At 33.6% G+C, this 144179-nt stretch overlaps 11 protein-coding genes, 1 long non-coding RNA gene and 1 pseudogene across 14 annotated transcripts in view; 6 read left to right on the top strand and 7 right to left on the bottom strand.

Annotated features, from left to right (window-relative positions):
- LOC142621011 (uncharacterized) overlaps positions 1-4166 on the top strand; it is a 6115-nt gene extending 1949 nt beyond the window's left edge. The window contains exons 4-5 of one of the 2 annotated variants that reach the window (XR_012841678.1): positions 2412-2582; positions 2860-4166. This is a non-coding gene — a long non-coding RNA (uncharacterized LOC142621011). Of the gene's footprint in view, positions 1-2411 lie in introns of both variants that reach the window. The other variant, XR_012841677.1, reaches the window with a different exon arrangement.
- Positions 4167-11555: 7389 nt separating this feature from the next.
- Positions 11556-17641, top strand: LOC142620048 (TMV resistance protein N-like). Its single transcript, XM_075793486.1, has 5 exons — positions 11556-12043; positions 13413-14505; positions 14628-14921; positions 15030-16112; positions 16961-17641. Exons 1-5 carry the CDS (start codon positions 11556-11558, stop codon positions 17639-17641), a joined length of 3639 nt encoding a protein of 1212 aa, XP_075649601.1.
- A 155-nt stretch (positions 17642-17796) lies between these two features.
- Positions 17797-22347, bottom strand: LOC142618489 (uncharacterized). Of its 2 annotated transcripts, none has more exons than XM_075791430.1 (5): positions 22214-22347; positions 20222-20476; positions 19381-19512; positions 19143-19259; positions 17797-18388 (listed from the first exon to the last, which is right to left on the bottom strand). In XM_075791430.1, exons 2-5 carry the CDS (start codon positions 20474-20476, stop codon positions 18047-18049), a joined length of 846 nt encoding a protein of 281 aa, XP_075647545.1. In that variant the 5' UTR covers positions 22214-22347; the 3' UTR covers positions 17797-18046. The 2 variants fall into 2 exon arrangements, with proteins under 2 accessions (XP_075647545.1, XP_075647546.1); XM_075791431.1 differs by having other exon boundaries at positions 20222-20503; positions 22214-22333.
- A 1731-nt stretch (positions 22348-24078) lies between these two features.
- On the bottom strand, positions 24079-26556 carry LOC142618767 (F-box protein At5g51370). The gene is made up of 2 exons (XM_075791782.1): positions 25117-26556; positions 24079-24667 (listed from the first exon to the last, which is right to left on the bottom strand). Exons 1-2 carry the CDS (start codon positions 26403-26405, stop codon positions 24385-24387), a joined length of 1572 nt encoding a protein of 523 aa, XP_075647897.1. The 5' UTR covers positions 26406-26556; the 3' UTR covers positions 24079-24384.
- Positions 26557-31303: 4747 nt separating this feature from the next.
- Positions 31304-35882, top strand: LOC142620047 (G-type lectin S-receptor-like serine/threonine-protein kinase At1g67520; annotated as a pseudogene).
- Positions 35883-40297: 4415 nt separating this feature from the next.
- LOC142621037 (structural maintenance of chromosomes protein 6B-like) lies at positions 40298-69925 on the bottom strand. Its single transcript, XM_075794356.1, has 28 exons — positions 69615-69925; positions 68667-68772; positions 67997-68130; positions 66980-67035; positions 63480-63566; positions 63094-63414; positions 62283-62402; positions 61581-61715; positions 61111-61187; positions 60934-61009; positions 58985-59059; positions 58706-58810; positions 57718-57887; positions 57516-57618; positions 57222-57334; positions 54192-54396; positions 46900-47031; positions 46677-46791; positions 46501-46586; positions 46298-46393; positions 44163-44299; positions 43959-44061; positions 43660-43739; positions 43451-43529; positions 43234-43291; positions 42836-42933; positions 41942-42036; positions 40298-40607 (listed from the first exon to the last, which is right to left on the bottom strand). Exons 1-28 carry the CDS (start codon positions 69772-69774, stop codon positions 40550-40552), a joined length of 3180 nt encoding a protein of 1059 aa, XP_075650471.1. The 5' UTR covers positions 69775-69925; the 3' UTR covers positions 40298-40549.
- A 6647-nt stretch (positions 69926-76572) lies between these two features.
- LOC142618452 (zinc finger protein ZAT4) lies at positions 76573-77526 on the top strand. The gene has a single exon (XM_075791390.1). The coding sequence runs from the start codon at positions 76573-76575 to the stop codon at positions 77410-77412; it is 840 nt and encodes a 279-aa protein (XP_075647505.1). The 3' UTR covers positions 77413-77526.
- A 7046-nt stretch (positions 77527-84572) lies between these two features.
- LOC142618933 (QWRF motif-containing protein 7) lies at positions 84573-92494 on the top strand. The gene is made up of 5 exons (XM_075791988.1): positions 84573-85277; positions 86432-86668; positions 87783-87872; positions 88077-88187; positions 92234-92494. Exons 1-5 carry the CDS (start codon positions 84573-84575, stop codon positions 92303-92305), a joined length of 1215 nt encoding a protein of 404 aa, XP_075648103.1. The 3' UTR covers positions 92306-92494.
- Positions 92495-93302: 808 nt separating this feature from the next.
- Positions 93303-98971, bottom strand: LOC142619667 (uncharacterized). Its single transcript, XM_075792873.1, has 3 exons — positions 97093-98971; positions 95649-96587; positions 93303-93950 (listed from the first exon to the last, which is right to left on the bottom strand). Exons 1-3 carry the CDS (start codon positions 98831-98833, stop codon positions 93523-93525), a joined length of 3108 nt encoding a protein of 1035 aa, XP_075648988.1. The 5' UTR covers positions 98834-98971; the 3' UTR covers positions 93303-93522.
- A 19608-nt stretch (positions 98972-118579) lies between these two features.
- On the bottom strand, positions 118580-126620 carry LOC142618613 (uncharacterized). The gene is made up of 15 exons (XM_075791557.1): positions 126506-126620; positions 126265-126344; positions 125965-126059; positions 125302-125462; positions 124656-124807; positions 123431-123549; positions 122305-122468; positions 122062-122136; positions 121776-121847; positions 120319-120456; positions 119790-119945; positions 119539-119591; positions 119287-119462; positions 118980-119070; positions 118580-118890 (listed from the first exon to the last, which is right to left on the bottom strand). The coding sequence occupies exons 1-14, from the start codon at positions 126558-126560 to the stop codon at positions 119010-119012; spliced, it is 1557 nt and encodes a 518-aa protein (XP_075647672.1). The 5' UTR covers positions 126561-126620; the 3' UTR covers positions 118580-118890; positions 118980-119009.
- Positions 126621-128890: 2270 nt separating this feature from the next.
- LOC142621244 (uncharacterized protein At4g06598-like) lies at positions 128891-132917 on the top strand. The gene is made up of 5 exons (XM_075794563.1): positions 128891-129068; positions 129642-130351; positions 131389-131464; positions 131556-131682; positions 132432-132917. The coding sequence occupies exons 2-5, from the start codon at positions 129660-129662 to the stop codon at positions 132581-132583; spliced, it is 1047 nt and encodes a 348-aa protein (XP_075650678.1). The 5' UTR covers positions 128891-129068; positions 129642-129659; the 3' UTR covers positions 132584-132917.
- A 310-nt stretch (positions 132918-133227) lies between these two features.
- LOC142621243 (uncharacterized) lies at positions 133228-138168 on the bottom strand. Its single transcript, XM_075794562.1, has 5 exons — positions 137875-138168; positions 137291-137794; positions 134469-135710; positions 134309-134379; positions 133228-133866 (listed from the first exon to the last, which is right to left on the bottom strand). The coding sequence occupies exons 1-5, from the start codon at positions 137980-137982 to the stop codon at positions 133512-133514; spliced, it is 2280 nt and encodes a 759-aa protein (XP_075650677.1). The 5' UTR covers positions 137983-138168; the 3' UTR covers positions 133228-133511.
- Positions 138169-141082: 2914 nt separating this feature from the next.
- Positions 141083-142970, bottom strand: LOC142619176 (NAD(P)H-quinone oxidoreductase subunit T, chloroplastic). The gene is made up of 2 exons (XM_075792252.1): positions 142520-142970; positions 141083-141675 (listed from the first exon to the last, which is right to left on the bottom strand). Exons 1-2 carry the CDS (start codon positions 142891-142893, stop codon positions 141255-141257), a joined length of 795 nt encoding a protein of 264 aa, XP_075648367.1. The 5' UTR covers positions 142894-142970; the 3' UTR covers positions 141083-141254.
- Between the last annotated feature and the right edge of the window lie 1209 nt (positions 142971-144179).

The following is a 144179-nucleotide window of genomic DNA, read 5'->3' as shown; positions in this document are numbered from 1 at the left end:
GGCCAAAAATAAACTAGATGCTGGACATCATTATGAAAAAGTTAAAAGTCATAAAGGATTTTTTTTTGGATTAAAAAATGAAGTATAAAATAAAAAAGAAATGAGCGTGAAAATAGATTTCATGAGAAGAAGTATTGATATGTTTGACTAAAGTTGACCTTTCAAAGAATTTTCTCTTTTCTATTTCTATTTTTTCTTTTTTCTTTTTTCTTTTTTCTTTTCTCACTACAGTCTATATACCCAACCAAATATTTTAATATCTTGCAAGATTTAGGATATTTTTGCTTTAATGACATCATTTTTTGGGTTCCTTCTACCTTAATTATATGTTTAAATTTGATGCTATATTTTATAAAAATCAATAAAGTGTTGTACTTTTCATGTTTAATTTGTTGGTATCTGCTGTATACACCCTGTGTACATTAGTGTCTTTTGTCCTATTTTGTGGAGATTTTTTTTCCCTATCTCTGTTCATCTGGACTGCTTCAGGTGCTATATCTGACGAATAGTATAAAGCTTTTCTCATGTTTTTTCTGTTCTGTTAAGGGTAACTGGAACTCTCTCATATTTCATCTTAATCTCTTAAGGGGTATATAGGACGCCAATACAATGAATTAATTGCTTTATGGCAGATTTTACAACTTACAAGTGATCTTAAATATGCACAATTTCCCATGTCATCTTCAATTTGCTTATGTTATATATAATTCCCTTACACACGTATATTTTCAACTAATCAAATAATTTATCAACATCCTAGGGAAAATAGGATTTGGGTGTATGCTTTTTGAGTAGGCTAACAATGAAGTATTTCTCGCAACTCAATGTGATTTTGGGTGTCTATTATTAATGAGGTCAGTGATAATCTCTACTTTTGTTAAAGCTGGAGAAGCTATTGCTACATCCACTACTGTGTTAAGCGGTAGTTCAAACTTTAAACCTCTCTACAAAACTGCTTGGTTTTCACAAATAGTTTTAGAAGCTTTATTTCAGCCGTGCAGTTACTGTCCATTTCCTGAACCATGATTCATAAGCAAAATTGGTTAGTCAGTTACAAGACATTGTTGGTTAAAATGTTGAAATTCGTTAGTTTTATGCATCCTACATAAAGATGCTATATATGTGCAAGCGTGACTGTGCCTACAAAAGGTATAGTTGCTTTAAAATTGGCAGAACTAAATCTGTACTCAGAATGGCTGCATCCACTACTGTGTTAAGTGGCAGTTCAAACTTTGGACCTCACTACAAAACTGCTCTGTTTTTCACAGATAGTTTGAATTACACATTTGAAGGAATTCAAGGGAATTATTTCGTTAGGCTCCATTTCTATCCATTCTCCTTTGGGAATTACAATGTAAATGAGTCTACTTTTGATGTTGTGGCAAATGGTCTAAAATTGGTCTCAATATATTTTATTAAAGAGTACATTTTACCCATCAATATAGATGTGCTTGTGGTAGAGTTTTTACTAGTAAAAGGATCATTAGAGTTCATAAATGCCATTGAGATTGTCCCTATTGTAGTTAGGCTTTTTACAGACTCAATTAGTAGAGTGGGTGACAATAGTGTGAATTTGAGTGGAAGGGGCATCCAAACCATGTATAGGTTGAATGTAGGAGGTGCTGAGATTAAATCCACTCATGATTCAAGTATTTGGAGAACATGGGAAGTGGATTCCACTCCACTTTCCCTCCTTTTCCCCTTCATCCAAATGGGCTAAGGGGTCCATTTCCAACAGCATGTGTAAGTGGTGCAACACGTTCTAAAGTGTTAGTAGCAACCTGAAATGTAAGTTCAAACCTAAAGTTAGGAAACAGAAGAAGATGCTACAACAAAATACTTTATCTGGGGAAGAGGAATAGAAAATGGTTTCAACAATACCAAATTGTAACTGTTAAATGCTGATTGATTTTGTTGGACTTTGTTGATCATGATTGATGTTATTAGAGGGCTTTCCGCTTTGACTATATTATATTCCATATATGATGCAATCTCATTATGAATTTACTTTATTTACATGTTTGATGTAATTTGGGATCCTATTCAAAGGGCCCAAAATTCACTAATGTAGGTCGTTGATGCTTAATGTTATTTTTCTCTTTAGTTAATTTTGGGTGATTGAGGTGGTTTTCATCAAGGGCTAATTCATTTGAATTGAGGCATTTTAAGGTTTGTTCCGACCAGTGTACTCCTAATGTTTTTAGAGTAGTCAATAGTGTGGTCGAGCTCAATAAAAGGTTAAGCCTTAGTTTAACGGAGCATGATATTATGCCAAAGGGACTACTCAAATAACATTACTATGATTTATGAAGAGGAATTTCAATTTTGAGTAAAAAAAAAAACTAATTGCAAGGACATGATGCATGCATGTATATATATTTTGCTAATTGTATGACTCTTTGTTTATACAGAATTTGAAATTGGATGACAATGTCCTACCAAGGGAGATTCAAAGGATAATTGGCAATGAATATTTCTTCCAACTGCATCTTGATGAATATAATTTGAAATATGGAAGAGAAAATCACACCGTTTTGAAGATTTTGGAAACGGAAATCTCACATAGAGTTGAAAGACATCAGGTAATAATAAAGTTGAAATCTATTTCTAGTATATTTATCACACCTAAGTACCATAGGATTCATAACTACTCTTTACATGGTATTTCCAATATGCTTTATATACTGTTCATTGAAATTGAAGCATACACACTCCACCTTGCTTGCTATATGATTTTAAATTTTGTATGACACCATCAAAGTCAGTATAGTACAATTAAAGCACTCTAAATTTTAACCAACATGCATATATTCTTCCATTATTTCAAACAACATTTAAGAAAAGTGCAAATTATTGCAGGACACAATAGAGGAAATTGTAAGGAAATCAAGGAAGGGCAAGTCCATCGCCAGTCAAAAAATACAAATAGGACAAACATCTGTTGAAAGACCTCAATTAACTGCTACTATAACTACAAAAGATGAAAAAACTAGTGATAAAAGTATGCCGCTCCAAATGCTTCAAAAACATCAAAAGGGTACTAAGCAGATTGCATCAAAGAAGAAAAAAAATTTGAAGTCTAATGCATCTCAATGTATTTTATAAATAACATACTCTTACAAGCAAGATAAACAAATGGATGTACTAGATTACCTATGAATTTTAATGCATTTCATTGTATTGCTAAGTTTTTTTTTTTTTTTGAAGAGTAAACTAAATGTATTATTAAGTTATTGTATGTCATTTTCTTTGTACATATTGCCATGAATTTTAGTGAAAGGTTATGAATTGGTTTAGTTTTAGAATTAGAACTTCCCATCTACTATTGATAATGCATTTTATATGTGATAGGTGGAATTTTGTATTGATTATATATTGTGGGTTGAGGGTTGTTGTTTTTTTTAGATTTTATGTGTATCATGGCAGCTTTTTGGAATTGTGGATTCGGGATGCACTACAACTTTTTCTTTTTTCTTTTACGATAAAAAAAGGTTGGATTCAATGTCCCTTTTAAGGGTTATGTATTGTTTTGGCTTTAGAATTTGAAATTCCCATGTACTATTAATTTTGCATTATTATTTGACTAATATTTTTCTGACTTGCTATTTGAAATTGTTATGTAAGTTTTATTGTTTAAAGTCAAATTCTTTTTTTTTTTTTAGTTTCTCATAGCAGGGAAGTACACACAAGAAGTGATTTGGCTTCAATAAATTTGTCAATGGGTTCATGTCTCGCCGCAATTGGCATAGCGCTAAGTTACACACCTTTATTCTCCGTTGGTGTTTCGAACTACTCCTTGCATACAAGGCAAACAGAGTCGACACATAGTTGTCCTTTACAGTAAATTTTGGCATACAAAGAATTCAACCTAAACTTAGTTGTAAATCCATGAGTTTTCTCTCGGTCAAGACCAACAACAGCATTCTCAAATTACCCCCTACATCATCAGCTGGCTGTGGCATCAAGAGTCAAGACTGCTCTACACAATTGAATCTTACAAGAATAAGCAGGATAAAGAGAATATCATTAGTTGGTTAGCCATTATTTTCTTTTAAACATTTTGGTTGTAAAGTTGAAATTGTCTTGCAAGTTTTAGTTCGGTGTGATGCATTATGGTTCCTAGGAATAGTAGATTTGCTATTTGAAATTGTCATGTAAGTTTTAATTGCTTAAAGTCAGTTTTTTTTTTTTTTTAGTCTCTCATAGTAAGGGAGTACACACAAGAAGTGATTTGAAGAAACTAATTTTTAAAATTTTTAGGGGATATTGGACGCTACATGCTTAAATATACTATGTTAATAAAGAAAAGTTCATTAATACATAAAACAACCCCGCGCATTGCGCAGGTTAAACACTAGTCTATATCTATATATATCTAAAAAGTGAGTCGTAGTATTTAATATTGTTATGCTCCCGTTGAGCCATCTCATCAGCCACATTATACTCTTTTTCTTTTTCTTTTTAAATCAATTTTCTCTTTATTATTTATTCTTATTTTTTTATATATAAAATAATTAAATACAAATCATGGACAAACATTATTATTCATTAGATACAAATATTTGACTATTTAGCTACCCAAATTAATTTCAAATTTTCATTTTCTTCTTTTTTTTTTTTTTTTGAGAAGCTCATTTTCTTCTTTCTAATTTTAAGTAACTGTTAAAATTGAATAATTTATTATCTTTTTAGTGGATATTAAGTGTCTTTTGGTTTATCTACCGTTGTAGTGTTTCCTCTTCCAAAATTTCAGTTTTTTACAACCTTATCTCTCTTGAGGGTCTAAGGGTCTAAGGGTCCACCTGATCATGTGCATTGCACATGACCTTTGGACACTTGTTGCTTTCTTTTTGCTACCATATAACCCATTATGCAGCAAAGCCTCTCCCATACTAAAATATAACTAGATTAATTGATATTACAAAAATAATACTCCTTCCACCAAAGTATAATAGAAAATAATAAGACATAAACAAGCAAATTAGTATTAAATTTATAATGTCAAGTTAGGTTCAAGATACAACTAGTATAGTTTCTCAAAAAAAAAGTTACAAGTAGTATAACTCTAAACAATGTTACACACCCCAATAACTTGTTATTAAATTCATATTTTAAATATCCAACTGTTGAATCACATGTTCTTAACATGCACGCCAATTTTCATTCCAATCGGATGTAATTTACCATTCGATCCATAAACTCATCTTTTATGTATTATTTTAAACTACAAAAACTTGAATTTAAAGAATTGATTGATGATATGGCTATTGATCTTTGATCGTCTTTAAATTTTGTAAGCAAGGAGAATATATGAAGATAATGTAATCCAGCGGTGGATTTATCAAAATTCATATCTAATTAAAAATTATTAGATGGTGTAATATTATTTAAAGTTACACCAAGTGTAACTTGAACCCAATCCTTACAAAATATATATTATTTAATAAGTTGCAAATTTCAAGTTTCATATTGAATTATCAAAGTTCATAAGTAAAAGAAAAGAAACCCGAAGGTGTCGTTTAGTGAGATTTAATTGAATCTATTGTAGCTTTAGGTGTTTTAGTTTTCTTTGGGATTAAATAAATGAATATATATATATATATATGTATGTATGTATGTATGTGTGTGTGTATGTATGTATGTATGTATGTGTGTGTGTGTGTGTATCCATTGAGGTTCCTAGCTAAGTTCTCTCTCTCTTTTTTCTTTTTTCTTTTTTTTTTCTCTCCCTTGACTTGGAGTTTAGGTTAAATTCTCACCTTTTTTTTCTCCCTAGACAACTTCAAGATTTATCTCATGCAGTCCAACTAAAAATCAAATGATCAAAACTACAATTTTACCCTTGTGATGTGAAATGTAAAAAGTTGTCAAAAAAAATAGTTAGTTTTTTTTTTTCTTTTCTCCTAAAAAATTTCTAAAACTATTTCCTAAATTAATGCCCTCGGGACATCCATTAACTTTTCTCTTAATCTTAAAACAAAATGTTGGACACAATTTTACATATTGTGTTACCAAGGCTTATGGGGTGGTATAGGTTAATGGTTTCGGGCTATTCACTTTTGGGATTAGATAGATTAAGGTTTTATTTAGATACTAGGGGATGCATTTATTTGCAAAGATATTTTTGACCTCCACTTTTACAAAATCTGCCACAATCATCCACAAACGATAAATAAATATATATAAAAAATCCTGCATGTAGGCCATTAGTGCTAGGGGTTTTAATGGTTTTATTGAATTCAAGGCATTTAGTATTTATTTATATGCTTTTGTTGCATCCCAATATAGTTGGACCCAATAAATTTCTCTTTGATGGAAGTAAGATGACACCCGTTATGCGTCAATATTAATTTCCATAGACATGCACTCAACAAAATTATAGATATTTTTTTTAATGTCGGTGCCCTAGATAGGGACGGATTTGCATGAATTAAGGGGGTATGGCCGTATGGCCCTTTGGCCCAACTTTTTGAAATGTTGCATCCTCGTCTTGGTTTCCTCAAATAAATTCCGTACTACAAAACATTCTCCCGAGTCCCGACTGCTTTCATGCCCTGTCAATTTCCATAGACCGAATGCGACACACTTTCCATCAAACGATCTCTGGCAGATTTTGAGTTTATTTTTCAAATGACCTTTCTTTACTCAAATCAATTGCTTTCCCACTTAAGTTCTGTAGTAGATATCAAAATTTGTGATCGGTTTTCTCATTTGAGTCTACTATAGCACATAAATAGCTTCTTCTTTTTTTCATGTCTGGAACTATATTTATAATTTTTTATACTACTATTTATCATAATATATATATAGACGTGGCAAAATGGACATAAATAGCTTCTTCTTTTTTTCATGTCTGGAACTATATTTATAATTTTTTATACTACTATTTATCATAATATATTTATAGACGTGGCAAAACGGATGGGTCAGGTTCGGGTCAGGTCAATCGGGTTTCGGGTCGGGTCGAGTTGACTCGTATTTTTCAAACAAGTTTTTTTTTTTTTCAATTACAAAAACAAATCAATGACAATCTGTTTAGAGAGAATGAATAAAATCAATTAAGTAAATGAATTGCACTTAATGCCACTTGTTAATATCCTTCCAATTCTGACAGTTTTGAGCATGACAAAAATTATTTATAGTCATAAATTAATGATAGGAAAAAATCTTCAATGTTAATAGTTTACTGTCAAAATGCATATAATTACAAGTTTACATCTTCAAAAAGAGATAGATCTTAAAACAAACAAAACAAGTAAGCTAGCAAAGTAACAAGTTATCGGTCTTCTTAAGTGCACATGTTCCTGTTGCATTTAAAATAATAATAAAGTTAGATTACTTAGAAAGATAAACTAAACAAAAAAAAAATTAAAAATAAGGGCAAAGGCACAAGACGGCAAAAGAAAGAGTAGAGGAACTGAACTGAGGAAGCTTTAGGACCCTTTGTGGTTTGGTTTGTCACGTTTCAACTTGCAGGTTTGTGCATTGTGTGTGACTTTGGCTTTGGACAATGGACTATAGCCAGTATTGAATGAGATTTTTTTTTTTATAATGGTTGTCTTGACAGCCTTGTGTTGTCTTGTCTCATAACTTATTCTCTCATATCATGTCCGTGATTTGTGAAGCATAGCTTTTATTGGTTGTAATGAAGCTCAAATAATCTTCAGCAAAAAAATAAAAAATAAAAAAGTTTAAATAGTCATTCTCTCATGTCATGTCTTGACAACAGTTTTACTTATTTATAACTTTATATCTATAATATATTGACTCTTAGTTTTGATACTTTGTGCTTTATGCACCTAGTATCATGATGTAGTTTAAATATTTTTTTAACGGGTCGGGTCAGAAAATTCTGACATGTATTGCCATGCATATATATATATATATATATATATATATATATATATATATAGTGTACATGTATTATAATAATAATAATAATAATAATAGTTTTGACTTGGTCCACTAAAGATAAATTCTTGGTCCAGTTTATTTTATTTTGTTTTTTGTTTTTTAAATACACTTTTTTAAGTGAGGGAGGGCAAATTCAAATTATGGACATCTTTATTGAAAATATTTAGGTATGTCATTGAGTTAATTACAAGGCTCTTGATCTTTTGTCTACTAACTTTTATTCCCTTTTTTCGAGAAACAAACACACATAGGAGAGAGAAATGAGATTTTAGCACAAAAACACGCTCTAAACTCTATCAAAAGTTATGATAATTTTTGAGTGTGTGCATTTGTTTAGTCCATCAACTGAGTATGTATGTATATGCTTGATCACAACTAAAGAAAAATCAAAGTCTATTCGAGATTAAATGCCATATTGCTAATGTTTAAAAACATTCAGTCACCAAATTATTTTGGTTTCCAACATAATCCCTAATCGACTTTAAGACTATATTAGTTGGAAATTGCTACTCTAACAAATCTTGAAAAGCGATAGCTTCCAACCCCTGGGTCATTTTGGAGGTTTTTTTTATAAATTTTTTAAAAAAATTTTTATAGAAAAAAGCGCACACAAACAAGGGAGAGAGAAATGAGTTCTAACACCATTTTGGAGGTTATGTTCGAAGTTTTTGGGCTTTCAACAAGGCATATTGACTCTAGAAAAAAAGGCTCCATTAAGTCTGGATAAGTTGGTGGGTTCCAGTTAGTTTAACTGGTAAAATCTCTGATGGTTGTATAAGAGATCTGGAGTTCAATCCCCGCCTACACCAAAAACTGATTGGTGTCTTGGTCTAATGATAACGAGCGATCATCAGGAGCGGATGTCATAGGTTGAAACTCTCTGAAAAAAAAAAAAAAAAGTTTGGATAAGTTATTTTAAGAATGGACAAAATTTTCATGTTCAAAGTTTTTGGACTTTTGACAAGTATTTTAATAATTAGGCTCACATTAATTGCTACCCTAGCACATTATAAGATTTTTTTCACTTTGAAAAGAATTTCTTGGGCCAGCACTTTACCCCTTCGTGGGCCCACCCGGTGCAAACAGTGATTAGTTTCTGTTGACAACTTTGAGGCTATACTGTGGGAAACCAAAAAAAAAAAGAAAAGGATTTTTGTGGTTTCATCCCTGTCTTTAAAAATCAGGTCTGAGAAGGAATTGGAAAATACCCAATTTTCCTATTTCAATTAGGGTTGGATTAATGGCCGAACCACTAATTTCTTGGAGAATTTAATTCATAATTATAATTAAATAAATAAAATTCATTATTAGTTTATAACAAATAATATTTACTAAAAATTTAAATAATTATTAGGAAAGTAGAAATACTAAAATCAGTGGAGGAACCAAAATTCTTAAGTAGAAGAAAAAAAAATCCATGACACAAGCCAAATACTTTATTTCATAAACGAACTTTAACTCAATAGAAATATATCTTAATTTATTTCATTGTATTAAAACTATTTATGTTTGATTCTGAACTAAGTTTTATAATAATTTTTTAAACAATCACTTAAAAAATTATTTAATAATCTTAAACTTAACTTCTACTATATAATCTTTCCTACCAAACAAAAATAGATAACGTTATACTGTTTTTTTTGGGAGTCGAATTATATTATTTGATAGTATATAAAATTATTACTATTGTATAAAACAAAAACAAAACTATTTTATGCTTTTATATAAATACAATATGTGAGATGCTGTACAGCTGCACAGCAGTTCACAATCACAATTTACAATTCGGTTGACTTTGGCAGACATGAAACATCAGTTTTTTTTTTTTACGTGTTTGTATGAGATTTGCTTATTTTGCTGACAGTTTATTTGCTATTTTTTTTTTTATAATATGTGCTTTTTTTAAGAGATTTTCAAAGATTCGTTTATTTGCTTATTTTGCTGAAATTTTATTTAGTGTTTGTTTTTTAACTTATAACATTCACTCCTGATAATATTTTTTTATTATCAGACTAAGACACCAATCAATTTTTTATATAATTATAATATGTGTTTTATTTTAAAGTTTATTTAGTGTTTTTTTTTTATAATATATGTTTTTTTTTTAGAATTTCAACCTATAACATTCGCTCTTGATAATGATTCTTTAATATCAGATCAAGACACTAATCAATTTTTTTAGAGAGTTTCAACCTACGACATTCGCTCTTGATAATAGTTCTTTAGTATCAGACTAAGACATCAATCAATTTTTGGTGTAATTATAATATATGTTTTTTTTTAAAGTTTATTTAGTGTTTTTTTTTTTACAATGTGTTTTTTTAAAGAGAATTTCAACCTATGACATTCGCTCATGATAATAGTTCTTTATTATTAGACCAAGATATCAATCAGTTTTTACTATAATTATAATATGTGCTTTTTTTTAGAGAGTTTCAACCTGTGACATTCGCTCCTGATAATAGTTCTTTATTACCAGACCAAGACACTAATCAGTTTTTGATGTAAGGGATTGAACCCCAGATCTCTTATACAACCATCAGAGACCTTACCAATTGACTTAACTGAAAACTACAGCTACTTTTAAGCTTTATTTACAATACTTTCAGTTAAAAAATTTTAATTTTAACTAAATAAGTTGTTTTCAAACTGACACATGTTGCAGCCAACTTTTACTTTTACTCGGCCAAATAAGCCAGTATCATTTGTTTTGTGAACTGCTTTACAGCAGTGTTATTAGCAGACACAGAAATATAGTGAGAGTGAAAACAAAGATAGCTTGAGAGAGATGCACCACCGGTTGGACTGGTTTAGAAGCGGAGCTGAGAGGAAGATTGGCGAACGGCATGGCAAGGCAGCTCCGCAATGGTATAGACAGATATGTTTCTTATTTTATCTTATAAATATAATGGTGATTTGGGATTTGTTAGAGGAGATCTGGAATTTTGTTAATATTTGGACTTTGGAGGATGACATTCACGGGCAAAGGATTGGGCCAGATGGTAGGATTTATATTTTTAGTTTCACCTAACACTGACAAGAAAAGGAGGTGTCAATATAACTGCATTTGCTTCACACATTCCTAATTGAATACGGTTTGGGTGTATTACTCCAATATATTAGACCTGTACACGTGTCTAAAAAATGACATGATCTCGCATCTTGTGAAATCCAATGCACAATAGTACTAGACCCAAACCTTATTCTTCCTATTTAACCATCAATTGCACGGTTCTTTACTAACACTACAATTCTCCAAAATCTGTATAAGCTCTGACTTGTCACAAGCATCCTTCTTCAAAATTTGTAAGTTTTGATTTGTCATGCACATCCTTTTATTTTATCTCTCTCCCCCTTATAGTCGGTTTGAATTGAGAGGAGGGAGGGGAAGTAGAGTAGAATAGAGTAGATTTGGTCTAAAATTAGTCTATTTTCAGCTAATTTTACTCTACTCCCTTCCATTCCCCCTCCTTCTCCCTTCCATCCAAACAGGCCCGTAGTTTCACTTTTATTACTAAATTGTTTTGTTTTTTTCCTCAAAATCAAATTGAATGATTTTTTTTTTCATGCGTACACACCATTTCTTATCTATAATTCTATATTGTGATTCCAGATTTACTTGTTAACTTAGATTGGCTGTCATGGATACAAAAAGCCCATTGTTCTCTTCTAGCCGTCGGTGGAAATACCATGTCTTTCTAAGTTTTAGAGGTGAAGATACTCGTAAGAGTTTTACAGACCATTTATACGCTGCTTTGAAGCAAAAGGGCATTTTCACATTCAAGGACGATGAAAAACTTGAGAGAGGAAAACTCATTTCACTTGAGCTTTTAAAAGCAATAGAAGAATCAATGTTTGCTATTGTCATTCTCTCAAAAAACTATGCATCATCGTCATGGTGTTTGGATGAACTTGTAAAGATTGTGGAATGCAAAGAAAAGATGGGGCTTGTAATTCTACCCATTTTTTATGATGTGGATCCATCTGAAGTTCGCAAACAGACAAAAATTTATGCACAAGCATTTGTTGAACACGAAAAACATTTCCAAGAGAACATGAAGAAGGTTCACAAGTGGAGAGCTACTTTGAGAGAAGTGGCCAATCTTTCTGGATGGTCTTTACAAGACAGGTAATTTCAATGAGTAACATTATTTCACTGAATATATTGAAAAGAAAAATACATTAAGATCCTCTTGAACTTGGAGTCAAAATTAAACTGGCCCCTTGTTCTTTTAATTTATTGAATAAGTTCTTCGACTTTGAAAAATGTCTAAATTGATCATTCTGTCATAATATAGTTAACAAATTCAAATAAATTTTACTTTGAAGCGAATATTATATTTACGCTCTGTTTGTTTCAACAATGATATTTTCTAGAAAATGAGTTATTTTCTATAAAGTATTTTCTAGAAAACTATCTCATTTTCCAATGTTTGGTAGCAACTTTAAATGAGTTGAAAAACAACCTCTTAACTTTCCTTATTTAGCTAGTTGTGAGATAAAGTTGTTTTCCAAAAAAATTTAATGGAAAACAATCTCTAAAAATAAGCCATACTTTTTATGTTGACCAAAGATAGTTTTCCTTTTACTCATCTTTTTTTATGCTACCAAACACTAGAAAATAAGGAAAACTATCTTTACACAATGTTTTCCATTGAAACAAACAGAGCGTTAAAGGAAACTCTTTCTCCTCACATGATGTGTTTTCCATTCATTCCCGTTGACAGAATAATAACAAATTGATCAATTTAAACATTTCTCAAAATTCAGGGACTTATCATTTCAAATTAAAAGAACAAGTGATCAGTTTGATTTTAACCCAATATTAAAATCAATTATCTACTCAATGCAATGATACATATAGTGTAACTCGGAAAGCTCCAAGTCAACATCTTTAAATAACATTATCTAAAATCAATTATCAACAATACAAAATTACAATCACATCATTTACTCTTACAAATGACATTCGCAAACTCTTAAGTATTGTACTTAGAGTATAATTTTCCTCATCCTCTGTGTCTTCTGTTTATATTATCTCAAAAAAAAAAAAATCACACACTGTGCTTTTTAATTATTTTTCCCAAAAATTGCCATGTGTCTTTCAGTTTCCAAAGTCTAAACACAATCATACTATATGTACTACATGTATATTTGAACGTCAACGTCTTTCAACCTTATTATTCCCCATATGGGAAGGCCACTGCAAGCTTAAGTCCGTATTTGAACCAAAGCTATTAGCCTCAAACCCTTGTAGAATTGAATGTATGGCTACAATAGTAAATCATTACTCAGTTTTGAGTGATATGGAAGTACTAGTTACTACACTCGTATAGGAATTTTTGCATTTATTTAGTTCTCCACTTCTCTGTGCGGGATTTGCTAGAATTTGAGGGAAATTCATAGCAAACCTTAACACCATATATATATACACACACAAGGTAGGGGGTGTTAGGGATGGTGCATTCACATTTGTTGATTGTCTCTCTTTTTTGCAGGCTTGAGTCAGAATTTATCCAGGATATTGTGGAAGTGATATTGCAAAAATTAAGTTATGCATTCCCAAGAGATACCAAAGATTTAGTAGGAATAGATTCTAGAGTGAAGGAATTGATGTCACTTTTAGCTATTGGATCAAACGATGTTCGCATTATAGGTGTTTGGGGGATGGGGGGGATTGGTAAGACAACTCTTGCCAGAGTTGTTTATCAAATGATTTTTAATGAATTTGAAGGTGGTAGTTTTATCACTAATATTAGGGAAGTATCCGAAAAATATGGTTTACTTCGTTCACAACAAAAACTCATTAGTGAAATTTTGATGGAAAGAAGTATCAATCTACGGGATGTTGATGATGGAGTTCTTATGATCAAGAATAGGTTGTATCATAAAAGGATTCTTCTTGTTCTTGATGATGTAAATCAATTTGACCAATTAGAAAAGTTAGCTAGAGAGCATAATTGGTTTGGTTCAGGTAGTAGAGTTATCATCACAACACGAGATAAGCATTTGTTGATAAGACATAATGTAAATGGAATATATGAGGTTAAGGGATTGAATGATGATGATGCTCTTTATCTTTTTAGTTTGAAAGCTTTTAACAATAGTCATCCTGCTGAAGATTATCTAAAGTTGTCTAAACAATTTGTAAATTATGCTAACGGTCTTCCTCTAGCAATTGGAGTTTTGGGCTCTTTTTTGTTCAATAGAAGTAAGGAGGAATGGAATAGTGCATTAGATAGACTCAAAGAATTTCCTGAAAGAAAAATTATCAAAGTACTTCAAACAAGTTTTGATGGACTTCAAGAAACAGAGAAGGAAATATTTCTACATATTGCATGTTTCTTTAATATGAAGGATAAAGACTATGTGGTAAAAATACTAGATTGTCTTGGCCTATATCCTTGCATTGGATTAAGGGTTCTCATTGAAAAGTCTCTGTTAAAAGAATATGAAAATAAATTTTGGATGCATGAACTACTACAAAAAATGGGTCAAGATATGGTTCGTCAAGATTGTCCTCTAGAACTTGGAAAGCATAGCAAATTGTGGCTATACAAGGACATTCATCATGTGTTGACGACAAATACGGTAAAAGATCATTTATTGAATTTGAGCATATATCTTATCATATTATTTAACAAAGTTAGAGCTTGAACAACTTTGTTTTCATATATCTTGCAACTCACCCATCCCCTTTTCTTGATTATCAGGGAACAGAAGCAATTCAAGGCCTAGTCCTAGAGCTTCCTTGGTTGCCTAAATTTGGTGAATTCAAAAAGGCACATTGGAACCTTGAAGTCTTTTCAAAGATGTCTAATCTCAAATTGCTTATAATTCATGGTGTTCACCTACTACATGGCCCCAAACATCTTTCTAATGGCTTAAGATTTCTTGATTGGAGTTTTTTTCCTTCAAAATCTTTGCCTTCAAGTTTTCAGCCAAATGAACTTGTTGAACTTCACATGTGCCATAGCAAAATTGAAAGACTTTGGAAAGGAATAAAGGTACAATTGTTATTTAGATACTCTTTATATGTGTGTGTAATCAATAAATTCTCATTTTTGTAAAACTTAATATACTATTTCTAATTTATTGTATTTGGATTTTAACAGCATTTTGACAAGTTGAAGTCCATCGAATTGAATGATTCTTTAAACCTTATTGCAACCCCTAACTTCACTGGAGTCTCCAGTCTAGAGAAATTGGTTGCTAAAGGTTGTATAAATTTACGAGAGGTTCACCCATCTATTATGGCTCATAAAAAGCTTACTCTTCTTAATCTTGAAGGCTGCAAAAACCTTAACAGTCTTCCAAGCAAGTTTGAAATGGAGTGTCTTGAAAATCTTATTCTTTCTGATTGTTCAAAAATCAAGAGAATTCCAGAATTTGCTAGAAATATGGAATGCTTAACAAAGCTTCACTTAGATGGCACTGCCATTACGAAACTTCCCTGTTCAATTGAACATTTGACTAACCTTGCTTCGTTGCATTTAAGAGATTGTAAAAATCTTGTATGTCTTCCTACCATAATTTGTTGCTTCAAGTCGCTTAAAGATATCAATGTGGCTGGATGCTTGAAACTTGACAATTTGCCACAGAGCCTATTGAATGTTGAAAGTCTAGAAGAGCTTAATGTGAGTGGGATTACTTTTAGAGAGCCGCCTTTCTCTATCATTCTTTTGAAAAATCTTAAGGTACTATCTCTTCAAGGGTGCAGAGCGTCATCACCTAAACTCTGGAATAAGCTTTTCTCTTTTAATTTAATGCCAAGAAGAATCCCACATCCTGTGAGCATGTTATTGCCTTCCCTGTCATGTTTGTGCTTTTTAACAAGATTGGATATAAGTGACTGCAATCTACAGACAATCCCTAATGATTGTGGCTGTTTATACTCTTTAGAAGTTTTAAATCTAAGTGGAAATAATTTTGATTGTCTTCCTGAAAGCATCATTCAACTATCTAAGTTGAAGAATATTTATTTGACTCATTGCACGAGGCTTCGTTCATTGCCACAACTTCCATCAAGCACTTCAGTTGTTGTTGCAGAAAATTGTACCTCATTGGAAACATTTCCAAATAGATCAACACAAGACAAACTATACCCGCCATCTCTAATTCTCTCCAATTGCTTCAAATTGGCTGACATTCAACACCGAAGCAACGTGTTCTTTAGAATGCTATCAGCAAATGCTCAGGTCTCTCTCTCTCTCTCTCTCTCTCTCTCTCTCTCTCTCTCTCTCTATATATATATATATATTATAAAGGGGAAATTATATAAAAGGCTAAGAGAGTATACATTGTTTGTTTCATATTACCTTCTAGGTTTTAATTTTATCAAATAAAGTCCTAAATATATGAAACTGATTCAATTTGATGCATATTTCCATTTCTGTTATTCATATACCTTAATCTAGGCAATAATGCAGAAGAGGAAAAAGGGGAAATTGTTGAAATTTATTTATTTATTTATTCTATCTAGGTAATCAATTTTGATTTTGAGGGAATCACTTTCTTACTACAAGCAAACCTTTCGTTCTCTATTTTCTCAATTCAATGAATGCCAAATTGATTTATCAACAAACCATGGGTGAAATACAAAGTTTAAAAAATGATTTCCTACTTTTATCTACTTTGTTGTTGTCCAAAATAACAAAAATTAATAATGAGATATGGACATGACTTATATTGAAATGAGTTCATACATTTCGACTTTAATTGACAAAACTAAAAGGGTAAATTATATCATTCTTCTTTGAGGTTATTAAAATGACATTCTCCCATTTGATTGCATAAATGCAACAATTAAATCCAAGTCCTCTCAATTACATTTGTAAAAACCTAAAAAAGTTATATTTAAATATTTATACAAAGTTTCAAACTTCAAAAGGTGAAGTGTGATTTGGTAAAACTTCAAGAGAAGGTGGTGTAATTTACCCATATTAAAAATCTTGTATTTAATCAGAAACATGTATAAAATTTAGGCCTTAAGTTAAGTTAGGTGTAACTTGCTAAATTTTTAATATCAAAAGCCTATATGTTTCAGGGACTTTACGGTGCACCTAAAAATAAAAGACCTCGGGCTGCCTGTAGACTTCTTATTCCTGGAAGTGAAATTTTAAAATGGTTTAGCCATCAAAGTGTGGGGAATATAGTGAATGCACAGGTTACTCATTCAAAAGAGTGGATGGGAATGGCTGTGTGCTTTGTTTTGTCATTCCGAGATCTTCATCCAAACAGTCTTTGTTGTTTTGATTGTTATATTGAAGTCAATAAACATGAAGGTGCAAGAGAGTCGGCTTATTTTGTAAATACTTTTGGTCATATTGACTCACTCCACCTTTGGATGCTCTATTTTCCCTCACATTGTTTTTATGAGAATGCGAGAGCAGCATTGAGTCAAACTGATGAGAATGAATTGATTCAAATGGGGGTTAGAATTCCAAAGCCTCACAACCCTTGCTTTGAGGTTAAGAAATGTGGGTTTCGTATGGTATACAAGCAAGACATTGAAGATATCAGTGAAATGATGGGTCAAAGCTGCAACAGTAGCTGCATCTCTCGTTATGAGGGTGTTGGTTTTACTCGTGAATATGATCTTGACAATTCAACAGTGGTAAGAGAAGATAGCATACTTAAGCGAAGCCGTGATGAATATGATGAGGCTAGACCTAGTGATGAAGGTTGCTATAATGATGTACCACACTCCAAGCGGATTCAAAGATAAAGCATGTATGGCTCACAGTAACACTAATTGCAATGATTCTAATGAAGGTGGTCTTCGACTGGTAAGGCATCGTCTTTCTTTCTATTACAGGTCTTGTTAGTTGCTATACTGCTTTCAATTTTTCCATTTCCTTGCCATGCATATATGTACTCGTATTTTTGTTTTTCCAAATTTAACTTCAGATCCAGGCGATAAATTCATTTGTTATTGGGCTTGAATAATACTACTACTACTACAAGAACAGACGAATAAAACAGCAATGAACTGTTGTGTACAACTCTAGCAAGAGCCATCAATTTGGAGTTAAGCTGCTAGGAACACTTCCCTTCTACATAACCCATGCAACTAGCATAAGAGCATGTTGTATCCATCCTACAATTGAGCTTCAATCCGTTGTTCAATACATCAAGATTTTTTATCTAGGTGTCGGAAGAGCTCTGGAAGATGGGCATTAGTCAGCTTTGTCCTCTTGGTGATCTCGTGCTTCTTCTTTGGCTTGGGCTTGGAGGACATGCCTTGAACCTCTGAAGTGGCCCTCCTCTGAGCAGTGTTGGTGGCAGGCTTCATCCCATTTTTCTGAAGATCCCTCTCGATGTCAATCATATCACGAGGCAATTCAATCCCCAGAAATAGCTGCTTAAGGTCATCATCCACTTTGATGGGCACCCTGGGGTCATTTGGGTAAGCAATGTCTTCCTGTGAATCAAAGTTTGATAGCAGCCATATCTGACCCGCAGCTTTCAAAGCCTAAAGAAGAATGAATTCACAAACTTTTATGGCAAGAGGGAACAGGTAAGTGACTGTATTCTCACTATTAGTATCAATGTCTAAATATAATTACACTACACAGACAACTGACACATGACCACCACTAAACATTTTATTGAAAAATGAAGATGCTGATAGTTTTCACTTACAAGATACAAGATAATCATTAGAAGGAAAAGACTTTCCTCAATTCTAAAACAAAGAGCAAGAGAGAGAGAGAGAGAGAGAGAAAGCTGATAAAGAAAAGGAAGAAAACAAAGTCACAGAATAAAGGGGCAAACAATATTACAAAAATAAAAAATACAACCATTGAGATATCACACCACTCCTCAAATACACCTCAAAAGCTGCCACTCCTGCTTTTGCAAGGAAAATCAACTTTTGAGAAAACTAATCTAAGCATCCAACGTCAGAAAACACACAAATACTTCAACGGCTTCTTTCAAAAACAAGGAAACTCTGCCTGGATCTCCTAGGCCAAGCTTTTTTTTTTTTTTTTTAACTTTCTTTCCCCTGTTCTTATTGATTCTCAATCCCTTCGAAATTGTGTGCTGCATCAAATAGCCTTTCACCTCCCACTGGTCCATGAGACAACACCCCCCCCCCCCCCTTTCTCTTTTCTCTCATTTAACAGAATGGAGGAAGCACATGCTAGGCTAGAAGAGCCAGCAGTTCTTTTCAGAGATTAATATAAACAAATTTCTCCTGGTATTATCAACACATATTACATTACCTGCAAGTCTTCCATCACAGTAGGGTATGCGTCCTTAAGATCAATGACAGCAATGCCCCATACGAATTTCCTTATTAAGTAAAGAAGTTGTTCCTTGTCCCTCAAGTCATGCTTGGACTGCGGACAAAAGGAAAGTCAAAAAGTCATCTACCATGAAAGAGGTATAAAGAAAAAGGCTGAGTGCAACTTAAAAGCTATCAGCCCATGAAGATCTGCAGCTACATAACTTTAAAGTTACCTTGTAAGAGAAACGCTTCCCATCATAGTTGACTTTCAGGTTATTCCTCAAACTATCAAATACAGCTTTGTTGGCATTGATATCAACATAAGTGACTTCATTAATTTGTTCCGGGGTAAAGGCTTGCCTTGTCTGCAAACACAAGGAGCATTAAACTAGTGCTTAATAGCATTCACCTGGTCCTACCTACTGTAACTCACATTGATCTCTAAAGATGGAAAAAGTAGATTATTTTTCCGCTAAATGAAGCATTACAATCACAGTGTGTGGGGCCCACTATCTGTGATTATAATGCTACATGTAACGGAAACGCCATGTGCCTTCTCCTAACAACGTCACAAAAGTCAGAAGAAGGGGGATGAGTGACATGCCCCATTGTTACAGTAAACTAAAAATACAACTACAAATTGCCACCAAGCATCTATATAATTTATAATTACCTTCAATTGGAAGCACATCAGTCAATTAAGTAGTATTGGTTTTCCCATGAAATCAATGTCATACAAACAAGGTTTCAAGTTTCCCATCCCAATTAATTGAGGAAGAAAAAGTAGGCCAGTTAAGTGAATGCGCATAATAATATAATTACTTAAAAAAGATCAATATAAATCACAGATAATAACACAATTCTACACTAGACCATCTCGCTCTTTTCCAAATTAACATTGACCTGACAACTGCACAAAATAAGACACATTAGGATCTGAATTTTCCCCAACTCGAGTCAGCAATAAACACCATCCATTAAGAGCATTCAGCATTTTAAATCAAACGGAAACACAAATAATTGCACCAAGGAACATATACAAATTAATGAAGGATAAGATAGTTGGGTGCAAACCTCCAGTAGAAGATTTATAACACGCTTCATTTGGGCCCCTACAGGGGCTTTCCGGATACTGTTGATATGTTGAAGTCTCTCTGTATCATTTGAAAATTTGACAGCAGGAGCAGGGGCTCTTGCGACTGAAGGTGCTGCTGGTACTGGCATGAATTTATGTGTTGTGGCCTTGTTAGATGCAGCAATACTTGTGAGGGTCGATTGGCACTTCTCTTGCTGCTTCTTGAATCTATCTAATTTCTCTTGTAATGCCATCTAGAAATAAAAATATTTGCTTTTAGGCTGTTCAAACCCACCAATAAAAAGTAAAGATATGATAAAGGGCTTTTAAGTGCAAGATTGTAAACTTGGTCAAAATTAAAGTGAAGACTAAATCATCTCAATGACTCCAAAAATTAAATACTTGAGTCATAACATGTAAAATTCAGGAAGAATAAACAGCTAGTAATCAAGAAGTGACTATAAGTTACTAAAAAACTTCATACAACACATAAGCAAGAATATGTCTACTGGAAACATAAGCAATTCCCAAATTCCAATTTCTTCAAACAGAAAGAAGTGAAAGTGATGACGCTATTTACGTACTAAATGTTTAAAACCTCTTATCACAGACCCACAGTTAAATCAACATGCCCTGCTGTAAATCTAACTATGAACAACAAAGTTTCAATAGTCTCCCTACGTTAAACTTCAAACCTTCCAATGGCCTATTCCAAAAAACCAAGTGCAGCATATGAAGAACAGAGCACAACTAAGAAACTGAGTTTCCAATAACCACACTACACGACTATTTTTTGATAATTCAATAGTTGGAGGAGGGGGAATTCGAACCTTTTTTTTATAGGTAATAAAAGTTTTATTGATTAGAAAAGTACAATGTGTTTACGATAGTAAATCCACTGCACTTGTGATGAATACAAACAAATCAAATAGAAAAGCTAACAAAAATTAAGAAATAAGGCATGGTAATATAATACGTAAAACCCCAAATACGAGACCACTCAAACAAATTCCTAGCTAGCAAAGACTCTAAAAGATCTACAGGTCTCCCAATATCTTCAAACGTACAAGAATTGCTTTCCTGCCAAATGAGCCACATAAGAGAAGCCAGTACCATATTCCAAACATTTGAAGAAAAATTCACCAACTAATTCCTCCATGCAAACCTTGGACATTTCCACTATACGCACCAAGAGGTGCCAACTGAACTACAAGGCTCTTTGCACATTACACAACTATTAGTAACCAAACAACATTTATCAATGATTATGAAAAATCAATAATTTAGCTAACGGGACATGAGCATAAACTACTTAACCTGTCAGGGGTGAATGCACTTGGATTATCTGGCAATTGGTTTTTGCCTTTTTGACATACGTTATCAAAAAAATCGATAATTTAGCTCATGGGATAAAGGGTAAATGCCCTTGGATTACCCAACAACTGATTTTTGCCTTTTTGGCATGTGTTATCAAAAAAATCAATAATTTAGCTCATGGGCATGAGCATAAATTGCTTAGCCCATCAGGGTGAATGCCCTTGAATTACCCGGCAACTGATTTCTGCCTTTTTGGCGTAAGTTATCAAAAAAATCGATAATTTAGCTCATGGGCATAAGCATAAACTGCTTAGCCCGTCAGGGGTGAATGCCCTTCGATTACCCGGCAACCGGTTTTTGCCTTTTTGGCATGATTTATCAAAAAAATCGATAATTTTCCAATGATTCATCTCTAAAGTTGAAAAATTAATCCAATTCACAATATGTCTAGTATTTGCCTCAGTTGGGTCTAAATTACTTCTCTTTAATTAACATTTTTTCCAAACATATATGCTTAACAGTTAAACCATAACAAAAGCACCCAAATTTTTTAGCTCTACAACTGGAAGAATAAAAACTGGGTATTGAACCTAATTTGCAATTAAAGTTAAATTCCAAAGACAAATATGATGGGCTAACTTCACCATCTCCTTAAAAAGCTTAAAAAGAATCACCTTGGGTTGTCGATGGAGCAAATTGGGTTCGGTTTTTCTGACCTAACAAATTTTTTCTGATTTTGACGACGTCGTTTTTTTGGTGGTTTTATGGGAGAGAGACGCGCCTTGCTTGGATGCGAGTGTAATCTGAGAGTAATGAGGGAAGAGAGAGGACTTATAATGGTTTCGGTCGGTTATTTTTGACCTTTAGAACCGGCGTCGTTTTACACTCAGAAAATTTTGTTAATGAACAGTTTTTTTTTTTTCTTATAAAACTTCTATTTTTTATTTAAAAACAAATTTAAACTCAAATATAATAACGCGTTTGTAAATAAGCTAATTATGTGAATAAGCTAATTATGTGAATATATATGTTTAACAAAAAAAAAATATGTGTATATATATGAAAAAATATGCTTATATAAACTTAAGATTAAGTTAATGAAATCAGTATTTTTTTTAAAGTGAAATTAATATATAAGTTCATAAGATAAATTAAATTATTATTTGAAATCACTTATATATAGTTTTAAACAATACAAGATTCGTAAAATTAATTTTTATAATTTCATAAATGAAAATTGATATATGTGATTAATTTAAATAATATAATTTCAACTATAATTTAATTATTAATAATTAGTATAGATTTGTAAAAGGGTAAAAAACATTTAGTTACGGTAGTTCTCTCCGATAAATTCATAATAAATGGATGAGATAAAAAGCAGTTTTGCACTTCCAGTACTTAGTTTAGTCAAATTGTTAATTACAATCTTAACACTATTCTAGCCAGGACGTAGCCAGGATATTTTGCTTAAGGGGGCCGAATTATATATTACTATGTTAAATTTATAAATATATGGTATACAAAATGATCAAATTTAAAATATAATAATATCATTTCTAAACTCAAATCAATGCATCTAAAACTAAAATTAAAAAAATAATATTAGCTGGGGAAAATATGAGATGATGACAAAAAGATCAAATTTGTGAAGAAAAAAACTCATAAGTTTGTGTTGCCAATGCATAAAATATACACAGGAACATAGTGCACTTTTTTTTTGGGTAACAATATAGTGCATTTTTGGATGCAAGGAACACAATGCACTGCACTTTTGTATATATCTAAATAAATAAATAGAAAGGACACAGGGCATGTAGGCATTTGTTAAGCTTTGGTAAAAGTTTATGCTTTAATTGGGTGGATCTACTTGATAAACTGACAGTGGAGCAAACTAACTAAAATGGTCATCGTTTGATTTTAAAGGAAAGAATAGACAAACTCACATAGACTACGATTTATGAAATTTGTGTGAGAGCTAATCATTACAATTTTAAGAACCCTGCCTATTTTTAACATATTACTATAAAGGGATTTCAAAGTTGGGAGAAGCCCCCCCAACGTTACATGTGCCTCCGCCCCGAATTATAGCAAAGCCAGTGTTCTGTACTCCTGACTCTTATCTCTTGTCTCTTTTGAGAAGTAAATAAGCATCACTTTTTTGAATTCGCCTCCCTCAAATTTGCTGATTCTTAAAACAAAACATGACCATGTCATAAATCAAAACCATAATAACCTAATGCAGCATTTCTTGCAATAAAGCACCTTGGATTTCCTACCTCCAAAAACCAATCTTCAGCTATGGTTAATTTATTATTAGTATATATGTCTGTCATGCTTAAAAGCCTCCTGGATAGATAATAAACTGCAACAAGACATATAACAAGGATATTTGATCATTTTTTAAAAAAAAAATTCTTATACTACCTTTTTATCTAGTAAATTCAAACCGACTTCTGAAAGGGATGCATTTATTAGAGAAAAAGGTAGTTTGATAATGTAATAAGCAATTAAAGCATTGTAGACTTGAGAATAGACATGAACGAGAAGATTTGCACTGTGGCAAATCAAAATTGTGTTGAAAAGGGCACCCAAACATGAGCTATAAGACGGGTGTAAGGCAAAATGTACCGTGTTTACAATCTTCCTGTGTCAACATCTGCATCTATTCTAACCATCTAATTACCATAATGAGTACAGAATATTGTTACAGCCTTCACGACAAGAAGTCAAGAACTCTTTTGCAAGCTCAAGCTGCAGATTCTGGCTTTCAAGTGCAACTCTATGTCTCACACTCTCTAGAAAGATTTACTGCCTTTCTTTCCCATTCCAGTCTCCACAAGAATCAGTGGACGAAGAGACGCTCCCTCTTGAAAAATTTACCACCTTTCTTTCCCATTACAATCCCCAATACACCAGATGGACGAAGAGACTTTGTATCTGGCCTCCATTGCAACTCTTTAAAAACAGAGAAAAAAGTTGAGAGTGAAGGAGAGATTTCACTATCCTTTATATTCTTACAGGATTCAACTCTAAGACTTTGAAGCTCCTTCCAGGAAAGAATTACAGACTCCAGACCTTCGGTAGTTAGCAATGAGCATCCCTCTAAAGACAAGAACTCCACCCTCCTGTTAGAAAAACAAGATCCATTATTCTTACTATTGAAGAACACTTCATGTAGATATTTAATAAGTAATCTTAATAACTGTTCACCAGATAATTACACGTTATATTGGCAAGTCATAGGTCAGTGGAAGAAACTCTAAACATAGCTATTCCTATATTCAGTCGAGCCCTTAGCAAAATCCACAACCTAACATCATTATTAGTGTAATTCAGCATGTTATGCATAAAATTGATTAGAAGCTAAAAGACACATGGATGTCATGGTTCAAAAAAGTTTGTGTACACAAGTGATTCAACTTTACACAACAATACAAATGTGAATAAACACTATAAATACTAAAATTTCAACCACTAGTATAAATTCATTTGCCTTGTAGCTTTATGTAGAAACAAAAGTAAACAGAGTAAAAGAACCCCCTTTTTTTAGAAGTAGAGTAAAAGAACCCATTACCTGCAACAACTAGCTAAGCTGAACATGTCATTATCCAATCCCCAACAATCCTGAAGTACCATCTCCTTCACAGCCCCACACACCATAAACATCGCTCCCACACTCTTCTTATCCCTCAAGTGACACTTGTGCAAATGCAACCGTTCAAGAGCCGGGCAACAACCCAAATAATCTTCCGGCCCAGGACTCGGATCAATCCTCTTACATGACTGAAACCTCAAAGTCTTCAAATTCTCACAATACGACAACCCCGCCAACCACCCATCATCCATCCTATGATCACAAATACTCAACTCCTCCAACATTTGACAACACTGCCCAATCGCCTTAATCCCATCAAAACTCCCCTCACAACCATAGAGCTCAAGCTTCACCAACCTCTTACACCCTTGTGCCAATATAGTCAATCCAATATCCGAAACCAAAGACCCATAAAACCCATCCACATTCCCAACCAACCTCAACACTTGCAAATTAGTACACGCTGCAATGCCACGCAAAACATCATCATTACACATATGCAACTCCAAGTCTTGTAATGTCATGCACTCCTCAGCCAAACTCAAAACCCCTAACTCACTCGCTCCTATAACCGAAACCTTACGCAAGTTAGGACAACCACAAGCAAGCATTTTCAAGCCTCTATCAATAACCTCCACAGGAAACAAACTATCCTCACAAAGCTCATTCCATTTCGTCGAAAACCCAGATCCCAAATGCATCGAAAACACCCTATTCGTCAACAAAATCCCAGAATTCCGAGGAGAGAAGAAACACCCAGATACCAAATCCACATGGGTCAGATTTGGGAACCGAAAAACCAACCGACCCGATTCGAGAAAGTGCCAAGACAAGAGCTTTAGAGACCGAACTAAACGGCCTTGAAGGTTAAGCCAACGCTTACAAACAAGGGAGATTGAGTTGTGATTGGAATCTGGTAGTTTGGAGAGGATTTGGAGCAGGGTTTGGTCGGAGAGTTTCCGGGTCGGGTCGGATTCGGATTTCGAGTAATTGAAATTAGGGTTTGGGAATTTGGGGAAATTGGAAATGGGGATTTGGGTTTTGGGGATTTTAGGAGATTTGGTGTTTTTGTTGTTGTTGCTGTTGTTTTTAGTGGTGGGAGTGATAGGAGAAGAGAGAGATTGGAGTTGCATGGTGAAGATAACATGCTTGAGAGGCTTAGTGTTTTTGAGCCACAGGTCTGACCAGCTTGGTGGTCGTTTTTTGGGGCTAGGGTTTTCAGGTTTCTCTGGTGCATACGACATTGTTTGCTCAGATTTGAAGCTCATAGACTACTTCTAATATTTCTTTCCATTCATAAACTCTCTTGGATTTTCAATGTCTCTGTGTGTGTGTTTACTGTGAGAGTGTGAATGTGTGGGGATATTTTCTTGAAAATGTTTGGTTGAGTGAAAGAGATTTTCTTTGTTCTATTCTTTCGTTTTCTGTGTGTGGGAAAGACTTTTCTGGTTATTAGGCCAACGGAATTGGAATTGGAATTGGTGGGGGAAATGAGATTTGAACGTTTCCCAACAATCATTTTCTTTTCCTTCTTGTTTGGGGCGCTTTTTTATTGTTACCTAACAATTTGAATTTTGGGGGGCTACGCCTACGTGGCGTTTTTTAAAAGTTATTAGGGGAAAAAGAGAGAGCCCAAAAAAGAAAAATAATTTTTTCGGCTTACTAAACAAAGTAACAAACTATAAAATGCAAAAAAAATTGATTTGAGAGATTGAGGGTTTATTTGATACGTATGTTTAAATAATAGTTTTTAGTTTTTTTAAAAATACATGTGGATGAAAAAGTTTATAAAAATACGTATAATATTGTTTAAAAATTAAAAATATGTGTTTAAACTTGTGCATCAAATAGACCCAATTTTTTTTTTTTTCATAAAAGATTATGAGAGACTGATATTTTCTTGAATATTTTACTAAGCATGAAAAGGTAATAGAGAGGTTACTTCTAACTTCTTCTTTTTTTTCTTTTTTTTTGAGAAAGAGGTTACTTCTAACTTTGATTTATGAATTTATGAGTGAAACATGATTTTTTTTTAACCAAGTGAAACATTAATTAAATAGCTTACTATGGGTCCGTTTGGATAGAACTTACTGCTGAAAACTAAATACTGAAAACTGAAAATACTGTAGCAAAATAATTTTTAAATGTGTAAAAAATTACTGTTTACTCTTTTTTTACTGTTCATATGCCTTAGTGCACTGTTCATGTCCCATGAACAGTGCACTAAGAGCTGGTCTTAAAAAAAAAAAAAAAAAAAAAAACGCAGAGAGCTGGACGCAGATGCAGACGTGCTATCCAAACCCTCTCTATGAGTGATTAGTTTGTTAAGGTATTATTTAATCTTAATCTTTTACTCTAAAAGTCTAAAGTTCTTACCAACCAAAGAAAATGTCAATTTGTATCTATAAAAAAAAGTTCTTATTTTTATTTTGGTGTAAGTTTTTACTATAAAATGCCAATTTATATTTAATATCTAAGAGTTATTTATAACTTTTTTTTTAATTTCACTTCCTTTCTAAGCAATTATGATTTTACACAACTCAATTAAAGTAAAAAATAGTAAGGTTTTTGTTAAAAATGGAGAAAAGAGAATATATTTTGACTTGATGGAAGAAAAGTATAAAAAACAGTCATAGCAGGATGATCATTATAGGTTCAAATTATATTGTTTATAGTTTGTCAAAAAAATTTATATTGTTTATATTAAAAAAATTATTGGTGTCAAAGTAGAGAAAGGAAAAAAAAATGGTATATTTATGTAAATACACTCACAATATTTCAAATTACAAGGGTAACTTTTCAACTTTTACACCATTTTCTCTCTCTCTCTCAATATTACTTATTTTGTAATATCAAATTACTAAAATACCCATACTATTAACTCTACTTTCGAGAGTAAAATGTCCTGAAAAAGACAATTTCAAATTCAAGAAACTCATGTTGGGAACACTCTCCCACGTATAAAGTGATATTAAACAAATTAAACAACATTCTTCCACTATCAAAGTGAGATCAAACATGTATTATAACCTACTTAGATTTACGAAATTTCCAACTCAAACAAGGTGTGTTAATTCAACTTAAACTCTCTACAAATTAGATAACTATCAGCAAAATATGCCAACAATGACGTGAAGTTTACATTACTAAAAAAACATGAATCGCAATACTTTTCAATTAAGAACTTTTTAGAATACATGTACATGTCTGTAGAACATACATATGCGACTCAGATTCGCCTTAAAATTATTTTGCTTTATGCCAGATTTTTGACCAACTTTATAAGGTGTAAAGCCAATAAAGCTAACTTTTCTAATTTTATCTGTCACTTTTGTACTCTTTTCGACACCTTATCAATTTATACCAAATTTTTATTAGGTAAACCCCACAATAAATTATCCTCAAGCAGCACTAACATTTCCCTTATTATAATAGTTTCATTGTATCCGAATTTAGCTGTTTGGGTGGTCCACCGGTGCCACTCTTTTTTTTTCCATTGCAAAAGATGGTAAAGAGTGTCCCACCAAAATAGCCGTTAGATAGCCGTGCCATGATTCAAAACTAGAATTACAAGTGGGACAGTACGTAACTTCGTTGATGAAGCAATTGAATGATAAAACGAATAACCCAACCATGCACTTATAAAAGGCCCATTTGAGAGAGCGTAAACCCAACCAACAAGATAATACAAATAAATTTTTAATTAAACATGAGCGTAAATTCGTCGTAACCAATTTGAACTCTATTCCACCCTCATCATAAACACTGGACACATCACTTTGCTATCGAAATTTTCTTGTGGTTTTCTCCTCCCACAGGCAATACACTATTGCAGATTTAAAGCATAATTTTACAGATTGTCGTTTGGTCATCCATTGTCTAGTACCCTAACTTGCTGCTTCCATATTTGTTCAGAAGAGAGAGAGAGAGAGAGAGAGAGAGAGAGAGAGCAAACCTGATATTCTACTATTTGCATAACACACATCACACTACCCACTAGTGTCTGATCTGCCCTTAACCACTAACCACATGGTAATTGAGTGCTTAAGAATTGCTTTTTTGAACCAGGCCAGCCTATGCCCCTAGTTCCATGTCTTATGAAAATTATGGGCTCACGAACAAAGTTTATCTCTAAACTAGTTGGGAGAGAAATTATTCAAACTTCTCATATTTTATTCGGTGTGAATTTTGAAAATCTAACTATTAAATTTCATGTTACTTATGTTCTTAACATGCATATCAAACTTCGTTCAAATCGAATGTTATTTATTATTCGATTAATAAGTTTATTTTTTATACACAATTTTAGATCACAAAAACTTAAAATTTTAACATTTGTTTGATGACATAGCCAATCTTTGATCTTTTTGAAACTTTGCAAATATGAAAAGATATAATCTGAACATACAATCTAACGGTTAAATTTTTAAATTCATACTCAATATAAAGATATATATACAAAGAGTTTGAATGGTTTCACTCCTACGGACTTGAGTGTATGAAATCAAAGCAAATAAACAACATTGTTGATATACCAATTTATGACAGCAATCCTCAATAATTTAAGGGACTATTAATGTCAGAAAAGATCAAGCAGTACAAGTATAAAGCTCGATTGGACTAAATATCCTTACAAGTGAATTAAGAATCAAATAAAAACAGGAGAGAAGGAAATTGAAATGGAGGTTTAGTTAAGTTAAAAAACAAGAAAAGAAAGACCTAAATATTTTATGCTTAGGTACTACCTCGATCTTCAATAAATATTTTATGCTTACAATAATCTTATCTAAAGTTGTACGTTGGAATTTGTTGCGTAGGACACGGCATGAGCAACGCAAGTGAATAACTTAGCAATAAGAATGACAAACCACTCTTCTTAGCTGGCCTTCATTGGAAAGTTCAAACTATATATTGTTTTTCAAATTGCTGGAAAATCTTCCACATTGATCATTCATCTTCATAAAAAACAACATATATGTACCTACTACCTGCCTACCTGGAGACTTTCTAAAAGTGACTATAGACTTTCTAAATAAAAAATCTACGTTGTTAATTAATAATATTGCGTCTAAAATAAAAGAATAAAGTTTAAGTAGTGTGTGTCTATATATATATATAATAAAAAATTTAATATTTAAATATATAAAATGTCTCAATTCAATTTTCACCTAAAACTCTCAAATGCATCAAGCCGGCCCTAGAGTGTTCAACTTCAACCCCCATCTCGAGAAGGCATATATTATGTATCGGATGCATAAGGGCCTGTTTAGTTTGAGAAAAAAAATGGGTGTATTTAGTATTTATTTTTAGTTTTTTATGGGATTCACCACAAAAAAATTTGTTTGACTTTGTATTTGTATTCAATTTTCATTTTTAGTTTCCAAAAAAATAAGATTTGAATACAAAAACTGAATACAACTTTTTGGTGTTTTCATTTTCTTGAAAATGAATACAGTGGTATTTTCGTAAAAGAATTAAATCTATGGATCCTACTATCACTGATTTGTCACATCAAATAACTCTCTCTCTCTCTCTCTCTCTCTCTCTCTCTCTCTCTCTCTCTCTCTCTCTCTCTCTCTCTCTCTCTCTCTCTCTCTCTCTCTCTCTGTGAAGGGAAAGATAAATGAAAACAAAAAATGAGTACAAAATTTGAGTATAAAAAATTAGTATAAAAAATGAATATAACCTCAACAAAAACCAAACATGCCCTAAGTCTTTCCTCTAACATGAGGGTGGACTCCACATTCATCAAAGTAACGCCTAGGCTTGCATTAATTAAAGGAATTAAGTTTGTATTTGTCATTAGCTTAAAAAGCCAGTTATTTTTACTATTTAGCTTATTTTTGCTACTATTTATAAGTCTCATTGTACTTTTTAGTACTATTTATGGGTTTCACTGTACTATTTCAGTGACGTATTAGCTTTATTTACATTATTTTCAGTAAAAAATTTTCAATTTCAATTAAATAGTCATTCCCAAAAGGACTCTAAGTCAGTCAACTCAAGGGGCAAGGCGAGAGGCCAAGCCCGGGTCTGCCCATGCCAAGTCTCGTCATCTGCTATTGGGCATTGAATTTGGTATAATGTACGGGCTCATATCACCAATAATATTTATTCCCTTTAATATGTTCCAAGGTTTAGCGCTAAGCTGTGCCTGTGTACAACAATGGCTAGCGAGGAAAGGCACTTCATTCCAACTTTCTTGCTTATAATTATCATGTCATCCTTGTTGTCAGCAGCTTCAGAAGACACGCTTAAGCAAGGCGATGTTCTTAATGTTGGAATTATAGTTTGGAAAATTGTTCAAATTGATTAACAAAGTTACAAAGCAATATCAATAATATATCAATAAAACAAGATATACTCAAGTTAACTTATAAGCAAAATAGACAAGTACAAAAGCGTATAAAATTAAGGATTAAGTAAAACTTATCGCCGCGGCACAAAACTAAATCTGCTGTCCTTAAGAAGCGATTTCCCCCCATTGGAATGAATCCATTGGTGCAAATGGCTCAGGCGGTCGCTCACAAACAGAGTTTCGAACTCGTCACAAATGCCAAAAAGAAAATTTTCAGTAAAAACAAAGTAGCTAGAGTATCAAAAGTAATATGTGTTTATTTGTTTTTAACTAACATCATATATGCAGAATTTTGATGGTCTAAGAGCTCTAAAAAGGAAGTAGCAAAAGAAAAGGGAAAGGCAAAAACAAAGGAATTTTCTTTTCCATTGATGTCACAAGCCGCAATGTATTTTCTGCAAAACATGGGAAGGTGCGGCTAACTATTTTATAAGGAAATATGAGAAGATTGAGGGTTTTGTTTGCTGCCAAAAATTCGCACGCCAGCCAAGGAAAATTCTAGAGCATGCGCTTGGGCTTTACAACAAAATATCATGGGCTTAAATTTTAAAACATACCCAACAATCCCCCACATGTTTTAAAATTTTGATTTTAAAAAAATTGGGCATTCACAAGATGAAATTAGTGTTGATGTCTTGTGGACTTGAATCAACACTTGGTATTTGTATTCTAGAATTCACAAAATCTTGGTGATACTAGATCTTGAACCAGTTTCATGAACCACAAGAATACGAAGACCTTTGCTTGTGAATTCTTGGACAAGTTCTCGATTTGGCACATTTTGGCCATGTGCCCCACCTGAATTTTCACGAGTGCTCTAGAAAGTTTGCCCTCACTCTCATAGAAGGCGGCCCCACCTTCACACCCACATAGTCGAATTCATCAAGTGTGTACTACCACACACCACCTATAAAGACTATGAATTCATCAAGTATGTACTACCACACAAATAAGCCTTCATTACAAAATCACCATTTTGACTAAGAACAATCTTATTAGATTCAAAAACAATTTTTAGGCCTGCCTTATTGTGCAAGAATTCAGACACTAAGAGGGCGTTTGGATTCACGTCCAGCCCACGTCCACGTTTTGGAGACTTTTTTTTTTTTTTTTTTAAAGCAGCCGCACATATTGACTTTTAGCTATGAACAGTATACAAAATTACTGTTCATGGGTCCTACAAATTTCACTTTTCATCAAATTTTTCATTAAAAATGGGTCCCACAATACTATTCACACATTTAAAAATTATTTTGCTACAGTGTTTTCAGTTTTCAGTTTTCAGTTTCAGCAAAATAAGTTTTATCCAAACAGACCCTAAATTTCTACACATGTTAGGAACATGAAGTACAGAGTGCAAGGCTAAAGACTTACCTGAAGTAAATTTCAAAAGTACCTTTCCCCTTCCATCAACTCTTGCAGTACCAAAGTCTCCCAAATAAACCTTGTCTTCATCTATTACTTCCTCATAATTAGGAAATGACTCCTTGCTAAAGCAAATGTGTCTAGTAGCCCCAGTGTCCACTACCCAACCAGTTATGTTATTGACTAACTTCATTTCCAAAACAAGTGTAGCCTCATATTTTAAGACAATATTAGGAACATCATACATTTTGTTAATCAATAAGAACATAAATCGCTTCTTAATTCCTCCCAGTACCTTGTTTCTACCAAACGAAGTTCACCTTGGGATTCTTCAACCCCACTTCTGATAAGGACAGCAGCAAAAACTATTTGGGCATTTGGTACACAAATTATAGGGGCAACCGCTCAGTATGGATTGCCAACCGAGACTGACCTATTTCAAATAGTTCAAGACTGTTTCTTACCCTTGATCACCTGGGAAAGTTGATGATTAATTCCACTGGATTTGGAGGCGATCCATTTGTAATATATTCTGATGGAGGTGAAACTCAAAACACTACTGTTACTCTACTAGATACTGGCAACTTAGTAGTAAGAGAAGTGAACTCTGATGGCTCTATTGGAAGTTCATTGTGGGAAAGCTTTGATCATCCCACTGACACACTTCTGCCTAAGATGAAATTAGGTGTCAATCACAAAACTGGGCGTAATTGGTCTCTTACTTGATGGTTGACACAAGATGATCCAGCATCAGGACCCTTCACACTTGAGTGGGAAGCCAAGACGAGCCTATTGGTTATCAAGCGGCGAGGGGTACCTTATTGGAGTATTCGTCTCATACAAGCCAATTGGTTATCAAGCTCGGGGCATATAGTCTTCTACCTAGAATATCTTGCCTTCAATAAAGGTCATAAATACATTATCAATAATTTTACAGATGCGGACGGGGATTACTTCATGTATTCTGCTGATGCTAAAGAAGAATTATATTTAGACCCAGAGGAAAGAGGAAAATGGTCATGGCGGTTAGATTGCACAGGCCCATTGTATGAATGGGATTGGACAATGATGAAGATGGATTTCTGTTATGGTTATTATACCTGTTGCTTCTAATGAATTTTGTAATAAAATCTTGGAATCTTCTGTAACCCTTTGATTATTTTTTTTTTCCTTTTACATGAACAATGACTATAACTTTTGTCCAATCAAAGTGAGAGGCGACACATAAGACTTGATCTTTTACCATGATCATGAAAGGAAACTAAATATGATTTTATTTGTACCTATAAATTGATGCTATAGGCAAATCGAATGCAGAAGGAAATAAGAAATGAATCGCACCAGTTGTCGTAACTGCTATACTTGTGCTTTTCTTGGGCACTTTTTGCTGTTTATGGAGGATATATCGACAACGTGGTATATAATCACAAATAATTATTTATTATTATTTTTGCATTGTGTTCAAACTTGATGGACAACTTTATGAATGACTTGCATACTTTGGTATTACAAAACAAAACAGATGATGTTCAAAGAAGGGAAGAGAAGCACCTACTTGAGCTCACTACACCTGATAGATTATTAGATCCAGATGAGCTTGAAAACGACGGAAATGCAAGACATAATATATAAGTGTTCAGCTTTGCATGTATTGAAGCAGCTACAAATAACTTCTCACCAGAAAATAAGCTTGGAAAGGTGGTTTTGGACCAGTTTATAAGGTATGTTTCCAAAAAAAAAAACACACAATCTTAAGGTGTTTATTAGCTTATGATTGACAATGCTGAATCCATCGCTGTTGGATAAATTGAAGGGAGTATTACATGAGAGGCGAGAAATAGCAGCAAAACGACTGTCAAGAAATTCAGGACAAGGATTAGTGGAATTCAAAAATGAGCTTATACTTATAGCCAAACTCCAACACGTGAATCTTATCAAACTCCATGGATGTTGCTTTCAAGGAGAGGAAAAGATGTTGATTTATGAATACATGCCCAACAAAAGTTTGGATTCCTTTCTCTTCAGTTAGCAATACTACTAACTTTATTCTTATGTAATTTTACATATTGTGCATTGAATAAATGATCAATTTATTTATGAGTATAATGAAATCATCATACTTCATTATTCCTTGTAAGGCAGATCCAGCTAAAAATTATCTATTGGATTGGAAAAAATGAGTCAACATCATTGAAGGGATTACTCAAGGACTATTTTACCTTCACAAATACTCAAGCTTAAAAGTAATACATAGAGATTTGAAAGCTAGTAACATTTTGCTAGATGAAAACATGTGTGCCAAAATATCTGATTTTGGTACGGCAAGAATTTTCAAACGTGATGGTTTGGGAGCAAATACTAATAGAATTGTCGGGACATAGTAAGTTAAAACATGCTTATTTTGGGAGTTAGATGAATTAGTTTTTCTTACAACTCCATTGATCCATCTAAGTACTAAAAGGTTACCATTGGTGTTTATCTCAACGGTTACATGTCTCCCAAGTATGCCATGGAGGACAATTTTTCTGAAAATTTTGATTTTTTCAGCTTTGGAGTTTTAATGCTTGAAACTGTGAGTGGTAGGAGGAACAATAGCTTCTATCATGTCAACAGCCCACTGAACCTTGTAGGATATGTAAGTTTTTGAAACTTTTTACAAGTTTGGCTACCTTCTTTACCATTTATGTCTTTACAAAATCTTAATACAAATGATGCTTATTTAACGCATGGGAGTTGTGACAAAGAGATGCTGTGCTAGACCTAATGGATCCAACTTTAAAAGATTCATGCTCTACGCACCAATTGATAAGATTCATTCATGTGGCTCTCTCATGTTTAGAAGAGAGTGCGACGGATAGACCAACAATTCCAGAATGCTTAAAGATGAAACTGCGCCACTTCCTATGATTAAAAAACCAGCATTTTTAATAGGGAGAAGTGTCATTAACGAAGATTTGCAGAAAAAGAGTCAGAAAACTATACAGTGAATGGCTTGTCCATTTCCAGGATGGATGCAAGATAGAGGTATGACTTTCCATGGCTATGCATTTCTATAGAGTTACACATTTTTATCCCTTTTAAAATATGATAAAAATTAAAGGAATGAAACATTATAAAAATAAATTCAAAGGAAATGCAAACCAGTCTTTACATTCCCCCTTGATTTGTGAGTGAAGTCGATATGGAATTCGTGTTTTACGCTTGTTGTAAGCACACATGACGGAGCTAGAAATGGTATAAGTAATACAAACTGTTGTGTCGTTAAAGTGATGGAGATGAAGGATATATAAATCATAAAAGGGGAAGAGATTAAGACTTGAGAGAGAGTTTCTAGATGGTTTCTTGTTGTTGGGTTGGGATGGCTTGGGTTGGGTACAGGGCAGGTTTATTTGAACACGATCCAGATATGATTTTAATGTCCTTAAAGAAGGTATTTGGTATCAAATGATACCAAGTCAACGGTATCAAAATCTAATAAATGAGAGATATTTCTGTAAAAAATAACTGCCCACTAACAAATAAAAAACATGTGTTAGTGGGTAATTATTTTTGCATACTATATCTCTCGTTTGTTGGATTTTGATATGGATGACGTGATATCATTTAATACAAAAATATTTTTTTCCCAGCATGATGCTCAAACCCAACTTAATGCCAGGTATTATTTCCTAGTCCTGTTGAGTTAGAGGTACCGAATCCTTCTCAATTTTGATTTTGATTTTTTTTTAAGCAGAATGTGAGTGTTAAAAAATGAACACATTAGTGACACATGGTGTGAATGGAAAGTATATAAGGGGAGTGTGAGACAATCAGCACGGAAATTTGAGGGGAAACATGAGAAGTTGTTCATGCGGTGGTCGAATTCAAGCTACTTGTTAGAAGGGGTAGTGAAAGATCTTACTAGGATGTCTGGGTAAAAGTTACTAAAGACTATTTGTATTTAATATGGAGGAAAATAGTTCTGTCAGACTGGTTGGTAGGATGTTCTTATGCAAAGGGGAAAACTGAAAAGGGTGATCATTGGGGGCACTAGATCTTATTCTCACTTGGAAAGTGAAAATAGTCCTTCTAAATAAAAGGTAATGGTAGTCTGAAATGAAGATGAAAGGTTATGGAGAAGAGTAATAGTGATGAGCAGAACTACGGGATCAGTAAGAATGGTTGAGGTAGCTTCTTATGCAAAGGTGGAAGGAATGAAAAAGTGCATGTCCCAAGATGCACTTAAATAAATTAAGGGGAAAATGCTAAAGAATGCTCTATTATTAATGTGACCAATCTCTTATTGATTTTCAATTTTTCATCTAGGCTCACTATTAATATCATTTTTTCATTTACCAATAATTACTCACCACATCAGTAGTTCGTAAAAAATTTGTAAAATAGTTTATATCTCTTGCATTATTCTTCTTTTCATGCTCATAATACTCACCCCTGATACAAAACACATAACAATGTATATGCTGAATTTATTTGACATTTATTGCATTTTGGGTGTTTAATACAGTTGATGTAATTAATAAAATTTTGGTGTTAATGCAGTCAAAGAAATCAAAACGTAGGCACCGACAACCTGGCATTGTCCCTGCAGCTTATGCCAAAGTGATGAAGAGACTCAATTTTTGTGGTTGAAACATTGGGATTCCACGTTAGGTGCCTCCAATTCATGGAGATAGAGAGGGAGAATTTACCTCCAGCCTTCTACTTTTTCATTCTCTCCTCCTATAGCTTCCATTTCAGTCCCTCAATCAAGCAGATTGTAGAGCAGGATTTTTGTAGCTGGTTTTTTACAACAATTGGTAAATTCAATTTAAGGCTATGGCTTAGCCAATTGATTCTTAATAAGTCTGAGATTGCTGTGGAAAACTAAAACTAACTCATTTGTGGGCTTACTGTGGTTTTAGCTGGAGCTGCCTTGTGTTTAATGAATTCTTTCATTAGAATTTTTGGCAGTTGCTATCGATAGATTAGTACATTTTATTCTATAGAGAGACTAAATAAGGCCTTATGTTTGACGACTGCATGTGATCTTAAATAATATGGTTAAAGTGTCAAGAATTTTGTAACTCAACTAATTGATACCTTTTGCTATTTCCAACAAAAAGATTAATTTATAAAATAAAATAAAAATTACTGGAGAGATTCAAGGTTTAAATTGATTCTCCCTTGTAACTATCGAATTATGAAAAAATATATATATTAAAAAATGCAATTATTTTAAATACTGGTAGTGTTTTTGTGCAAGGGATTTGCACTAGTTATTTGACTTTGTTTATGATCTCATGGAGCACTTATGTTATTAAAATTGATGTAGTGTCCTTGAGTCAGTTAAAATGCTTTATGATAATCTATGTTGCCGTAAATCAAATCCATGTGAAAATTTAAATTAAGGGAATTTTTCCTTGTCAAATAGAACAAACAGAAAAAATAATAATAATAAAAGAGATTTCTTTTCGATTTTCAAATTCAAATAGAACATGAACAAGAATGATAAGCTGTGAATTCCAAGGTATGAATTGTTTAACATTCCTAATCTACTTCTAATAGTTTTGGTTACACTACCACCTTATTCTATACATGATTTTTTTTTCCTACTGGAAAATTTCAGTCACGAAATAATGAGTTATTAATGGTGTTGGTACTTTGGTACAAGTTTCGTTGCCATCGTAGCATGGACTGTAATTGCACCATGTCACACACCCAATATTGGTCCGAGTATAATTCATGTATTCCACCTAAGAATTCTTTATATAAGACAGCACCAAAAAAAAAAAAAAACCTCCAAAAGGAGAAGATGAACTGTGTATAAAACAACTTTTACCTTCCTTCATACTTCATAGGCATTTAATTGGGTGTGAAGTATGACGTAGAGTCACCATAACTTACTTTGGATATAGTTACGGAGTGCCACACCCCATTAATGGTCTGAATTTATGTGTTTCAACTACAAATTAAATATTTACATAAAAAGTGTAAAAGATAAAACAATCCCAAAACGGAGAAGATGATTGATATATATAACCCAGCATGATTTACCTTCATCATTTAATTGAGGAAAATTTACTGAGGAAACCCTAAGCTAATCTGATATTTGTTATTGAAATTCAAATCACCCTATTTATCACATATCAAAAATACTTCTGGAAAGAAACAAAGAAAGCCAACACAAAGCAAACAATCCCAAAATTATGGGACATCAGACTTAACTAGTAACTACCATAATCAACCATTAATATTATTGAATTTATTTATTCATTTATACAAGATAAAAATTTACACTAGCCTTAGACAACACGCTTAAGCAAGGCAATAATCTTAATTCCTCACAGTACCTTGTTTCTGCCAAACGAAAGTTCACCAAGACAGATCTATTTCAAAATGATTCAACAGGGTTTCTTACCCTCGACCACCTGGGAAAGTTGATAATCAAGTACAATGGTGGAGGTGATCCTATTGTAACATGTTCTGATGAAGGTGAAACTGAAAACACAAGTCACTCTACTAACTTAATAGTAAGACAAGTGAACTCCAGATCCAATGGCTCTATTGGAAGGTGGTTGTGGGAAAGCTTTGATCATCCCACTGACACACTTCTGCCTGAGATGAAATTAGGTGTCAATCGGTCTCTTACTTCATGGTTGGCACTAGATGATCCAGCATCAGGAGCCTTCTCACACTCAAGTGAGAACCCAAGACAAACTGATTGATTATCAAGCGGCAAGGGGTGCCTTATTGGAGTAGTCATCTCATACGAGATGATTGGTTATCCAGCTTGAAGCAAACAGTGTTCTTCTACTTTGAATATCTTGAATTCAGTATAGAATTTATTTTGTCCTCAAATGAAAGTTACCAGTTTACTATCAAGAAAATCAGTTTTACAACTAGACCAACCTATGCCCACTTTAATGAAATCATATTATTTAAAGTGATCTAGAATCTAAAGCTCCTGTGGACTTGAGTGTATGAGATCAGAGCAATTAAACAGCATCATTGATATACCAATTTATGACAGCAATCCTCAATAATGTCAGAATATCAAGCAGGACAAGTATAAAGCACGATTGAACTGGATATCCTTACAAGTGAATTAAGAATCAAATATATAGTAGAGAAGGAAATTGAAATGGAGGTTTAGTTAATTTAAAAAACAAGGAAAGAAAGATCTAAAGATTTTAGGCTTAAAATAATGTTATCTAAAGTTGTTGGATCTCAAGAAAGTTGTATGTTGGAATTTGTTATGTAGGACAAGGCATGAGCAACGCAAGTGAATAACTGAGCAATAAGAATGACCAAGCTGGCCTTTATTGGAAAGTTCAAACTATGTTTCTCAAATTGCAAGAAAACCTTCCACGTTGAATTATTTTCCCGCTTGATACCAAGGGCAACCAATGCTCTATATAATAATAGCTTGACCCATAAATAAATAAGGTGTAGTTTTCAGTTAGAAGTGCCAAAGTATCTGTCAGGCCCAAAATCCTCCATAAAAAGCGTGAATTTACAAAATAACAGAAAAGGAGAGAGAAATTTTGGTACATGGTTAGTATTCCATGAACAATAACTTCATACAAAATTAAGAGAATTCTAAGGCCTGCCATTGTACAAAATTAAGTCTCCACTACATTCATCGCATAACTTATCTACAAGCAACATTATCATCTACTGAAGCTTTTACCTGAACATGTAAATAGATGATCAAGAACGCGGAGCTGCCATTTGCTGCTTCTTTATCCTCTCCCCTTGTTTTACCATGCTGTAAAAAAAGCATCACAAGGAATGTAAGATTTATTATCTGAATTTTGTTGAACATCTATTTAGTCCAACTCATGACTGCCACCAAGAACTGAAACTACATGGAACAAGGCAATATAACCACCACCAAATATTAGATACAAACTTAAATCAACCAGCATCAAAACCATTTCTGCCAGGTGTGGCATAGTCCAAAAGTCTCATAAATTATGGATTTAAAAATCAGACCGGACCAATTGGTTCGACCATGAACCAGCTTTTATATTGGTTAATATTATTTATAAAAAGGGAAATTTAAAGAATAATTCTTCAAGGAACTTATGCTATCACTGGTAAATCATCTCTCATTTTTTGTTGTGTTTTTCCCCTATTAATGACTGGTCTGACCCCAGTTGGACCAAAAACTAGAAACCAGTCCCTTTTTCGATTCTCTGTCTAGTTCAGTGTTTAAAACCATGCATATATCATTAAAGACATTACTCAAATATCATTTAGTCACCAATACTGGCGACAAATTAGTATGTCACAGAACAGTATATTCCCACTTAAAAGCCCTTTAAATCAAAAGCTGAGATGGTGATTGTACCATTGTCTTGTATTCAAGCAGCTAATGGCCATTTATGGTGTTGGAAACATCAACACAAGCATGAACCATGATCTAACCCATCCAAATTGACTGAAGACACAATCAGAAGGAAATAAAAACCTTGAGAATTACCAAAAGATTTACCATGCAAACTTCAAATGAAACCCAAGATCAAACCAGAACAGGAAACAAAGAGAGCAACAATTAGGTGGTTTAAGTGCACCTAGTTATCTCAAATATAATATGAAACTGAATGTTCATACATTTTGTGGTTTAGCGGTGCACCAAAGTTGAAGGCAGAGAAAATGCATCTCTAGTCATCTCTCATAAATATACTAAATTACACTTTAGTCCCGTAAGGTTTGGGGTTGTATTCATTTTGGTTCACCAAGTTTGATCTTGTTCTTTATGTATCAAAAAAAAGTTTGATCATGTTTTCAAAATGGTCCTTCCATCCATCTCCATGATTGATATGACAGTTAAGTGCAAGCAAAATTGCAACACCATCACTCAAACAAATAACATGTTCATGTGTGCTTCCATGTGTGTCATTCAAGACTATAACTTTCTGAACCACACTAGTAGCCTTGAACCAAGGTCTTACTATAAAGATAATTTGACCCAAATATATAATTTATTGTTAACCTGTACGTGATATGAAGGATGCAAGAACACCCATTATTAGTATCTAAAGTGCAAAGTAACACCAAATGGTTTTTATATCATCAAACAAACATCAAATACAATACCTGATATCATGAGGGGTGATAAGTATCCACTGTGATCCCAGTGCCAATGCGAAATCCACAAGGGTGTCCAAGCTAATTTTCCGACTTACAGCATCCTGAAGACCAGATGCAAAGCACTAAAATTTTAAGAATGACCCATTCTCATTCACAATAATATTTTTAATAAAATAAAAAGGAGAAAACTTAGAGCGTATCAAAACTACTCCAAAAGAATTAGAATCAAATTTTGAAAGATCTAAAACTTCAAAGAAGAAAATGGACAGTATCAAAACTACTCCAAAAGAATTAGAATCAAATTTTGAAAGATCTAAAACTTCAAAGAAGAAAATGGACACTACCTAAAGCAGCATCCAATCATTTTTTTTTTTATAAGTAATAAGATATATTGATACCAAAAAGGAAGGAAGCACCCTAGTACACAGGGACTGAACAAGGGAACAACAAATCAAATACAAAAATTACAAGAATCTAGGAAATCAATAAAAGAAGGAAATGATTGGTTTTGCAAAGCAGCATCCAATCATACAATGATTTCAAAAATTATGACTTGATTACATGCTAAGAAAGCTCAAACCATCATAAATCCTATTCCTCTCCAAATTGTCAACATTCCACAGGGAATAGCATTCATTCACATTTCAAATACAACAATTAGAAAGGTGGAGGATGAGTTCATTGGTCCAAGACTCACCAGGTGCTTATATATACATATAAAATAAAATAAAAGAGAGAGAGAGAGAGAGAGAGAGAGAGAGAGAGAGAGAGAGAGAGAGAGAACCTACACAACTCATTTTCTGCATATCTGGCCAGGTAAAATTATCAAATTTTGCATGCCCATAGGCAGAAAAAGAGAAGAGACCCATGTTCTTATAAAGAAGGAAAAGGAATCCTTACCATAAACACGTCAAACTCATCCATCGCTCGAAAAGGGGCTTCTGTCAATTCATGAAGAGCTAATGCAAAGCATAATGTTGAAAAAGAGCGTTCGCCACCTAATTATCAATAAACTACCAACATCAGGAAAATTACTCTCATATAAAGGATTAAGGTATACCTGACTTTGACTTAAAAAATTAATAAGATACCCCAAATAAAGTGAAAAAGAGCCCTATATCAGATAGAAAATACTGAGAAGTCCCAAATTATTCTGAGTAAATACAAAACAAATCATTTCTATTAATTCATGAAACTATTTGTAGTTAAAATAAATCTGTAGAGCTATGATGGTTTCAAAAGCACAAACAAGTTAGACAATCTATTTTTTAAGTCAATGCAGGGGAAAAAAAAAAGACCTGAAAGTCCTCTAGTGTCACGAACAGTGCTGCTTGAAGCATCTTGAGGCATTTTAACCTAAAAACAGAATACACAGTATAAAGAGAAAAGGGTTGTCTCAAAATTGTCCAGATATCCAGAAGCAAAGTATTTGAAAATAGTTTTATTAAAGAAGTTTAGTGAATGAAAAAAAAAATTAATGGATCTGAAAGGAGTAATCCAAAATAAATTTCTTACCTCAACTGAGAGGGTCTTTTCCTCATAACTAAGTTTAATATTTCCACTGATCCCCTTTTTTCCCAAATGGCGATTAAATCTAATTCAAGAGATGGACAAATTATGGAAATATTCAAATATATTAAAAAACTAGTTCTTTAGAGAGAGAGAGAGAGATAACAAAACACTCCTAAAGAAAGTGACTATATTGGAAACAGTGCAATTCATACTGCCAAGTCAATTGGCGCTTCAAAAATGATGCATTCCGATCAAATTTTTCCCGGCGCAATCCTAACGCTGTCTCACAAGCCTGCAAATGAACATTTAAAAAATATAAATAAATAAATAACCCCCATAGGGCAAAGGGGGGGGGGGGGGGGGTGGGGGGAGCCATGAGAATACATAATGGAAACAAGTCCCAATAAAATAAAGCTGAAACAAATATGAGGAACAGATCGTGATAAGCTTAAAATAATGGAATATGCTTGCTGTTCCCGACATTATTAATATACGGGGCAATAATACTTACATGCAATTTTTCTCGAAATCCTTTGTAAGTTTTCTTTTTTTTCGAAATCTTACGTTCTTTTTTCTCATACAACATCCTAAGGTCATCAATCGATTCAGAATATCTGCACATTGAAAAAAAAAAAAAAAAGGAACTAAGATATTTTACTAAAAAATTGCACTTTACTGTTCTTCAAGTGATACAAAGACATGACAATGTCCTCACCGCTGGCTCTCATGCTGAAGTCTCTGATTTAGTCTAGTTAGTTGGGCACTAAGTTGCTCTGGGTTGCTCCCCTCACAACCTCCTAATGCTTCAATTTCGCTCTCAGGACAAATAATAGAAGCCTTTCTACAACTTTCCTGTAGTTTCACCCAGTGTATAACAGATCAGCTATGCGAATCCATTTATGCCAGACAGTCTTAAACAATTATTTCCACAAAGCAAGAAGGATACAGAAAAGCATAAATGCTATTAGAAACAGCAACAGAAAGGCCAATGATATTGGCATTCAATTTTTAGCTTCTAGCACTCCTAAATTGTGAGTGAATATAAATTAAGAAAAATAGAAATCTTCCTATTTCTATTAAACAAAATTCTTATAAATTAAGAGAGAGATACACATCCTCTAATGACCCATTTATCTAAAATTCATTAGAAAAATTCCTATCACCCATTGGCATTTAGTCATTTACAAAACACGACACAAGTAACTGGCAACAGCAGGTGCTAAAAATCTAAAATCTTTTTTTTTTCTTCCTTTTTTTTTTGGGTAATTACACTAAATCCACCTGAGATTTGGCACGAAATCACTTTGCCTACCTGTGGTTTAAAAGTGTCACTTTACCCACCTGAGGTATATTCCGTTTGTTTTCCATAACCCACCTCTGTTAAAATCAATGGTAAATAGGTATTTTTGCTCAAATTGTCTCTTTCCTCCCAAAACAAAAAATAGCACAAAAATGTAAGAGAAACAAGATCAAAAAGTGGTATTTGTCTCTCTCTCCATTCACACAAATTGTGAACATGAAGAACATACCTACAAAAATAAAACTCCGGTTCCTAGTGGTGCAGTTCATCCATTGACTTGCTACACGATGAATTACCAAAAGTACGCGTGCGAGTACAAGGAAACGTTGGAGCAAGTATTCAATGAACATTCTAAGATCGAACAAATTTTTTTTTTTTGATAAATAACGTAAGAATATTATTAAAAATTGACTCGACAAATCGTCCTCCATTCGAAGAAGGCAGCGATACACAACAACATGGTTTCATGAATAGTATGGACAATGAGAATGAAAACCAAACACCCTTTGCTGTGCAATCGATGACTGTGATGGATTTGTTGGACACCAATCTAGAAGGGAAAGCCAAGCTGTACAAAGACGTTGCATTGAGCAATATCTTCATGATGAACAATGGACGCTATATCTTGCAGAAGATCAAAGGCTCAGCAGAGATCTACTCGGTGATGGGTGACACGTGGTGCCAAAAGCGGTCGTCGGATCTGAGGCAGTACCACAAGAATTACCAGAGAGAGACGTGGAATGCTACTGGGTTGTCTAAACCACGAGGGTTTGAACCCTGTCCATGGGAAAGTGGCGAAGCCGGTTCTCAAAGAGAGGTTCAAGAGTTTCAACCAAATGTTCGATGAGATACACAGGACGCAGAGCTCGAGGGTGGTGAGTGACGAGCAGCTTCAGTCGGAGCTTCGGGTTTCGATATCGGCAGTGGTGATACGGCGTACAGGTCGTTCTTAGGGAGGTTCACGCAGTTCTTGGATGCAGGGAGACTTAGGAAAGAATTCTCGGTACCATTAAAAAAGAAAAACACTCAAATACCTGAGAAGCATTAAGATCCTCTCCAGCGGCATAAACACTCTATTACCATAAAGACTTAGGAAACAGTAAATGTTAAGTGTGAAAGGTAGAAACTGGACAATCTGAGTCATTAAGTCAGTGATCTTGTGTAGGTTGATCTGGGTTTTTTTTTTGGGTATGTTCTTCATGTTCAAGATTTGTGTGAATAGAGAGAGACAAATACCACTTTTTGATCTTCTTTCTCTTGCATTTTTGTGCTATTTTTTGTATTGGGAGGAGAGAGATAAAATTTGAGCAAAAATACTTATTTATCCTTAATTTTAACAGAGGTGGGTTACGAAAAACAAACAAAATATACCTCAAGTGAGTAAAGTGACACTTTTTAAACCACGGGTAAGCAAAGTGATTTTAGACCAAACTACAAGTGGGTTTAGTGTAATTACCCCCTTTTCTTTTGGGAGGGGGGGGGGGATTAGAATGATCACAGCATCATTAAAATCATTTACCACTATATCTTTGGAAGGGCATCAAACGTACCAGACGGTTTTTCTCAAGCTCCTGGTAATGTGCCTCTGCCTCTTTGATAAGAGAAAGGACCTTGTTATTCATTATAACTTCATAGTGGGCCTTCTTCTGTGATAAAAGTAAAATTTAAAATATTAAAAACAGTTGCAGAAACAACATTATATCAAATGTAGTGAAGCATTGGAAAGTGAAGATTCCAGGAAAAGAAGGCAGACCGCTTCTTCATCATGCAGTGCTTGTTCAAGCTTTATCAGATCATTTTCTGCTTTGTCAAATGCATCAATTTCCCCTTTTGCTGACTCTAAAATATTATTATAGACAAAAAAAATGCATAATTGGAATTATTTATAATAAAAACCAAACATGAAACGTAAAAACCTTGTTACTATACCACATAGATTCTCAAATGACACTTTAAGCTTGTTGGCCTTTGCTTCTGCTTCATTCATTCTGACTTGTAGCTTTTCCAGCAACATCTTCTTCTCTTGTACCTCCTCATGGACTTTCTAGAAAATACTCCAATGAGATGATAATGGATCAGAACACACACTGACATATATGTGTGTGTGTGTCCACACAATAATCAATGAAATTATGAGTATTAGTGAACAAACTGAGATTTCTTGATGAAGCTCGTCAACATTCGATGCAGAAGATGCATTTGCTTCAGCACCATATGCATTCTTTACATCTTGCAGTGCGAGTTTCTTTGACATTAAGTTCCGCTCTGCATTCAGACGCCGCCTCTACACAAACAGCAGAAGCAACAGATGACGAACATTCCAGTAAAAGTAGAACATGTAGCTCTTTTTTTGCCCACAGGTTTTACTGGCTGAGGTGAGTCCAAAGGGCTCTTCTTTAAAAAGGTTCACTACTTCATCATATATATATATATATATATTTTTTTTTTTTTTTTTTTTTTTGATAAATAAAGTAAGAATATTATTAATAATAATAAAGAAATTGCCAAGCCGAGTACATTGGGGATGTACTATGGGGGCAAAAATCAAGAAACAAAAGAACAACGGTTAAGAAAAATGAGAAAAAACCACACTCCATTTAAAGAGAGCGTGTAAGAAAAAAGACTTAATCTCCAGCAAAGAGCGTTCGCAGCCCTCAAAACTTCTAGCATTCCTTTCTCGCCAAATGCACCAAATCAAGCAGTGAGGCACTAATTTCCAAACATCAATGTGACGATGTCGCGCAAACTTTCCTTGCCAAGCCTTAAACAACTCAAGAACAGTACAAGGCATAACCCACTGAATACCAAACAAGCAGAAAACCAAAGACCACAACTCCCAAGCTATGGTGCAATGAAGTAGAAGATGATCCACCGACTCTCCACATCTCTTACACATAAAGTACCAGTCAAACACTAACACTCGTTTTTTACGAAGGTTGTCTGTTGTTAAGATCTTACCTAAGGAAGCAAACCAAGAAAAGAAGCCTACCCTTGGAGGAGCCTTCGATTGCCATATCATTTTCCATGGAAAGGAAACAAGATTATGAGGGTAGAAGGAACTGTAATAACCTCTAACCTCAAATCCTGTATTCCTTGCAGACTTCCAACAAACCTTATCTGGGCCAAACCCTCGCACTGACGAGGAATAGACTAGCCCCATAAACCGGTCAAAGGCTTCTTCTTTCCAATCTTGTGGTGGAAGACGAAATTGCACATTCCAGTGAAACCTCCCAGTAGACCAACCCATAACTTCAACCACCAAGGAGTCATTTGACCTACTAAGACAATAAAGCTCCAGAAAGGCCTCTTGGAGAGTATAATCTCCACACCAGACATGCTTCCAAAATTTCACTCTAGTACCATCCCCCACATCATAAACAAGGAGTTTAGAGAAGTTCAACCAACCACTTCTAATGTATCTCAACAAGCTGACCCCATAAGGACTTGTCACCTTCTTCGTACACCAACCACCCCAAATGTTCCCATATTTTGCCTCTATAACCCTCCTTCATAAAGCATCAGTCTCGGTGCCATACCTCCACAACCATTTACCTAGTAAGGCAGAATTAAAATTACCCAATTGTCTTATACCCAACCCCTCATCCTGCAAAGGCCTACAAACCTTGGCCCAATTAACTAAATGAATTTTAGGTTCACCACCAATCCCATTCCACAAAAAATCTCTCTGTAATTTCTCCATACGGTTAGCCACCTTATCCGATAAAGGAAGAAGGGAAAGAAAGTATGTAGGTAAGGACGATAGTGAGCTTTTAATGAGTGTCACCTTACCCCCTTTAGATAAATACATTCTTTTCCAACTTGCTAATCTCCTCTCCATTCTCTCTAGAATAGGGTTCCAAACAGATAAGTCCTTAAATTTTGCACCTAAAGGAAGGCCCAAATATTTCAAGGGCATAGAAGACTGCCCACACCCCAATAGACCCGCCGAAGCCTCCAAATTGGGTACCCCACCAACAGGTACCAACTCAGATTTCCCTAAATTAATACGAAGCCCTGACACCTCCTCAAATCTAGCAAGAATCGCCCTCAAATTAGCAATCTGAGAAGGTTCAGCATCACAAAAAATCAAAGTGTCATCTGCAAATAAAAAATGAGACACCATCACTGATGGACCAGCCGTACTGCCCACAGAAAAGCCTGAGAATTGCCCAGTGGAGGCAGCCACATCCAACATACGACTTAATGCCTCCATCACAATATCAAACAACAATGAAGATAAAGTATCCCCTTGCCGAAGCCCCCTAGAACTTCCAAAGAAATCAGTTGGGCTACCATTGATCAGAATGGAAAACTTTACAGTTGAAATGCAATACCTTATCCATTTTCTCCATTTTTTTAAGAAACCACAACGCTGTAGCATATACATTAAAAAATCCCAACTCACATGATCATACGCCTTCTCCACATCCAACTTACATAGCACACCCGGAACTCCTAACTTCAATCTACTATCAATACATTCAGAAGCAATTAAGACGAAATCCAAAATATGTTTGCCCTTCACAAAAGCATTTTGTGAATCCGAAATAAGTCCATGCGCCACCCTACGAAGCCGATTAGCCAACACCTTAGAAATAATCTTATACATCCCACCAACTAAGCTGATAGGCCGATAATCCTTTACCTCCACAGCATCCACTTTCTTAGGAATAAGGGCAAGGAACGAAGCATTAAGACTCTTCTCAAACACCGCTTGAGTATGAAAATTGTGGAATACAACCATAATTTCAGTTTTCAAAACACCCCAACAAGACTGGAAGAATGCCATGAAAAAAGCCATCCGGGCCAGGTGCCTAATCATCATTAAAGTCATGGATCACCTCAAACACCTCTTCTTCCTCAAAAGGCCTATCTATCCAACTTGCATCTTCCACCGAGATGCTAGAAAAATCCACATCATCTAAGACAGGTCTGTGAGCCACCTCCTCAAAATAAAGCTGCCTATAAAATTGAGAGATACAGTTTGCTATAACAGCCGAGTCCGAAGACAACACTCCATCCACCATAAGCCTATCAATAGAATTAACCCTCCTGTGAGAATTAGCTATACGATGGAAAAACTTAGCATTCCTGTCTCCTTCCTTAACACAAAGAACTCTAGATTTCTGCCTCCAACAAATTTCTTCCAACAGAGTAGCTTTCTCTAACTCATCACGAATTCTTCCCATTTCCACCCTTTCCTCCGCTGATAATCCCTGACTCTCCTCCCTATTCTCTAGAACACTAAGGTCCTTCCACAATTTTCTAATCCGAACATCAACATGACCAAACACCTCCACATTCCATCTTTTCAAATCATTTTTAAGGAGCTTTAATTTATTGGACAGAATAAAACTCGGTGCACCGTGAACCTAGTAGGAATCCCACCATGACCGAACCCTATCCACAAAACCTTCATCCTTTAGCCACATATTCTCAAATCTAAACGGTATACTCCCTCTCTGAAAAGATCCACCCTCAAGGACAATTGGAAAATGATCTGAGCACAATTTAGACAACCGTCTTTGAGAAATTGTTTGGAACTTATCCTCCCAATCTGCAGAAAAAAAAAATCTGTCCAGCCTAGCCTTCGAAACAACTTTTCTAGAATTTGACCAAGTGAAAGTACCTCCTTGCAAGGGCAGATCAATGAGACCCTGTTCTGAAATAAAATTGGAAAACTCCCTCATAACAGTAGTGAAAGAAGTAAACCCCAATCGTTCAGAAGGGAACCTAACCACATTAAAGTCACCACCCACACACCATGGCACACTCCACCAGCTATTCAAGCCACAGAGTTCCTCCCATAATAACCTCTTATCTCGGTGTAAATTAGGACCATAAACACCCGTAAACGTTCATACAAACTGATCTGACACACTTGTAAACTTACAAGAAACCGAAAATCTCCCCACTGCTTCCTCCATTTTATTCACTACCCGAGTGTCCCACATCACTAACACCCCACCAGAAGCACCACAAGAATCTAAGTAAGACCAATCAACATGTTGGCCACCCCACAAGCTACGAATCACTGCTCTATTAATCAGCCCCATTTTGGTTTCTTGAAGACAAACCACATCTGGCCCCCACTTCCTAATCAAGTTTCTAACCCTGAGCCTTTCATCCTGCTCATTCAACCCTCTAATGTTCCAAGAAATAATCTTCACATTCATTGATAAGACACAACCGCCCACTCAGAACTTGCACTCCTTGCTTTACTTGTATCATACTCAACATTCAAAGATGACAGCAAATTCTTCAGCTCCCGCTAACCTTTCTGTCCGGACTTAACCAACTTCGTCTGATCACCCACCACAAGTTTCTGTCTATCTTTCTTTCTGGCCTCTATGGCTAATAACAATCCTGTAATCTGCTCCTCAAAACCTTCCAGTGAAGTGCCCACAGATTTCTTGAAAGCCTTTATCCTATTGGTTACCCATTGTGAAAGTTGACAATTATCCACACTCTCCTTACACCCAAACTCCTTCATAGGACTAGACTCCAACTCCAACGGACCTTCAGTAGCCAAAGGTACCACAACTAATGGCTCATCACCTCACTCACAAGACCTCAACCTTTCATCAGACTCCCACAGCTCACTTACTAACCCGGGAACCACAGTCAAGGAATCTACTAGCCCCTCACTCTCATCTGCCCAAGTAACCCTCTGCCCTTCATTAGTACAAGAAACATTACCTGGTACACACTCCCTCTAGACTTGAGCAGACTGACATACAATCTGGAGAATGATACAGTGACAATGGGAGCACTAATTGCCGGCCATCACGCCTTTGTAATATCCAGTCTTTGGAGTTACCCCTAAGACTTATCCAAGTCTCCGACCAATTCCCTTATAGTTGGGCCAAGTAGTTGAACTCCCTCAAAGTCAGAAGTAACCGATCCTTCCAAACCCACAAAATTCTCATCCCCATCCTCCGATGCAACTGAAGAAGACAAAGGCACCAACTCTGACACGATCGGGTCATCAAGGGTCATTACCTGTTCCGATATCGTGGCCGATAACACCACCGGCACCAACCTCGACCCACACGGAGCACTGATCAGCGATATCTGTTCGTGGGAGACTTGGGCCACCACCGCTGGTCCTATCGGCTCAATGGGTGGCTGAGCTAGTCGAATCGAGCTGAGCTGACCACCCTTAAGTTCAACTTCCGTCAATGCTAAGTCCATCGGTACCTTCGGCAATGTCAAAGGTTGCTCTGATGTGGTGGGTGTGACCATCGATACCCTCAGCGACGTCATAGGTTACTCCGATGTGGTGGGTGTGATCATCGATACCTTCAACGATGTCGCTGGTTGCTCCGATGTGGTGGGTTTGACCATTGAGCACATAAACTCCTTCATGGCAATGAGTTCACTTCTACCTGAACTTGGCAACATGAACCCATTCTGGTAAGAAGACTCCAGAGCCCTTGGTTCACTAAATGAGCTTTCTCCAGCCTCAAAGTTAGTTGGGCTTAGCAAACCCAGGCCCAAAATGGGTTCTTTATTGCCCAACGAGGCTTGGGTATTCATCTTGGATGGGCGCAGACCCACTGCAGTATTAGAAGCAATATTACGTGGTACCCATTTGCCAGCTTGTTGACCTCCCTTAACAACATCCCAAGATACCCGCCTCTTTCCATATTCATTCACACTCACAGTCAGCCCTCTCCCCAGCCAACGTCCCTTCCTATTATCACGCAACTTTCCAAACTCAACCATTTTTGAATTCAAATTGGGCTTCAAAGGAATATTGCAATTATTTCCTTCCGGGATTTTCTCCTCAATTTTATTCTTGCCATTAATATCACCTGCTTCACCCTCACCACCACCCACGGTTGCCTGATGAAAACTACCAGTCTGAGTTTCAAAAGCTACTACCTGTGTGTGAGACTTGTCACTTGGAATCTCCACAATATTCTTCACGATATCAACCTTAACCTTATCTTTGTTGAGGGGCTGCTGAACATGCTTCAACATTGCCTACACTGGAGCTTTGACAGCTTCCGCATAGGACCTGGTAGGATGATGTTTTGGGATCTGCTTAGACCTGTACGGTACAAACTTCAATCCACCCAACGCATATTGAGCAGGTTCCAACATCCTTCGTAATTCAATCCCAAAAGTTCTCCATCCTTGTTGTAATTTACCGGCAGGAATAATGATAGTTCGCCGCCGCCCACCGACCCTAAGCTCTGTCACTGATACGTACTGCCCAAATGAATTGGACCCCCGTTGCAAGGTGTACGCAGTAGCACCTTCCCTGAGCATGAAAAATTGCTTAGGACTAACCCCAATCACAATGTGTTCCAGATTCTGCATTATCCAAAGAGCTGCACTCTTGCCCATAAACACCGATTGCATGTAGTATTTTCCCCGTTCAAATATCTTAAGGGAGAAAAAATTCACTCTTTCCTCAACCACCAACTGAAACAACTTAGATTCAATAAAGAAACTTCGGAATCCCCCCATACTGATCCTAGTACATGAAAACTAAAACAGGATTTCTGGCTAATTCGAGGTAGCCGGGCCTCCAAGCATTATAAAAATATATATATATATATATATAACCCTTACTAGTGATGAATGACTGTGTGTGTGTGTGTGTGTTTGTGTTTGTGTGTGTGTGTGTGTGAAAGAGAGAGAGAGAGAGAGATGGTTTGGAGCCAACATGAATGGTAGGATCATGCTCCCTAATTGAGTTTTCATTCAGAAAATTCAGGCCATGAGAATACTTGAAAAATATAATCTTTTTGGAAATTGTTTCCACTTCCCTAGCATTCGAGTTTCCATGTACAAAAACTTTTAAGCTTTTCTGTACCTAGGGATTAATCAACCCTAGTCTCAAACATTACATGTTAAAATGTTATAAATTAGTCTGTCACAGGGAAGCTTCAACATGTGTGACAATGCCAGACATGACATGTGCCTGATGACCATGTCCAACAAAGGAAGAGAACAAAGGTCATCTTCAGTCAAAGTTTCATATTTACATTTTTGAGTTTTACTATAACATGGATATTTCAAAAGAAAATTAATAGATGAACATGCAATGTGATTCAAGTTTCTAAGCCAAGTCAAAATCCTGACCAGCAAAGCCCAAGTCCATTTGAGCTCCTATACAAAACTTCAAGCTTTTAATGAAAATTTATTGAAAAAATCTATAATTCTCAGTAAACTACAATGGAAGCTTTTGGACAATGCTAATGAATAAAAAATGCCAAGGCACAATCCAATTACAAAAGAAGTCTCCTCAATCACAAAAGCTAAAAGTAGAAGATTGTACATGAACAAAGTGAAGAGAGTAATAAATATATAGTATCAAAATGTCAAGCTAATAAAAATTTTGGACAAGTAATTAAACTGACATGCCAACAGCCTTTAGGCCAACCGGCACTTCTCTCCCTAGTGGAGGGGCACGTTTGGGGGTCAAATTACCTTTACACTTTGTAGATCATCCTGAAGATCCTGAAGCCTTCCCTCTACATCTCTTTTTCTCCTCCTGCGCTGTTGAGCTTCTTCATTAACATGTGATGCATCCCTTTGAAGATCATTAATTTGACCATCAAAAGAACTACAAAGACGGCCGCGTCTTAACTTCCTATTAGGAGGAAGAATCGTCTGGACTGAACCACGAGAAAACCTAGAAAAGAATCATTACAAACTATTACTCCAGAAGTCATTCTTACATTTTACTAGTAATACAGGGATTAGATTACAGGGTGCATGGAAACTGCACAAGCAGAAGTGAACAATCCAAATGCAGAACTTGACAATTAACAGTTGCAGATAATAGAGTTTGCGTGGCACACTCAAGGCCCAACCCAACACCTGATATCTGACTAAACAACCAAAAACAAAAACACACAAAATGTTACTACTTTCATAACTAAATGCATCAGATTCCTCTTTGTCATTATATACAAAACAGCTCATCTATCTCTATCAATATTCCCATCGCCTGTGGGAGGGGCAAATAGGTTGGCAGTTTGGGTGATAAATTTGGATTCAATTCAGTTAATGAAATACGTGTACTCCAGTTTGCCATGGAGGATTGGGAATTAAGAAGTTATTGCTCTTAAATCAAGCTTTATTGGGAAAGTGGTTGTGGCGAGATGTGTTAGAAGAAAGTTGGAGGGTAATAGATTTAAAGCATGGCACTACTTGGGGGAATTAGTGTTGGGCAAGGTCAGGGGACCGTTTGGGGTGGGTTTGTGGAAGCGTATTAAAAGTGGGTGGGACAGCTTTCCGTGATTATCAGATATGATGTTAGAGATGGCTCTAAAATTTGTTTTTGACATGATTGTGGAATGGTGAGAATACTTTAAATGAGAGATATCCCAATCTTTTTCTAATTGCAAGAGATAGAGAAGCTATAGTGGCAAACTATATAGAGTACAGAAAGACCATTATTATTAGAATCCTCTATTTATTAGAGAAGAGAAGAACATGATTGAGAAGTAGAATCTATGGCAAAATTAAAGAATTATATTTAGGAAATAAAGTTTTGACATGGGGAGGTAAATAAGTTGGAGTAAATCCCTTCATAAACACAAGCCTTCCAAGTGAATGGAGTTCGATATCTCCTACATTTTCTGTTGCAAACTTTCTAGTGTTCCTGGATTCCTTGAGCTTTCATTAATTCTTTTTTTAATGCTATGAATGTTTAATTTTTTTTGTTCCTTGTATTCACCCCATGTACTTGGAAAGCATCCCTTTTCTAATGAATTTTTTACTTATAAAATATATATAAAAACAGCAACATGAAATTATTCCAATGAACTTCTGCTTATTTAAAAGGGTCACTGCACTTTGGAATCCTGCATAACTAAATTTCAGCCTTCAATTTTTTTAACCCCACCATCACCAATAAAAAAACAAACGTAATAAATAGAAGCAGCAGTCAAATAAATCCAGTGTTAGTAAAAGCATCAAGTGCGCTTATGCGCACATGCCTCTTAGAGCCTAGGCACAAAACGCAAAGCGCAAGCGCACGCCTAACTTAAGTAAAACGCACATTTTTCACATACAATATCTAATAACCTCTAATAGAAATATTTTGTAACATATAAAATAAAATAAAATAAACTCAAATTTTGTATATTTTACTTATTAGGTAAGTGCAATTGTATAATGTTTGTAAGTTCAAATTCTATGTAAGTTACTTCAATTACCAATGGGTTGTTTGGTTTAGTTAAAAAAGTGGTGTATTTTGTTTTTATTTTCAGTTTTTAGTGGGACCCACCACTGAAAAACTGGTTTGGTTTTGTTATTTGTATTCAATTTTCGTTTTCAGTATCCAAAAAAGTGAATTTGAATACAAAAAATGAATACACCTTTTTGTGTTTTCATTTTCAGTGAAAATGAATATAGTGGATTTTTTGTTATAATGTTGAAAATGGTTGCAACCCACCAACTAACATGTCCTACTCAACTAAGTGAAAAAAAGTTAAAGGTGCTTTTTCCTAAAATAGGGAACAATTGCCAAACTGGATAAGGGTGTATTTTGTAATCAAAACAGATCCCCAAACAAACATAAATGTGAAAATTGGTCCTTTTTTCTGTATTCAAATTCTAAAAATGGATACAGAAAAGTGAATACACCATTTTTTAAACCAAACACCCCCTAAGATTTTAATATAGTAAATTGAAAACAAGTATCAATGGACAATATCATAGTAATCTAGTCATTAAAAGTTTAAACATAACATTTTATATAATTCTCTTGTGCTTTATAAAAATATATAATCATGATAGCTATGATCAAATGATGTATATGATTCATTCAACATACATCTAAAAATCAAATACCAAAAAAAATGTAATTAAAAAATGTGTGCTAGTCAATGCCATTTGCTTCAAGATCAAGCAATTAATTTTCATGATTCTTATCTTTTTTAGCAAAAATAAAAATAAAAAAGCATGCCTAGGCATGCTTTGTGCTTCTTCAAAAGGCATAATAAAAGCGTGCCTAAGGCAAGCTTCATTAAATGAGCCTTTTTTGACCAAGTTGAGACCTTGAGGCTTCAAGCTTTGAGCATTAAGTATGCCTTTAACAACACTTATAAACCCCATATTTTTCATAAACTACCATTACAACATAAACACCCCATATTCTTCAGAATAAGTGCTTTATGTTTGCACCAAGACAACAGAGAAATGACAGACTTCTACAAATAATAAATACTGTTTCGAACTTATTTCATAAATATCCATGGACCAAAATCAACTAATTGGTGATGAAATTCCGCAAGTAGCAGAATCAATATATTTCAAACAGATGCATCTATACTCTTCTATATTCCAACAGTCCCACAGACAACTCATTATCAATTTTACTAACTTATGTTGATAAGACGCACTTTGGCACCCTTGCATTCTCCTCGTAATACTGCCTACTTAGAGTAAATGTGAAAAATCAACCAGGAAAAAAATAATAAAGAGATAAATATTCTAATTTTGACTTACATTTTATACCCATCTAAAGTGTGAACCTCCTTCAAATTCTGGATCCTTTGCTCAAAAGCAACTGCTTTTCCAATGTCATAATCTCTAACAAGAACTTGCCTCTCAGCATCACCCTGGAAATGCAAGCAAACTTGTAACAAGGCATAGAGTAACACCATTTTAAAGTGTAGCATTAGGGGGGAAGTTTTTTAAAAGATAAACAAAAAATGCTAATGAAAACAGGAAATGAGATCAAGTATTAATAAGTAATCAATAGACATCATAACGAGCGGAAAAAGATGCATGAAGTGTTACCATATCGACCAACACATTATAGACAATGTGGTTTTCTGTGTGTAGAACAGAGAGAGTGGTTGGGTGATTTGTTTGAGGAAGCATGTGAGGTCGTATATCTAACCTACACAAAGTAAGAAGTACATCAAAGATAGAACTAACACAGTCAAACACAAGATAGCATGCACCTGAAGAAACTCGAAATAAATAGGCATGCATCCACCTTGGTCTTGCAAAGTCATATATGATAATTGGAACATGGCCATAACTTGCTTCCCTAGCACATCCTCTCAGAACTAGAGCATCTTTATGATTAGCAACGATGAATGTATTAAGCAACCTCCCAATGGCATTTTCAACAGCAAAAGCCCACGTATCACCATTAACCAAAGTCTGAAGTACATAGTCATTACAATTAGAAGTGTTTGAGAGCAAAGATACTATCACAATTATGCAGGGAAAAAAATGGAGCTCAAGAATCAAAATATATACAAGATATAAACAACAAAAAAATCATAGGTCTTGCTCCCTACTGTAAAACCATATCTTTATCAAAATAATTCTTAAAACAGGTGGTTAGGGTTTCAATATTTCGGAAAACAAAACTCTCACATAGAGGAAAGAGAATACGGCAGGTGTGCACAATTGAGAGACTTCACCAGTATTATCCAAACAGCTTTTATCTCACAATATCCTGTGCCCAAGGTTTGATAAGCATTCATTTCAAAACCAAAGACCCCAGTGATCAGACATACAAAAAAGACAGCTTCAGCTATGACCAAAGCCTAACTTATATTTGGATTAAAAGCTTAGCAGATGCCAATTATGAAGAAGACAATCATGGAAGATATATCCCAAAATGAGCACTACTACCATACAATAAATCAGAAAGGCATGCAAAAGTATCATAATGTATATTATAATTTAAAAGATACTTTGAAGCACAAAAAGATAACATCTCAGATAACAGATCAGGAAGAATTTTCAATGTCATTTTACTATAATTGCATATAAATACTTAAAAAAGAGAGATGCACAAAGAATCAGAACTGCATATCCCCAAAAGAACAAACTTCCTTAGAAACATGTGCGCACGCCCACACACAATAATAATTTTCTAGAAAACATTATGAAATTTTCATGTTATTTATTTATTTATATAAGTACTATGAAATTATTGAAACTTGGACACACAATCATCTGGTCCTCACCAAATGGGCTCCGATTGGACCAATAGGCGGCTTCTTGAACCTCTCTTGATGTCTCTCAATTGCACGTAATAGGTTAATAACTTTATCTCCACCAAAAGCCGTAACCTGTCAAGAAAAGAAAAAATTGTCAATACAGTCAGCTCTCAAAATGAACCCAATCATATTGTTTTTTTTTTTTAAATGAAGGTTGGAGTAAACATGGATCTACAACTGCATATGCCCTTTAAGGCCCTGTCAATATTGCATGCATCTAGGACTGCAAGATAGAGTACTCCGCACCTTGTTGATTTGATGTTGATTGATCTCGCGGATGGAATGCTCGATTTCACGACGTTTTCGTTCAAAATCTTCAATCTAAAGGAAACCAAAGTGTATGAATATATTCACGAATTAGAAGCTATTAGTTCAGGAAAACATGAGAGAAAATTTTGCTTTTAGTTTTAAGTGACCAGCATAGTAAGCTTTCAAAAAAGTGGAGCTAACTTTTATAGAAATGCCTTTTAGAAATTTTTGAAACACCCCCACCCCCTTCTTTTTGTCTCCTAGTGCATCCCAAAAAATAAATTTCTGTCAACAATGGGGTGAAAAGGGTCACCATTTCAACAAAATAATGAAAGGAATTGGTGATGGAATTTAAGGTACCATTTTGCTCGGTCTTGTTTAGATTCAAACAACAAACATTAATTTGTAGACATAATTGATCCACTTCAAAAGCTTCTACGTCTTTTATCTCATTGGTCATCCAAGCAAACAGAACAAGCTTTTTCTCCTTTTGTGATGAATAAAAACTATGGCCAACTAGGATGAGTGGTGGATGTGACAAAGTTAAAAAACAGTGAGTAAGCTTCATACATGTAAGCAGAATAAGATTTTTGTATGTAAGTAAATAAATTATCTCAAGCACAAAAGAGAAGAAAGCATGAATTAGAAAATGAGATATAATTTATTGCCATTTAGTATATTAAAATAGTTATAAGCACTTGATTGCCCAAAATAATTATTACCAAAACTTAGTAATTTATGACCAAGCCAAAATTCTGAAAAAAAAAATGATTTCACAACAATGACATTAAAAAGCACATCAAGAAGAGGCTTTTCCATAAGCATCGCCTGTTTATAACATAAATTTAGTTGATCAGTTATTTTTTCTTTTTCTTTTTTGAATGAATAAATTTACTTCATGTCAACCAAAATACGTCAATACCGCTCACTCAACAACTTCAGAAGATATTCACAGCACAAGATTAACTCAGCTCACCATAGCAGACCAAACACATTATAACAAAGCTTAAAGCATCACAATCAAATATGTAGAATACCCCAATTAAACAAATACTTATTTCATTATCAAGTCCCTAATTGATAGAAATCAAGATAGGGCAGAACAAGAACATAAGTCAAAGTATTGGAGAATACAAAGTGCAAGAATACTAACAAAGTATTGGAGAAAACAAAGATCAAGAATACTACTAAGGCCTACTTTTTCCACACAAAAAAAAAAAAAAAAAACAGGAATCCATATAATCAGTTAGAGGGACATACATAAACGTAACATGTGAAAAGAAGAGATATAAGTGTATTTATTTGACTCAATAACCAACCTAGGAAAGAGGTTTAAGAATTGGAACAAGCATAAAGCAAAATTCTTGGAATTCATAAACACAGCCATAAGAAATTTTATATACAGTGCCAATGAGCAATAGCTCAGCTGCCACTCCATCCTCCCATAATAATGGGATGGAGGATGAGGTCATGGGTTCAAGATCAGCCATAAGCAATTTTGTACAGAGTTTGGTTTTTTCTTCTGTTTTTATTTTTTTTTTTATATGTTTTCTTTTGCTAATTCATTCTCCTTGCATGAAGTAGCCTTGTTTAATAAAAATTTTCTTACTTATCAAAAAATATAAAGATCAGCTGGGTGCCTGTTAAAAAAAGGAAAACCAACAAAACAAAACCAACATCATTTTCAATTCACTAAATTTACACACGTCCATATATGGTCACATCCGCATGCCCAAACTTCAGGGGGCACTACATCCAACAGCCTGAGTCCAAGACAATTTGTACTGCAGAACGTCGAAGGTTTGTAAAAATAACGGCCAGCAGAGAATCAGATTCAACAATAAAAATCTTAGAGGGGGGAGAGAGAGAAATGAAAAGATAAAAGTTGACAGGAAAAAATTATGCTACACAATCAATTTATCCAATGATGGTAAATATCACCGCACCTCATCAGCAATTTTTCGAATTTCACTTGATCCCTCGTTTAGGCTTTCTAATAAGGCACTCTCTTCTTCCTTCAAACTGAAAGATTGTTGATTTTACTGGGAGTGAGTGGAATCTACCTTGAAAGCAAGGTAAAAAAAAAAAAAAACGCAAACTGATAAAATAAAAATTTTCAAAACCTTGCAAGACTTGAAGCAGTAGCGTCAACCTCACATTGAAGTCCCTTCAACTTCTCCTCTATTTCAGATTCCTCAGCCTGCAGTATATCAAAATAGGCATAAAGCCCATATCATATTGGAGTAACCACAAATTTAAACATTCAACATTGGTTATACTGCCAACCACATTTTCAGAGATGGTCACGTATGACAACTCATGCTTGTCAAACAAAGACATCAAAATAAGGATCCTTTTTATGTGGCACGTTATATTCAAAGCAAGAATTCTGGACAGGAAAATAAAATCGTAGAAAGAACAAAGCAGGTGGATGGCAAAAGAAGTGTCACTTCAGTAACAAAATAAAGAGGAGCATCTTTAATTTTTTTACAAGTGTTATCACAGTAATAGCCAGAAAACACAGGATAGAGAAAACAGAACAAGGAAAGACCAATACAAGAAACCTATTATTTATATCCGGGAGAACAGAAACCTGAGTATTTTTAACATGCTGCTCATGAATATCCTGAATTTGTTGTTCAAGAAATCTAACATGCTTCACCATCTTCTGGAGTTGGTTACCCTTGCGGCCATATTCTTCTTCTAGCTCAAGCTTCTCTTTTGTTGCCTAAGAAAGAAAAAAAAATCATCAAGAAGAGATAATATTAAGAAATTTAAACAAATCAAGTATAACTATTATAATCAAATGAAGGGCAATTGTTGAAGAGCAAATAAAATGACTATTATAAAGGCAAAAGCTGGTCAAAAAACAAAGAAATATGGATGATAACAGCAATGCAAAAAATTAATATAAACGAACAACTCTCAAGGTAAAACTAATTAGTGTTTTTTATATGAGTAAATTAATTGGCAAAGTGCACATACTTCCCAACTGCAATGCTTAGAAGCAAAGCACTTCATTGTAAAGCCAACCTTCACTTTACTTATGACCATTTACCACAAGCATAGTAGGTTCCACAAAGATTGAATTGGTCTCTCTCTGTGAGACATCTTCCCTTTCTTTTCCTCATTCTTTTACATATTACAACTCCAGAGAAAATATGGAGACATTAAAAAAAGGGGGGAACAAAATACAGAAATATTAATCATGTTTATAGTTCACATAATATAATTTCAGCAAGCCACTAGTCCTATACCTTTTACAAAAAGAATAGATATCAAAATTTCAACTTACCAAGGAAAGTGTCTGCTGCAATTCATCCTTCATTCTTCTCACTTCTGATGTATTTTCCATCATGCATGCAATTTGAGCTTTCTTCTTAGATATCCGTTCCATCAGCTCCTCAACTACACTCTGTAAAAGTCAATAGATGTCAATACACATACATAATGTTATAACATAGTTCACCTGATCAGGTTTTACATAACATAAAAGGAAGAAGGACTTGAAGGATTCCAAGAAAAAATAAACCTTACTTAACCGTAATAAAATCATATTTAGTCACGTTTCAAAAGGTAGCCCAACCAGCTGAGAACCACACCCTATGTAATGAAGTCACTGATTCATGCCCCCCCCCCCCTTTCCCCATGGGGCCAAATTCACTAAATCAAAAAATTAAAATAAAATCATGTTTGGTCCTTTTGTAGCATTTTAGGAAAATAGAATTTAAACTTGTTCTTTATGTTTATTTGAAAAGTGACAAAACTCACTAGATGCTGACCAATCATTTTGTGGTCAATACTTTCAAAAGCAACATAATTTTTGGGAAAGTGACATACTTTGAATATAAATCAGCATTCTTGTGAAGCCAAAAAAAAAAAAAAAGTTTCAAAACAGCCAACCAAGTTTGTAACTTTGTACAGACCATTTAAAATTCAGAACTTCCCACCTAAATTCCCAAATAACCACTAGCTCTTCAAGCATCTCTTCAAGAAGTAGTAAGACACTTTTTCACCAAAATAGAAAATAACATGACGTGAAACAAATTAGCATCATATTAAAAACTAGCCAACAACTTTTAACTTAGCAAGATTCCATTACTCACTAGTTGATAATCAATTTTAGCTTGGCATGCAGGTATACGATCCTTCAGCCTCCCAATCTTTGTTCTTTGTTCCTCAAGTTGCTTATCTACATCATATACCCATGACCAAGCAAGCTTCTTCTTCAACTGCTGTACCCGTTGAGAGATTTCTTCCACATGCTCCATGTTTTTAATCTTTCCTTGCAACTCATCAAGCTCCTTTAGCATAGGTTTTATTGATTCCTCCAGTTCATGAACAAGGGCATTCGCAGACTTCAAGTGTTCATCAATGTTTTGTAAAAGGTCATTCACTTGCTGAAGAAGTGAGGCCTTGTAAAAGAACTGAGTATCAAGTGTCAGTATTGCATCCATAAAGTACTAAACATCCACCCAGTTGCAAAAATTACCTTAAATTTGTCTTTGTCATTCCCCGAATGCAAAAACTCTCTGCTTTTGTCTTGACTCATTATAACGCAGGGATTTTCAACATCAATCTGCAGTATACAGCAGATATCAATAAGTACCTATGGAAAAAGTTAAAGTTCCAAGAAAAACATATACAACTTCTGATTCAAGGGAAGGGGCAATTTTTTTTTTTTTTTTTGATAAATAAGGGAAGGGGGAAAATTAACATATGTAACTGCAGTTCACTACACTATAGTCTGCACACATCAAGTTCATACAAAAAACAGATTGAAACTAACGCTTGGAAACCACCTGCCATCCGGCCAGTCCCAAAAAGGCCATCTTGCCAGACCAAAATGTTTCAGATTCAGGGTTTATTTATGTTTTCCTATATTTTTAGGTAGAGATACTACAGGAATCTTTATTAATCCTACAATCGAACCAGCTTATTGTGATCTATTTCAAAGGTTTATTGGCTGGGCTCAATTCAGTTTTGAATTAACAAAAGATCCAAGTTAGTTGGCATGGGTTACATTGGTTTAGGTATTTGCCATTATAGAAGAAAAAAAAACTTCACAAAAGAGTGGGGGGAGGAGAATGAATATTTTCTTCTAAAAACTCTTTATATTTTACCCTATGAAAGTGGGAATGGCAATGTAACAGGGCAGGTTGGATCAAGTGTGCCCCGTCCCCTCTTCAAGGCAAGGAAAACCCAAATGGTGCAGGAGCAGGTAGGCCAGAGGCAGGACAGGTTGGAGGTAAAGAAATATGTGTGGGGTACTCCAAAGAGGTGAATGGGACATATAGGGCAGGACTTTGGAAACATATTAGAAAGGTATGGGATCATTTTGCATCATACATCCAGTATGAGGTAGGCGAAGGCTCCCTTGTGCTGTTTTAAAAAAATCATTGGGATGGCAGTAGCACCTTTCAAGATAAATATCTGAAGCTCTTCAGGTTTGCGAGAAACAAAGATGCCCAATGATTATATGGAATGAATACATGGTAAGGTGCACTGGAAACCTACTTTTAATAGAGAAGCTCAAGACTAGGAGTCTATGGCTCGGTTTTTTTGGATGATTTGTATGCTGCATAGATTCTTCTTCTGGTTGTGATAAATTGGTTTGTCTCACTTTCCCCAATAAAGGGTTTCAAATCAAAAGCTATTATAGTGCTCCGTACTAGAGAAGCCCATGCACCCCCAATTCCATTGGAAGTGTGTATGGATCCCCTCCTAGAGTTTTCTTTGTTTGGGAGGTGGCTGTGAGAAAAATTCAGACCACAAATAATCTCCATAAAAGGGGTATTGTCATGGCGGATTGGTGCTATACGCGAAAATCAGATGGTGAAACAGTAAGTCATCTGTTGTACACTATCCTCTTGCTTATGATTTGTGGACTTTTTTCTTCTGCTCAATTGGGTTTGCTTGGGTTATGCCGAATTCTGTCAACACTGTGCTGGAGTCTTGGACTGGAGTGTTGAGATAACGTTGTTATGGAGCAATTTGGGGGGCAGGTCCAGCTTGTATTCTATGGTGCATTTGGAGAAAGAAATCAACGGACGTTTGAGGGGAAGGAGTTATCTTTGCCACATCTCAAGTTTTTCTTTCTGATAACCCTTTTCAAGTGGGCATCGCTTTCTTTTACGCTCTCAACATCTTCTCTAAAAAGTTCCTAGACTCATTGCACTTATGCTGCTAATCTCATAGTTTTCTTTCTTTTTTATTGTTTCTTTTGTTTTCTTAAGTTTGTATACTTCCTGTATACGTTGAATAATAACATTCAATTACTTATTAAAAAAATATATAAAATAGCAGCACTGTGTACAAACTTTATAAAAAAATAAAATAAAAACATATGTACAAACATTCCAGACAAGGCAACATGAGGAAAACCTGTGCAGGATAGAGTAGGGCAAGGGATTTTTTCCATCCCTATATGAAGGCTTGTATTTAGGCCCAAAAGCTTGTTATTACAAGCCATATATGCGGTACAAAGATCAGATCTGCAACCATGAGCCTTTAGTTCAAATAAGTACAGAAAACACCAATCGTCCATTATGCACACCAAAAACACTATACGATCCCCGCCAAAAAAAAAAAAACCTAGTACTTCAATAATTTTTGGTAAATACTAAATATCAATGTGAATCTTCATTTTTTTTTTTTTAGTAAGAAAAATTTTATTAGACAAGGCTGCTTCATGCAAGGAGAATGAAGTAGCAAAAGAAAACCTATATACCAAAAGGAAAAAAAAAAAAACAGAAGAAGTTAATGTTTGGCAAAAATTATTTTGTCAATTTAATTTACTATTCAACTTATTTTTGCTACTATTAATAGGTCTCATTGCACTTTTTAGTACTATTCATGAGTCTCACTGTACTATTTCAGCTAATTTTACCTTTATCTACAGTATTTTCAACAAAAAGTGTTCAGTTTCAGCAAAATAAACGGATCTCAAATGAACTATGTACAAATAATAAGAGAATCTAGAAACAACAGCATGATAAAGAAACACTAATATGTGATACAATATGATAAAGAATCAAAGAAAAGAAAAGAGGGAAAAAAACCTATCAAAGAAAAGGTGGGGGAAAGAAGAAAGGAAAACAAACATAAGAGGTGAAAGTGTTTGGATACGATAAAATAAAGGCTAGATATCACCAACTTTGATGCAGACTTCCATTAACAAACAGATGCAAATTCTGATCATAAAGACTTTCAAACTTCTAAACAGCTACAGATTGGAAAGTCAAGTGTAGAAGAAGCCAAAGTAAATAAAGAGGGATGAAGTGGGATATATGGGGAAGAGGATACAAAAGGGCTTCCATCACAAGCTTCTTCTTTTCTTTTTTTTTAAGATCTCCCAACACACATTACCTTAACAAGGAACTCTCCCAAGATATATACACCATCCTAGCCACTGATTCATCCAATTTATGGTGATCCTAACTTATTTAATATCAAGCTTCCATGACAACTTAAGTCAGACATAGCCACTCCCCAAATCATAAGGACATAGCAAAGAATAAAATACACTAAATTATCAAAATATATAAATGAATGAATTCTTGGCCAAAAAATGGAAACTATGAGGTTCAAAGTTTATAATTCCTAACTTTTTTTTAATATAAATACAATAGAATTTGAACCTATGACATTTGCTCCATGATAATTACTCTTTATCATTAGCACCAATTGGTTTTGGGTATAGGCAGGGTTTGAACCCCAAATCTCTACATATTCATATGAAAGAAGCATAATTTTTTTACCCGAAAATTTTCGCATCGGGTGCATTATGTATTTACTAATTACTTTCATCAACTAAGCAATCAAAACTAAAGCCCCTCATGTATAAAAACCTAGAAAGCAAAGACATAACATTAACTAATTATCAAATAATGCTGATTTGAATACCTGGTGGGGCAATGTATATGCATATTAACCCATTAAAAAATAAAAATGAAAATGAAAATCGCTTTTCTGAGTTCTTAATATGCTCACATTAAAATGTTCAACAATCTCACGAAGGTCATCTTTCCGACTAGCAACCTTTCTTCCTGCAAAATTCCTCCAAAGGAAAACAAAATCAAATGAGTACCACAACCTCATCAACCAATCATTTTAATAAATATAATCAGAAGAGATTATTAAAAAGAGAGAAATTTCATCAGAAAGAAGTATGAAAATAACCAACACAATTTCTTTGCAGAAGACATCACATATAATGGTTTTATTTGTGGGTTAAAGATTAATACATTTTTTAACATAAACAACTTGACACTTAGATTCCATAAATGGTTTTCTAAATTTGTACTGCAACATAAATTACACCATCAAATTCCAAAAAAGAAAAGAGTTGGAAGCTAGAATCATATTTTATTCAATGAAGTAAATTAATTAGGGGCATGCAAGATCACAGATCTCTTCTTAGCAGTGACAAATTGCATGATTATACTAAAACTTCATTTTGTAAAATATTAAAAAAAAAAAAATCTTCTCATATAATCAACTTCTAATTAAATGTGTTAAAAACAAAGCAAGGTAAACTAAAACTTCCATAAGATGCTATAACCAAAAATGTTAAATAAACCTTGTCTACTTTGGGCAATAGAGAACATACAAAGCTACAAACTAATAGAAAAGCAAAATCAAAAGCATCTGCAAGCCACATTAATGCAACTCTCATGAATTACATTCAATAGTTTCCCTTTCAACAATCTTCTATTTATCATTTAAATTACTCTGCCCCTTTTAATAAACTTTGTCTACTTTTGCATACTTTGTTCCAACCAAGGGCATTGTCACCAAATTATCTATCAAAAGCATGTCATCAAAGATATTTATCTAACCAGTTCAGAATTCAACTTATCAAAAAAGGTTCTCACAATATTATTAAATAAATAAAAGTTTTCAACCAATCAAACATATCATGAGAAATAAACTTCCTATTTATTGAAAAAAAAAAAAGATGAAGTATTACATAACATAAAATACATAGCATAAGCCGAAAATTGAAACCTTGGTGATCCTTTAAAACAGTGGTGCCGGTAGATTCAGTTATTCTGCGCTCTAAAATTATGGTATCACCGTATATTTCTGGCTTAAAGGCATCTTCACCTTCATTTTTTATTTCCACGCAAACAACAGCGTAACTGCAAAGAAAAAATAGAAGATAAACTAAGAACTTGATAAAATAATTTAGTCCCAATATGGAAATCAACACATCATAGATCCATTTGTTGACTCTAAAGGCTCTCTTTTTCCTTCCTTTTCAGACTCTTAGCATCTCCACAAATAAATGATCACCATTTAAAGGTGGCTGCATACATTTTAATCACCTTTTACATAAAGTGAAACCAAGTGACCATGGCATTCAATACCATTATCAAAACATTTTAGTATATGTGTATATGCTTATTATATACAAGTATATGAGTGTATGCTAAATTTGGAAAATGATGTATAATAAGGTGTTATAATCTCTCTTTGAGCTTATTAAACCCCAACGAGGTTACAAAGGAATGGTAACAAGTAGAGCATCAATCACCTTCTCCATTTGAGCATCCACATCAGATTTTATAGCATTGATCTAAACTTCCAATAAGTAAAGGAATATATTTCATTTTATTGTGCAAAAAAACAAAAATTAATACGGAAAAGCAAAAACAGAAATTCAGAACTCACAAACCTGCAACCAGTTTTTATAAAATCCTTCAAGGTGGATGCTCTCTGGGTCCCTTTAGCTCGGCACCCAAATGCAACACATAAAGCAGTCAAAATTGCACTCTTACCACCTGTAAACCCCAAAAACCAAACAACATTTCACACATAAATTAACCCAATAATATGCCACCACTTACTCAACATTCATAACCCCAACCTAACTAGCACATAACCATACACTAATAAACTCAAAAATTAATTAATATATGAATAAAACTTAGGTACAGTAATTAAATACTATACCTAAGTCTTGCCCAAATGATAATAGAGTTACGACTGCAGATAGAATAAATTAACAGAATCATGTGGCCAACTCTAACTAGTCTATTAATGATCCATAGTTATGACTCTAATATATTTGGGACCTTTTTTTCCGACAGAAAGCCTTTTTTAAAGACAGTTTTCCAGTGTTTGGTAGTGTCAGTAAATGTGGGTCAAAGGAAAACATAAAAGTTGTCTCATTTTCAAGAGGTTGTTTACCACTTTTTATTTTCCAGAAAACAATCTAATTCTCATAGTTACATGTTTTGAATTATACCAAAAAAAAATACTAATAATTTGCTGCACCTCCCAAACACCAGAAGACATTTTCCAGCTCATTTTCACGGTCACTACCAAACACAGGAAAAATGACATATAGCTTGCCAGAAAAAAAAAAAAAAAGGTTTCATTTTTCCAGAAATCGTTTTCCGCCGAAACAAACAGAGGCACATTATTGTCGTTGTTGTTGTATAAATAATCCATTAAAAACAAGTAAAACTCAAACAAGTAATAGTTATCGCTATTATACTACATAAAATTCAAAAACCCCAATGCAGAACCAAAGAACGATAATTTACTAGAAAGTTCGCAATTGAAAACAAACACACACGCGCGCGCACTGAGAGAAAGAGAGAGAGAGAGAGAGGCTTACTTCCATTTTGACCGGTGATGAAATTGACCCACTCGCCGAGCTCGATTTGGAGATGGCTATGGCACATGAAGTTCTCCATTCGGACGTTCTTGATAATGCCTGCGCTCGAACGACGATGAAGGATGGGAATGGAGCGGGAGGAAACCCTAGAATCGGCCATGGCTAGGGCTTGGATTTAGGGTTTTCTCTGCGAACCCTAATAGAGACGGAGATTTGATTTTGAGGTTTGGGAGTGATCGAGTACGAAGGTTTTTTAGAGATGGAGAGAGAGTGTGAATATGGCGGGAAGAGGGTTTTGCCGTGTCAGTGTGTGACTGATACAAGTTACCCAATATTAAAATCGTGATGCAATTTTTAGAATGGCAGGTGAGAGAGGGCAATATAGTAAGTTAACACACATCTAAAACGTAATAACAAAATAGTATCTCAAGTTTTAGAAACTTAAGTTCTATTTTAAAGCTCAAGTCTCGAACACTCTTTTTGTACTTGATGACGTGGCCAGCAAATTTCAGATAATGCCACATAGATCTCGAGTCTGAAAGACTCGAGATTTAGCAAATCAAAGTCGAGTCTTGTAAACTCGATTTCCACATACAAACCAAACGCCAAAGAGAACCCAGAGATAAACCCAGTAGAACACGAAGAAGAGAGAAATACAGTTGCCCAAACCCAGGAAGAAGATGAAGCCCGAACTCAGGAAGAACGGAACGAAGAAGAAAATAAGAAACCCAGGATGAAGACGATGAAGAAAAGAAGAAACCCAAGAACGGAAGATGATGTAGAAAAGAAGAAGAAACCCAGAACGATCTGACGACAGGAAGAACGATTTGACGACGAAGGAGGAACGATCTGACAATGAAGAACAGAGACGAAGAACAGATTGAACGATTGGAGCTCCAATTGGATCTGCACGAAGTCTGACTGAGAAGAAATGTGAGGAAGAGGAAGAAGTGAAAGAAGACGAAGCTGAAAGGAAAAAATGGTAGAACTCGAGTTCTACTTGAAAGACAAAAATTGTGGAACTCGAGTTTCTAAAACTCAATTTCTATGTGGAATTTTTTCCACCTCAGCTTTTACCTCTTGAGTCTCGAGTTTTAAAAACTCAATATGTTAGTTTCCCACTTTCTTTTGCAACAGGACAACTAACAATATTCTTAGAAAATCAATGTTAAATAGAAAAAAAAAATTCTTAAAATCGTTAACCGATGCAGTAAAAAAATATTTATAGAAATGCAAAATTGAAAAATATATCAATTTTACTGCTTTAACTCCTAAAATCGCTCCCATCAGTTGAGCTAAAATTGTGTAAATTTATAAAATTGTTGCAATAACTATATAAATTTATACTGATATTAGTCACTTTGTATATATTTTTTTAACTTTTTTTTTTTAGGTATTCTAAGACTAAAGAAAGAAAATAAATATTGGTTATTGTATGTGAAGAAATATAAATAAAGTAAAAAATTTAGAAAATTTTATATTTTAATGTAATGTAGTGTAAAATAAATGTGGGGTGTTTTGAAAAGTTAATATATATATATATATATATATATATATATATATATAGAGAGAGAGAGAGAGAGAGAGAGAGAGAGAGAGAGAGAGAGAGATAGTTTTTAGCATGAATTGATGTGAATATTCTTATAGAAACTTTTTTATGAGAAATTCAAAAAATAATTTTTTATAGTTTTTTATATATTTTTTCATAAAAATTATTCCAAACTTTCTTAAATTGATTTATTAATAAATACTCTAAAGGCATCACTTAATTAGACTTTGAGTGTGTGTCATTTCTTTTTATTTTCTTTGTCTAATACTTTGCTGGCATAATTCATTAATTAATTTGATGATAATTTCACTTCAAATTGATTTTTTTAAAATTATTATAATCTATGATATCAATCGCAATTAAAAGTTAATATTAATCTAATTTGTTTAGATAAATCATGCAGTAATTAAACGCTAAAGGTGAATGGTCACAGGGATCAAGAGAAATTGCTCTAACAAAAAAAAAATATTTTTTCATTTGTTTTGTCCCTTTTTATTTGGTTTTCATCCGTTCAATTTGTAATTTATAATTTATAATCCATAATAAACATAGCTTGAAGTAGATTTTTGTTGATCTCATATATAAATATTATGCTACATATATAAACTGTGGGACAAAAGGCCCAAGATACGTTTTTGGGCCATGGGCTTGAACTGAGGACGTTTGCTTGTCTGAGGACAGGTTGATGGTAATAATGATATCAAACTTACAGCTCCAGAAGCAAATGAGGCAGATGAGGTGAATGTAAATAATCTGAGGATGACTACCTCCTCGGCAGAGTACAACAAAGATCAAGTGGTACATCATGTTGACTAGAATGATATCTTAGAAGGTCTTGTAGATGAAGATATGTGGAAAAAGGGCACAGAGAGCAAGAGGGGTGAAGAAAAGATCTGAGAGAATGCTGCTATTAACGCATTGAATGCTCTGTACCAAAGTCTATGGCCGCATTTATAAGGAAGTGATACCTGAACAGTGATTTTCAGCCTTACAACTATTACCTAGGGACTTCCAAAAGAGGCGGATGGGACAAGTATTAAGGGAAGCAATCTGAATCGAGGGGAAGAGACAAGGGACTATAAGGGGAGTAGAGGTCCTATAGAGAAAAAGGGGAGGATATTTGTAAAGAATCTTCAAAGTAAAAAGAAATATAAACATTGGTTCTCGGCTTGAATCCGAGAATAAATTTCATCTTATAAACTTGTTCATCTATATGGTTTTGTGATCTCGGGTCATTGTCATTATCGTTCAAGCTCGTTAGAATCAAGATTTCTAGTCCACACCCTACAAATTCATTGTATCGAGCTCTTTGGGCCTACGTCCTCATTCTAGTTGGGTCGGGCACCAAATTGTGACCTTACATCAACTTTTAAGACTTTAATTTTACAAGTCATTATTTTAATATAAATATATATATAAAATTGAATTAAATTATATTCTATATTTTTTATCTTTTCCTTAGAATTTTGGCATATCCAAATTTCTTGAATGGTATAACATATAATTTCATATACAAACACAAACATAATAATTTCCTAATAATACTAGAATAAACACAAACATAATAATTTCCTAATAATACTAGAATGTATAAGTCCAAATATAAACACTATCACAAACAAATGTCTATTTATCAATGACGTAATATAGTTAATCAAATTTTATATTTAAATAAAAAGAAGTAAATGAATGGTATAAAAAAGATCATATTATATTAAACATTTCCATGATTGTACATGCTACCAACTAGTTTACCTAATTTTGTATTCTTACCACATCTTCTACAATGAATGGAAGTATGGGTGTTCACCAAACCGAAAAAACTGCACAAATTGCAAAAACCGCCCACAAAATGGTATAACCACACTGCACTGCAAGTAACAGTGCACCGCACTACATGATAAAGTGCAGTTTGCAATTTTATAATAAAAAAACTGCACAAACCGCACTACACCACACTCTATCTATATATTTATATATATTATATTCAATATATCATTAATATGTTAATAACCCTAGTTTTCAAAAAAAAAAAATAACCTTAGCAAGTGTTGATTAGAAAAGCCAGCCCAGAATGAAGAAAAATTAGCTCAGTAGTTTAAAACTTAGCCCAAAACAAAAGGTAAAATTTAGTTTTGAGCTAGGTAGAAAAGCCCAAAATTTTAAAAATATACCGGTTTCAAACCGCATCACACATGTAATCGCAAAAATAAAGTGTGGTGCAATTATGGTTTTGGCTAAATTTGAAATCGCACCGCACTGCTTTGTACCGCATATGTGACCGCAAAAATGAGGTGCGGTGCGATTATAATTTTGGCTAAACCGTACCACAAAGTGCGGTACTAAAAATTGTCCAAAATTGCACTGTAAACATCCCTAAATGGAAGTGTGTGTGTGTGTATATGTATATTTCCCCCCCACTTTTTTTTTGTTTTTTTGGATGGGATCTCCTCTTGCTTTTAGTATTTCTATGGGAAATTATTGTGTACTCCTGGAATTCCATAAATACGCACTCCCTCCTTTCACATGAATAATAGGTCTCACCATAAATTTAATTAGTGGGACCTACCATTCATGTGAGAGGAGGGAGTATACATTTATGATATTCTGAAGTACCTAATAATTTTCCTATTTCTATTTCATTTAGAAAACATAGATAGCAATCAACAATAGTTAACCAATTAACACTCAACCGGCTTATAAAGATTAAGTGTAACACTCAAAACTTAAAGTGAGATACCTTGTTGTATAATAAATCACAGGAGAGGTTTGTGTACTTTCCTTTACAAATAATAATGAAAAAAACCCCCTCAAAAAAGTAATAATGAAAATAAAGTGCTAAGAGTTTTGCATGGAGAGGGAAGCATCCTCAACCAAGGTTGAGGAATGCCCCCAATTTTCCTTTCTCATTCATGAAAATCATATAACCATCGTTTTGGTTTCAAGTGCATGCAAGCGGCACATAAATATAGTCAAACGCTTTGAACGTGATCTCAACTGTTTGCGGCTCAGCATTAGACTTTTTTCCTGCCATCGATCTATGACTCAAACGTGGCACATAAAATGAATGGCTTGACCCTAGTTTTTGAGTCGGGTATATATATCATTTAGTAAGAGACTACTACGTCAAGTTTTTATTTAAAATTTAATATATCATATTATATTTAATAATATCTCAATAAACTTCCAATTAGATTAGAATTTCAAAGGAGTATTAAAATTAATTGAGTGTAGTTGTACATATTTTTTAATATGTGATATGATAATATGACATATTAGGATTAGAATGAATAAAACTTCTACGCCACATCTTTATAGAATTTAATTGACCTATATATAACTTTAATCCATTTTTTCTTCTTCGTTTGTATATATAACTTAAAATTGAGTTTAGTTTACCTTTAATACTTTTTTAATTATAATATTCTTTTGTTTTAATGAGAAGAAACTATCATATCATCCACTAACTAAATAAAAATGTGGAAATTAAAATTCACTAACACTTGTCATTGTATATTTAAAACAAAAAGACATGTCCAATTAAAAAAGTATTGGAGGTAATCCAAACCCTTCAAAATTTACTCGAATATTTGAATATCAAACAGGATATTAATTGCTTATAAATATACCATAAGTCCCATTAAAAATTGCCCATAAATGTTGATTCTTGAGTGGCCACAGTCATCATCAATCGTCCGCGCGCAAGAGGAAACACATCACTTGAGTGCTCATACCAAGGGTTACTCGTTGGTATCATATTGCACGTGAGCTTTAAAATCAACAAAATTAACCATAAATTGAGTGAAGAGACGTTTTAATTTTATTGTCAGTGAAAGTCCCTCTTTTGAATAAGATCTTGGTAATTCTTTGGCACCATAGCATGTAAATTTTGAAGTTACATCGAGAAAAGCCATGTTTGTATTGTTGTGGTGAAATTTCTTTTTAGAATGATCTTATTTACAATCTTTAATCCATGTTCCCTGCATTAAAATCATGCTTTGTCTTTCTACATTTCATACTAAAGATTCGTTTGTGATGTGACCCATTATGGCATAATATAAATTTCAAGTTTTTATTTTTATTTTTTGGTTACGCACTATTTGTTGGTCATACCAATCTCTTATACTATCCTCTCCTGAATTTTGTAAGCAAATTACTTGTGATAAAAAAGAGAGTATAAATTGACAACAGCATTAACTTTTCAAAATTATAATTAAATTTCATAGAAAATAATTATAATTTAACTAGAACTTTAACTCATTGAATGGGGGAAAATCAATCTAGAGGTGATGACTGGATACATCCAAAGATGTGATGAAATGCAATGCAACAGATGACGAGTTTCTTGTTACAATACAATACGTTTTTTTATAACATGACATATATTTTAAAGTTGACAACTCAACATAGTTGATATGTTACTTACCAGTTGACGTGGATGGTTAAAATTGACGTGTCACATTATAATTGAATAATGAAACGTGGTCATAACAAGAGACATCCACATAATCAGAAACAAGAAATCACTAAATGATCATACTAATCTATTCTCCATTTTTGGGAAGGTTGTTTTTATTAAATTGGATTCAATTATGACCCATAGTATGAATTACTACTGAGATAGTGTTCTAATTGACTTGCCATTAGATTGTAGAAATTTTTTGATATTTGGTAAAAATGATAACTACACTATTTTTCTTTTAACTTCAAGGAGAAATATGCATTATACTTTTATTTATATTTTAATAGTTCTTGTTAGGATGAGAAATCAATCAATCCCAAAAACCAAAGAATTAGGGTAGCCTAATTTACAAGCCATCTAAAATAGTGAGTCAAATTTTGTTTAGTAAAACTCTATTGAGGTCATTGAAAGGAGAAACAAAAAAAATAGGAGAAAAAATACAAGCACAATCATATATATATATTTCTTTGAGAAACAAAATTTTGAAAACACATGTATTTCCTACCACATTCTATTTAATGTGAATTTTAAAAACATGAATTGTACTTTTTTTTTATTTTTTTTTTAAGCCGAACCAAACGGCTGCTCAATACATTTCCTTTTTCAACCAAATGAGAGATAATGTTGATTACCTATATCTGCACAAATCCTTCTATAGTAATGACTCTAGAGCCTTACCCTCTGATCATCCATCATATAACACACGAAACTCATCCAATGGTTCACACTCTATTTTGTAGGAATAGCCCATATCATATAAAGACACCTTAACTTTTGACACATTCATTCGGGACCTTCTGGTTTTTTGCCCTTTTGGTTATGGAATACTTGTCACCTACTCCTTTTAAGTCCCCTCACTGAGTGTACTTGCTCTCCTTGAGATTTAGAGAGAGAGATATAAAGGGTGAGAGTTAGAGAGAAAGTTTTCATTTTTTTTTTGTCAAACAATGGAGAAGCATAGAATCTGCAAGATCTGCAACAAGCGCTTTGCTAATGGGAAAGCCATGGGAGGTCACATGAGATCTCATCTGGCAAAGCTACCCCTTCCTCCAAAGCATGAAAACTCAGTCCCAACCGAGTCAGCTCAGACTCTTTCACCATCTTCATCCACCTCTCTTAATTTTCACCATAGAAACAACACGATGCAGTCTTACAGATCCATCAATGGTGGTGAGCTGTCGACCAAGGAGGCTACTTTTGATGGAGAAAGTGATACGGACTCTCACCTCAAAAACACAACTCGCATAAGATCCAAACGCCCTCGTAAAATTGAAACTGAACCAGTGAAGTTTTCTTCTGAAGAAGTGGCTATGTGGCTTCTAAAGCTCTCTAAAGATGAGTGGACAAAAGGAAAAGAAAAGTTTCAACAAAAAGTTGAAACTTTTAAAGAAGATGATGATGTTGAGGAAGAGAAGGAGGAGGATTATTCACTATCCAAGATTCGCAGGAAAAGTACTAAGTTCAGGTGTGAGACTTGTAGGAAAGTTTTTCCATCTTATCAAGCTCTTGGTGGACACAGAGCTAGTCACAAGAAAATCCGGAACAGTGATGAGGATGATGATAATGAAAATTTTGTGGTTGATGAGAAAGTTTTTGAATGCCCATTCTGTTTCAAAGTGTTTGATTCTGGTCAAGCATTGGGTGGGCATAAGAAGGTGCACTTCTCCAACTTAGGCAATGGCAATGCTAATGCTAGAAGTTCTGCTAGAAACAAGTTGATAGATCTTAATTTACCGGCTCCTGTAGATGAGGATGAAGCTATCTCAGTTGTGTCCAATGCAGCATAAGTAGTAGTTTAAAGTTCATGAAGCAAGTTAGAGGTATAATTTTCATGCTTTTTTTTTTATTTCCTTTAGTTTGTACATACACATATATGTGATCTGAAACTCTTTAGATCATTTTGACAGTTTCATACAGTGGGGTTTCTTTTGGTTTTATTTAAATGTTTTGCTTTAGACCATTATCAAAATCTTTGTTACTTTTTTGTTTCCTGAATAATTTCTTTGTTACTTGGTAATGTGGGCATGAAATTTATGCATCTAAAATGTTGATAATTTGATAGTGCTTGTGAAAAAGGCTAGAAGTGGCCATAAAGATCATGGCTTTCTATGTTTTCTAGGAGTTTCATGGAAAGAGGTTTTAAGATGAGGAGTTTGCGGTTGTTTTTTGCGTGCAGATGTTTAAGCTAACTGTTCTCCATTATTTTCTCGTAGAAAAAAGAAAGAAACAAAAGGTTATTAGAGAGAGAGAGAGAGAAAGTCTGTATGACAACCTTTATGTATTTGTTTGGACTTTGGATATGGGATTAGTTCCTACCTGTCACCACACCCTTTATAGTTTTGTACAGTTGGGTCTTGGTGATGAAGAAGTCAAGAGGTCGAAGCTCTATATGCTTTCCTAGTTTTCCTTCTTATCTCTTTTATCCTCTGAATTTGATGCTATATAGTGCAGCCACAATCAATCATGACTTGTGGACCAATCACATATTGTCTTGTCACAAATCACAATTGAAGGATTTCAATCTAACCAAGCCCATCAAACCCACTCCTACCCATTGATCTTACTCTTTAATTTTTATGTTATTTATTTGCTTCAATTATGGAAGTGAAAGAGACAGACTTGGGAGAATATTAGAAAAAAGCAAAACCCCACACTTCTTTTTTTCCTTTTTTTGATATGCTAATTGCTAAGCCACCCTTTAATTCGTGTGCATAAGTGCATTTGATACACTAATATTTTGAAAACAATCCTATTCAACAACTAGAGTATTAGGCTTTCTAAATTTTTGACATTGATTTTGGGCTAAATTGATTTACATCCCTTTCAATTGTTACCCTTTTTAATGTCTAGCAGATGGTTCCTATTATATGTATCTCTTGAAATATTACAATAATGTTTTACTTTTTTGTTTTTGGTTTTTTGAGAATACAATATTTTGTTTTTATACTTGATCAATCTGTGTCAGTATTTAACATGGATCCAAAGTGTTCTTATAAAAAAAAAAAAAAAAAACATGGATCCAAAGTGCTTTTCACGTTTTAAATTGTTTTATTAAATAAGGCATTAAACACGACCCATTGTAAAAGACTCCCACTTGTTTAAAATTGTGGAGCTTTAAATAAAAATTGAATATTGACTCAGCAATTTTAAATAGATGAGAGTTTTTTACTGGAATAGTGAACAAATGATGTGGTCCACTATGAGGACCATATAATTTCTTGCTAATTAGCTCATAGCCAATTTAGACATTTTCTTAATGCTTTTTAAACATTATTCTATAATAAATGTTTAGGAGAAGCATAAATCTAATCAAGTATAAGAAATTATTTTCTATACCCTTAGTATGATAATCACTCCACAAGTATAAATACTCGTGAAGTGTTAGGGTAAAGGTCAGAGTTTAAGTTTTCAAAAATAAACTTCACACACATATACACTTAAATTAGGTTAAAGTAGAATTTCTATTTTGTATAATATATATATATATATATTCTATACCCTATCTACTACACTTCCTTTTTACATAAATTTGGATTCAATGTATGAAACTTGTACACAAAATCTACCTTTAAGTGAGATAAATGTGTAATACATTAAATATACAGAATAATTTCATATAAGATAAGTATATAACTAGTATCCAAGTCCTCATGTGACTCCAACCTTTCACAAAGGAGACTTTGAGCCCTATGGATGATTTCCTACCGTTTTCAAGAATCACTAATTTTGTACTTCCAAACCACCTGTTACCCATGGTTTTCATTAATGACCTTTGTCACCTCTCCTACCAGTCATAACATTTTGTGGGATATAAAGATTGGCTAACTTGTGTCATACCATTTGATCTTGTTTCCTCTTGAATTGCACATTTTCCTGCAAATGCTCACTAATTTAGTTTCTTAATCCCAGCAAATTCTCCCTAATTTTAGTAAACGATATGGCTATATTTCCATTTCAGTTTTTCTTATAAGAACCGTAACATCTATTTCTGAAGAACTTTGACGTTATGTTTCAATTAATTACTTTTTTCAGTATTTGACCATTTGTTTTCAATTACTATATTTTAATTGTCTTACATTAATGATCCTGTAATCCCAACCATGACTATAGAAAGTATGGTCTTATGGAATGGGAGGAAATCATAAATTAGTCATCATCATAATTCATTAGAGTGGATGGGGATGGGGTTCTCTTTAATTTAATTTTTCTTTTCTTTTTCTTCCTTTTAATACTTTGATTTACATTGGTAGATTTCAGTTTTCTAACTAATTTCTTTTACCAAAATTATTTACTTGATCAATATATGTAAATTTTCAAATTATATGTGAGCAAAAGAAAAAACCTAATATGCAAATCTTATAGAGAGAGATAGAGAGAGAGAGAGAGAAAAAAAAACCCCTATTATGATATGTTTGGCCAATCCTCTTGACATTGATTTTTTTTGGATGATATTGATAGTTAGATCAGAATAGCTCTAATTTTAGGCTCGAATAGACCAATTAGCACAACTTTTCATTCTTTTCTTAAATCTTTTCCTTATTCATATTACCTATATATATATATATATATATATATATATATATATATATATATGATATTTATCTTTTTTATTGCTGCAACATTATCCCATAACCCACAATAAAAATAGTTTTCTAAGCTGTTCAAAAAATAATCTAGAATCCGTCCTCTTTCTATAACCTACTGCGATTCATTTTTTCACAAAGCTTTTCTTTTGATTGTTTAAGTTTCTACTACGTTTTCCATGCTAAATGCTCAACCCTCCCTCTCTTTACTCAGGCTTTCCTGCACTCCCTTCTTCATACATTTCCCAACATTTATGTGATTTTCCAGTATGCCATGTCTTGCTTCTCTCATTCTCGTACTCTTCCTTCCTCTATTTGATTTTTTTTTTGTTGATAATTCAATAGTCAAGGAAGAATTTAATTTGAACTCTAGACATTTCTATTGAACCTCAATGAATATTAATTAAGCTACAAGACTTTTGGTTTTAATTTTAAATGCGCACAATTACAAAACATTTTATGGAAAAATATCCTTTTATCAAAACCCCTAGTGAGACAGTCAAGGCTGTTACATACCTTTGCAAGAACTTCAAAGGTGATATGGTGTACATAGGTGGGAGGGTTTGGGCCACTATCTTTATCATTGTGCATCCTTATCCATGAGAAAAATTCGTTTCAATCTTAGCTACCAACCTTTTACTTTCAAGACAACTAGTCATATTTACTTACAACAACTAAAAAGAGAGATTTGAACCGTAGTTCTCCTAATAAAAGAGAACATATAACACCACTGAGCTATAAAACTTTTGACCAAACCACTATATAATTTTGGTGAAGTATTTCTTGCATTTTTATGAAACTTTGGTTACTACTTACGTAACAAATTTTATTTTTTGGAGAAAATTTATGTAACAGATTTAAAAGTGTTATATATATAATTTCAGAAGAAAATGACATGGCATGCCCCCACATGGTAAAGCATGGACCTTGCCACAGACTTAAGTGCTCATGCGTGAGCAACTAGCTAGGCGTGTTTAAGATAATGCCAAATTGTTTTAATCTAACCTAATAATAATAAATTTAATGGGCTTTAGTAATAGTATTTCGGATGTATATTGTATATGATTATATTCTATATATTGTATTCCATGAAGTAAAAGAAATGGAAAAGAAGTAAAGAACACAAACTAATAATAAAAGGGATTTCGTTGACATACTGTCTTCTTATTAACCGGTGGACGGAGACTAATTTTCCAAATCACAAAATCCCTCATAAGTAGGAATTTATAAGTTAGTTCGTAAAATGAAGTCAAATTTTTTTTTTTGTTGAGAATATATATTAAGTATTAACACATACATGGAGAGAAGGTCTTAAAGAAAATAAAGTCGACTTTTATATAACAAAATCTTTCAACATATTCATATTACCATGCAATTTTAAAGGAATGATTTAAACTCAGATATCTCTATTAGAAATATGCTAATTGTTAACTAAGTGAGTTACAAAACTTTTATTAGAAAAAAAATCATTTTGGCATTATTTGACATTAAGGGTGCGTTTGGATACCGCTTATTTTGCTGAAAACTGAAAATTAAAAAATGGAAACACTATAGCAAAATGAATTTTAAATATATGAATTGTGTTGTGGGACCCATTTTTAATTATAGTTAGGTGAAAAAGATGTGTAGGTCTTGTGAACAGTGCACTAGATCCACAAACAGTGTCATTCCAGTGAAATGTGTGAACGTTCAAAGTGGTAGTGGGTCACGTGCATAGTGCACGGGACCCACTGACAAACGTGATGGAGGGCTTCTCAGTAAAAAAAAAAAGAAAAGAAGCTAAAAACACAAATGCAAAAATTGAAACACTATCCAAACGCTGCTTAAACTGATTAAAGTGCCAAAAAAATTAGCGTGGTCTCAATTATTACTATCTTTTGTTTAGGCTTCGAATTTCATTTTGACACAAGCTTTCTATTCAACTTATACATACTCATATGTCTTCTATTCTTTGATGAGTGTAGAATGAATCGATTAAATTGAGTTGTCAAAAGTATTTAAATTAGTGAGTTGGACCAGTTGGTAAATTTTGGTATCTTTGAATAAGGGACTACGTTTGAATCTTAGCTACACCCAAAATCAATTACTATATCCTGACTTGATGGTAAAAAACAATAATTATAGAGCAAACGTCACACGTTTAATCATATTATATATGTATAAAAAAAATTATAAAATAATTCAATTTTCCTAGTCAAAAAATTAAGGACATACATATGGTGGATCCAAATCATAGTCCATTTTCTATTGCCCATAGGATCTTGAATTTGTAAAATTGAAGCTTCATCTCTTTCTGTGTTCATTGATTTGTTATAAGTATATCTCATAACCAAACCCTCACTATTGAAGCTAGAAATAATGATCAAGGTGAAGAGTATCAGCATGACAGATCTTGCTTTAAAGAGAGTGTGATGATTTGGCCATGATGGTGATGGTACTTCTTGGAATGGCTCCAAATGAGGAAGCAGCTATTCCCAAAACAGTACTCATGGCTCTATTCCCAAAACGTTATACAGTTTTTTAAATAATTTTTTATACACAACTATACTTTTATCAATCTTCAACAAATAAGTTTTTAGTAAAAAATTAATCCTAACACCCAGATGTGATAAAATAACAATTTAGAGTTGTTGAGCCTCATTTATGATTGTATAGGATTAAATTTACATTAAAAAAAAAATCTTGTTTGTTTGTCCCACCTAACCCTCCGCAAAACACCAAAAAAAAAAAAAGGAAAAAAGAATTGCGTTTGCCACTTTTAGTTCATGAACTTCCTTTAGAGTTTAGTCAGCTGTTGTTTCATTTTTGTCCCTTAATTTGGCTGAAAAAGGACCGATCCATTCGTCCAAATAAAACTTAATTAACATATACTAAAATGGCAAACCATAAAAAGATATCGTATTAATCTTTAAATATTTGTGTCTACTTATAACCTTTTACAAAAAATTAAGGATATATATGGCAACAAGGAAAGGTGAGGCTAGATCATGGTGTCCCGTCCCTTATTAAAGTTAATAAGATGAGAAAAACTGTATGAGATGGGAATAGGATTGGGTGGAGACATATTGTCATTCTCAAATAGGTGACTCTAACATTGATGATAGAGAGATGGGTCGGAGGGGAAAAAAACAAGAGTGCTGGCAATGATAATGTTGAGAAAGTAAAAGAAGTGAGTGTGATGAGAGATGATAATAGAATATATATTAAAAAGAATATAATAAATAATATATGTAAATAAAATTATATATATATATACACACACACAAAGACTTTCCCTATTTGGGATCTTCATTTTTTTTTGTTCAAAAATGCCTCTACACCCATATGTTTAAGTAGAGACAAAACTAAACGACAATTTAGTAAAAATACAACTTTAACTCTGGTTAAAATATTGCCTAAAAAATATGGTCATTCTCCTATTGATTTTCAAATTGCTTTATCCACTTATAAATTAGATTCTTAAAAAAAAAAATTATATAAAATAAAAACACAAGTAAATGCATAATATTAATGAGAAAAAGTGTAAACCCCAAATTATAATGAATGAAAAATTATGATACTAAAAAAAAAAGTCTTAATGTCTGTGCAAAGCTCGTGTGATGAAGCTAGTATATATAGGAATATAGTTCATTAATATCTTCGAAACTTCAAAAAATAACCTATTGTGGAATTGAAAATAATTTAACATTCTTCATTTGTTTCAATGAAAAATCTTACTTGAAAATAGTTTTCTGTATTATTTAATATTAGTATGTAGTATTTAAAAAATTGGTTAAAGAAAAATTATTTATAGCCAACGAAAAAGTATAACTTATTTTTTAGTAGTTGGTTTCTAATAGAATTTTTTAGGAAAATAATTGAATCTCAATTCAAGTTAAATATGGGAGATTAGGAGATAATTTTTCAACTCATTTAAAATCATTACCAAACATTAAAAAAAAATTATATAATTTTATAAATTTTTTTTAATAATAACTCATTTTCTAAATACGTTAAAACAAGCTAATTAATTTCCGCTTTCTATGTATGCTCTTTATTATTTTGTTTTGTTTCTAAGAACCCATCCATACTTTTTTTTTTTTTTACTGAATAGAACCCACCCATGCTCACAAATTCAACAACACAAAGCCATAGAAGTATAGAATTTTCCTTCGTGGAGGCCTTGACTAGGGATTATTTTTGCATGGCGTACGTGTTGACATGTTAGTCATATATTAATTGCTCAAAGACGTGCCCTCAACTTCACATTTCTTAGACCTTATTACCACTTTTTATATCTCCTTCAAACCCTCTTACCAATATCTCCAACATAATCTAACCTCAAAACCTCACCACCAAAAAACAATAACACAAAACACAAAAATATGGAAACCACTCAAACTCGCCGCCGCCTCTCAGTCACGTTGCCACCATCGCCTCCGCCTCGCCTTCCACGAAGCCGAAGTACATCTACAACTACAACCACAACCACAACTATTCCAGCCACCACACATACACTACACCAGAACATTAGTAATTCATGCACACCAAAGTCAAGCCCAAGAGTACTACCAATCATCACATCCCGCCCCAAATCAACATCAAAATCAAGAATATTGTTCAACAAAAAAGAAGAGAACATAAACCCTTCTTCAATCTCCATTTCAAGGACCCAAAAGAAGCAGCAGCAAGAGAATAACAACAACAACAACAACAAAGAAGGGTTAGGTAATAAGTTGTTATTGCAGCGTGCAGGTAGTACTAGTCCACGCACTAATAATATCATTGGTGCAACAAAGGGAGCAAGGTCAGTCACGAATTCTCCGTCTGCGTGGGCTTTATCGCCGGGACGGACTTTGGGGAGTCCGGTCATGAGGCCTGAGTCACCAGGGTCTGGTGGAAAGAGAGTTAAAAGTGGTGGTGGTGGTGGTGTTAGTGGGGTTTTGAAGTACTTCAAGCAGAAGAAAGTTTCAAGATTACAAGAGGAAGAGTTTCATAGGTTTCGGGTTATGCATAATAGATTGTTGCAGTGGAGGTTTGTGAATGCAAGAGCTGAGGCCGCCATGACTGGTGTAAAAAGAGTTGCAGAGGTAAGCTGTCTATTTGCATCAGCTTATTTTTATTGGTTTAATTTTAGTACTTTAAAACTATACCGTGTAAACTAGATTGATATTTAGAAAAATAAAAAAAATAAAAAAATTGTACTTAACTAACCAAATAAATAAAATAAGTTTAAAAATAAGCTAAATAATTATTATTCATATATTCAATCACCTAATGATTAGAACTGGCCTCGAGCTTAATTATTTAGAATGTTTTTGGTCAATGGTCATATATTTACAAAAGAAAAATGATTAGAACTCACGAATAATGCTTCTCTCTCTCTCCTTTATTTTTTTTAATTAAGCTTTAATTTTTACGGTTGGTTCGGCTCAAAACATGCACTAAGAAATTTGCCAATTGAAGTACAAAACTACTAATGCTTTCTTTTCAAATATTCTTTCTAGAGTAAAAGTTCCACAGTTTCTAAGTTGTAAAAAGTAAAATCCATACCTAGATTCTGTACTCGTAGGCCTTTGACCCGTCTACATGATATATTACTTATGGATTTTTGGAGGTTTAAAATTAAATGTCTCTCAAGAAAAACACACCATGACTTCAAGAAAAAATTTTAAATTTCAGAGGTCATTTTATTTGAAACGTAATTATAGATTTAAATTGTACTATTAATTTAAATCTTACATTGAAAATTAAATAAATTAATGTGTACAACATTTTACACATTATTTAATCTATAACGTAAATCTTAAATTATTAGTACGTACAATGCTAACTAAAAAATTTCCTTCTTTGAATCATCTTTGTGTAAACCATATTATGATATATTGTGGCTTCACTAGTGATAACAATGAAATGGCTCCATACTTTGTAGTGTCAAAATTTAACTTGGTTGAATCAGTAACTCTATAAACTCAAGTTATTGTATGTTTCTTTTATTGCAAAGTAACAATATTTGCAATGGTTTTTCATATCATTTGGATTCTAGAAGTTGTCTATTCTAATGTTTCCCAGCTGATTCATAAGTTAAAAGGCAAACGCCTACGAGCAACTCAATTCGAAGAATCATCTTTAGAGATATTGGGTTGTTTTCAAAATTTCAATACAGTTTGCAAATTGCAATGAGAAATTTATTTGAGGATATGGCACGTCTTTTTAACTTGTCTTTTTTTAAAATTCTTTTCAGGGTAAAATATTTTCTGTGTGGATTAGAATCTTGAAAATGAGAAAAATCATATTAGAAAAGCGAATTGAAATGCAAAAGTTCAAACTTGAGATCAAATTACATCAAATTATCAACCCACAGATTTTACTTCTCAATCAATGGGCAAAGTTGGAGAAAAAGAATCAAGAATCAGTTAGCAGAGTGGTAAGAAAATTATCAGGAATATCGGTCAGGCTTCCTTTAGTCGAAGGTGCTAAGGTACTACCTTTTTTTTTAATATTTTTTTTGGTAATATCTACATATGTCATGTGTGTGTGTAAATATATATATATATATATATATATATATATATATATATATTCCTTTTCATCTCTCCCTCCCACCTACTTTCTTTCTTCTAGTGTGCTTGGATAGAAATTATTCTACTCTGCGTTTGTGTTTCTGCTGTTTCGCACCTTTTTTTTTAGCTGTGTTTTGTTGCTTTTCTATCCGTGCACTGTTCACACAAGCAAAATAAGTTGTGGACATTGCACACCAGTAAATCCCATATACTGTTCACGAAACCCACAAATCTCCCACGACACTATTTATATATTTAAAAATTATTTTACTATAGTAATTTTAGTTTTCAATAAAATAATCGGTATCTAAACGGATCCGTATAATATTCTCTTAACCAAAAATAAAATAATCTCTAATCTTTGTTAGGGGAATGGAGGGTTGACATAAGCATAAAAGATGTGCTCTTGACTTTATATATATATATACTATAAAGCTCAATAAATAACTTTTTAACTGATGTATTTCTTAATGAATCAATTATTAGATTATATTTTCTTGTTGTACCTTTCACACTTAACAAAATTTGAAGAGATCAAAGATCAAAAATTACCTTATTATATATAAAAAATGACTTATTTATTTTAAAATTATAAACAAAACATGAGTTTATTTATTTTTATATAAGATAGAATTTCTACTCTAACCTAATAAAAATGTGTAATTTAACTAAGTAACTTTTAAAACATTAATCTAGTAAAAAAATTATTGATTGAATAGTAAAGTATTAACAAAAAGCTATCATGTGGAACTTGATTGTGTCACTATAAATTATTACCCACAAAACCAGTTTAAATTGTTTCCTTCGAATTTGAATGGTAGTTGAACAGGAGAATAGCCTCTATCTCATGGCATTTTATATTTCTATATATGCAGACTTTTGATGAAATGTTATTTTTATTTCTTCCTCAATCCCCTTCCTATTAAATTTTCATTTGTTCTAAAAATTTAAACTATTAGAAAAAAGAAGAAGTAAATTTCATCATTTAATTATAGTTCTAACACTTTTCTCCATTCCCAAATCATATGGTAGGCTGATGAGGAGTCTATCTACCAAGCTTTGAGCATAGCCGTGGGAGTTTTGGACGGCATTGAAGCATCGATTGCCAAATTCTTTTCAAAGGTTCAATTTTCACTTGTGATCGTAACTGTCAAAATATATTAAGTACTCCCACTTTCTTCATCTTTTGGGGCTATATTTTCTTGAATAAATTCAACAGTTGAATCCACTGGAATTCAATTTGGTATCCTATCCAAATTGAAAACCTCAATAGTATAAGTTTAATATTGGACAGGTCAACTAATATAAATTTCGGTTATATTTCAGCAGATTGAGACAGTCCTTTTTATTCTTACAGAGCTCAGAAGCACATTTGAACTAGAAGATGAGTTTCTGGAGGAACTGGAGATGGCTATAGCCTTGGTTTCTACATTATTGGTAAGCCTAGAATCTTTCACCTTCAATACTTTTTTTCTTTTTTCTTTTAAAGGTGCTTGTCTCTCTATGTGCATTTAAATAAGAGTAGTTACATATAAGAAATGCGCATTACTTTTGTTATTATAATTTTTTCAGTATAGATGCGATTAGATTTGAAATCTATGATTTTTACTTCAAGATAATTGCTCTTTACCATCCTCAATATTGAAGGTATCAATAAGTTTCTTTTTGTGGTAGATAGGTTTTCATAAAAGATAGAAAAACATATAAAAATACCTTTTATTTTATTTATAACAATAATTGCCTATGAGTTTTTAATGAAATCAACTCATTTGTCAGCTCTATAAGATACTATAATTAATATTCATATGAAAGGATATTTGAACCGAAATCATCCTCTGTCCAAGAGTTGGATAAAGACTTTTTTTTTTTTTGGTTTTGTTGTTGTTGTTGTTTTTTTTTTGTTTGTATATATAAAATGATCCAACCACATAGAGATGCTAGACAAACCACCAAACATATGGGTATACTCTCTTTTTTAGCAGCATAGGAGAGAACTAAGAAACGAATAAGAGCTTGGATTAGGCTTTGATATCAAATTTGAGGTTCTGGACAGTTAAAATCCACAACAATTGAGGCCCAAATGAGGAAAACAACGTTACTATAGTGCTAAAACCAGTTCCACATTGATTTTAAAATTTTAAAAAGGCAGGCCCAATTGAAATATTGATAAGCATACAAATGAGGATGCCCAAATGAGGAAATAATGCATAGTTAGAGTGACTACAAGCCTACAACCACCCTCCGCTTTTGGCATTTGAAACGTGTAACCTAAGGCCATAATCACCAAAAAGATTAGCCTCTGAGCATGCGCTCGTGCTTGTGCTCGTATTCAGAGACTCTTCTATTTTTTTTGAAAAAAATTAAAAATTTGCATCCATTATAATTTGGGATTATTATATTTTTCAATCATAAAATACCTAGAGATGTGATGAAAAAAAATACCTAGGGGTGTGATTAGTGTTATGCATTTGTGGATAAAAATTTTATGATTAGAAAATGTAACAATCCCAAATTATATGATGCTATGAACATGTATATATGGGGTATGTATTTGTGCATTATATGTATGTGTGTGTATGGACCCCATGATTTGGTTCATAATGATATATTTTTAACCAAAGATTTCAACATCTAAAATTACATCCAATTGACACTGGTGCTAAACTACTAATAACATAGTACAACTTTCAATGTTTGATTAACACTCCCTTGAAGACAAAAAAAAAAGAAAAAAAGAAAAAAAAAGGCTAAAGAATTCATCAAGAAAATTGGGCGTTACTCACATAGGTTTCAACCTCCATTCTTGAACAACTTTTTATTGCTACACTTGTTAAAGGCTTCCACTACAAACAACTGCTCCATTTGCTGGTTTTTGTTTTGCTTTGGTTTGGGTAGCACAATCACCAAAATGTGGAAATAGTTATGGAAACAGGCTTTTGCTTGAGAGACTCATGGTGGTTGGAAACATTTAGATGTAGTGTGATAACTAATAAGCATAACCAGTTAAGAGTAGTAGGAGGTTATGTTAGAGGGAAGTTTTTGTTTTGGAGTGGGAGACTAACTAAACGTGTTTGTGCGGTTGTTTGTTTTTGTTTTTGTTTGTTTTTTTTTTTAAAATGAAAAATATCAAACGTGGGTTGCCACTTGCCAATATGGATAATAGTGGGTTTTGAATTATACAATGGATTTGTGTGACCTATTTTCAAGGGTGAGGAATTTTTTTTAGAGAGTTTCGACCTATGACGTCCGCTTCCGATAATAGCTCTTTATTATCAGAGCAAGACACCAATCAGTTTTTGGTGTAGGCGGGGATTGAACCCCAGATCTCTTATGCAACCATTAGAGACTTTACCAGCTGAGTTAACTAGAACCCACCAAGGGTGAGGAATTGAGTAATTAATTGGCAAGCTTTTTTTTTTTTTCCTTAATCATTGAATTATTAAATTTAAATTACTTATATACCCTAAGTGATTTATCTGTCTAAAGTAATGTTTTTGTAAAAATTAAGGGTTATCTAGAGAATTTAGTCATCAATAACTAAATTGTGATTGTGGGAGAGTGGTTATTTGAAATTTTAGCATTTTGAACATTAGTATATTACTTGATTATTTTTTTATTGAAGAGTTTTTAAACTTGTAGTTATCCACAAATTTGAAAGAAAAAAAAAACAAAAAAATTAGCCCGGTAGGCTTTTTTTGATAGAACGTGGGATAGAATTTATTTTATTTTATTTCAAATTAGGAACGTGGGTTGTTAACCTTTTAATTTAAAAAAAAAAAAAACAGGGTAGATAACTTTTTTGATAGAACGCGTTTTTTTTATTTAATTAGGTTTTTATTTTTAATTTTTAAAAAGAAGTTAAAAGCAGTCGAAATTGTAATCAAACCTGTATATGTCTATATAGTTTTTTTTTTTTTTGATATACTTGAGGATGTTCTTTTATAAAAAAAAAAAAATTGATTTGAAGATAAATGTGAGGATATTTTTTTTAAAGGAAAAAAAAACAACAATGAACATATAGATGTTTAAAGAAGCGAGTTAGTAGGAGAGTGATCCTATTTTGTAGGAAATGTTTTTAGTGAGACTTAGAGATATATTTTTAAATTGTTACCCTCAAGATTTGCCTCTACTTAAACGTAAGCTATAAGAGTATTTTTGAACAAAAAAAATCCAGTCCAAACAGGGAAAGTTTCTTAAATAGTAGTATAGATAAAGTAATTATAAAAACACGTGGATTTTAATTTAAATTTTCTACGAAAAAAATTTATTTTACAATGTTTTCTTTTTTGTTGGGTTAAGTGACAATTTGTAAGCAGTAGACAATTATTGACAATATTTTTATTTTCCCAACACTCACAACTTATTATTTTATTAAGTTAAGAAAAAAATATATGAAATAAGTTATCTAGATTTTTTATTTTTCCTTTTCTTTTTGGGATGAAAAGAAACATGCAGGATTCTACAGTTTAAACTTTAAAGTAAGTCTCTTAGAGTAAGCAAATACTTTAGAGTCCAAACACCAGTCCTTAGTCTTCAAGTTATACATATTTTTTGATATTTTAGAATGATGGTAAATAATATATATAACATTAAGAAAGAGACTATAAATTCAAATTTTGTTGTAGTAGTTATAATAATAATAATAATAATAATAATAATGTAAAAGCAAAAGTGTAGCATTTATCTTTCCTAAACTTCTGTTGAGTCGCATTATAATAGCATTTTGGTCAATTTCAGTCCACTTCAAAAAAAAAATAATGTCAATAAAAAACACCAAAAATAATAAAATGATGTATTTGTAAAAATAGAAAGATAGTAAATACTTTTATAATTTATTAATTTTTTAGAAAAAACCAATTATCTACAATAAAAATTAAAAAATAAATTATACATCATACCACATTTTAAAATAATTATATATTCACTTGCAGACGTGTCCTGAGCGTTGGCCACTGGTAAAAATAAAAGCTAAGTCCTATTGGGGCCTGGGTCAAATAGTCTTCAATGGCCCGGATGAAGGGTCATGTGGACACAAGAGACCCCAGCTTGACTGAGACTTAGCGATTAATCATAAAAAGAATATTATCATTACGACATTACCCCAAGTTCCACTAGTAGTGTTTGAGGACCTTGATTAGCGTTTGGGATTGTCTGTAGGCAAATTCTAAAGAGAATGAAATAAAGTAAAAATATCACATGCATATATATCTGTTTGAACCTTTTTTGGGGTAATTATCAGCTTGTTGAAATATATATATATTTTGTCCTTTCAAAAAGTTAGAAAAAGATTAATTGAAGAGGCATTAGCATAGCCCTTGTGCACTTAAAGGCTCAACCCATTTACATTAAAATTCATAGGGGTAGCAACCATGATATTAATAATGTTTTCAAAACTGTTTCTAGAAAATCCAATAACCATTAAACCATAGTTGTAATGCTATTTTCAAAAGCCTCACTTTTGTTTTTTGAGTCTCTCTTAACAGGCAAAGGAGGAAAGTGTACAAGTACATCTCATCCAAGCTGCAAAGGAGTCAAGGAGAGGCCAAGATCACTGAAAATAAGCATGTATGATCTATATACATATGTAGCAAAGTGTATTATAGAAATTTGATATTTTGTAATAGGTTTCAGCTAGCTTAACTGGTAAAGTCTCTGATGGTTAAATAAAAGATCTGGGGTTCAATCACCGCCTACACCAAAAACTGATTAATGTCTTGGTTTGATGATAAGAGCTATCATCAGAAGCGGACGTCATAAGTTGAAACTCTCTCTCAAAAAAAAAAAGAAAGAAAGAAGAAATTTAATATTTTGTAGACAACTTCCATTCTTCATGTTAAATGAGTTCTTTGTTAAAAATTGGGTTAATTTTATGATCACTTTGCCTTTTTTATGTCTCTTTTTAATTTTAAATAAAGTTTACCACTAAATTGGATTGGAGGAATTTTCTTTAACTCATTATGTAATAGTTATAAGACCATCCACGTGTTTAAAATTGCATAATTCATCAAATCATTTGAACAAATCACATGACTAGGTCATATAAACAAAATTACCTGTGGGTACTTGTTTGATTTTCCATAGAGGGTTGTAGGAACTTTAAAGGACTGTCCTTTAATTTTGCAACATACTTTCTAGAAGTACGAGTAAAACATGCACATTGATCAGGAATGAATGACCACCATAAAAATAATTGGAACAATGGCTTGCATACTCTAATTTTTATCAATAATCGAAATAGGATTATTAGGACCTCCACAGCATCCAGTGATGTTAAAATATGTAATACTTTTTGCTATTTTCCTCAAAACTCTCGTTGTTTCTTCTTCATCCCTTTCGCTTTCTCATATTAGTTTGATAGGAAATTTAAATTTGTCATTGTTTTGTAACAAGGATAGAGTACAAGAACGTAAAGTGACATCAATCTATAGCTAGTGCAGGGTACGGCCAGTCCTCCACACATATATATGTACTTCACTTGCTACTTTTACTATTCAAATGGTGCTTCTAATGCTTTAAATCTTCTTACATTTGGTACATACATTAGTCCATGGAAACCATCACTTAAAGTCTTTACACCCTTGATATTAATTATAAGCTCGAACACACAGAAAGTTATAATTATAACAATATTGTAGCAAGTAGAGTAAGAAAACATGAACATTGAAAGCCAAAAAAATAAAGAAAAATCACTTCTCCTATACCAATCCCCCCACAATTTTAAAAGTAACAAAAGAGAAAAAGAAAAGGAAAACCAAGTAAAATTAGTCATATATTAACATTCAACCGCTGGTTTTTCTGCCATAGGAATTTCACCACCACCACCACAACTAATAACATTATCCCGACCGCCACCGCCCACCCTCTCAGGCAATTTCCTCTTTGGCTTAGCTTCTTGCAGCATCAACACAACATCCCTCATGGAAGGTCGGTCCGCGGGGTTACGACTAGTACAAAGCAATGCAATTCTAAGCATTTGCATCATCTCCTCCCTGACTGGTGAACAAGCTGCCCCAGCATTTTTGTCCAAAATGTCAATTACACCTTCCTTAGTCTTTATCTTAGACCTCACCCAATCCACAATGCTATTCCCATCACCAAATTCAGCATCCACTGATCTTTTACCACTTAAAACCTCCATCAATACCACTCCATAACTATAGATATCACTCTTTTCATCAACTTGAAGTGTATAAGCATATTCTGCAAGAAAAAAAAAATTGTTAGTTTAGTAATTAAGCTCAACTATAAAGTGCTTATATCCAAATCAATAAATTTATAAATACAATATTTTTTACGAATATTTAGATAACAAGTTAAAACTTAAGAATAATAGACAATAAACTAATGTCAATGATAAAGCCATATGAAAATTACTAATAATAACGTATCACTCGGCCAAGTATTATAGTATTAATACGTCCAAATGCATTATTTGTGTGTTAAGAAAACGTTGATACTTTGACTTGTGAATATTTGCTACGATATTCGGGTCAAGTCAAGATTAGACAAAATTCTGTGGGCCATAGTAATTATGAGGAAACCCTTCCAAAAACGACTTGTGAAAAAGAAAAAGTGGAAATAAAACAAAAAGAAAAAGTGAGACACACACCACGCGCAATAGTGCGCCATGAAAACAGTACAGAGAAGAAGAAAATTCAATCTCTGCGTCTGTATAAAGAAATAGTAAAAAAATGAGAGGCTTACAGGCCAATGCAAATTGTGCACCACTATCAGAAATAAATAGCATTAACCAAAGCTTAAACACACAACCATGCACTGTAGTATTAGCTATTAACCACAATATGATAGAGAAAAACAAGGGTCACTCACTCACTGGATTACATTTTGGACTAACTTGGCCTATAAAGGAGGTGTGTATCAGCATTCAGCAACAAAAACAAACCAAAAACAAACAAAAGAAACCGAAAGTGTTACAGCCAAAAAAAAAGTGTATATTATTAACCTTCATGATTTGGGTAATCCATCTAAAAGAAAAAGGTTAGATTTACATTAAGCGTAGAGAAACTTTGACTTTATGGAGCAAAAGAAAAACATGGAGAGGACCTTGAGTCATCTCTGTTCAGTATTTGAGGGCCTAAACAACAAGGAAAGACAGACAAGAAATGGGCACTAGTCTAATCCAATAATAACCAAAAAGATTTTTGTTTTTTTAAATAATTGAGCTTTGGATATATATATATACATACATATATATATATATATATATATATATATATATATATAAGTCTGGGTTTTTCTTTTTTTCTTTTTTCTTGGTGTGTGAACTAGTGCAATCAAAAATAGTTGGGAGACACAACTTACTTTCTTTGTGTCTTTATCTCTATTTCACTAATTATCACATTCACTTCTAGATGTAACACTCTCCTTATCTTTACTCATACTTTAACATCGAATCCTATGAATGACATAGACAGAGTTGACACTTTGACATGCTATTGTGCATGCCAGTTAGCCAGCTATTTCGTCACCCAACAAAAAGAACTAAGCAAACATTCTGAAAACAACAAACCCACCTCACAGAGAATAAAAAATAAATTAAAAAAAAACATATTCACACTAACAGTGATTAAGAATTATCAACCCCTAATTCATTAATGTACACCAAAAGTCAAAAGTCAACATCCCGTACACTCTTGGCGCACAATAGCAACTAGCAAGCTTTCGTCATCCACCAAAAGAAACAAAGAAAAGACAGTGTTAACATTAGTAGTATTTGGATTGTTATGATGATACGTGTTTTAAATAATCAGGTAGATTTTACCACATAGAAGTAGACACGTGGCAAGTTTTGAACATATGTACGTATCAATCGTATCAGATTCAGTGCATTACAGTATTGAATCTAAGCTGTATTTAAAATTTAACAAAAAAATTCACCTGGTGCAATGTATCCATAAGACCCAGCAATCACCGACATGGACTCATCGCTCTGGATCAACTTAGCCACACCAAAATCCGCCACCCTGGCTTCCATCTCACCGTCCAACAAAATATTACTCGGCTTAAGATCGCGGTGCACGATCACAGGGTCACAATCATGGTGAAGGTAACAAATCCCTTGAGCCACGCCTAATGCAATCTTGTACCTTGTAACCCAATCAGCCACCAAATTCTCACCCTTGTTTTTTGCATGCAACAAATCATCCAAATTTCCATTAGGCATGTACTCATAGAGCAACATGGTACACTCCCTATTGCTACAACACCCTAACAATCTCACTATGTTTCTATGCCTCACGTTCCCCAACACATCCACCTCAGCCAGCACACCTCTCCTTTTTCTCACATTTTCAACCTTGTGTTTGCCCCACAACTTCTTCACGGCTATGATCTCGCCACCTGGCATCTCAGCCTTGTAAACGGTTCCAGTGGACCCCATCCCGAGTATCTTATCAGTTGCATCCAAACACTCCAACACATCATCAGCCGTGAAATTCAGCCTCTGAAATGCAGTCAATCTCCACGGTCCGACAATCTCACGGTCGTTGTTGCTCCCATTGCTAAATCGACGGCTGTAATTCGCATGGAAACAACGGGTCCCAGCTGCTAACACAAATAAGCCTATTCCAAACGCCAATGCTATGATCCACACGATTGCTCCTGCTGTGCGTTTTGGCTGTTGCTTATTATTTGCCTCCACGTCACCATTTGCATATGTGTCAGTTGCACAGGGCTTCGCTAATATTCCACCGCAGAGTCCTTCATTGCCTGAAAACGACGACGGATGGAGGTTCGGGAATATTGTACCAGTCGTAGGAATTGGTCCAGTTAGCAAATTGTATGCAACATTAAAGCTCTCCAACGTGGATGCATTACCTGTTAATTACAATTAAGACAAAAAAAAGTTATTATTAGAAAAAAAAATCTTAGCATTTGAAAAATATGGATAATCCAAAATCATGAAGATCAATTGTTGGACACTTTCGGTTTCTTTTGTTTATTTTTGTTGTTGATATTTGACCTTTGTTTTTCTTTCTTTTTTCTCAAATTGGTTAATATTTAATATTACAATGCATGGTGGTGTGTTTATTGTGATTTTGTGTATGCATTTTCAATGGTTCAGTTCCTAATTAGCTAAAATCATGTTTTAACTCATGATTTCAGTTCAAAAAAAATGTGCATTTAATTAACAAGATAAGACAGTCTATTATATACACCTTTTTATACATTCCATTTTTTGAACCGAAATTATGAGTCAAAACATGATAAACTAAAACTATGTTTCAACTCACGATTTCAGTTCAAAAAAATGTTGCGTCTTAACTGTTTAACATAATTCAAAATAAAACAAAGATTAGAGATTTTAGTATGAGGCAATTACCGAAATTTGAAGGAATGGTGCCAGTGAGATAATTGTGAGAGAGATCAACATCAGTGATAGAAGGAATGGTGGAGATCTCCCATGGAATAATCCCAGTCAGTGAATTTCGGCTGAGATTCAAAGAAATGAGCTTTTCGCAGTGTCCGATATCCCAAGGAATCGAACCGTTGAGATAATTGCCTTGTAGCTCAAGCTTGTACAGACTCGGACAACCACTCAAAAAGTCCGGTATTTTTCCGATAAGTTTCGCCGAACCGGCCGAAAAGATATTCAAATTCGTCGCGTTCCACAGATTATCGGGCAAAATGGCGTCGAATTGGTTCTCCGAGATGTTCAAATACTGCAACTTCACTGCATTGCCGAGATCTTCAGGAATCGGACCCGAAAAGTTGTTATTGCTCAAGTCCATGAACGTTACGTTCGGCGAGGATCCGAAACCGTGAGGAATTGAACCGTTGAGCCGGTTATTTTGGATCCGAAACCGAATTAAAGAAGTACAAGCGGTTAACGATTTCGGTAACTCGCCGATAAGCCGGTTCTCGAAGAGAATGAGCTTGAAGAGCTTGTTTCCGAGACAGAGATTTGGGGGTATCGGACCGGTGATCGAGTTCGACGACACGTCCATCCACTGTAACTTGCCGTTTGACCCCAACCTCTGAGGCAAAGTGCCGTTTAGCGAGTTGTTCCATAGTTTGAACATTTCGAGGTTCGGTAAATCCCCGATTTTTTCCGGTATTTCGCCGATAAGAAAGTTATTCATCAAGCCCAACTGGGTAAGTTCCTTCAAATTCGCTAACTCGGAAGGAATCGGCCCCGAAATTCGGTTATCGGACAAGTCCAAAGCCTTCAAAGCCTTCAAATTCCCGAAACTTTCCGGTATTTCGCCCGAAATCTGATTCTTGAACAGCAACAACCCTTCCAGCTTGGTTAAGTTTCCGATTTCGGGTGCAAGAGTGCCCGATACGTTACCAGTAGAAATGTCCAAGTACGTGAGATTGAATAGCTGCGCGATTTCTATAGGCAATGGACCCGATAACTGGTTGTACCCGATTTCCAAGCGTTGAAGCTGAGTCAAAGTGCCCAATTGAAACGGTATCGTACCGTTCAAAAAATTCCCAGCTAAATACAAAACCTTCAACCTCGGAAAGTTGCCGTAGCTTTCTGGGATTGTACCTTGGAAGTAGCTTCCGCCGAGGTTAAGTTCTTCGAGGAATTTAAGGTCTGTTATGTCTTCTGGGAGTGGACCTGTGAAGCTGTTACTATAAGCGTTGAAGCCACGTAGGAAAGTTAGCTTTGAGATTCCAAATGGGAAGGTGGAGTTGAAGTTGTTGTGGCTGATGTCGAGGAATCTGAGGTTGCGGAGTTCGAAAATGGATTCTGGGAATGGTCCGTCGAGGTTGTTTCGGCTGATGTTCAAGCGGGTTAAGGTTGTCAAGTATCGGATTTCGGGTGGGATTGTACCGGAAAGGTTTCGGTGAGAGAGGTCGAGCGTGTTGATCTGCGGCGAGTTGGGGTGGCATTTGACTCCAGACCAGGTGCACCAAATTGGGTCTTGGAGATTGGTGGTTGGGTTCCAATCTTGGAACGTGTTGAGTGGGTCTGTGAGGTTGGATTTTAGAGAGAGGAGAGAGACGAGTTGGGGAGGTGGCGGTGGCGGCGGAGATGATGGGGCGGAGAGTGATAGGGAAGTGAGTGTTAATGTGATGAATGTTAGAGAGAAAATAAAGAGTGGGACTTTCATGGTTGTGGTGGTGGTGGTGGTGGTGTTGGTGTTGGGGTTGGGGTTGAGAAGTGAGCTGTGTTGAGAGTGGTAGATTTAAGGGAAGTGAGGTTTTGATGAGAAAGAGAAGCTCTTTTTTGGAGTGCTGGGTGCAGAGGGTGTTTCATGATGATGATTATGTTTTTTGCTTCAGTGGATTTTGTTGGTGGTGGCCATGAAGAAAAAGAGAGAGAGAGAGAGAGAGTGTGTAACTACTACCACTTGTTGTAGTTGTAGTAGTACTTGTTTCTTAGACTTCAAATATCCCTGTACTTCTAAAATATAGGAGTGTCTTTGTCTCTCTTTTTTATGTTATTTGCATTATACCTATACTGTTAAGAATAGGACTATTTTCCTATTTCTATTTCTATTTCTATTTCTATTTCTATTTCTATCTCTATCTCTATCTCTATCCATAACTCTCTTTTTCTTTCTTTTTCCCTTGTTTCTCTCACTTCATCTACTGTATTATACTACCTTTGTCTGATAGCCAATATACTTTTGGGTTTTTTCTTGGAATTCTTTTTTTCCTTTTCTTTTGCATCTACTTTTCATCATTCCTGGTTTCCTTGATCTTAGGCTATCAAATTGATAAAAATATGTCCAACAGTGCCAAATGTCTGTCACAGGATCCGAGAAAGTCATTTCAATTTCCCACCATATTCCCCGACCCCTTATTTAAATAACTCGTTCTCTATCTCTATTTATTTTCCAACTTATTTTTTTATTTTATTTTTTCGAGTCAAAGAATTCTCAGGTGAAAGTATGTATTTGGACCACTCTCTTAATTTTGGCATTACAACCCGATTTGGGTGGATCTAATCCGCGCCAGTTTCCTGTTTTTACAAATCATTGATAGGGGTATAAACAATATTACTATTGGGGCCATTTTTTTCGCTTTAATAAAAAAAGTACCAAATTTTGTGTCATATTAAATGTTTTACCAAATAATTATTCCAAATATGAAAGAATGAATTACTAAAAGAAAAAAAATTAAATAATTAGTAAGGAATATAAATAGGAGAATTTATGACCATTCTATTTTTTTAAGGAATTCATTTAATGGGTTCTCTCTTGTGATAAATATTCAACTTTTATTGAGTCAAATTATGTCATTATTTTATTAGATACATTAGTAAGGACACTAAAAGTAACTAACAGAATAGGAATGGTAATTTTTCCCCGCCCCTCTCCACTTCGCCCCGCACGAGTTTTTTCCACCCTGCAAAGGTGGTGGGGCGGGGATGGAGCAAGATTTTAGCCCCGCATCAAGAGGTGGGGCAGGGATAGATTTAGACTTTTAAGATCCGCCTCACCTTGCGTTGCTAAGTGTTATAATTGTAAATTTTTCATACCTTAAAACCCTATTATTTAAACAAACATATTAATATTAGCTTATTTTATTCTACCTAATGTGGTTCTCTACCTTTATTTTGTCATGTGTTATACTATTAGATTTATTTATTTATTTTATGATTGTCTTGTTAAATACTTGAATATATTAATAATTTTTTTATAAAAATTGCTTTGACTTGATGTGATAAATTTAGTTGTAATTTCAAGTATATTTTTATTAATGAAATATGTTTCATTAGAAAAATTGTACTAGTTGTAGGGCAAATAAACAAAAAAAATAAAGTTTTACTAAGTGGAGTGGGGCATCACGTGGCCCCAAGAGGCGGAGATGGGGCAAGACAAAATCTTGTGAGGCAGGAGTGAAGACCCCATTCTTCGAACCCACCCCTTCCCATTGCCATCCCTATAACAAAAGCTGATAAATAACTTAATGGCGCCTCTCCAAAAAAAAGAAGAAGAACTTAATAGCTCTTAATTTTGAGATTTCATAAACTAATAGCTCTCATTTAAAATTTTACGGACCAAAAACATTTAGTAAATAAATTTTAAATCAATAGTATTTTTGCTTGGATAAAATATTAAAACCCCTATCACCATCCTATATTCCTATACTTCCAATTATATATCAAGAGAAAGAAAGGTTATATATTAGATTGCGATTGTCAATCACCCATATGAAATAAAGATAATTCTTGAAGAATATTAACACCCCGAGTATATTCTTTTGTTAAGGTTAACCAATTCTGATATTGATTGAAGAGGGAGGGTATACTGGGTAAGTTATTCTAGGATATCGTAGAACTTTTGATTTTTAGAATCAGGATCATTAAAAACAAAGATTTCGTAAAAGAAAAAGGAAAAAGAAAAAAAAGGAGAGGAAACAAGAAAACAAAAATGGCCAGTCGTATGAGTGGCTTGTCACAAACTGTGTCAAGCAGGCCTGTCACTCTGTGATTATGCTTCTTGGAGTACACAGCTTCAAGATGTTGGCGCGGATGTTTGAATTTCAAGAAAATTCTTAAATTCTATTCAATAATTAAAGTGTCAGTGGTAAAAAAAAAAAAAAAGTTTTATTAAATTCACCAACTAGGATAAGATAAGGTCATTTTTTATAGTTTACATTTACATTGCACTAATATTATACTGAGAATATACTAATCGTTGTTGCTTTTCTGCTCAGTTTGACTTCAGCTAAAGGTTTACAATGATGGACATCTACTTTGTATCATTAAGTGTTACTAAAGTATATATCAGATAAGAATAAAGTTTCAAACACAATCATCTTTGGTCATTTTATTATTCACTTAAATCGTGGTTTTTTATGCACTAGCTTCCATCCGACATCTTTTGCCTATCTACAATATTATTCATGCTATTTCCTATGTATTCACTACTGTTAGCAATATTATAATTGTGATTATCCACAGATAATATTGTAGGAAGGGATTGATATGAATATAACAAGTGCGTTTGTATAACCGGTTGGAAAATTATGTTTTAAGTTTAAAATTTAGTAAAAAAACTATATATGAGTATAACAAGTGCGTTTGTATAATATGTTGAAAAACTATATTTTAAGTTTAAAATAGATGTTTGTAAAAAAGTTATATATGAAGAATTATGGTTGCAAAATGGAGTTTTAAGTTTAAAAAACGTTCTTTTAAATTCTTAAAAAACCTAACCAAATGGACCCATATAATAAGTGTGAAATGAATTCATCTAATTGGTAGTTTGGTACCTCTACCTAAATTATTGGTTTGAATTTTTACATGGTATTGTGAAGTTTTGAAACACTGTATATAACTAGATAAGTTAAAGTAAGTTCCCCAGATAAACCAAACTAAAGTTAACACGCAACTGTTGTTACACCAACAATATTAATGGTGGGACTCTGGAAGAGCATCAATTGCTTATAGAATGATTTTTGTATTGCTATTTATACAAGTATCCCAATTTTGAAGCTATGAGCTTATTGGATAATCATGTGGTATTGTCATGTTGGTAATCATGTTATAAGTATGTGGTGATAATGGTCATGAAAACAAATGATGAATGAAATGACAGTGGTAAAAAATAATTTTCTCCATTTGTTCTGAAATATAGTGATCAATTTCATGACATGATATCTTATATATCAATTTATTATTTTGTAGAATAAAATTTTAAATGATATGATATCTTATATATCTTTGAATTCATAGAAACTATGTCTGGAACAAGAAATTGATCTTTTCAAATCTCAATTTCAAGACAAATAGAGAGGATTTTGATGCATGTTAATTATGGTACATTTTTCAAAATTTGTTTTTAATGAGCCAAATCAATAATTTCAATGTAAGTTCATTTCAATTGCTTAGAGCATCACCATCAGGTCTTTCATAAAAAAATGTCATTTTAACACACCAAAGGCCTAATTTATTATTTTACCACATCATTTTACAATAGCTCATTCATCAGATGTTTTATTCTTTAATTATATACATTAAAATAATATTTACAACACATTAAAATAATATATTAAATTCCTCCCCATCGTCATCATCATCATCAGCAACAACCCCCCACTGCCACAACAACACTGACAGCCACCACTGACACAAACCCACATCCACCAACACTACCTTAAAAAAAACACAACCAAGAAAAAAAAAATCCACAACAATCCACCACATTCACAAACCTCAAAACCCATCTCAAATCAAACAAACCCAAAAGCAAGACCCACCAATGCAGGCCGATTGAGAGAGAGATCTGGTGGTGGGAGGTTCCGATGGCACGATGGCTGATGGTAAAAGTGCGATAGCTGAAGTGACGGTTCGAGCAAACCCACATCCACTGACACAAACCCACATCCACCAACACACCTTAAAAAAAACACAACCAAGAAAAAAAAAATCCACAACAATCCACCACATTCACAAACCTCAAAACCCATCTCAAATCAAACAAACCCAAAAGCAAAACCCACCAATGCAGGACGATTGAGAGAGATCTGGTGGTGGGAGGTTCCGATGGCACGGCGGCTGATGGTAAAAGCGCGATAGCTGAAGTGACGGTCCGAGCGAACTCTTCTCTCACTCTCTAGCTCTTGTGACTCCAAGCATAAGACCCTGCTCGCTCAACAATTATGGTTGGAGAAGAGACCTGCATGATCGTGAGGAGGAATTGCTGGGCAGTGTTGCGGATGGGCTGTTTAGCGTCATTGAGGCACTCGACAACGGAGGGGACGAGGGCGGTGTTGAAGTGGAGCTTGAAGTGGTTGCCGGAGAGCATGGCGGCGGAGTCCAAAGCTTGGAGCATGCCTTGGGAAACTCTGAAGTTGTTGTCCTTGAGGAGAGATGTGTTTGGGAGGAGAGAGGAAAAGTAAATAAAATAAGCATATAAAATTTTGGCATTCTCGTCCGTACGCTCTCATATTTGAGAGCGTACTGTAGCTCCATGCCAAATCTTATAAAATTTGAAATATCTTATGATGGTTGGTTTTTGGTGTTTGGTGTGTCAAATGTCAAATATTTGACATTTGACACACCTGATGGTGATGCTCTTATAATTTTTTTTAATAAATTGCTTATTCTTTCAATTATTATTTGTTGTTGTTTTTATTACTACAAAGTAGATAAATAATTGAAGAGGGGGTGGGGTTCTAAGTTCTAACTATAAAAATGAGGTACTACAAATAAATATCATTATTATTGGACTATAATTTGAACCTCACTTCAAATATTATTTATTATAAGCATTAGAGAATATTTCTTTTCTTAAAAAGAAGAGAATGTGGCTCTTACATTTTATTTTATTTTATTTTTGAACAAGGCTAGCTCTTACATTTTTTTTGAGAAGAAAGATAGTTGGTTCTAACATCTTAGATAGTTAAATGCAACAAAATTGGCTATCTCTTTTTGCAGTTTCAGTTCTGTCAATTGGGTACATGTCATGCCAAATTTTGCCAATGAAAACATGACCTTGCAGAGTGACCCAAACTTCGTTGATTAAGAAATTATTTTGTAGGACAGGTGACCATAAATTTGGAACTCTTAGTCGGTTGATCTCAGAGTCTGTTCTCAAGAAGACAAAAGACAAACTGAAGAACCATCACGATCAGAGGACTATTAAGAAGAAAAGTACAAACCAAAGAATGTAATGAACCTTCAAGTTGTGTTATGGGATTTTCTGTATGTCCAGCCAAGTTAACACGTGGATGTTCTTACAGTGAGAAGGACAGTTTCGTAGTTAGAGATCTCTAAGAACCATAAAAAGAAGAAAAAAAGAAGAAGAAGATGAATAATAAGTTAAACTGATCATGAACATTATTTGTCTAATATAAAATATGAATAATAAATATTTTAAAGAACAACTAAAAGAAAAAGGGAACAAAAAGAACGTAAAAGAATAAAATCAGAATTAAAGTGTTTTTCTTCGGTGTTAGAAGGAAGAACACGTATGTCTAGTCGCCTTCTGTGAGGGCATTATGGGAATTCCACTTATTCCTTTTTCATCCATTTTCCTCTATAGCTCGTGTGGAATAGTCAAGATTTTCTTATAAGCAAAGCTTTTGATTTTGAATCTTTGATACATGGCTGTTAGAGCGAGAAATTTAAGTTTTGAATGTCTCTGTTAGAAATATTAAAAAATCTCAATTGAGTTATAAGGTTTTTGACTAATTTGATAATAAAGAATTTTATATAAACTAGATAAGATTTGATACAAATCAAAATCCTTGGCCCAAGGGGAAGTAAACAAAGAGAACTCCTTCACTTGAGATCTTCCCAAGACTATCAAAGCATCAATGGACCTATTTGCTTCCTTGTAACTATACTTGGCGTCCCAATGATTAATAATTCACAAGAAACACTTATATTTTATCCAGTAATGAGATCATACTAGTGTGAACTATAATATTACTAACAAGAAAAGAGAACATGCCTTAAAATCATCCCTTCTTTTGGGTCCATGTTGGTCCTTTTCTTTTTGTTAATGTTAAAGTTTTAGAAGCCACAACATAATTAGTTGGCTACCTTAAATTTGAATTTGGGTTCTGAAATCTAGCTTATGCTAGTTTTAAGTACTAGAAACATCTTAACATTTATCAAACTCTTATACATGTCAAGATTTATATAATTTGTTTGGATATATGTGCACACACGTTTTGCAAATTCAGAATTGCAATGTGATTTAAATTTTAAATTCACCTTTATTCTTCTTACAAAGGCTTCACCTAAAACAATAAAAAAGCCAATGGGGTCCTAGAACAAAGTTAATAGGACATATATAATAGAAAAAATCTTAAACATGACTAAGATATTTTTTTATTATCAATTTCTAAACATGAATAGGATTAGATATAAATTAATCTTGATGCATAATTTGGTCTATAACTCGAAACATAGAAAAACAAAAACACAAAAAAGCAAAAAGGACCATAGATCATTACACCGTAGGTAATGTATAGTCAATAATTTTTGGAATAACCAAAAGTACCCAATATTTCAAAGACAATGCAAAAAATACATCAGGGACAAGCACAACACAAACGCCAGGCAGGCCCTGAGTAACTCTCTCTTTTTTAGCCACAGAGGCAAAAACAAAAAGGGCCAGGCCTGCTTGGTGGGCCCCCTGTAGGAAGGAGTGGTATATTGGGGCCCACAATTTACTTTGTATCTTCCAATGAATTACATTCACTCTCTCACAGTCACACAGAGACACAGTTTCACTTGTATATATTATTGCATGTGTAGTCATTGTAAAATAAAAAATAAAAAAGTAGTAGTTTGGTTTTGGCATTTACTTGGGTTAGGTTAGGCACGTGCCTGGTCACGCACTCATGCTAAAGACTATAAAGAGCTCGCGTGACGGGGTTGACCCTACCACCTTTGCAATTTGCATGATTACACAGCCCCCACGCTAAAACCCACGTAGTTTTCTCGACGACCAAAACTCTTATCTATCTCCATGCCCACTATTTTACCAACTATTTCTAAATTTTACCATATAAGTTTTATTAGCTATTGGGTCATCAACAATAAAAAAAAATGTCAAATGTCAAATGTCAAATGTTCATTTCATTTTTGATTGAAATGGACCAATGGTACCAGACTACCAGTACCATATCAATCACAATTTTTGTTTTGATTTTTAAACTTTTATAGTAAAGTTTGCAATAATTTTAACATTTTCGTTTCACATGCTCCAACATTGAAATTCTCATTCATCTGTTTTGGAGTCCACCACAACACAAAGAAAAAAAAAAAGAAGAATTTTGTGTAAAAAATAATGTGAAACATTTGGTTTCTCTAGAGTTAATGATTTTTACCTTAACTGTACTTTGTGTTAGCTATGTTTTGACTTATAGTATAGCTTATTACTGATTTTAACCTAGTTAAATCAATTGTTCAAATTAATCCAATTCAGTTTGCAAGATTGATGGATGATTAAAAAACAAATTACAAAGCAACACAAAGAGATGAGATGTGATTATGGAGATAAATATAAACCCATCAGGGATCAAAGCTCTCTAGGGACTAGTCCTGTAAATAGAATCCACCATGAAGATAGTTACAATACATAATGACTCACAAAACCTCTAGTATTGTAATGTATATGTACTTGAGTCTTGTGCCTCTAGCTCGTGCTAGAAAAAAACTGTACTGGTTGTTTTGATCACTCGATCACTTCAAGGATTCTTGAAGATTTAAGCTTGTCTTTGTCGTTTTCAGCAAACCAAATTACTTAAGGAAACCCTTAGTGTTTGGGAAAAATCCTCCTCTTGATAATGCTCAATAGGACATGATGAAGGTACGTGAGAATGTGAAAATTTCTCTCTAAGGTTACAATAGCTTTATACTGGAGAGCGTACTTTTGTATATCGTCATTTCTATATAACTTATGTGCATATTTTTAGGAGGAGAAATTCTATCTCGTGCACATTCGTAAGGAGAGAAAGCCATAGAAGAGATGCATATACCAAGAGGGAGAAGACAACTTTTATGAGAAAACCTTATTTTACTTTTTGCTTGTTTTCTCGCTGCTATATGGTACTTTGAGTTATATTTAGTAACTATACTTTGTTGTTTTTATCACATCGTATTTGTGTGTTGGACATGCATACATCCTTATGCTATTGTGCTCTATTGGTTGCATGTTTAGATGATCATTTGCTTTGTTATATGATCATTGTAATCTTTTCCATATGACTGTTTTGACGTATGATCAAGTTGCTCATATGTTTCACATCATATTTACTTGATCGCAATTCACTTGTTACATTATACTTGTTCTTTTATCACTTGATTTATCTTGAGGGTCTAATACGTTTTGTGCAAGTGTTTCAGGTTACAGGTACATATGTTCCAAGTTCATCACAGGTTTTAGATTTAGGTGTGAGTGAGTTTTGTCATTGTTCCCAAATTCACGTTTAAGTCTAGAATCTGTTATAGGGTGTTTTGTCATGGAATAGCCAAATGAGGAGATTGTAAAGTTGTGATTTACAACTATATTTTATGTTGGCTTTATTCCATGACAAAAAGTGTTGTATTTGCTTTAATTTGTTTCTTGTATTTTGTAGGATTTTATTGTATTGAGTTTAGTATTAAGTTGGTGAAGAATCAAACATGAATTAGAGAACAAGTGGATTTCGCGAGAAGCTTGCGAGAAGGTAACCCGCGAAAAAGCCACGTGAGAAGCACATGCTGGAAGCTAAAGAGTCATGCCAGCTTGGAGGATTTCACGAGTGTCTCGCGGGTAAGGTCTTCTTGCGAGATACCCGTGAAACTCTTTGCCTGAAAGATTTTTAAGTGTGACTTTCTTACCCTTCACCCATACTATATATACCCTTATTACCCACAAAAGTAAGAGAGATCATTCAGAGAGAAAAATCCTAAATAAGTTTTCAACAACACACACACACCCATCCTTTTAGAGAGAGAGCTACTCATCCTTAGTGAGAAATCTTGTAGCCTCTTCTCCTTTCCTCTCTCATTGTCATACTTTGAGAGGAGATTTGTACCCAAACATAATTCACACATTTTCAGAGTGTAGAGAGTGTTTTAGAGCTTGAGAAACTTTGGGGATTTTCCAAAAGAAGCCGGTGAGGCTTGACGGATGCAATCAGGCGTGTTGTGGGATCCGGAAAACTAGACAAGACACGATTCCGAGAAGTCTTGTTGGAGTAGGAGCTTGGACAGCTTAGGTGCATTGTGTTGGGAAGTTTAGACCTCAGTTGATAGAATTAACAAGTTTTAAATCCAAGTTGTTAATTAGATTTATTATGAATAAATCTTGTTAAAATAAACAAATATCAATATCATGTCAATATCATGCACAATGAAAAAATAAATAAGATAAGATATGATGATCCAAGAAAACCAATGAAACAAACTAGTTTCACAGTAAAAAAACCTGGGAGGAAACCTTCCTAAAAAACAATTCAATAAAGTAAAGAGAAGTTTCAAATTTAGTACAAAACCTTTATCCCTAGACTCTACAATCCTTGTAGATGAATTCACAGTAGAAACCTTCTATCGTTTCAGAACCTCTGAACACTTCAATATATGAACGCTACCCTTTTGATGCACGGATCCCAATACGTGACTCACTCACTAACTTAGGGAAGAAGAATGTTGGTTGAAAATTTCTTCACTTCATCAACAATGAAGATCAAGAAGTATTTTGTTACAAAACCTTAAGGCGCAAAAGATGCAGTAGTTTCTTTCAAAGAGAATAAGACATCAGTTACATTTTGCATGTATTCTCTTTGTATTCTCTAATGTGACGGCCTTTAAAATAAGCCTTATATATTTAGGGTTGTGAAAAAAGAAACCCTATACAAATAAACAAAGGCAGAAAATCAGATATGAAAAACTAATTTCTGTAATTCTCGATAGATAGAATCTGTCGAGAGCTGTCAGGAATCTGTCCAGCATTAATGAACAACTCTTCTTCATTTGTTTCTTGGTCCAATCTTCATGATTTTAATACTTAGCTTGAACAACATGTTTCTTAAAGTGTTAAATAGATCCTAGATCTATCCAATTTACAAGTAAAGTGCGTTTTGTCAAAGGATTAGCCAATTACATAAAATATGTCCTTAACACATTGGGTAGATTAGGCTTTGAGGGTTTCTTGTTATTCGTATCCCAACTTATTGTCTAATGGATCGATTTACTGTTTGGAGGGCGGTGGAGAGGTTTTTCGCCGAGTTTTTTGGTTTTCTCTTCGATAACACATCAACGTGTTATCTTGTGTTTGCATCTTTCTTCCCTTACTCTTGTACTTTACTTTTATTGTTTGATATTTATGTTTATTCTCTAGAGTAGTTATCGGTTTATTGCACTTCATTTACTCTTGTTCCGCACATAGATAAGTTAGAGTAAAAACAATCTAGTTGTAATTTTAAATTGGGGATCTAAATAAGCTTTTATGTTTTAGCACAAATCTGAGCTTTCAAGCTTCTGTACCTTCATTCTATTGGGATTAAGGTTTAGTTTTTTTTCTTATAGTGAGTATAAATCAAGGGTTGGATGACTACTCTTAGACTTTGGAATTTTGATATGGCAAGTTTCTGGGTAGCTTAATCGATTGAGGTGATAGCTGAGTGTTGAGCTAGCTTCTCGGTGGCTTAATCTAATTCACTTGCTTGACAAGTCATTTGAAACTTCGGGCTTCACTCGACCGAGATCTCACAACATCAACTTCAACCTTTTCTTTTGGTTCTTCTTCCTTGATCATTACTCAATTGATTACAACTTAAACGAAGAAGTTACATGGAAATCAATGCAAATACATTTGAAACTTTGACACAAACTTTGCCAACACTATTTTAGCCATGCATTGAATTAGAAGTTAGTTAGACATGTGAGAATTAGCTTAGATTGTGATTATTTTAGCAAAACTATCATATTTTTTAAATAGATTGAAATGGTTCATATTCGTGGCAACCCAAGACGACTTGTCTATTAAATAGGTTGATATGAATTATTGCTTATGTTAACTTAACATGACTTATTTATTATTAAGCATGTTAGGTATATCATATCATATCAACCAGGCATTTAATAAGTACAAGTCGTGTTAGAGTTGGGAGGTTTTGACACAATTATTAAATGAGTCATATTCAGTTGTTCCATATAGTCGAATACTCCTACTCCAACATGACACAAACATGGACATGAACATTCCATGTAAATTTCCATTTCTAGTTAGGATTTTAAGAACTTCACAATAGGGTTAATATTGCAAGAAGTTTAGATGATCTTAATCAATATAATCTTAACTTAAAAAAAAAAAAATCCAAAACCCCGCTTTGGCTTTACAATGCAATGCAGTTTGTGCATAGACTTTCTAATACTAAATGCACCTAAGTTGTAAAACTATATTAATCTTAGGGTCTGTTGATAATTAGTATATAAACCTAGGAGACCAGTAGTGAGTTGTTCAATTGGACTCGTTACCGTAATAAAATGATCTGGAGTGCTGATCTTTTCAAGAACAAAATGATTAGTTGATTGGACTAGTAATTTGGTAAATTAATAATCTGTGTTTTATAATGAGTTATTCAATCAACCCTTTATCAAGTTATATTCGAGTATTATTAAAGGTTAAATCATAGAAAATTACAAGGGTTTGCACATTTTTTGAATTAATCCAACGCTCAAAGAGGTCGGCATATTAATTTCAATCTTTTAATAAATAAAAAAAGAGGTCTGCATTAAAGAAAAAGAAAATATGAATGAGGTTATAAGAAATTCATAATTATTTTTCTAAGCAAACTATAGAATGATTTCTAAATCCTAAAAAAAAACCCCAGGCTTCTATCATTAAAAGAAGTACAATTATCACTAAATTATGAAATATTTTTTAAAAAACAGTCAGTCTAGCTATCAGGTTCAAGTTTCATTCATCTTTATTTCTTTGTTATTTGATATTTGAAATCCGTAAGCATAATTATCATTCTAAACACACTAATTAATTTTGGTTAGCATATTTCACATAATAGTAATTCTCATACCCCACCTATAACGCGTTATGCAATCACACCATCGATTTTGTTGTTTAATCAAGCTTTATATCTCTTTCAACCTTTGTATTTTTGTTAAGATCTCAAATATATTTAAAAGAAATGAAGGAGATTGCCTATTAAATCAAAGAGGATATTCCATCAACGAAGGAATTAGTAGTATAGGACCGTTGGATCTCAATTTTTGTTGTTTACGTTGATGTTAATCAATCATTGTCCTACTAATATAATACGACACTTCATCTTTCTATCATATCTTTATCCATTATGAAAATATTGAAAGGTGTTCTTAGTTATTACTAATCAAAAGTGGTCTGTGTTAATAACTTTCTATTGTAGCAGTAAAAAAAAAACTATACATTGGTACAGAGAATTCTGCATCGAATTCTTACTTTTGGTCACAATAAAAAACAAAAGAACAATGATTATAGACAAAAGTGAACGCGGAATGAAGAGTGAAAGGGTAAGGGAGAACAATGTAATTTAGACACTGCCATATCAAATGCATTCAGCCATTCATTCTTTCAAGAAAATGTACAAATTGTACAATTTTTTTTTTTGCCTATTTTCAATTTGTAAATATGTGATAGTTATCATTTATAAGTAACCATGTCTCTCCAACATCTTTTAGTGTAAAGAAAAAAAAATGATATTTCTTATTTACAATTTGTCTCAAACAATTAAAAGAATGAACAAAGTAATGCAACTAATGATACACAGATTAAAGTTTTATGATATATTATCTCACTTTAGTTAAGCAATTAATATAGGATTTGAATTCAAAATATGCATTGTAAAAATAATTACTAACTTTTCTTGGATAAAATAATAGCATTTTATTAAGAGATATATGGTACTAATACTAGGATTATTTTAAATAAATTCTAAACCAATTATTCCACATCAGTTGTGTGGGTTAGAGTTTCAATTCTTATAATCCCAAGCTACTATTATAAAAGTTAGGTTTGTTTAAAAAAGTCTATATATTATTTTCATGTTTGTGTGTGCTTCCTTAAAAAAAAAAAAAAAAAAAAAAAATTCTAAACCAATTACTACTTGGGTCTGTTACCAACCCCGTGCAACCTCATTCTTTTATGTATCACAACACATGCAAATAGGTTCATTTAACCCAATTAGGTTTTTTTAATTATTTTAACTATAATATCAATAACTTTATTGGGGATTGATCATGATGAAATCAATGAGATTCACATAGATAAAATACCTAATTAATAAGGACAGTGTGTACAAGTTGATAACTGACCATTTGATCTTGTTTGTATATTTTTCATAAACGAAAGGGGGGCCGGGGGTGACCATATGTGGCTTACCCCCCAAGGCGTAACCTAGTAGGGGCACCCCTCGCTAGGGAATGTTGGATTGAGCCATAGTTACTGTGACCGGGGTGCCATAGACCTCACCCTAGCACCCCAAGAGAGCCAGCGGATGGGCGCAATGCAAGCTAGGAACCCACTCCCCACATGGTACCCGCCACGACTCGAACGAGGGACCTCATGCTTGCACGCGGGATCCCACACCAACTGGGCCACCCCTCTTGGGGCTGATCTTGTTCATATATAAATAGCCAATTGTTGGTCATATTAATATTCCACTAGAATTTGATTCTTAAACCAAGGGGAAAAAAAATCACTAAAATATTTGAGATATTGCTCACATGCTACAGGTGTCCAAACACATGAATAATTAAGGTCCTATGTGTATATAATCTGAGGTGCAAACCAAACAAGATTAGAAGCCAACAAGGCCCAAAGCAGAAAAAGGACCAAGAAGAGAGATCCAACAATGGTGTAATAGAAAGTAAAAGAGTGGGGCACTGGGGCTATGGGGGTCCATAAGAGAATGATGAAAAAAAATTGAACATACTTGAGAACAAGATTGGTTAAGGAAAAAGTTTTGAGTGGGATTGGAAAAGGGACCCATATAATGGATCCTTTTAAATTCTTTCTGCAGAAAATACTGTAGCATTGCACTCCTAGTGTTTGACTTAACAGTTATTCACCCATGCCATGAATGAATGTATGAATTGCATATATATATAAAGGTTCATCTTTCTTATTTATTAGACTTGTGTTCTAATTTTGTTCCCACTTGAAATTTTCTCATATATGGGTCATCCCTAAGTGGAGAACAAAATAATTAGTGTTTGAAGGTGAGTGAAATGAGCATGTGATGACAACACCTCTAAGTCAAGATTTAGATTTAATACTTCTCAACAAGATATATTTGTGTTCACCTTTCCCATCTCTCTTTGGGAGAGAGTGATGAACACCTTCCAATCATACACCATCTAATTATTTCCCCTCTCAAATTTTTTATTTTCAGATTTATGAAAGATGTGTTGTGTAACTAGAGTGCACTTCTCAAATTCTTGGAAGAGTAGCATTTAAAAATAAAGTCCTAATCTCTTTTATGAGATCTTTCTTATTTTTAATTACTTGATAATATCATGCTCAATAAAACTAAGGTCACAACAAAAGTTTACCACAATTTCACAACACAACCTAATTTTTTCAATTTTTTTTTATTGACCCTTGTGTAAGGTGGTAGACAAATTGGGTATCATTGTAAATTTTTTGTGAATTTGATTGTTATGACTTTAACTTCTCTCTATCATGCTAAGATTTGACTTACAACTAAATTAAGTAGAATTTGCAATAATACTTTTACTTTATTGTGATTTTTAAAATTAATTAGTGTTAATTTGAATTAGCTATTTTTCGTCATCTAATTAGCTTAAACTTATTTTCTTACTACATTTTAATATATACCTTATTTTTATTAATTTTGATATTTTTGGCCCATTTGAGATATTTTTTCTTCTTCTTCTCATTGGCTTATAATAATTAAAATATAAATTGGGCAAAACTAAAGTAGAGTTATATCTAGAAAAAGGCTTTGAAAATTTGTGCACACGAAGGCATGAAAATAAACTGAATTATAAGCAAAATGAGAACTTTTCCTAGCTGATTGTGGTTCTGAAAATTCATTTGGGCAAGATGATTTTCACTACCTACTCTCTGTGTGGTTTTAATTATTGGTGTAAACTAGATAGGTTTATTTCAACCAAATATATCTTGAATGTTGCACCAAATTTGTATTGTTCAAATGAAAATTTTAAAGTAAATGAAGCTTTTCCGTGATTAGATAGCTAAAAAGGATAATTAAGAGGAGTCCATGTGATCCTTGAACAATTACAATAATCACACATTTGAAACCTTTATTAGCTTATTTGTTGGTGAATCTATGTGGCCTAAGTGAATTGGAGAAGACAATAAGAGGATAACAAAAAGGGGTCCCGTATCATCATTACATGTCACATTCTATCATTTGATGTTGGTAAAAATTAGATGCTTTAACGTGAAGATATATGCAGAGGGCACTGCCACTTAATTTGAGAGTATTGGAAGATATGAGAATAGACAACCAAATGATTTGGACCTTCTATTGAAAAGGGATAAAAAGTTAAGTGAAGCTAAATTTTGGGGAAGGGTTTTGGGAAATTGCTTCATTACATGATTTTAAGAAAGGGGAAATCCACTCCTCCAGCTTTATCTTTCATGGTGATATATATAAAAGTGCTAGGCAAACTATGTCTAGCTCAATGGTTGCAAATGGTTGCTGAAGCTCTTTTTAAAGTTCAAAACAAAAATAAAAACAAAGTATTCTATTTTTTTTTTTTTTGATGAATACAAAGTATTCTATTTTTTTTTTTTTTGATGAATACAAAGTATTCTATTTTGAATGTTGAATCTCCGACTTAAAATGAACATGACTTATTTAATTAAGGTAATTTACATGACATTTTTCATGAACATATATGGTCTTCAATTATTACCAATGCTTGTGTTTATTTTGCTCCTGATTTTCTTTTCCCATGTCCCAAATTTACTCATTTTTTCCCCATTTTTTTTTCAAGTAGAATCAATTATAATAGAGGGTACTGACTTATCCTTGATGCTGTCTCCAAATCTATCCAAGTCCTAGGAGTTTTTTGGCTGCTTCTAACTCTAAATTGCTTTGTCTTGTTTAATCCATAACTCCTAAAGTAACTTATAAACAAATGCAAAAGTTAACCATTTTTATATGCTTAATGGTCTGACCTTTGACCAGTAAAAGACTAGGATCATTAAATTTTAAAGGTGCTTTTGGTCCAATAAGTTTCCAAAGACAAATTTCAATCCCTTTCACAAATTACAGAGGTTTTTGTAACTATGTGCTTGTGTAAAGTAATGTTAATGGTATACATGTGAAAGTATAGCAAGACATCTAAATATATTGTGAAAAAAGTTATAATGTGTATATTTTGATTGCGATATTAATTTGGGACCATGGCTTCTCTGATACATTATGAGTGTTTGCAGAACATAGATGATAATAGTAGTCTAGCTGTTGATTTGAGCAACTCATTTTCTTTTCTTTTTCTTATTCTTTCTTCTGTATTTTATATAAAGGCAATAATAAATTGGAAACAGAAAATGGTTTTGTTAAGCTCTGCTGGTTTGTGTTGTTTAAGGTACAAATAAAAGTCCTCTTTTGGTTTTTTGTTTTTTTCCCTATGTTTTAGTAGTTTTACCCATTATGCTTGTGCACTCACTCGTTTCTGCACCTTGAAGCAAAAGACTTACAAAGTGTGAAATCCATTAAGGAATCCAACCACTTAAGTTAAACTCAAAAACTACAATCATATTGTTTCAGAACATGGAAGTTCACTTTATATCTATGTTTTTTGTTGGATACTAGCCTAAAACCCTAGTCTACATCTTAATCATAAGTATCATACACAGCATATATTTTCAACCCCTTTTTTCTTTTTTCTACTTTTCTTTCTCAAGCTTTCAACACATATAATTACCATTGTTGGACACTTCTATAGGCATTGGAGGACAACCCATACACCCGTGGGAGTCCTGTTAATCATCACTTTGACACCTTTGTTCTTTGTCACCTCCTCACTCATCAAAACCCCTTTTTTTTTTTGCTAGGTGGGTTTTGTAAATTTTGCTCATTTTCTCATTCTCACCTACTCTTTGCTAGACCACATATGGGGATAGTTTTCTTCTGCTAAATCTGAACTATGGTGTATAAATATGTGTACACCAATTGCTTTGAAATCAATTGTATCATTTGTTATTTCTAGACTTTTTAATGGTGGAGGTTTAAACTATAAAGTTCTACTCTTGGTCCACGCTGAATTATGGGAGTAAGACTTAGAATTAATAAAGTTACTTTTACTTGTCACAGTTGGGACCTTTGGCTAATTCCCTAGTAAAGTCCTATTCAAAAGAAGAAAAATACATAATTATGGTTATTATGACAATTTTAAACTTCACTACTTTTTCCCAGTTTTATATTAGCGATATAAGAAGAAAAATTATGGGGAGCAATGTTGTTAAGTGTAGCAATCAATGAGATAAATTTTGTGCCAAGAGGCTTGTAGAGAGAGATTTTGGATTCAAATCCCTATTTTTAACAAATTTTCCCTGCCCATCATGACATTGGTATGTAAATTATTACTCAGAAGTTTATTAATTCACATAACATGCTTGATTTTTTAATTTTATTTAATTTTTGATTTGGTCGGTAAAAAGAGAAATGGAAACTTATTGGACCAAAATCATAGACTGAATAGAGTCGTCCGACATTGGCTCAATAGGTCTGCGATAGTTACCTGTTGAAATGTAAAGCTGTCAATTATCTAATAAAACAATCTATTTTAGATATATAAAAACTAAAGGACAAAAATTTTAAGATACTATCTAAACCAACTTTAATATTTTCTCAACCCAAAAAAAAAAAAAACCCAACTTTAATAGATCAGTGGACACTAGCTAGTCACACTACCACGCTTCTTCTTATTTCTTATTCTTTTTTGGGTTTCATTTGAGTGTTGTTGATCTGAATTTGGATAATTTCTAAAGAAAATCAAAATTTCATGCTATTTTGTAGCATCAATTTATGCTTTATGTTAATTTAGCTAAACACCTTTTGAGTATACACATATAAGTGAAAATCACGTGAAGAAAAAGTAAAGAAGTCGAATATATTAAACCATTAGAAAAAGTTTGGCTCCAAAATTGCTTTGGAGCTATCTTCCTCTAAATCTAATCTACTACTCCATAAGTAATATGACATTTGAATACACAATTTATGTGTAATTTCAGTTGTTTCTAATATAAAAAATGTATAATTTTAGTCACATGACATTTTAATAAAGTTGTATAACTTGTTTAAATAATGCACATGGAAAGTATTCTAATTCACCACAAAATATGATGTAAAAGATAATTTTAAAGTAGTTTACAGTCAAATTTTGTTCTTTTAATACTATTGGGTCCAAACTCATAGGCTTGGGTGGCCTGAGTTTTTGAGTTAAGTGTAATCTCCCAACAACACATATGGCTCCAGGCTATCTCTATTAATTTGGATCAGTTTGTAATAGGTTGAGTTCCATCTTCTTACCAAGGTCTGAGATTGGGTGAAGTAATTGGCTGGGTTCCATTCTCATAATGGAGTTTGAGATTGACTTAGATGCTAAAAGAATATACATTATTTTTATTAACAAGACATGAATGTGATGATTACCATGAAGAACAAGAATTTAAATAATTGTTTTTGTATTATACATGTTATTAAAAAGTATTACACTCTACTAGTGAATTTGCCATCACCTCAAAAAAGAAAAAAAGAAAAAAAAGAGAAAAGAAATTGCCACAATTTATAGTTTATATTTTGTTTCTTATTATGTATTTGGAGGAAGATAATAATAATAATATTAAAAAAAAAACTTGATATTGTGTTTTCAATTTAAGGATATTCTGAAAAATAAACAAATAATTCATAGAAGATTTCTTAGAATCTTAATCAAACCAAATATAAGAAAACTTGAATAACCAAGAATTTGGATATAAGAACTAATGTGGATTCCCTTAAACTAAACATACCTTAAATGTTGCCACATTGAATGCAATATTTTTTTAAAGGTTGAAAGTAATGAGTCATGGTGATTAACAAGTAACAATAGTGACTACTTATGTTTGAATTATAGTATTTTTTTATTTAGTGTAAAAGTGCTTATTACTTATTAGTAGTTATTTAGATGTTCAATATTTGCATAATCCATTCCAATCCAACTCATTCAACCCAACTCATGGTAAGATAAACAGATGGGTTTAAAACAAGTTTAGCTTTTCGCATACAAATTGGATGATTTTAAAATGGAATTCCTAAATTTTAATACATTTTAGGATGTAAAATATCAAAATGGATTTGGGTTTGGAAATGCTTATTTAAAACCAAACTCAATCCATTGTCATTCCTATTTAAGAGGCACGGGCAGCAAATGATATAGAGAAATTAATATTTAAAACCAAACTCAATTCATTGCCATTCCTAATTTCCTATAGAGAAACTAGTATTTAAAACCAAGGATATCCTACATCCCATATTTTACAAAATTTTCCTAGCACTAGAGCCAAAATGGTGTTGCTTTAAATATAAAATGAAACACAAAGAATCACCATCAAAATAAAGATTACGCCTCCAAAGCTTTTCAATGCAGTAGCTCTTGCTCATATTGCTTTTTCAAAACCGATTTCTGAAGTTTTCATTAAAAAATATGTTCTTGAATTTGGCTTTAACTCTCTTGTTTTTGCTGCATCAAAAAGGATATTTGATTTAGCATATCCAAACAAACAAGTGGGAAGTAAACAATTAATTGAAGCCAATGAAACATAATCCCACCTCCAGATTTGTTGGGCAAATGTCAGTTCTTCAATCTGAATGATCACGAAAACGGATAATTTTGTTGATGAAAGGCCTCTCACGGCGATAGCTGTCAATAGAAATGGAAAGATTACAGAAAGAACTCCCAAGTCAATACAAATAGGACAACCATTTTATTTATTTTCAATAAGCAAACAAAGCTAATATGGCCAAAGAGAAAATGTGATAACACTCCAATAATGACCATCCAAGAGAGAGAGAGAGAGAAGTTTTCAGTAGCAAATAACAATTTTCGAACGGATAGGGAGCACAGGAAGATACTTACATGACAAAAGATGACAAACAGAAGCAAGCCAACCCAATTGAAAAATGAATGAAAAATGTTGGCCAGAAATTTTTACGATCCAAAAATATCTTCTCAGAAATGAGAGTAGTTACACCTGAAAACAATAGAACTTTCCATCCTGAAGGCAAGCAGCTGGAAAAGGAAAATGAAGAATCCTGTGGACAGCAGAAAATTATTTCAAGGTCAAAATCAACACCAAAACAACCAATATCTAACACATAAAAGTCATACCTGGAAATAACGCTTTATGAACAGAGTGGAGTATATAATCCTCAAAACCATATCTTTGCAACAGTCAAGAAAGCAAAGATCGTCTTATTTTAATCTCAGTTTTTACTCATCATAACTAGAATCTATTGGAATGATTTATAAAAATCAATTGTTGTTCAATGTAGAGCTTAAACAACACAAAATTTGGAACACGACCAAGAAAACAAAAGAAAAAGGTACAAAGAATAAAGCCCACAATGAGAAAAGGATACTTAAAGAATTTGCCAATATTAAGCCAACTGCACCAGCTGATCGTATCAGCAGGACATTCAGTACTATATAAATCACTGAGAATACAAGCAATGAATCATTTGAGCGTTTGATTTGGTTCTCAGTTGCAACTGCGTGTAGAAATGCTTCAGAAGTTCCTGATGCAAATTCAAAATAAATATAATATAAATATCTGGCATCATTGTTTTGAGGCAAAGCTGAAAATATTTGGGTTAACACTGGACACCTCACCAACGACAAGTTCATAGACATTGACTAATTGGCCAAAAGGTTATATGTACAATCCATTTATAAGAAAAGTATAATCTTTTATTTTTTAGGCTTCCATTAAGTTGAAATTGGAGACTGGTTGTAGAACACACTTCACTTTCTAGAATTCAACATAATCCTAGGATTATATTAAAAAAAAAAGAAGTATAACTAATATATAACTGAAAGAGGCTACTAAGGAAGAATAAAACAGATATTATTAAGGTCGTGAAAATGAGCAAAATAACAGAAGTTACTAACCGTTCATAGCCAAAACAATGATATAAACACAATAATACCGGAGGGCTGTTGATGCTTCGCCATCACTCCATTTCTGACCATACAATAATCTGATGAGAGAATAAGAATAACTTGGTCCAAATGCCATAAATACAAGCCCTACAAGATATGTGGTTGCAAATTCAGACCAAGAGAGAAGGGGGAGTGCGGGGGGAACAGATAAAGAGGAAAAAGAAAGGAAGCAAATGACACCATTGCAAAAGGCTATTAAGAAAAAATGACATTGCTCATAATGGTCATCAATTTCTATCATCTAAATATATAATTTTAGGTAAGAACATTCCCACAGAATCCATATGTGCTCACAAGAAAAATAAAAAGATTAAAGCTAGATTTATCATGCCTTTGGAAATTCAAACATGTGAAATCACGTAATTTGAACCCAGTTATTTGATTTTCCTCTTCATATGTGCCAAGTTGAGACCACCTATTATTGCAGTTGCAAACTCCTTACTGAACATTAAGAACCAGGGTAATGCATGCTAGTTTGATCCCTTTTCTTTATCCTTAGTTATTCTTTACAAAAAATATTATCCCTTTTTTTCTAGGCTAAAAAGATACTATTCAAGGTGCAGTCAGTCTAGTTTCTGTTGCTTTCAATTTGTTAGCAGCTGTATTGGGCAAGGGACTACTGTTAATGTCCAAATTCATGTACTCGATTACATTTTGTTCCAAATACTTTCACTTTTACATCTTCAATTAATCAAATTATTGAAAAATGGAAGGGCCTATTAGCAACAACATTCAAGGAATTTTATGAAAGACAAAACACCATGGATGCAATAAATACATTATACATACAACCCCCACCTAAAAAGAGAGAGAGAGAGAGAGAGAGAGAGTTGAGTGTTCAAAAAATTAAACAAAAATATTATAAAAAGACATTAATTAAATAAAGGTTTTGGTGGGGAGGAGTTGTTGTAGGTCCTATATGCTATTAGAATTCACTTTATTTGCCTAATAGTCCAGTCAAAGTAAGAGGTGTAAACCATAGAGGAAGACTACGAGGACAAGTTATCTATGTACATGAATATGCGAATCCATCACTGCAAGACATAATGACCTCTTCTCAATTCTAACAACTTCACATATTTCCCAGGGTCATTTCTATAATACTCTTTATCTTTTGGTAAATTCTTCTACAGTATCCTCATCTAAATGAGTTGTAATGCTGTTGGTGAAAACCAAACAAAGTAAATGGAAAACTCAGCATGATTAGCTACAGGTCTCTGTAGACTATGAGTATTCTAATTCCAAGTAACAACTCACTAATACAGTTCCTAATATTGCAAGTTTAGGAGTATATTCAAGCATAACTATGTTAATATCACTGCATATTCATGTTATGAAATGAGTGCCAAAATGGAAGTTAAATGCATAAATAAATGGATTCAAAAGAAGCAAGTATGGAAACAAACCAATTAACAGAACTAACTTCAGGGCCTCTGCAAGGCAATTTCCCAACCTCCTGCTTCTATCTGGATGTTGTCCTGTCAATATATAGATGTAAGAAAAATATAAGATATCTTATTAAAGCTCATCAAATTAAAGATGCATGATTTATAGAGATATGCCAAAGCAGTGCTCCTGAACCGAATGAAGAAAGAAAATGTATATATAACTAAAACTAAGGAAAAACAGCCTATGATCAAGATAAGATGTATGCTTGATTTCTGCACACACACAAAAAGGAGAGATATAAACCTGACGCAGACCTTGCAAAGGTAGCATATGAACTTTCTTCAAAAGGAAGAAACACCAACCTTACCACTAAGCTTCCTGAAATGTGAAAAACAATTAGCAGTTTTAGCATGCTCAGAGAGTCAAATCATAAAAAAAGATTAGAATTAATCACATCTATTGTTAGCATAAAGCAGATAAAAACAAATGCCGATATTGTTAAGGAAAGCTTGTATTCTCCACAAGAGATTTGGTCCATAAACTTACCTAGTTTGTCTACAAGTCCATACACAGCTTGATTATATGGTGTATCTAGCCACACAAGTACAAGCTTTTCTCCTTCTTGAAGGATCAACTTCCGCAAGGATTGAAGGGTAAACAAAAAACACATGTTTGACAGCTGCCTATCATAATCCTTCAAATTTCCTGCTCTGTGAAAGTGTTATAGTTATATAATGAAATTTGATTATAAAAATACGAACATCAAGAATTTAATTACTATCGAAACAAATGAAGTAAACAAAATCATCTGATAAAAGACTATTACAAGTGAGAGCCTCACTAATAATTAATAAAGTATTTCATAGGGTTCAGTAACTTGATCCAACCTACTGCAATTTCTAACAACTTTTAGAGTGATAGTTTTAGAATTATTAGTGATGAGGAAAAACCTGATATGTTTCATACATTATAACAAAACCATTTCATTTCATGATCATACTTGTTTTGATATTGAGAGTTATTCTCTCAATAACAAAACGCTAGTGTTTTAACTGAAAAGATTCAAATAGGAGCCTATATGTAGAGAAGAAGAGCAGGTGAACATATCTCCTGTCTTGGTTTTCCTCTGAGCAGCAAATAAGAATGATGCAGCCTCAGTTGGGAAATATAATGGTCCACTGAGTTCCTATCAATAACTTATATGGCCAGGAAACTACTGAAGATGACACCCATGCTACCACAGCATTTCTGCTAGGCCTGCTGAATGTACACATACTAATAGAACAAATAACTCCAGTATGAAAGATTCTAATGAACGACCTGGTCTACAAAACAGGAGTAGATTACTCTCAGTGATAACACACATATTATGTGTTTGTATTTTGAAAAGAAAATTAGTTAGCAAATCTGTAAACCATTGCTAAGCTGTCAATGCGTACCATTCACTTTCAACAGAAGGAAAGAGAATGTTTAAAAGTTCTAGATAGCTCAAAGATAAGAATAGGACCCATAAGAAACAGCATAATTTTTTTTCCAGAGAGAAGTGGAAGTCAGTTGGCCCATTACAAAAGGCAAAAATGAGATTCACACAAAGATAAGTAGGACTGACTCCAGATAAAAACCTGAAGTGTTCTGTTTGTATTATAAGATGATAGCTGAAAAGAAGCTCTACCTAAACGGGAAAAGATCAGAACTTCTAAATGCACGAAAAAGAAGAAAATAGCCCCAATAGCCTAGGAACAAGCAAGCTCCATAAGCAGTCTGTGACAATGCGAATACAATCCCTTTCTCCTGCAAGAAATCAATCATACTAAGAGTTAAAATCTTATTAATCCTTAGTCATGTAAGCTATCAGACTCTGGTTAGTAAAATCCTACAACAGATCCACACAAAAAATCAAACAGGTGCTATGATGCCAATGAATTCATTTACAAGGGTTTTAAGGTGACATGGTAGATAAGCAGAGGATGTCATAAATATTAAGTATTTCAAACCAACATGAGTAATATTCTATTTAAAAAGCAAGAAAGCACCATTTACAATGAGCATCCCAGCCTTTGCAATTCACATTCAAAGACCAAAACATTTTTTTGGGGTTTTGTTTTGGCCAGCATAAAAACAATTTTGTTATAAAAGAAAAAGAAAAAGCAATAGAAGTACTAAAGGACACCAAGTCATGCAACTTTTATGCTATCCAGACATCCCTCTGTAACATGCAACAACTGAACAACTGTCAAACCAATTGCTTTCCCTTTAACCTCCACTTTTTATCAGCATAATAGGATAGGCTCAGCAATAACTATAGAACTTGTAACAAAATCCATGCTATGCACTGAAACATCAGCTTAAAAAAACACAGTAATTCCCTTTGTTCTCAATTGAGAACAATTTTTAATGCCGCAGTTCATTACAACAACATATAACTTCTATCAAGCTTATTGGACATTCCCCCTGTATATCTTCTAATTCATCATCTAACTCCCATTTCGTCATGCTTAACATATACATAGAAAATATCATTCATAGAAAGTTAATCCTTGCATTGCCTAAATCCTCTACCAGTTTTACTTATTGAAAACAAAAGGGTTAATCCTTGCACTGATATGAAAATTCTCTATTATTTACAAAGGAATGCACTTGAGAATAATGAACAATTTTTAGTGAGATTGTCACTATTTCTTGACAGAACACATTTGATTGCAACCATTTCTTAAGAAAAAGGAAAATAAAGCATGATAATGATAATAGAACAAACAGTCACAACAAAAATTCAACTGTAGATACATAGAACCAAGAGAAGTCATCAAATGTAAATAAGGATCTGGTGTGGTTGACAAAGAATATTCACAACATATAAATACCAAGATTGACAGCATAAATCCAGTTTTAACCTATACCATGTCAGTTTGATTGACAATGAGGATATACATAGTTAAGCACCGCGAAAGTGTGGCTACAGCTTCAACGATCAACCGCAATTTAAGCAGAAGCAAGTTCTGAGAAAGGATATATAATGGTTCGGCTAATAGCTCGAGTAAACAAGCACAACCTGCCATATGATATGAACTAGTCTTATGGATCAAATAAACAACACAATAATGAAAGAAATAAAATATCCATTCAGTTCTAACTCAGTCAATCTAAGATCTTCCAGCCATAGTGCTACAAAAATGCATTTTGTCCCCATTATTTTCTGAAATATCAATGCTATATACTAGTTGCTGCAAGTAAAAACTTTGATTGCCTCAGAAAAAAGATGCCAGTCAATAAGCAAACTTCTATCATCCAAGCGAACATTGCAGCGCACTATGCTAAAAGCTACCAGCAAAACAGCAAACTTTATCATAAGTTCTGTGAACTTCTACATATTAAGTTGTACTTCGAAAGGTATGGATTCAATTGCTATCACGATGATAAAAGACTTCTAAATGAGGATTATAAGAAAATTTTAAGCTGAAATCTATAAGCAAAAACCTTGATAGAAAGAGGACTAAGCCAACATAATTGTTCTACAAATAATTAGAAGTAGATAAAGAACTTCACCATTAATCAAGATAGCCTGTGCATATGGGTTAGAATAACTTATATTTTGCCACCAGAAGACAAAAAAACAGGCTGCTATTGTAATAACTATTCCAAGTGGGAGAGTCATCCAAGCCACTTTCATTAGCTTCACTGTGTTTCCTTCCAATGATGCGCCATCACTGCAGCATAAGGAAATATAATTAGGAATTTGATTTTATGTTTAGACTATCATGCATCAAGATTCCTCAATTTCAGAAAAGATGTGTATTTTGGCAAAAAAATGAGTCTAATCTAGTGACACAACAAATTTCACAACTTGTCAAGGTGGAAAATTGTGATTAGGCCAACATCCCTTTCACTGGGACCACCATTGCCATAACATTTATTGTATACCAATCACAACTTGCCACCTCAGAATTCATGAAAAATGTTATGTCATCATACTTATAGTAAATTTTCACAACTACTGTTGTGGCCTATTGCAACGTTGCATAATGAAAAATATTATGTCTATGCAAAAGTGACTTTACTCTAATCACAACTTGCCATCTTAACAAATTGTGTCCCGGACAATACTTTTAAGCGAAAAATCAAAACTTGACAAAATTTCATAAACAAAAAAGTTCATTTTAGCAAAATAAAATTAAAAAAGTGCATTGAGAATAGGTTTTGGAAGTACACCATTTCATGTCTGCACGCAGGCAAGCTCGCCGGAACCCTTCGCGACTTAGAAACAAGATACAGGTAACGAAAAGATGGAATTGAACCGCGTAAAGCTACATTCATAGAAAAAATCATAACAAAGATTCAGAAAGCAGTTCAAAAACCATAACCAATTCAGCTACCAAAAAAATAATAATAAAGCTAAAGCTACATTATAGAAAAGGAAATTCATGATAAACGAACAAAGATTCAAAAGGAAGCTCAAAAATCATAACCAATTCAGCGAAAAACGAAAGAAATTTTCGATAATAACATTACCGCGTAATCCGATTCCGTGAGGTGCCTCACGATCCATGAATTGAACACAAATGGAATTCCTCTAGACAAGAACTGCGTAGCTGAGCTCACAAAAATAGAAATAAACAAAAATTGAGAACAATAACAGTAATGACAAACAACAACGAGAAAATAGGTCACAGAAATCAAAATTTTTTTCTGAGCATAAGACTCTGTTTGGTTACTGAGAAAAAAAATTTCTCGTTCAGAGAAAGTTACTAACCGAGTAAGTATTTGAAAGTGCGAGAGAAATTGGTAGGATCTTTGTCTTTGACCATTGTGGAGGAGGCCTTTGACTTCTCTGAGATTTTTGATTTTTTGGTTAAAATTTTAGAGCTCGCAAAATCAAAATTTTCGATTTATATCTGATATGATAGAAAGAAATCGGGTCGGGTCGGGTGAAAATGGCGAGTCCGAAAGATATGAGAAAAACGACAGGTCGTTTCTTAACGTACTATTCCTGTATCAGGTGGCTATCTTTTCTATTTGGTAATTATTAAATTGGTTTATATCTTATTAATGCTAAGAATAGTTTAGTTTAGGTAAATCTATATTATCTATTTTTTTTCAATAAATTTAAAATTATGCTCATACTAGAATTTTATCACAAAATTTTTAAAGAATTTCTATTATTGTAGTCATTTATCATAATTTTTTATTTTAGTATAATAAAAATGACATAGCACATATTGTCCTTTGCCTCAAGTGGTTCAATATATAATATATATTACTATAGTTAATTTAGAACTTCAAATAACTTACTAATTTAGTAAACAAAAGAGATAAGTAGATAAAGTTTATAGATGTTAATCTCAAAAGTTCTCATCTAAAAGGATATATTCTAATTGCTTTTTAATATAATGTTTTGGTTTGTTTTCAAAAAAAAAATATATATATAATATTTTGGTTTGGATATGGTTATATTTATGTTGGACCTAAGATATAGGCATGAAGAAAGGTTTTGAGTGTCAGGTTGTCTACATTTTTATACTATATATTACTATGAATTCATTCACTGATAGATATGGTAGGCCAGATATTATATTAAATCAGGATTATAATACACTCTTATTAAGGTCCGCCTAAACACCTGACTATAATGAGAAAATTGTAATACACATTTTTTATATTGTTACGCTATTGTTGTTATTCTTAATTAAAAAAAAAAGAAAAAAAAAAGCAAAGAATATTGATGTCATCTCCCAAGGTTGCCAATGACAATGTAAACTATATGTCCTCACAGTCTCCACCAATCTCTACCAGTAAAGCCCCCTGCCTACGTGCATGTATGCCTCTCATCTCTCTCGGTGGCACATATAAAAAGCAATTCATCATATATGTGTGTGCGTGCGCACGGACATACTCTTTCTTATAACGTGTGAACCTTACATAATAAGAATGAATATTTTAGATACATGAAATACATCCTCCATTTAAATATGAATCTATTAGGCTTAACTTGTCTTTAATTTACGTGTTTTTTTTTATTATATCTGGGTCTTCTTCTTTTGCATTTTTGACGTTTTACACAATCTCATGTTTGTTAACCGAGAAAGAGAAGGGAAAAGGATAGAAAAAGTTCTATTTAAACCTTTTTTTTTTTTTTTTTTTTTTACTTCCATCATTTCAATTTTTCGAGGTTATCAACTTACAGTGGTTGTCTCAAGTCTAATCATAATGCTTATAATGTGAATAAACATAACAAATATAGAATTTTTGTTGCCAACCTTTGTTTTCCTTTTTTTCTTTCTATTCCAATTAGTTTTTTTAGGGGCCAATGAAACCAATAATTATTTTTTACATATCAGATATATATTATCTCTCTCATATTTTGCGGGCCCACAGCCATGTGGGACCCACATGTTGTGAGATATTTGTTTTCCTTTTCTTATTTCTATTCCAATTAGTTTTTTGAGGGGCTAATAAAACCAATAATTATCTTTTACATATCATATATATATTATCCCTCTCATATTGTGCAGAGCCCACAGCCGTGTGGGACCACATGTTGTGAGATACCTTCTCCAACAAGAGAAGTCTCTAATCTCAAAAGAAATCTTCCAAAGTAATTGGAGACTAATTCCATGCCCCAAATTATATTTACAAATTTAATATCTTTTGCAAAGTTAATCATAAAGTCGGTGGCTTTTCCTAGTTTTGGACCTCCCTATACAAAGAAACAGAGTTTTTTAGTGAGGTAGGTGTAGTGTATAATAAAGTTGAGGGGCATTGCCATTAATCATGAAGCCAAGGAAAAGAAAAATGACTAGATGATTGAGTTAAGAGAAGGCAATGCTGGCTAACGATTTGACAGATAAATGTGGACCTAACTATAGTAATGTTCTGGATGGAACAGAATTAGTGTAAATTGACATCAAAGTATTTGGACTCAGGCTGTATACAGCTAATTGTCCCCTTATCTTTCACTGTCTATTTGATTTCACATTAGATGATCCACCTTTCATAGTATGTGACACAATACTATACCTCTACTAAGAGTCTACATCACATTATCACTTGTCATTTTCGTTGTCTCTCAATACTCAGCTGTGGTGCAATACTTATTGGATAAGCTCATTTGACTTTCACTACTTTGATCCTTGATCTTGTCGAGAAATTGTATTTGTTCTGTATCCCTCATCAAAAATCTCCCCATTAGGCATTGATCTGTCTGATCTTATATAATCCTTAGAGAACTATATACCAATGGTGATTCTCTCTGGTAGGCCTGCAAGGTTTCACATCTGATTTGAAGGGATATCTGAATAGCAAAATCTAGCTTGGAGGTAAGTTCAATAATTTTTTGTAAAGCAAATCAATATACAAATTAAACTGCCATTTTGCTCCATTTTATGTTCCCAAGTGGATGTAGTAGTGTTTCTCATTTCTTTTCTTCTTTGGTTTTGACTCCTTTATCACCATTTTATATGCACCATACTGAATTCCATTGTTTTTGCCACAGTTGTGGGATATTCTAAGCATCACATTGGTGGGATAATCCATCATACTTGAAATTTCCTTTACCTACAAATCCACCCCTTTCCTCTCATCAAAAACTCCCAAACAAGGGGGAGAAAAGAAACAATTCAAATATTATTTTCCATTCCTTTCCACCCAATTCCCTTTTCGCCAAAACATATGAAATCACCTTGCAGGAATGAAACTAATAAGAATGAGAACTCATAATAAAATGGAAGAAACATTTTTGGTTATCTATGATTCCAATAATTCCTGATTCTAGTTGGTAATAATCAGTGAAAAACAAACTCATTGTTTCTCAGTGAAATTGGCAGATATGTTCTTTTGCTAATGTTCTATAAGTCCTGATATTCTTTTCCTTGCACATTGCTTTCTGACAGGCTCATTTACTTAAAGGCATGGAGAATTCAGATGGTTCACCAACCATGAGAAATTTTACATTCAAAGGAAGACTGTTACCGCTGCCACCTAATACCTTTGATTGCATTTTTCCATCTGATGAAAATTACATTGCCAATCCCACTGTTAGATCAGTAGGTTATCCAAAGCCTATGGGGGGACAATGCCACCAACGTACATCATCCGATAGCTTTCTATTGGAGGAACAACCCTCTTGGCTTGATGAATTGCTTAATGAGCCAGAGATACCTGTGGGCAGAGGTCATCAGCGTTCATCAAGTGACTCTATTGCATCCTTAAATGGACCAGCTAAGTCCTTTAGAGAAGACAGATACAAGTTCAAAAACAATCCTGAAGCTGGACCTTCTAGGGGATTTTCTAACTTTGATCATCATAAAGGCTTGTCACAGGCTTCCTTGAATGCAAATGCAAGCACTTCTCATATGCATCAAAATAAGGCATGGGAATCATCCTCCACTTCTGTTACCTCCTCAAGCAGCTCTTTATCTACAAGCGATGGCATTAGTCTTCAAACCTCAGGATCATCATGCACTCCACAAGAACCTGATGGCGTGCCATCTAAAGCCATTGTAAAGAAAGATGGAAAGGATCCAGAATTCTCTTCATTTAGAAGCGATTGCAGCCTTTCTAATACAACTACGTCCAGGGCAGATATAAAACGTGCTAAACAGTATGTTGTCCACTCATCTGTTCCCCAGCCCAGTGACATTATCTTCATATAGGCTAATTATTATTTTACATTCTTGGAAGTGAAAAGTTTCACATAATTTCCATACTTTTATATTAAATATCCGCATTTTACACATGGTATGAAAATGTGTGGACATGATGTGAATAAGTGTGAATATGGTTGGATTTGAAACAATGAAAACCCATCTCCATATGTTCAGATAAGCATAATATGAGTAACAGTGTAACACCTTCATCCTAACTGACTCGTGCTGCTGAGTTATTATGTTACTTTCACGTCCTCTATGCTTAAACCTGTTTCTTGCAATTTCTTAATTCTAAATTGTTCAGAAGCTGCATAATCAATTTTTGATACTATTAGATTTTTCTTTCTTCAATTTGTTTGGATTGATTAACGTCTCTTTCTGTTTTTTATTTATATAAATATAAATAAATAAAGATTCAATCTTATCTGGGGTGGGGTGGGGTGATTTCAAGTTACTTTTATATTTTGTTAAAATTTACACTTAAAATTGTATTCTCTTTGTAGTGTTCTATACATAGTATTCCACTTTATTAGGAATTATTCCTACATGATTACATCTAAAAGGAAAAATATTTTAAATCTTCACTACTTTAGGAAGCCAACTTGAAATGATAGTTTGTATTATTGTTGCTCAATGCATACATCTAAGAAAATGTGTATGAATTGATTTTCACCTGAACTTCCCCTAGTGTGCCTCTCATACGTGCATGCTGATTTTTCCATAAAATCTTTCAAGCCCTTCCACCCTCAAGCCTTGGCCTCCTTATATTCATCTAGACACTTTCCCCCTTGATAACAGTATGCAACAGTTGATTTTGATGTTTTCAGCTTTACCATGCCCTATAATTAACCGAATGACGGTCACAGACCAATTTTTATTCAGACTTCCAACATAGTTCTCTATAGTTTTGTAAAATCTAGCAATTTGAGTGCTTCCACTTTGAATACGAAAAAAAGAAAAAAATTAAAATCCTTAGTTCTACAAAATGCAGGCAATTTGCCCAACGGTCCCGACTCAGGAAGCTTCAATATATAGCTGAAATGGAAAGAAATATCCAAGTTTTGCAGGCAAGGCCTTCAGAAACTGAAATGCTCAACTAAGAATTGTTTATTTTCTATTGTACAAGATTTGACGCTGTCAGCCAATCTGACCTTACAGGCAGAAGGATATGAAGTCTCAGCTGAGCTTGAATTTCTTGACCAACAGAATCTTATATTGGGCTTGGAAAACATGGCCCTCAAGCAACGGTTGGAAAGTTTATCTCAAGAGAGATTCATAAAACACTGTAAGTTTCTTATTAAAAGCCTGAGACTTTTTTATGCTTTGCTTCTTTCTATGCTGGTTTATAGCACCATTTAAATGAATACCATACCACCAGTTTATGGTTTTAAATGTTATGGCATCAATCTCATCATTTGCTTGAGCATCCTTTACACAAAATTTTCTTTTTCCTCCATGTCTCTTTCCGAGTTTAAAAATCAGAAAATGGCCCTCTTTTAGTATGGGTTTTCCTTGAATACCTGTTCATAGGACTGCTGATGAGTAGTGCTTTATTTTAAGTGATATTTGTCCCCACCATCTCTTTCTCACAGGTGCTTTAATCTCTATGTTTTACACATAATCAAACCTTCTCAAATAACTCTCCTTGACACATGATCAAACCATCTCAAAGATGAGGAAGAGTTGTTTGAGATGGCTTAGACATGCAAAGAGAGCAATTGGCGTACAAGTTAGGAAGAGAGAATTGATTCAAGCAAAAGGAATGAAAAGAGGTAGAGAAAGATCTAAAATAACATAGAAATGGTAAAAAAAGGATGACTTGACTATGATAAAATGAAGAAAAAGAATATATATGGCCGCCCGTAATTAGTCTATTGAGGATTCATAATTGATCCTAAAGTTTAAAGACTAAAAGCTTGATTGTTGTTATTGTAATTGCCCTACCATCTTAAGGTCATTTTTCTTAGAAGTATTATAATCTAACTAGAATTGGGTTTCATGATCATCTGTAAACTCTGGACTTGGTTACTACAGTGGAACAGGATATGCTACAAAAAGAAGTCTCCAGGCTTCAAAATTTATACCAACAGCAGCAGCAGCAGCAGATGCATTCTAAACGTCATCAAATCAACAGTACAAATCTTGATTCCCGCACCTCCATAATACCAAAGGAAGCTGGTTCCTGAGAATGCAATTAGCAGCTGACAAGACAAAAGATATCATACATAGATGGACTGATATTCTCATTATCTAATCTATAATCTCTTTCTTTTTTATGAAATTTGGAAACTAGCAGGGCCCTATTATTATTAGAGCTTTTGTTTCACCTTTTGTTGTTGTGATATAGGCATATGCCTTGTTGGTAAATCCTGGGAAAAGCCAATCTCCTGGAATTGAGCTGGCCCAACAATACCAAATGAAATTGTATTGGCTATTCTCCATAACATGGCTTGCATAGTATGTTCTTTATTTGTTTGTGACTTCCATATGTTGTCTCAAAGTGAAAGAGATTTCAATAAACTACAGCATTTGGTTTTGTTTGGTCTCACTGGAAAATACTCAGTCTAGTATCTACAATTAACAATGGACCTTTGATAGATCAAAAATCTAAAACTCAGAATGAGGGTAATTTCCAGAGTTGCTATGATGATGCTCCTGCAGTGTCAATAGAGAGAATATAAATGCACATGACAGGAGATTTCTAACTTGGAGAGCTTTACAAACAAGAGAAACAGCCTGGGCAATAAATTTTCCCATCCTCAAAAAGTAAATATTAGAGACATGAGCGTAACCATAGTTTATAAGAAGCAATACACCAGTTCCTCCATTGGATTTAGTTAATAATTGTTAATTAAAATTTTCCTGACCTAGAGTGTTCAACACTGAATCTTAAAAGTATCAGTTTCTTGAGCAATATGTTACATGCGCATTATTATATGTAACTGAAATGAAAAGAAAGATAAATAATGAATACAAAACTATGGAGCCCTGGGAGGTTTAAACTTGAGATTCCATCTTCATGATGGTTGTATACTGGACCTATTTTCTATACTACAGAAATTTGCTGGTCAACCTACAACACTAGCGCACAATAGATACAAAGCTGTACATGATTTAATTTTTCAGACTTTTCATAAGCTTCCAAAGCTTCCAAGTCTTTCTCTTTTTCTTAAAACTTAAGACTGCCATCTTCTCACCTTTCCATTTACGATGTCTTTGTTTATCTTTCAACCAAATACGATAATCCTTCCCTTGCTTGCACTCAATAAAATCTGCTAGATCATCAAAATCAGGTAAATTTTTAGAGTCTCCTAATATGCATTTCAGGAATGTCTCCCCATTACAGGTTTTCACTGTTTCCTCCTTGGTGCCATCAGCAGACTCCTTCGTATGATTAAGGATGGACACATTCTGTGAAGTTTCTGCTTGCTCGTTTTGTATTTTCTGGTTGAAGCTTCTGAGATCCGTGCTAGAAAAAAGGGAAAAAAAATGCATTGAGAAAGAATAAAACTGCACAGAAGATCCATGCAACTGATGGTACTCCATTCTTGGTAAGACTATTAAATAATGAACTAGCATATGGCACTGACTTTTCATTGCACAAATGACAAAAGCAAGGCTCGAGTTTGCCTAATAGTATGCTGAGCTTTCATAATTTCAAGGAAACAACTTTCCACAAAACTATATGAGGTTAGTTCTCTTTCTAATTTTGGAACTGAATGTTCCTAAGGTAGCAAAAAATTTTCAAGCTCCAAAAACTAGCCAAAACAGTGGCTTCTGACATCACAAGATGTCCCAATTTGAAAGCAGAAAGCAATTTAAAACATTAGAAGCATGAACACACTGCGTTACATGCTCTACATGAGAACCAAAAACCATGCTCATGTGACAAAGACAACAGTATCGTGTACCTTAAGTGAAGCACCTGAATCTCTTGAAATCTTGATGCAACTCTTTTACTAGATTTATGTTCCAGCTGGGCCTGCAAAATTTGTTAAAGCTTCAAGCCTTCAAGGCATAAAATACAACAAAGTAATTAAGAATTTAAATCTGGGAAGAAACAAAAATCACCTCTTGAACTTTATCATAAGATACTGATGACAAGGCTACAGATCCGGTACCAAGCAATGACCTTAGAGCTGCCAAATTACCCTCTTCAAATGCAAATAGATTCATCAGTGCCATCATTATGGAGATACATCCCTTCACCAAGAAATTAAGCCCACTTTTAAAACTTAAAGACAGCAAGCCTGAAAAGTGCAAAAACATCCACTTGGACTCCTTATGTCTTGTTGGGTAAATTTTCATAATGTCACGCAAGAATCTTTGAACTGGAAGATAGACACTGGATTCTTGAAAACAGTGAATTATGCCTACCATAAAATCATATTCCTTATGTGAAGCAGCATTTTCCAAGGTTTTCAGACATCCCAAATTCCCACCATGCCTTAAACACCAAATTGCTTGTACCAATGAACTACTCATTAACTTCAATATAGAACCAAGAAGATAAATATCTTGGGTATTTGTCTTCCCCTTTTTGTACAATACAGTATCACTAACATCATCTGAAAAAGCATTAAGAATTATACAATCTAAGATTGACAAATTCTCATCTCTGCTTGATTCCTCAAAAACATGTCCATTCTCTTTCAAATATGAAATAGATCCAGCCATCAAGTCAGACTTTGTTCCAAAGAACATATTGCGCAAGTAAAATTCCCACAAATCATCTGACTTGGAAACTACTTTATAAACTCTATTTATTGTTCCTTGCTGAACACATAAGTCAAAAGTCAGATTACTTTTCCCAAGCATGCATGGATTGACAGAACCTTTAGATCCTATAGAATGATCGTCCACTTGCAAACTAGACATGAGTTTGGTGTACAAGATGACAGATCTTTCAAATGTAGTAAGGTAGCAATTCATAAGTCCAAGATCTGGCCTCAAAGTCTTAGAAGACATGCCAATGCCAATGGCATCCGAAACCAATGAAATTAAATGCGCCTGGAACATTTTTGGTGCAGAAAGAATGACAGGATTGAAAAGCAATGACATGGCTGGAGTGAGGCTCAGTTCAGGAATTCTAAAATCATTGTCATGCTGCCACACTAATCTGTTAATGAAATTATCAAATGCATGCCCATCTGAAAATGACAGGACAAAATGAGCAGAAACCACCTCCAGCACACTTTCAATATCCCCATTACCAAAATGGCACATAAACAGTGCTTCATTTCCGGAAGCAGAATCAACTAGCATAAAGCACTTTCTCAATGATTTATTTATTAGAAGCTCGTCCGCCAAAACCTGAATTTCATATTTTGACATTAAGTTTCTACGGCTTCAACAAAACTCTCATAAAATTAACTACCCGGATAAGAAGGTACAGAGAATGAAATGGACAAAAGGCTTTGTATAAAGGATGCTTAATTTTGAAAGAGTGACGTGCTACTTTATTTTTTCATTTGAAACAATATCCTCAATGTTCAAAATCATGTACATCCATAATGCTAGTAATAAAGATTCAAAAGAAACTCAAAAAGGAAGCCAGGATATTAGCAATCAATTAGCATATACAGGAAAAAATGTTACCAAGTAGACTAGGAAGGTTTTAAATAGCTCCACAGCTCCACTTAAATCACAAGTGATACAAAAACATAATTATGAATTTATTAATTATTCCAATATTGCCAACTTGGTTGTTTAAACTTTCATCCTTCCATCTATTAACCATTAAAAAAATTACACTAAAATACACTTTTTGGCTCTTGAAGTTTGGAGTTGTTTTCATTTTAGCACATTATGTTTCAAAATTTTAATTTTATGTTTGATGATGTTCTCACATTGACTCTGGTGTCCATTACTCCATTTCTATGGGTAATTTGACCATTAATTGTCCTTCATGTTTAACTTTTTTTTTTTTTTTGGATAGGTAAGAATAATTTTATCGAAAAGTGATTACTTCATGAATGAAAGACACGGAGAAGCCTAAAGAATTAAAATCAGAAAAATATTTACATATAAATTGACTCTAAAATTTTGAACAAAAGTACTAATGTACTATCTATAAGACCCAAAGCAAAGGACCATTCATATTTAACTATTTCATGAAAATACTAGTTGTAATTTCTAAAATGTGGTGCAATACATTAGGAACGGTTAGATTACTAAGATAGTATGACCAATATGATATTAAAAATCAAACATGAAGGGCCAAAATTAAACAACCCCAAAGTGCTAAAAATGTACTTTAGTCAAGAAATTCCATAGTGGCAAACAAAACACTAACATGGGATGTTAAAAAGGCTGATTTTTTTTTTTTGGTGCTTATTTAGTTTATTTGCTAATGCAAACTTGTTAAAATCTTCACCTTTTCAAATGTGAAACTTTCAGTGGAAAAACAAGCTATACCAAATCAACACAAGTGATGTTAAACAGTCACAGAAGCATGAAATTAATACATTTTCAAATATTTCAAATTTTAACAGACCAAATCACCAAAATCAAACATAAAACCAAATTTAGTGATCGAAATTTCAGCTACCACAAAATACAAATCTATAGTTGAAATCAAAAGCCACAAAATTTTCAACTTTTTGGCGATTAACTCGATAAAGGCACATAGAAATGGTGCTTATTTAGTTTATTTGCTTTTAAAATCCTTACCTTTTCATATGTGCTACTTTCAGTGGAAAAACAAACTATAACAAATCAACACTAGTGATATTAAACAGTCACAGAAGCATGAAATTGATACATTTTCAAAAAATTCAAAGTATGAAACTGCAGCATTTTAAATTTTAACAAACCAAATCACCAAAATTGAGCTTAACAACTCTATAATTGAAATGAAAAGCCAACAAAAGTTCCAATTTTTCGGAGATTACCTCAATCAAGGCGCATAAAAATGGCCGGCAAGGATCCAAAGGTTTGAGAAAACACAGCTCAGCCACAAACTCCTCAGCCACAGAGGCAGTGCAACCATCACCATCACCATCATCACCAAACAACTTCTCAAACTTAACACTACTCTCGCTCTTCTCACTCTCGCTCACTGAGGAAACCAAAACCCTCACAATCAGAAGCAAAACCCTAACTTTCTTCCAAAGCAAATTCGGATCGAACTCCAACAAATTCAACGCAACCAAACAGCACCTCAGGATCAAAATCAGCTGCTCCACGCTGGCCCACACCTTCGCACTCGACCTCGTTCCCCGGAAAACGTCGCGCAGGTCGGAGAAGAAGAACTGCTTGAACCGCCGATCGAGATCTTCGAACAGAATGTTTGAGAGAGTCCGTACGGACTCGAAATCGGAGCGGTGAAGCGGTGCGTTTAGCGACGAGTGGAGCAAGAGAAAGTAGATCGATTTGGTGAGCGATGGCTTCAAATCCTGCAAAAAAAAAAAACCCTAGAATTGAGAAATTGGGAATTTGGGAAGGAATTTGGGGAAAACTGAGTGTTTGAATTTACCTGTGGGGAAGATTGGATTAAGAGGATTAGGGTTTCGAAGGAGTGTGGATTTGGAGGAAGGGTTTGTTTGGAGGGACTCGGGTGGTTTTCGATTTTTCCGGGTCCCATTTTTGCTTGGTGTGCTGGTAAAAAGCACCAAGCTTTTTGGGAGGTGGAAAAATGAGAATGGAATTGGAATTACTGGGAATTGTGAAGAGGTCTGTTTGGTTTGTGAGAATTGGATTTCTTGGCAGGTAAACCGTGAGAGAGAGAGAGAGAGAGAGAGAGAAAACGAGGGAAAAATGAGCCTTGTTTGATTTGAAAGGAAAAGTTAACGGACACCTAAACTTGTTAGAAAATATTTTTAAAAGATTTTTATATTTTCTGTTTTCTAAACTTTCCTAAAATATTAAATTTATAATTACTCTAATAAAAACGATTAACCGACCTATATAAATATATATGAGTCATTGGACTGAAATTTACTTTTATAGTTGTTTCTAGTTAATGTGTTTAATCATGAAAAACTTATGTGATGATGTTACAAATCAATCGGTAAGTCTTATTAATGTGGTGATATGAAAATTTTGTGATTTTCTATCAATAAGAGAGAATTAAGGAAAATTAGTTTTAGGGTCAATTTGATAAAGGACAAAGTTTAGCTACAAAATCAGTTGTAGTCTTGGGCTACAAACTCACTTAATCTTTTTTTATTGGAGGTGAATTTTGACAAATCCACCATTGGATTACATCTTCTTCTTATATCCTCTATATTTGCAAACTTTCAAGAAAATTAAAAATCAATAGCTATGTCATCAATAAATTTTTAAATTTCAAGTTTTTATAATTTAAAATTATGCATAAAATATAAGTTTGTAGATTATATAGTAAATAATATCCGATTGACACAAAATTTGATATATGTATTAAGTGCGTAAAGAACATGTAATTCAACGGTTAGATTTTCAAAATATGCAGTAATATTTATGCTATTGAGTGAGTTTGTACCCTAAAGTTACAACTAATTTTGTAGCTAAATTTTGTCATTTGACAAATATGAAAACTCTAGAGAGTTCTAAAGAATAATTGGAACATCATGGAGTGTTTTTACGGCTCAACCAAAATCCTAGAGGGTGTTTTTGCATTTTGACTTAAAAATTATGCATTAGAATCGTTTCTATATGCTCTTAAGCACATAGGATATTGTTTTAGGAGACAAATTCCTCAAAGAACCTAAAACAACTTCTCTAACCAAGGAGTAAAGACAGCTACTTCAGCTAAATAAGCTTTTTTTTTTTTTAGAGATAACATAGCTATTTTAGTAACACCTAGTTTGAGTCTCGTTACCATATAAATTTATTAGAATATTAGTATTGGTGGTGCTAAAAAGTCATATTACTATTTTTAGTAACCCCAATACCAAAAAGCATGCTACAATGGTGGAGGGAAAGCTAAAAAATTTAGCTGTTGAGCTATAGTGCACAGCCATCTAAGAAGGTAAATAAAAAAAAATTATTAAAATTTATATTATTTTATTGTGTTGGTAGTAGTAGGGATTGTTATTTACTGTAGTAGATATATTATTTTATTATGTTGTTTATATTATTTTATTGTGTTGAAAGTTAAAATAAAACTACCAATGTTGGGTGTTTTGTAAAATAAGATAGTAAAATAGATAAAATAGTTTTTTGTAGTATCAAATTGCTAAATTAATGGCTTCACTAACGTGAATGCTCGGTAAATGCAACCTATAGATCCAAAGAGGCGACCATTGTTGACTTGTAGCAACAATGCTAGTGATGACAATAATATGTTGAGGCTCACCTGCGATTGCTAATGATGGTTCTTGCAATAAATGGCATAGACGTAATAGTTGTTCATTAAATTTGCTTGACCTTTACCATGTATAGTTGAATCCTAAAACCATCAGTTCTCAAGCAAAATATTAGATGTTGAGATACCATTTTCATGTCAGTTGTGTACTGGACTTAATTTTGATACTACAAAAATCTGCAGGTCAGCCAACAACACTAGTGCACAATAGCTACAAAGCTATACACAAATTAAATTTTCAGTCTTTTCAAACACTTCCAAATCTCTTTCTGTTTCTTCCACCTTAAAACTGTCATCTGTTGATAACTCCTCCATTTAGTTTTAGATTCACGATATCTTTGTCGAATGCCTTAAATAGCCAAGATAATCCTTCTCTAGCTTGCACTCAATGAAATCTGCTAGATCATCATAAACAGATAATTTTCTAAGGTCCTCTACTTCGCAATTCAGGAATTCAGATAATTTTGCTTGGTGTGCTGGACACTGGACAGTGGACAAGCACGAAAGCTTTGGGAGTGGAAAATGGGAAATGGGAAATGGAAATGAAATTACTGGGAAATGTGAAGAGGTGGAATAAGGTGAAGAGGTCTGTTTGGTTGCGAGGATTGGCTTTTCTTGGCGGGAAACTGAGAGAGAGGGAGAGGGAAATTGAATTGTTGTTGGGCTGAAATTTGTTGTGGGCTTCTGTTGAGGAATTCGTATCAGAACTGCAATTCATTTTTGTTATTGGGCTTCAACCTAACTCAGATGTAAAATATATATTTTTAGTTTATATTTAACTTTTAATAATATATATAATCCCAAAATTTTGTTATTGGTTATAAATCTAGATAGTATCAAGATTGGCTATATGGCCTTGACAATCTTTTATTATGAAAAACAAAAACAGCGTGAATAAAATTCCGATGCGATAAAGTATTATGAAGAGATGCATCCCAATTTCTCCTAATAAGGGCTCGAATAAAATCATTGATTTGTAATTATGTAATATTATATATTACAGATTAAAATTTATTAAATGTTAAATTACATTTTCGGTCCCTAAATTTTAACCAATAAGCGGTTTTAGTATCGAAATTTAACGTGACTGCTTTTAGTCTTTAACAAACTTGAAGTAATTATTTTTATTTCGTAGCTAACATGTTTAACAAATCGATAATGTCCCAGTTCGTAGTTTCTTGTTTGCCTAAGAAATTTAATGAATGTTGATGGAAGGACCAAAAGCAAACAATTTAAGTTTATGAAGGACTACACAAAAAAAAGGTTTATGAAGAACTAAAATCACTCATTTGTTAAAGCACAAGAACCAACAATATATTTTGTCTAAAAATGTTTCTTATCAATTACCTTATCCTTGTAGTATAATGAAATAATGAATTAAAATGATCAAACAGAATACACGAACAAGTATTGAATTCCACCACTGATAGCACATTAATCATGTTCAATCACATAAACAAATGAACTTTCATGATTGTAGCCACAATATATAGTTTGATGTGAACTTGGAATGAGAGGTCACTTTATATACATTGCACTTATAATACAAGGCTCTAAGCTATTCTTGATTAGTATGGTTCTTTGAAGTAAAGAGCAAAAATGATACTTAAAATGGAAAAAATAATGACGACAATATCAAAACCAAGGGCTGCGGTTGCTTGATCACCTAGCTCCATGTTCTTTCCACCAAGGCGATCAACCATGTCAGGAACAGATTCCCAGTTCTCTACATCGTGCTTGTAAGGATCCTCCAATTTCATTTTCAGTTTCTCGGCTTTGCGGCTTGCAGCCTCTTGAGCAAGTGTCCAGTCGTAAAATCTACGGGTTTCTTCATCGCTCAGTACATGGTATATCTCTCTAAGCCTCATGAACTTGTCTGAAGCAACTTTTAGTGGAAGAGTAGTTGTGTCTGGATGGTACTCTTTTGATAATCTTCTGTAAGCAGCTTTGATCTCTTCCATATCAGCTTCTGCTGATACTCCTAAGAACCTGATTAATTCCAACTTTATTGGGTATCATGGATGCACACATATATAGAAGCAAATTCATATACGGTTTAAGAAGGGACAAATTTTTCTTTTTTGGAGTACCTATTCACTACTATGGCACAGGGCAAAACTTAGTAAAATTCAATTATATGATTGTATTGGTCAATGCAACATCATTGATGTTCTCTTTAATTTCTTAATTATTACTTATTCAAGAAGGTATTAGATATCAAATGATACTGTGTCACAGTATCAAAATCCAATAAGTGAGACATGTTAGCAAAAAATAACCAACTTACTAACAATTGAAAGACGTGTTAGTAGGTAGTTATTTTTGCATACATGTCTCTCATTTATTCAAGAAGGTATTAGATATCAAATGATACTGTGTCACAGTATCAAAATCCAATAAGTGAGACATGTTAGCAAAAAATAACCAACTTACTAACAATTGAAAGACGTGTTAGTAGGTAATTATTTTTGCATACATGTCTCTCATTTATTGAATTTTTTATATGGATGACGTGATACAAAATACTTTTTCCATTAAATTCAATCTCGTGACTTCTTAGTCATGGACTCATGGTGTAATTCAATTGAAAAATCTAAGATCAACACCTTGGTCCTTAATAACTGTATCTAAGTTTTACACCTTTAACTAATGTACTTTTTAATACATTTTCCCCTGAACTTGTGATTAATATTGACTGTCCAATATGGACCATATAAAGCTAAGCAAAGGTTTTCAAGGTCACAGTCCCAGAAGTTCATAATTAGTTAATTACATCCAAGATTGTAAAATTGTTTATTCAATTCTAAAAGGGAAATTGTATATAGAGACTCACTGGTAATGAGAGTCGGATGAGTCGTTTAGCAAATCAGCAAACTTCTCACCCAATAGATTCTTCTGCTCCTTTGGTTCATTGCTTTGTTGTTCTTGTTGTTGTTTTGGCTGGGAACTAGTGCTTCCTCCAATCCACCCTTCATCTTCATTATCCCAATGGATTCTTGTGTCAACTCCTGGTGGTGCTCTTTGGGGTTTTGGTGGTTCTTGCTGTGATGCAAAGACGCGCATACTATTATCATGGTTTCTTCTTGAACTTCTTGTTTTTGCTCCTTTTGGTGTTGGGTGGTACTCTTCTCGTAAGTGGCCACTGTTTTGGGCTTTGCGTATGAGAGAGTATGAAGCTTGAGGAGCTATTGTGGAGGCCATGGCCATGGGAGGGAAAGCCAGATGGTATTTGTTTTAGAGGTGGGAAAGTCGAGCTCTCATGACCGCTTGTTTCTATGGTTGGGATTTGATAGCAAGAGGGAATGAAAGCTTGATATTCATTTGATAGTTATTAGTTTTATTTTATTTTATTTTTTTTCCTCTTTTGCCTTTATTTCTAATTTTTTTCTATGAATTTATTTCTATTTTTCTTTCTGCTCCTTTTATTTCTTAAAAAAGGTTAAAAAAATATATTAAAAAAAGGTTACAAAAATTAGAAGTACCAATAAAGCTACAAAGAAATATTTCTAACATTTTTCTAGAAAATGAAAACTTTTTTTTTTTACCGGCTAAATTCTTTTTGATCACGGGATAATTGAATCTTTATAAATTAAATATTGATTTAAATTGCAGAATGCCCTCGTGTGGCCTAGTAATAGTTCATAAGAAGTTAATATTAACCTTAATTTGAAGTTAATGATAAATTATTGTCTTACACGATGTGTGGTGGGTGAGTTTAGCATCCTTGAAAGATATGTCGTAAACTTAGATTCCAAGTTTCATTTATCACACTATCAACCCTTAGAATTTTTGAAGTGTTTCCTAAGCAATGAGTGAAGTAGTTTGACCAAAAGTTAAAATAATACTTGATCCACATTCTTGTATCAAAAGAAAATACTAATAAAAAAGTATTATTTTAAGAGTTTTTTTTAAATTAATAACCCCGTGTCAGTAACTTAACTCATCAAATTTAATGTATGTTACAAAAGGTTCTAATTCTACACTGAAGGGAAGAAGATTGAAGTTTAAACCTTCAAATTAATATCAATAACATCATCCCTAATCCTAATGTAAGAAACACTTCGCAACATCTTTAATCTTGTAAAATTTTTATAGTCTACGATTTTTGGAATTTGGGGATTTTTCATGATGTGGATGTTTTAAATCCAATTGAGTATATTATTATATAACTTCTTACTTTGATGAACTTTGAATTTTAGAGTTAGCCCTAAATGTGATCTTAACATTAGAATTTCATAAAATTAAATGTATATTTTCCGCTCAAAAAATCTAGTCGAAACCTGATCTGGTTCATAAAAAGGAGATGTTGAAAAAACAAAATCTGAAAAATTAGAATATCTTGAAAATATGGATTTCCTAGCGAAGCTCAATTGTGGGCCTCATATAGTTGAAGGAGAGTGTGGCTCACCTCTTGTTGCAATTAGGTCCAGTATAGGCCCATTATGACCCACCCACTCCAAAAAGACTACAAGACCCCACCCCCCACTCTGGGC

The sequence above is a fragment of the Castanea sativa genome, chromosome 12 (assembly GCF_040712315.1).
Source record: "Castanea sativa cultivar Marrone di Chiusa Pesio chromosome 12, ASM4071231v1".
Lineage (NCBI taxonomy): Eukaryota > Viridiplantae > Streptophyta > Magnoliopsida > Fagales > Fagaceae > Castanea > Castanea sativa.
Note: the sequence above shows the minus strand (reverse complement) of the source record. Positions and strands in the feature narration are given on the sequence as shown.

Bases quoted from the DNA above. Each gene is read 5' to 3' on its own strand.
- LOC142620048 (XM_075793486.1), top strand. From the start codon at position 11,556: ATGGATACAAAAAGCCCATTGTTCTCTTCTAGCCGTCGGTGGAAATAC. The intron at 14,506-14,627 runs GTAAAAGATCAT...CTTGATTATCAG, and splicing joins ATGTGTTGACGACAAATACG to GGAACAGAAGCAATTCAAGG. The intron at 14,922-15,029 runs GTACAATTGTTA...GGATTTTAACAG, and splicing joins GACTTTGGAAAGGAATAAAG to CATTTTGACAAGTTGAAGTC.
- LOC142618489 (XM_075791430.1), bottom strand. From the start codon at position 20,476: ATGGCATTACAAGAGAAATTAGATAGATTCAAGAAGCAGCAAGAGAAG. The intron at 19,260-19,380 runs GTAACTTTAAAG...TTTTGTCCGCAG, and splicing joins GGAAGCGTTTCTCTTACAAG to TCCAAGCATGACTTGAGGGA. The intron at 18,389-19,142 runs GTAATGTAATAT...ATTCTTCTTTAG, and splicing joins CTGTGATGGAAGACTTGCAG to GCTTTGAAAGCTGCGGGTCA.
- LOC142618767 (XM_075791782.1), bottom strand. From the start codon at position 26,405: ATGAGCTTCAAATCTGAGCAAACAATGTCGTATGCACCAGAGAAACCT. The intron at 24,668-25,116 runs GTAATGGGTTCT...TTTTTCTAACAG, and splicing joins AGCTTAGCTAGTTGTTGCAG to GAGGGTGGAGTTCTTGTCTT.
- LOC142621037 (XM_075794356.1), bottom strand. From the start codon at position 69,774: ATGGCCGATTCTAGGGTTTCCTCCCGCTCCATTCCCATCCTTCATCGT. The intron at 68,773-69,614 runs GTAAGCCTCTCT...TGGGGTTTACAG, and splicing joins CATCACCGGTCAAAATGGAA to GTGGTAAGAGTGCAATTTTG. The intron at 68,131-68,666 runs GTTTGTGAGTTC...TTTTCTTTGCAG, and splicing joins TTTATAAAAACTGGTTGCAG to TTACGCTGTTGTTTGCGTGG.
- LOC142618452 (XM_075791390.1), top strand. From the start codon at position 76,573: ATGGAGAAGCATAGAATCTGCAAGATCTGCAACAAGCGCTTTGCTAAT.
- LOC142618933 (XM_075791988.1), top strand. From the start codon at position 84,573: ATGGAAACCACTCAAACTCGCCGCCGCCTCTCAGTCACGTTGCCACCA. The intron at 86,669-87,782 runs GTACTACCTTTT...ATCATATGGTAG, and splicing joins CTTTAGTCGAAGGTGCTAAG to GCTGATGAGGAGTCTATCTA. The intron at 87,873-88,076 runs GTTCAATTTTCA...GTTATATTTCAG, and splicing joins TTGCCAAATTCTTTTCAAAG to CAGATTGAGACAGTCCTTTT.
- LOC142619667 (XM_075792873.1), bottom strand. From the start codon at position 98,833: ATGAAAGTCCCACTCTTTATTTTCTCTCTAACATTCATCACATTAACA. The intron at 96,588-97,092 runs GTAATTGCCTCA...TGTAATTAACAG, and splicing joins CACCATTCCTTCAAATTTCG to GTAATGCATCCACGTTGGAG. The intron at 93,951-95,648 runs GTGAATTTTTTT...TTTTTCTTGCAG, and splicing joins TTATGGATACATTGCACCAG to AATATGCTTATACACTTCAA.
- LOC142618613 (XM_075791557.1), bottom strand. From the start codon at position 126,560: ATGGTCAAAGACAAAGATCCTACCAATTTCTCTCGCACTTTCAAATAC. The intron at 126,060-126,264 runs GTAATGTTATTA...CTATGAATGTAG, and splicing joins TCACGGAATCGGATTACGCG to CTTTACGCGGTTCAATTCCA. The intron at 119,946-120,318 runs GTTAGTAACTTC...AATTTGCATCAG, and splicing joins CATTGTTTTGGCTATGAACG to GAACTTCTGAAGCATTTCTA.
- LOC142621244 (XM_075794563.1), top strand. From the start codon at position 129,660: ATGGAGAATTCAGATGGTTCACCAACCATGAGAAATTTTACATTCAAA. The intron at 130,352-131,388 runs GTATGTTGTCCA...TACAAAATGCAG, and splicing joins GATATAAAACGTGCTAAACA to GCAATTTGCCCAACGGTCCC. The intron at 131,683-132,431 runs GTAAGTTTCTTA...TGGTTACTACAG, and splicing joins AGAGAGATTCATAAAACACT to TGGAACAGGATATGCTACAA.
- LOC142621243 (XM_075794562.1), bottom strand. From the start codon at position 137,982: ATGGGACCCGGAAAAATCGAAAACCACCCGAGTCCCTCCAAACAAACC. The intron at 135,711-137,290 runs GTAATCTCCGAA...TATGAAATTCAG, and splicing joins TTTTATGCGCCTTGATTGAG to GTTTTGGCGGACGAGCTTCT. The intron at 134,380-134,468 runs GTGATTTTTGTT...CAAATTTTGCAG, and splicing joins CTTATGATAAAGTTCAAGAG to GCCCAGCTGGAACATAAATC.
- LOC142619176 (XM_075792252.1), bottom strand. From the start codon at position 142,893: ATGGCCATGGCCTCCACAATAGCTCCTCAAGCTTCATACTCTCTCATA. The intron at 141,676-142,519 runs GTGAGTCTCTAT...GGAATTAATCAG, and splicing joins TCATCCGACTCTCATTACCA to GTTCTTAGGAGTATCAGCAG.